Source organism: Elgaria multicarinata, chromosome 3, assembly GCF_023053635.1.
Source record: "Elgaria multicarinata webbii isolate HBS135686 ecotype San Diego chromosome 3, rElgMul1.1.pri, whole genome shotgun sequence".
NCBI classification, from domain to species: Eukaryota; Metazoa; Chordata; class Lepidosauria; order Squamata; family Anguidae; genus Elgaria; species Elgaria multicarinata.
Genome location: NC_086173.1, coordinates 30,790,398 through 30,934,576, shown reverse-complemented (window position 1 = coordinate 30,934,576; position 144,179 = coordinate 30,790,398). Strand labels below are relative to the sequence as shown.

The 144,179-nt window shown below is 45.5% G+C and overlaps 2 protein-coding genes across 2 annotated transcripts; both read left to right on the top strand.

The window, feature by feature from the left end:
* Positions 1-40,562: 40,562 nt before the first annotated feature.
* ANKRD33 (ankyrin repeat domain 33) lies at positions 40,563-53,433 on the top strand. Its single transcript, XM_063121455.1, has 4 exons — positions 40,563-40,880; positions 43,414-43,543; positions 49,154-49,294; positions 52,646-53,433. The coding sequence occupies exons 1-4, from the start codon at positions 40,563-40,565 to the stop codon at positions 53,431-53,433; spliced, it is 1,377 nt and encodes a 458-aa protein (XP_062977525.1).
* Positions 53,434-81,541: 28,108 nt separating this feature from the next.
* ACVRL1 (activin A receptor like type 1) lies at positions 81,542-135,212 on the top strand. Its single transcript, XM_063119859.1, has 10 exons — positions 81,542-81,959; positions 104,578-104,649; positions 105,432-105,659; positions 106,947-107,164; positions 108,015-108,114; positions 113,196-113,342; positions 114,652-114,927; positions 116,996-117,193; positions 126,493-126,623; positions 134,602-135,212. Exons 2-10 carry the CDS (start codon positions 104,583-104,585, stop codon positions 134,734-134,736), a joined length of 1,500 nt encoding a protein of 499 aa, XP_062975929.1. The 5' UTR covers positions 81,542-81,959; positions 104,578-104,582; the 3' UTR covers positions 134,737-135,212.
* The last annotated feature ends 8,967 nt before the right edge of the window (positions 135,213-144,179 follow it).

Genomic DNA, 144,179 nt, shown 5'->3' with positions numbered 1-144,179 from the left:
TCTCAGTGGCTGCTCCAGTGCTCTGGAACTCTCTTCCCGGGAAAGCTAGGATGGCTCCCTCCTTGATGTGCTTTCAGAAGCAGGCACAAACTTCTTTGTTCTGGCAGGCCTTTCGCGAATGTTAAGGATTTGTAAAATTGTCGTGTATTTTAAATATTTAATGTTTTAATATTGTAATATATTTAATTTTTTAAAACGTTTGTATATTTCTTTTCAGAGTTTTTAAACTGTATATGTTTTAAATTTTGTTAGGTCCCCTTGAGGCCCAATATTGGGCAAAAGGTGGGATACAAAATAATAATAATAATAATAATAATAATAATAATAATAATAATAATAATAATGATGGAGGGTTATCAGGGAAATCTTTGCTCTTATTGTGAAAAAATGCTCCTATCCCATAGGATCTCTTCTTATCCTGATGCACAGATCTACTCATATTTAGACCCATTTAACTTTTCTTCCATCAGGTATAACGTTAGACTTTCACCACAGGCAGAAGTGCTAAGGAAGGCAGGGGGATTAGAGACATTAGTTAGCAATACTACTGCCATCACACCACCCAGAATGCATATTAATAATGTTTAGCATTTATATATGCTAAACATATATATGTTCAAAGAATTTCCAATATATTATTTCAGCAGGCTTTGCTGTGGCATGGTATGGTTGGCCAATATTTTTTATCCCCAGTATATCAGATGAAGTGTTGAGGCTGAGAGAATAGTGCAACCTTTCCCAAGTTGGTACCCTCCAGATGAGTTGGATCGCAGCTCCCATTATTCCCAGCCAGCATAGCCAATGCTGACCAAGGCCATGCTGGCTGGGAATGATGGGAATTGAAGTCCAACTCATCTGGAGGGTACCAAGTTGGGCAAGGTTGGAATAGTGCACTTGGCAAAGGCTGCCTAGTGTTTTTGTATCAGAAGAGGAGCAATGTGAACCAGCCATTTCCCAGCTCACAGCACACACCCACAGCCAGCAGTGGTCCTCAAAGCTGAATGTTCCAATTAGAAATAACCGAGGGGTTCTAATAGGGAAGTTGATGACCCATTAGATAGGTTGTCCAGAATTAAAGGAGTTGGGAGATTCTCAATCACTTGCAGCCTTCACACCAAAGACCAGATGCCCTTCTAAAAGATACTCTAGCAATAAATGGAGGGAATTTAATGGCCCGTATCATGCAGGGCTGCAGACCAACCATTCTGAATGGACACTTCTGACTTCAATGTTTCTACATCATCTATACCAATAATATTGAATTGCTATTTACGCCCAGTGTATCTGTCATAGCAAATGCCCCAAATCTGGCGAATCGTTGACATTCACATGAGACCGTGAACGTTGACATTCACAATGTGAATTCTATTTTGTGAATGCCCCAAATTATCTATCGATCTGTCTAATTCTGCACTTTTCAGGTGTGCACAAGCCAATGCCGACAGAACCAGGTTTAGATGACTTCCTACATTCACTACCATTATCCCAGAATTATTGTTTGTTTTGTTGCATCTTTGTTTTCAGATGTTCATGAAAAAAATGTCTGCCCTCTGGGATTAGCAGCATTGACCAATTTTCTGTATAATTGCTAGAAAGTTGTATGGTCATATATATGCATTTCATATTTATTCATTGTTATGGATATATGGGGGGGAAACATTGACCAAATTTCAGATGTCACTATCACATCTGCATCCCCAATGAATGAGAAGAAGGTTTCAGGATGGATCTTTTTAAATATAGTTGTGATTGCAGCATGTAAAACCTGTTAAATAATGTGTGCGGAGTGTCGGGCATGGTGCCATGTTGGAAAATCTGCATGGCCTGATAAAATATTTAAACAAGAATTAAAAAGGCCCCAGGTGAACAAAAACATGAAGCAGTGGCATAGATGCAAAAAAGGTTTACCATGTAGCTCTGTACACCTGTATTACAGCAGCCAGCAAAACTATTTGCCTAGCTCCCATGTAAATACACCATTATTAGATTTGGCAAAATATTATGCCGCTGTTTGGGAGGTTAATTAACACAAGGCATTATGGCCTGGGAACCTGACATCACAAATTCATTAGCCACGGACCAGGCATGGTTCACCCTTGCCCAGCTGAATGAAAATCTTCAAGGGCGTGATACACTGGTGACCTGCCGACCTACAAAGGCCACCCTTTTCAAGGGTGAGTGGTAATTAATTTTTAGTCTCCCAATGGGCTCTGGCCAAGAATCTGAAAATCCCAAAGAGGCTGACCCAATATGTATTATTCTTTTAGGTGCAGAAACTGAATGTGGAGTGGAGAATGAGTAAGAGAAACTGATGGTGAAAACGGGGATTTCACAAGGGACCAACATATGATCGATCCGGGCCACCTAAATGCAGCAAGCCATCACATTAAGCCCAATGTAAAACTCTGAACTTCAAATTAGTGAAAGCGAGTCCCATCTTCATGAAATTGCACTGGAATGCATGAGAGGCAGAAAGCAGGAGGAACCAATACTTCAATTGCTGTACGTTAGGTAGCTAAAATGTTTGGTTTTAATGCTGGAATTAAGGTTACAATCCACAAGTGGAAGGGCTGCTTTACACATACTGCAGGATGAGATGGGGAGGAGTTGGAAAACTCATATGAGGTGGTAGAATTGGCTGTACAACTTCAAATTCCAGATGCGGAATCACATTTATGAGTGCTTCCTTACCTAAATAAAAAACAGTATTTTGCAACTAGAAAATTATTAGTACGACAAGGCTAGGCTAGACTCTCTCTCTCTCTCTCAGACCATACCTAGACAGGCTTTATCCCGGGGTGATCCCCTGGATCGTCCCTGTGCGTTCACATGACGCACAAGGGATCCCAGGATCAGGGAGGATGATCCCTCCTTTGCCCCGGGATCTCACCCTCCCCTTTGGCCCTGGTTTTTCTGCATTCCCGGGCTGAGCCCAAGACCGCAGAATGTGTGGCCGAGTGCCACGGGTTGACCCGACTCCATGTGATTCGTCGCGAGGAGCTGGGAGCCACGCACGGGGCAAAGCGCTCCTCAGGAGGGCTGCGCCCATCAGGGGTAGGTAGGGTGGGGGGAGTGGGGAAAGTAATTTAAATTTTAAAAAGTACTTACCTTTTGCGCATGAGTGTTCATGCGCTGCTGGCCCTTTAATCCCCCCAAAAATATGGTGGGCGGGATGCCTCTCCTTCTGAGGTCATTGCGTATCGTGTGTAAACAGAGGAGGGATATCGCGTTAAACACAACATGAGATCTTCCCTCCTCCGTTGTGGGATAACAGGTAGGCCTAGCTAAGCCCCCCCCCCTCTCTGTGTGTGTCTGTGTGATATTCTAGATTCTTAGAGTTGCAAGAAGGTTTTATAAGTATCCCCCAACTGCAGTCTGAAATTCTACCATTTGTTCTACCAGCTCAGGATTCCACCATTTCTTTCTACTTCATGTATAGACCGGGTCTTATGCTGATTGAATTGTCTTCGTAATGGAAGTACAGTACAATAGATACTTACCTACCTACCTATTTACCTACCTTCCTCCTCTTAACATGGAGAGAATCATCTCATGAAGGTATTTTGGAAATGGAAAACTTTGTACAAACATTTTACATTTCTAGAAATACCTTTGTAGAAGTATTGCTTTTCTTCTACCTTTTCTGACACATCTATTACTGGCTATTTTGGGCAGAGATATATGATATTTTTTCAAGCAAGCTGAAAGCTGGAATACCCATGGTATCCTTGTGGATTTCAGTTGTGCTTTTCAACAAGCCATAGTTTCAGACTTTTTTGCTTTGAAACTGTAGTTTAAGTTAACTGCAGTTTTCCTAGTTCAGATTTAACACAGAATTACGGTTTGTTTAAAAGTGAAAAAGAAGGCTTCTAATCTCCTCCTCACAGGCTTGCAATAGACGAGAAGAGTGCACACACAGCTGAAGCTCATACAGGCTCATTCACACATAGTGGGAAACCATGGTTTTCAGTTATGTTTAAAATGAAAAACTCTCTCCTATCTACAGAAATACCAAACTCAACTTGGTCTTATTTTTATAAGTACAACCAGAGTTACCTAGGGCGTTACTAGACGGGGCTGTAGCGCGCGTTACCTACCGTAGTTGTGTTGACAGATCCAGATGACGTTCACCAGGATCCGTCGTCATCCTGTGGTGAAGCCTCCTTATCCCGTCTTTATAAAAGTGAGTTTAAGCACGGCTTTTCCTGCCGGCCCACGCTAATTTGGAGTCGGGAGGTGGAGGTGTGGGAGGATGTGAGGTCACTGCGGTCCGCACTGGTCAGGAAAAGGCATGCTAAGGGGAGTGGCCAGCGGCTTTGGTCAAGCCACCTCCGCCATTTGCGCCCAGTCCGCAGCTGGGGCAGCGGAGCTGAGCGGCTTTTTTTATTTATTCCAACAGTTGCAGTTTGCGCAGGAACGGAGGACCGGAGGACCGGAAAAGTGGCTGGTGAGCTGCTGGGGATGGGTGGGGTATGTGCACCTGTTTTTTCTATTTCAACCTCTGCGTGGGTCACTTTTCGGAAAGGCGGGCATCCAACAGTAATGGGAAGTTGGTGACTCCTCACGGTGGGCAGGCACAGCGGCTGAATAATGGGAGAGCAGAGGATTCAAGAGCAGCTGAGGGCTAGCCACCACAACTTTAATGTGTTCGAAGAAGTGGCACGGGAGATGACCAAGAGAGGCCATGACCAAACCGCCAAAGAGTGTCGCACTAAAACCAAGGGCATGCTGTTTCTGGGCTGCTGCCATGCCTCCACCCAGATGTGGGTTAGCTCCGTGGGATGGGGGGGAGGGCACAGAGGCGGTCATCATCACCGACACTCAGAGGCATGATGGGAGATATAGGCACAGAGTACCCATGCAGACGACTGACCTCGGGTCACATTACACCTGCCACGACCCCCCATCAGGAAGTGACAGCATCAATGTTGACCCTCAACAGCGGCACTCGCTGGCCGCGCCCCCTGTGAGCCATCCACCAATGCCAACTGGCTCCCCTCTGCCCAGCCTGAGGGGGGTGGTATGCAGCAGCAGCAGCACTTCAGCTGCCACTGCCGCCACCGCTGCCGGTGGCGGCGGCAGCGCTGCCGGCTGCGCTAGCCATCTACGCCGATTGCGGTCTTTCGGACTTGCGCAAACCGTGCGGCGAGCGGAAAAAACCCCCACGGAAATCAGCCCGGTGTGGCTGTGCAATCGTGCTCGAGGCACCAGCAGCACAACCGGAGCAAACGTCCACAACCAGCCCTCTCCAATACCGTGCTAATCCAAAGAAGGTGTGGATCATGAGGCGTCACACCTGAACGGGAAAATCCGGTTTCACCGCTCCTCAAACACGGAACACCCGGTAGGTCTAGCAAAGCCCCTAGATTCAGTGGATTACTTATATAATTAATAGTTCTGTAATTGTAGTTCTGTTTATATAGCTACCTCGTTATAAAAATGATTGGGATGTGCTTCAGGTCATTCTGATAAATGAGAATGTGACTAACTATAGTAGGTCTGCATGTGTCACAATATGGAAGTGGCCCAAAAGATTTGTGCGAAGGTAGAAGGAGTGAATCTGACAGGACTAGACAAAAGGAATGTCAGGCCCTACTGACATCAGTGGCCCTGTGGGAAGGAAGAAGGAGCAAGGTAGACACAGGAGCAGGCAAAGGGAACATCATCAGGCCATGCTCCAGTTGAACTGCTGCCATCCCCCCCCCCCCCCCACACACACAGGCACACGCAGACCCAGCTGACTTCAGTGGCCTTTTGCAAAGGAATATCGGGTGCAAAGTTCTGTTTCAGTGGAGCTGTTTATGTTCTTCAGTTTGGGATTTTGCACATGTGGTTCTTGCTGTGTTGTATTTTACACTGTAAGTCACTTTGAAGACTCTAGTTGAAAAGTGGGTTATAAATCTACTTAATATATAAATAAATAAATCTACTTAATATATAAATAAATAAATATCAAACTGTCCCTCAGAAGGTTCTAGTCTAGTTTATATGAACCGTGAAGACAGCCTACTGGTCACAATCTTCCTCACTAGGGAGAGGTATATTGTATTTCTATTTAAATTACAGTCATTATTTCTACATTTCCATCTATACATTAAAATCTGCAACCTCTTTTTCTGGTAATGCATTTTTCTCTTTTGGTCATGCATAAGTGCCTAAACTACTCCTAAGGACATCAGCTTCTGAATTCTGAAGATAATTTGGTAATTTCTTTGGAGGGTGGAACAGTGCTGTGGGATGTGTTTGGACCCCTAAAGGCCCTGATAAGGGCCTGTGGCTTTATATTGGTTAATCCTTCTCTACAACAATCCTCACGGTTACCTAGTGTTGCAGATAGTCTTTATAAAGGGCTACATCCCTAATACAGACATTATCAGAATGTTTGTTTACCAGGAACAAGGTTGGAGCAGGGCTGCACTTCTAGGAAATTAATCTGGGCTTTCTGGTTCTGGTCCTTACTTATCCATAACACAGAGACTCATTTGGGGCATCTCACTCTGCCTGCTTTGCCCTCTCACTTTATCTATAAATACAACTGAATTAGTAATATTGGCCTGGTCTGTTCTATACCCAATCCACGAAAGTTTTACCAGTCTAACGAAAGCCATGAGCTTGATTACATGTCTTGAGTGCCACCACTGACTTTTTGTTTATTGCCTCTTAACAAGAATGCCTAAATAGATCATAACCATTCCCAGCCAGGTGTTTTCTATTAGCTATTGCCATTAGCAATCTCCATTGTTAATATCCACAGCCAGGGAAATAGGCCATAACAGAATCCCGTAAAGAATTATGTCCCTTAAATGGGATGGGATGACTCCATTTCGTCCTCAGCTTCATTCATCCAGAATCTCTAATGGCTTAAATATATAATCATCATCATCAATGTAAATAAGCTGAACAGTAGGCTGGTAAAACAAGAAAGGAACCCCAAAGGCCACACAACTTATTTAGGTTTTTTACTAGGCAATTCTCCTCCGATTCATACCCAGTTCCTATCACCGTACAAGAATCTTGATGAACGCAGGGCATTATGAAAGCAGGGGAATACAGCCCCCACCCCACCCTACCCTATCCCATTGCTGGCAAGCCACTGATCTGTGATTGCCTCTCTCTGCGAAAGGCGATCCATCTTCTTTATAGGGACTATCTGCAGCTGGCCCCATCTGTGACATCAAAAATACAATTATTGTAGCCAGAGTCCCCCTTCCCTTCTAAATTTCACCACGGCTTTTACACTGCTCTGCTAAATTACTCGCCCTTCCCCCCATCACGCACACACATGGGACCTGGTGGGCTATCCTGCCTCTCGTAGTATAATCACGGCTTTGGAATTAGCAAGTGTAATTCGGTACCACTACCCTTTTGCCCACCCCAAAACAGAGAGAAATTGAAATTGATCATTTGCCTTTGTTGGCCAGGCAGTTGGAATTTAATCAGAAAAGCATATGAAAATTCCATTCACTAAAGAAGAAGAATGCTGAGACTATTATTTTATTATAGACATTTTTATATCGCCCTTCAATCAAATTTCCTAAGCAGGGAAAACAGGCACAAATTTATAACTGCTAGGATGTTACAGGAAGGAAAATGAATGGAGTCCATTTACCACATTGTAATGTGAGCAAAGCACTCAGCTGCAAATATGTTAGCAGGTTTACAAGTCACAATTTGTGATTTCAGGAACCAGGCAAAACCCCTTAGGCTGCAATCCTATGCATGATGTTCAGACAGAAAAAATTCCTGTAGCTCCCAGCATTCCCCAGCCAGCCGTGCTGAAGGTTGCAGGACTTTTTTCTGTCTAAACATGCATAGGATTGTGCCCTAACTCAGACCTGCATGCTCCAACTGTCTCCTATGTATTGATACTGACCTTTTCCATACGAGGCTGTTCATCGGCTATATCTGCTTTCTTCTTCATCACGAGTTAAGAGTGGTGGACTAAGGGGATCATCAGACAAGCATTTCATAGCACGCTTGTTACTGGGCACTCATGCATTTTCGCGGGTCCTATTCACGATGCCGTCCACCTCCCATGTGTCTCTCGCTCTTTCTGGCCTTCTTCCCGTTACAACCCACCCACCGCTGGTAAATCTGATTTATTTTTAAAAACAGACCTTGCTTCAATCTTCTGCTGTGTGCAGGAGAAGTGGTGCAATAAAATCGCCCACTGGATGAACCATGTGGTTGTTGTTTACTTCCTCTTTCTTCTCAGTTGAGAAAGTATTGTGCAATAGAAGCGAGGGCAGGGAAGCGACAGTGATTTCCCCCCGTTTGATGAAGCTCTAGGAGTAGGTAGACTTGTGTTGAACACACCCACACCCTTGGCCCTCAAGCTTATTGGGTGACTTTAGGGTATTCATCATTTCTCAGCATAATCCACCACATAGGGTTGTTGTGATTAGGGGTGTGCACGGACCCCCCGCTCCGTCCCGCGGGCCGATCCGAAAATTTTGGATCGGCCCGCTCCGCGCCGCTCCGCCCATACTCCGCTCCTCTTCGCCGTGGAGCTCCGGCTCCGAATCGGAGCTCCGCAGTGGAGGGGAGTGGTGCTAGGTAAGGCCGGGAGAGGAGGGGGGGGTTACCGGGCCCTGCCGCCGTCGCCGCCCGTGACGCAAGTGCGGCCCAAACTTCCTGGTTGAACCGCAGGCTCAATTGAAGAAGCCGACGGACCGCGGACGGAGGCAGGTAAGGGAGAGGAGGGCGGATGGGGGTTACCGGGCCCTGCCGCTGTCGCTGCATGGGCGACAGCGGCAGGGCCCGGTAAACCCCACTTACCTTTCCGGCGGAGCTCTGGATCGAGGCAAAGGATCCGCCTTCACCTCAATCCTCTTCGCCACACTCCGCCGGCCCCCCAATCCTCTTCGCCTCCGCCTTAAGGGGAGGCGAAGCACCCCGCTCCGCTTCTAATTCGCTGGTCCGATTAGAAGCGGAACACATCCCTAGTTGTGATGACAAAATTGGGGTTGCGGGATGAATCCTAAACACACCTTGAGTTCCCTGAAGTGCAATCATCAGCTGTGGGCTGTGCAGTTGAAAGCTGGTCTGTTTTCACGAGAAACGGGTTGTCATTTCTATCTCTTTAGACATGAATGGCCAAGAGTGAATTAAATAACACAGAGACCTAAGACCTGAAAAACAGAAGCACACAGACCCATGACCATGCTTGCTGCTACAAGCTTTACTTATGAGACTCCAGACTTCCTAATGGGCTATATACAAATGCACATTGGGTTGGATCCAGGATCTGCCTTCCACGGACAGAAGGACTCCACACATAGAAGGTGCCTCCACTGATATTTGTGGGTCCTCCATTCAGCAGGGGCCCCTGCACATCTCTGTAGCATTTTCAGTGGGTTGTAGAGGCTGTTGTATGGAGGAGTGGGTAGGGAAGTCCATTTCAGGATACTGTGGATCTTCCCTCCCCCACCCCCACTACGCCATGGGCAGAAGAGATGGCCCACCCACGGAGGTCTTCCCTCTGAGAACAGAGCCCTCTCCTGTGTGATTGCTCAGCAGGGCTGGTGCCAGACTATTTTGTGCCCTAGGCAAGGCAAGCTTCTTGCACACACACACACACACACACACACGCACACACCCAAAATTGCCAACTTCGATTCAGCTGTTCAAGAAGAGTTTCTGGACTATTATATTTTCCTTTTACTATGTTTTTTTCTTAAAACAGCTCATTTGTATAAAACTGTGACCCTCAAAGGGCAGTAGTGCACCCCTCTGAGGTCTGCGCCCTAGGCGGCTGCCTAGTTGGCCTAATGGTAGCGCCGGCCCTGGGGGTCAGAAGCAGAATGGCCCAACTACTCAAGAAGTTTTATTAAGACAATATAATTCTAATATTTTAAAAGTGATCTGTTTAAGAGAGGAGTTACAGGTGCTTACAAATTCAATTAGCCGCCCGCCCCCCCCCCAAACAATGGAAATTATAAGTTAAGGTACTAGTTGGCCTAATGGTAGCGCCGGCCCTGGGGGTCAGAAGCAGAATGGCCCAACTACTCAAGAAGTTTTATTAAGACAATATAATTCTAATATTTTAAAAGTGATCTGTTTAAGAGAGGAGTTACAGGTGCTTACAAATTCAATTAGCCGCCCCCCCCCCCAAACAATGGAAATTATAAGTTAAGGTACTCACCTTAACTTCCACACCATGTCAACATCAACATGTTTTACAGCCTAGCATATTCAGCTTGCCTACAATTTAGGCCTAATCTACACCAAGCAGGATATTGCACTATGAAAGTAGTATGAAAAGGCATGAATCACACTACTGCTTTATAGCAGTATTGAAGTGCACTGACAACTGTTGGGGCCTATTGACACATACCATATACCGCTTTCATACTGCTATGTCCTACTTGGTGTGGCTCCTGCCTTTTATATACTGCTTTCATAGTGCAATATCCTGCCTGGTGTAGATTAGGCCTTAGCCTCCATGAACCCAGACTTTCCACTAGCCTTTCAGCATCCATTCTATTCTTTGGCACCTTGAAGGAACATTGAAGCTGGGATCCGTTGTATGTCAAACTTTAATAAGATATATACTTTTAAATTCTAAACTCTTAGTTCTAGCAACCAATCTCTTGCAGATCTTATCTCAGAGTTGGGCAGAAGGCGGATCTCTGGATGTTTTGGACTTCATCTCCCTGAAGCCCCTGCCAACGGTCAGGAATGCTGAGAGTTTATTTCCAAAACATCCAGAGATCTACTTTTTGCCCAACTCTGGCTTATCTGAAGCTTGTGCAGAGTGCAGTCTTGTGCAACCCACCATCATCTGAAGCACATTTGATGGGAACATGAGAGACAGAGCCTTCCCAGTGGCTAGCTCTAGGCTCTGGAACTCCCTGCCAAGGGAGGCCACAGTTGCTTCATCTTTGATGTCCTTCTGCCAGCAGGCAAAACATGTTTTTATTCAGGCAGCCTTTTGGCCTTTAAGCTGACTTTGGTTTTGTTGAAATAGGTGGGTACTGTTTAAGTAGTGGATGTTTTTAATTCCTTAATATTATTGCTGTGTTTTGTATTTAATCTTGATTATAGTTTTGTATATAATCTTGAATTGGATTGTTGTGAGCTGCCTTGAGCACCATTTGTACTGGAAAGGTGGGATATAAATTTTAACAACAACTGAAGACAGTGGAATGGGCTGTTAGAACAGGTTGACAGCTTTGTCTTGGCCAGGAAAGGACATTCTCTCCAGCAGTCTCAGCAGCTGGTAATATCCCTTGCACAGGTAAGACTGTGGGTGGGTCCAGTACTTCAAAAGAAGAGAGGCAAGATAGTAAGCTGGAGAGACTTCCTGCTCTTTCTATGTACTTCAAATCCTGGAGTGGTAGCACCTGCTCTTAGTTCAACTATATACCTGCCCAGACCCTAAGATTATCTTCAGGAGTCCTTCCCCAGGAGCCCCTGCCAAAGGAAGTAAAGTGGATGGCTACCAGGAAGAGAGCCTTTTCTGCTGTGGCATCCCAGCTGTGGAATGAGCTCCCTAGATAGGTTTGCCTGGCACCTATGTTGTGTTCTTTCTGGTGCCAGGTGAAGTCCTTTTTATTTTCCCATCATTTTAGCATTTTAGTGTCCTCGTCTTTTAGCATTGCTTTTTTAAATCTGTTACTTTCAACATCTCTGCATTTAGGAGGGAAACTGCACCCTTACCATTTTTTCTTCTTTTGACGTCTTTCCACATTGACTACGGCTCCTTTGGACAGCAACCAACGGCGACCACAGGATTTGTAACTGCAAACTTCCCCTCTTGACAATGCTCCATAAAGTTAAATGAAACATCACTATCTAGTAGCCCACGATATTGTGTGATAATTTTAAATAGTGCATTATCTCTTATCTTTTAAAAAGCAAGATTACTAAGGAAAGGTAAGGGAGATGTCCTGAAAGTTGATGGCATCACGTAAAGGATCTGCAAACTTCCTTAAGTGGCCAGTCATGAGCGTGCAATACATTGTTCATGTAGAGAAGCTCTGTATTTTAAATCTCTGCATTGCTGCTAGGTTTTTTTCTGGTATTTTTATACTGTCGTTTTAAGCTTTTATATTGTTTTTATGCTGTACTTTGTGCTTTGAATTTTTGTGAACCACCCAGAGAGCTTTCGCTATTGGGCAGTATAGAAATGTAATTAATAAATAAACTGCTCCGATTGTGATTTCCACACTGCCAGCCTAAGGCCAGGAACAGCTCTTGCGTAGTCCCGTGATTCTTTTTAGGGATAGGGATTTTAAAACAGTTCGTATAGAAGCTTGCCACTGAAGCTGCAATTTAAAGGTAGAAACTAGTGTGGGGAGAGAGGGGCTTTTTTATTTCCCCCTCTTCACACCATTTTCCTGCTAAAACCTGGAAATCACTACTGCTTGGGGAGGGGATATGGATATCTGTGTTTTATCCTCTTCAGAAACACTCATTCACACAAATACTGATGCAAGACCAAACACAGACAATCCCAATCCCACACTTACTCTTGTCTCCCCACGCAGCAAATAACCACAGGAAAGGCACAACAATATGAACGAAGATCACATTCTCCCTTGGGAGAGTGAGTGGGGAACCGTTTTCTATTAAAGGCATTTATAACCTTTAAGATACATGACTTGGCGAGACAGGAGGAGAGAGAGAGTCAGTGCATATAAATTGGAATTTCCAAAGAGGGTGGCATAACGTGCAACAGAGACAGTGGTTTTGATGTGTTGGCTTCCCCACCCCCCACCCCCACGAAACATTCATTGCTGTTTTTTGTAGGATTAACTTAGAAAGTCAAAAGTGAAGGCTAGGCAGGAGGAATGGATTGGTAACCTTGATGATGGGATATTGTGTATGAGAAATAGAAGAAGACAGATGAGGCCATATTAAATACGAACAGACAAGGATTCTTTTGTGCAGGCAATTACTACTTCAGACATTCATGAAGTGCTGGAGAGCTTCACAGGATTTGTTTGTTTTTTGTTTTAATACATGACGGCACTACAAGTCCCATAAAATAAATAGGACATAAGAACATAAGAAGAGCCCTGCTGGATCAGACCAAGGGTCCATCTAGTCCAGCACTCTGTTCACACAGTGGCCAACCAGCCTTCGGCCAGGGATGAACAAGCAGGACATGGTGCAACAGCACCCGCCCACCCATGTTCCCCAGCAAATGGTGCACACAGGCTTATTGCCTTGAATACCGGAGATAGCACACAGCCATCAGGGCTAGTAGCCATTGATAGCCTTTGCCTCCAGGAATTTATCCAACCCCCTTTTCAAGCCATCCAGATTTGTGGCCATCACTACATCTTGTGGTAGTGAGTTCCATAATTTAACTATGCGCTGTGGGAAGAAGTACTTCCTTTTATTTGTCCTGGATCTCACACCAATCAGTTTCATGGGATGACCCCGGGTTCTAGTATTTTGAGAGAGGGAGAAATAAAGATAGCATATGCAGGTTGAAGAGTCAGAAAGTCATTCCAGAACATCTATCTTCAATCCGTATCTTTTCCACTGTTATAAGTGAGAATACATCCTATTCACCAGCAAGGAACAAGTAAGTAAGAATTAGGGCTAGACACAGCCCCGCCTACCCACTTTGGAAGCTGATTCAGAGCTTCTGAATTGGACTCAATCTGCCCCGACCTGGGTCTGACCCGATCTGGAGCAAGATTCAGATGTCTGAATTATTTGTATATCGAGGGGCCACACAGACGAAGAGCACCTGCATTCCCAGGCAGTTGCCCCCGCTTCCCACCCCCCACTGACCAAGCCCTCTGCCCCTTATCTGGACCTGCCATGAGAGCCCGCAGCCGTACGGGCCTCTTCAAGGGCTATTACCAACAGTAGTCTCTTGATGACACCAGTCCTTGCCTGTGCAAGGGATAAAGGGAAAATAGATGCTCCTCTGGTTTTTACCTATAATATCTATCCTTTTTTCTTTAGAAGCAAGATGGTACATTTCTAGTTCTAAAGCAATGGAAGGTCAGAGGGGAGGCTGGTAGCTCCAATTTCAGTCAGACAGTGATTTCATTCTGGGTTTTATTTAGAACCAGCCAAAAGTCCAAAGGAGCTATCCAAGGTGCTGGACCCATTTTGGGATAGGATTCATCACCTTGGATAGCCCCTACAACCAGGGCTGGCTCAAGACATTTTGCCACCTGAGGAAAAGGGTAAGATGGCGCCCCCTCTCCATTCCACATACAGAAGCCAACCAGAGTGGCAGTGAATCTTACTTCAACTCTTTGGCTATTGAACAGTATAGAAATGTAAAAAAAATTAAACAAATAAAAATAAACTCTAGTGATGGAACTGCAAGCTAGCTTAGGGGGTGCAATGCAGGTCTCATACCACACATACAGCTCTGTCCTCCAACATCTTACCACTACCCACCACCACCTCCATCTAAGATTGCTGCCCCAGTCTACCTAATGATAGAGCCGTCAGTTACAAATGTATTGGAAGGAATACATCAATATTCCTGGCAGTGGTTGAACAAGCTGGCGGTTACTGAAGAAAGAGATCTTGGGATTGTGGTGGACAGCTCGATGAAAATGCCCACCCATTCTGCAGCCGCTGTAAAGAAGGCTAACTCCATGTTAGGCATTATAAGAAAAGGAATTGAGACTAAAACATCCAGTATCATACTGCCCTTATATAAATCTATGGTGTGATCATACTTAGAATACTGTGTACAGTTCTGGTCACCACACCCAAAAAAAGGATATTATAGAGCTGAAAAAGGGCAGAAAAGGGCAACTAAAATGATTAAGGGGCTGGAGCATCTCCCCTACAAGGGAAATTACATCAACTGGGATTGTTTAGCTTGGAAAAAGGAGGCTAAGGGGAGACATGATAGAGGTGTACAAAATTAGGAATGGTATGGAGAATGTAGATAAGGAGACCTTTTTCTCCCTCTCTCAAAATACAAGAACCCAGGGTAATCCCATGAAACTGATTGGTGTGAGATCCAGGACAAATAAAAGGAAGTACTTCTTCACACGACATATAGTTAAATTATGGAACTCACTACCACAAGATGTAGTGATGGCCACCAATCTGGATGGCTTCAAAGGGGGGTTGGATAAATTCCTGGAGGCGAAGGCTATCAATGGCTACCAGCCCTGATGGCTGTGTGCTATCTCCAGTATTTGAGCCAATAAGCCTATGTGCACCAGTTGCTGGGGAACATGGGTGGGAGGGTGCTGTTGCACCATGTCCTGCTTGTTCATCCCTGGCCGATGGCTGGTTGGCCACTGTGTGAACAGAGTCCTGGACTAGATGGACCCTTGGTCTGATCCAGCAGGGCTCTTCTTATGTTCTTAGGTTCTTAATAGAAGGGGGCTACTACGATCTATGCTTAGCGCTGTCTGTATGCAATGACTCTGCAATTGCACCACAAAAGAATGGAAGTTAATATTAGGTACAGTATTCACCACCTGAAGAATCTCAGATTTCATTTTTCAAAATATCAAGTTTCTAGTCCTTCAGGTTTGAAGATACCCTGGAAAGGCAATGCTTGATAAAATATCCAAAGCAAGGAGGGAGAGGAGGAGACGCAGTATGTCTTCCATCAGTGGTGATCTTGTTTTCTATGACTTACTGTTTCGCATGAATAGCAGAAGTAAAATAAATTATGCAAAACAAACAAATACATCCAGATTTACATATATTACCCAGGTTATCAAGCTCCCCTTCTCTTGGTGCAGAATTTTGAATAGTCCTTCCATGCTGTTTATATTTTTCCAACTGCCCTCTTCTTAATCCAAAGATTCTCAATTTGTCAAGCATCATCTATTAATTTATTTTACAAATTTTTTTAGTAGGTTTACCAATACTGAAACAAGCCCAGAATCAAGTTAGCTTTTTCTTCTTTGCAAACTAGTAGCAGTGCGGAAAACCTTATCAAATCATAATGGCTGTACATAGTGGATAATGAGAACAGAATAATTTAGTTATAAAAAATGGTGATTTACACACACACACACACACACCTTTTACAGCACAATCCTATGCATGCTTCTTCATAAGTTACATACTTAGATTGTTAGAAAGATCTCTAAGTTTGCACTACTCAGAAGTAAGCCCCATCGAGTCCAATGGGACTTACTCCCAGGTAAGTCTGTATAGCACTAGTGCAGAACCTCATGTCCAGGCCCAAATCTGGCCCTTTTGAGGTCCAAATCTGACCCTCCAAGATTTCCCAGATGCCCACACCACTTTCTCTTGGCCCAGCCTCCCTATCCCCTGCCAATAATTTCTTGGCTTTTGAGAAGCTTCCCTCCCATTTTGAAAGATGGAAATTCCTCTCCTACGGCTTTGAGACTGGCAACAAGAGCTTTAAGCTAAATATGCAGGGAGTTTTTGCCCTTCCCCCTTTTGGCTTTGGCCCCACCCACCACTGAACTGCGCCCCCTGCCAGATTCTCTGAAACTTCCTTCGGCCCTCAGGAGGAAGGAAGTTCGAACCCCTGATGTATAGAATTGAAGCCTGCTGCAATCCTAAACACATTTACTTGGGAGTAAGTCCCAGTGAATTTGATAGGGCTTACTCCTAAGTAGACGTGTATAGCATCACTCTCCATAACATATAAATGAAGATTCGAAGTTTTCATGTGTATCAGTTCTCATGGTTTTATCCCAGTTGGCAATTTGAAGAGATTTCTCACAAAAAGGCTTTGTTTTCTTGCCTTGAACAAGCCCGCTAGAAATCAGTTTCAGCATATTCTAAAAGTGTTCTTCCCATATTTAAAGCATTTTAAAATATGATGCATCTTGAACCATTTTCATGATTTGTAAAGCGCCTGATCATTATTTTTTAAAAAATTTACAGGCAATCGAATATCTTTCCATGGAGGAAGGAGTCCTGAAAGATTTGATTTTTACCACTTTATTGCAACTCTCATGATAAACCCACACACTACCTGAACAAAATGGAGACGATAGCGTGAGGGTAAATCACATACCTCCAGAAAACGGCTGCATTAACCAGCTGACATGCCAGTAGGAAATGGATCCCGGCATCTGGATGGCTCACATCTGTATTGAAGGTTATTGTGTGGTAAAACATATCTTGAGGGGTGAAATTGTCAGTCACAATTTAGAAACGAAGGACAGGGAGGGAAGGAGAGAGAGCGAGAGAGAGAGCGCTAAGTCAGCATGACGCTACCTTGCGGGACTGCACAAAAGGGATTATTGTCCCTGCCTGCCCAAATCCTCCAACAAGGCAGCCTCTCAGCGCTGCGGCCCCATTGTTGCTGGAAGGTGATCGTCCGAGTGTGACAGATGTTTGGACTCCATTGTGGTTTTCGCCCCCTCCTCACAGGCCGCTTCGCCCGCCTCACCATCTCGGGAAACTTTCCATCCTCAACCAGGCCCCGAGCTCCGTCGCCGGTAGGTCTTCGGGTACACACCCACAAGGACCATTCTTCATTCCCTTGGGCTCTTCGTAGGCTTAAGCCGTGGTTGGGGATCTTTCCACCTCGGTTTTCAAAGAGATTTTGTGAAAGGGGTGAAACGAAAAGAAAAGCTTTTTCATGCTCATCCTGCAAGGAGAGACAAAGGCATTATTTGAGGAGTGGTGGCGGCAAAAAAGCTACTGATTCTGGGCACAACTACAGTCTAGGCCATAGGCCCCTTTCAGACGATGGAAAAGGGCATTGTTCTTATAAAGATGGTGGTTAGGATGTCAGAAAAGGACTGGTGAGGGAGACCTGGGTTCAAATTCCCACCTTTCCTCAGTCATTAAGTTTACTTAGTGACTTTGGGCCATTCTCAGCCTAACCTACCTCACAGGGTTGCTGTGAAGATAAACGTGTGAAGGGGGACCATATATGCCACCTTGAGCTCCTTCGAAGGAAATTGGGATATAAACTATATATAGGGCCTTTTCAGACAACATACTAAGCTATGACCATGTTGCGTAAACAGAGAGAAGATAAACTTCTTTTTCAGCAAATGGTTAGTGAGCGTGTTTAAACTATAGTTATGTAGCCACCATGGTTAGGAATGCTTCATAAGACACTCTAAGTCATGGTCCACACAACACACTAAGCCATAAATGTTTAACTTAATATGCTTAACCACTGTGGCTTAGCATGTCATCTGCTGACAAGTGATCCCATAAAGCGGTTGAATGTGCATCAATGCACAGTTTGTTCAGAGATACACTGAACACACAGAGAACCTTACAAGCACATACACAGAGAGATATTTTTTTTTAAAAAAAGGTATAATTTATATTCCGCCATTCTCCCCACAAAAAGGAGGTACTCCAAAACTCTTACTTGCGTGGTAACAAAATCCCTGTAATAATAATGGGTGAAGTGTGTTGGTGAAGACCATGAGAGCAGGTTTTACTTTCCAGCATGAGAGTGGGTGGCAAGCATTCACTTATATGAGGGAAAATAAAAGTTGCACAAGGATATGACTGGGGTGAGAGCTAAACGTGCTCACTACCCTGGTAACCTCATTTATTGAGAATCAAACCTGCTCCAGCCTACACAGTCCGAGGTTCTGTTTCTTGGCCACACTAAAGTATTAGGAGAGTGGGATGGAATACTGGCAACTGGCTTGATAGATGTGTAAGAGCTAGATAAATGATAGAGAAAGAGAAATGCTAAACTGTATGTTTGCAAAATGTGAAATTTTCACTGGTTAGCATTAGAAAGAAACTGGATAAAATAGCTGTATATTACTCTTATGTCTGAATAGGGATGCATTGGATTGAACTGCAAGAAATAAACTTTTTTATTTCAACTTGACAGGATGTCAAATACTTATTTATTTATTAGATGTATATACCGCTTAACATAATTTAACATATCTCTAAGTGGTTCATGAAATACATTATAATATACATTAAAATATACTTAAAATGCATAAATATTTCTAAAACGTTAATAACAACATTGCAATCAGTTAAAACAACACCGTAATTACGAACAAACAGACTGGGCAACATATCCACTCAGGGAAGGCCTGGGTAAAGAAATGGGTCTTTAATTGACACCTAAAACATGATACAGTTGGTGTTTCCCAAATACCAGTGAGGAGATGATTCCATAAATTGAGTGCCGCCACAAAGAAGGCCTGCTTCCTGGTTGCTGCAAGATGGCAGTAAAAAATAAGCCAAGGGCAAGGGCGGAACCAAGGAATCTTCTACAAAAATATTATTAGTAAAAGGTTTATTAAAGTGCCAGGTGCCTATGTGTTTCGAACACGGTTGCGTTCTTCCTCAGGGCTTTATAACGTTAGTGCAGTTGTCTGCAGAAGCTGCTAGATGGTTGTGGTACCACCTGCAAGACCTCCTCCAATGATATTAATGATTTCTTAGATCTGTATTGGGGAAGGCAATCTGCCAGGTATCGTGTTCAGGGCTTTACATGACCATAAGCATTTTTTTGTATGACCATCCAACAATTTCCCCAGATGCTTTCTTGCAGGGCAGACTATTTCTCCATCAAGGCCAGTGTTGTCTACTCTGACGACTGCTCTCTGGGGTCCAATACCCATGGTCTTTCTCTTCACCGGCTAGCTGATCCTTCTAACTGGAGATAACACTGCAGAATGCAATTAGTGGTCCTGCGCACCGTGGGGATGTTGCCCCCAGCAGGCTTGCATGGAACCAATTCAGCCCTTGGGCCAAAAGAAGGTTCCCCACCATTGCTCTATGATCACTACATCTCAAAAAAGGGTATCATAGAGCTGGAAAGGGGCAGCCAAAATGATGAGAAGTCTGAAGCCCCTTCCCTACAAGGAATATTTAGTTTACGGAACCAACAATTACATGGAGAAACAATTAAGGGTTATAAGTTTATGAATGGCTAGGAGAAAGTGGATAGAAATATCATCTTGCCCTTGCATTAAGATCTTAAGATGCGGAGGCCTTTCTCTGATCACTATCAGCATGTATGTGATATCTGTACAAAGGAGAGGGCCATTTTTGTGGTGACTCTGACTTTGGAACACCGTCCCTAAGGAGGTTTGAGCGGAACCAACCCTTTTGGTGCTGGGTCAAGACATTCTTATTTGCCCAGGCATTTTAAATTGGTTTTATTGCCCCTATCTACTGTTTTATGGTATGTTGAATCTCAGTTTTATGTTATATGAAGGTTGTTACAGGATATGTTGTTTTTATTCTAAGGTGCTTTTATTAATGTACACCATCCTGGAATCTGTTAGGATGAAGGGTGGCCTAGACATTTTAAAAATATCACATACATAGACACATTTTCTCCCTCTCTTGTAATATTAGAGCTCAGGTTTACTCAGTGAAAGAGATTGGCAGCAGATTCAAGGCAGACAAAAGAAAGTACTTCTTCACAGAATGCATAGCTAATTTATGGAATTCACTGCCTCAAGATGTGGTGGTGGCAGCGGCCATTAGCTTATATCAGGGGTAGGGAACCTCTTCCAGCCCGAGGGCCAAATTCAATTTTGGAGAAGCTCCCAGGGGTGGGTGAGTGGGCAGAGCTGAAGGCAATGGGGCAGGGACAAAGGCAAAAGAGCCTTGGCTATCTGGGGAACCCCAGAGAGCCCAATTGAGAGAGACCCAAGGAGGGCTGCAGTTGGCCCCCAGGCCTGAGGTTCCCCACCCCTGGCTTAGATAGCTTTAAAAGGGGAATAAACCAGGTAATGGAGGATGCAAGCTTGACCAAGAGTTACTAGCTAGGCTGGTTCGATGGAGCCTCCATCTTCACAGGCAGCGTGCCTACTGAATAGCAGCTGCTGGGGAACGAAGAATGGAAGGGCCCCTTGCTGTCATGCCCTGCTTGTGGGCTTTCCAGAAACTTCCAGCTGGTTACTGCTGGAAAAGAAGACCCTGGACAAGAAGTATCCTGCTGCTCAGCCTGGTCCATCAAGTCCATTCCTTCGTTGTTGCCTCTATCTCTGTGTGTGCATGCATGTGTGCAAGGATATAAAACACTTCCAGATTTTATTAGCCCTGTGATCCATCGAGCCTTGGCTTTTGTCTCTTACAAGCACCGGCCCCGTAACCTTTAATCTCCCTCTGCCCTTGGACTGCCTCGCCCTGCCCTGTCCCTTGGGCCCTTGGCCTTTCCCCTTCTCCACCATGATCTCTGGGTAGGAAAACGCCCCTTGAACAGCATCCCCTTATCCTCTAGGGGCCTCTCCATCAGAGGCCACAAATCAGGCACAGCAACACCTGTAGGGGAGGATGCTTGGCGAAGTAGGCCAGGATGGGTGGGACAAGTTGACACGGTATCCCACAACTTCCCTGAAGGAAACGGGGGAATATTGATAGGGGCCAAGGTCCGGGCCTTGCTCCCGCCCCCCCAGCCGCTGTACAAGGGTGCTAAGATGGACAATGTGGGCTCAGAGATCAGCCTAGCAATCTTTCAGAACCACCACCACCGCCACCCCTCTCAAAAAAATTTATGTCCGCTACATTGTCCGCTACAAAAGGCTACTGTATGGGCTGGAGAGCTCATTAAAAAGGCAATGCGATGCGGCCACTGGGCTCCCCTCCCCCTCGTAAATCTGTTAGTCACGCTAAATGCTTGCAGCCTCTGTGTCGCTCTCCCCGCTTCACACCCTTCCCTCCTCCTGAAGCAACGAGGCCGTGGGGCTTTGATTCATAGCAGAGGGAGGCCAGAGTAAAGCACTTTTGTTATATTATTCATGAGCAGGGCAGATCCCTCCAGAGCATGTATGTGTCATATGCAGGTTTGGGGAGGCCTTTTCCAGTCAATATACATTGCTGCCTTTCTGCCTGGCAGGCTCCGTCCCTTCTGGCTTTTTAGGGAGATTTGTTAGTTGCTCGGTTCTGGAACAAACGTTTCTTTGGGTAAAGCAAAGTGACACATCACACTATAGCCGATTGGGCAAACTAAAATCCTCCCAAAAGATAAGAATTGTTTTAGTTTAGAAAAAACAAGATGAAAGAAACACAAGATGGTAGAGGTTTATACATAATTATGAATGGTATGGTTCGGATCTGGCATGGCTTAATTCCTTCTACTGAACTAACATTTTCCTGTAACATGCACCCACATGTGGACTAAGAGGAGGATCTGGTGATCAGGATATCGTGAGATCCTCCCCCCTCCCTCCCTCTACACCGGGCTGGTGTAAAAATGGCCTAAGAGACACCAGGGGGCTATCTTCATGGCACCAGGTTGGCACCACTTCTGTCTTTAACCCTGTGCTTTCCCTTTCCTGGGTCAGCGTCGGGTTTCTGGGAGGGAGTGTGGGGCTTCTGGGTGGCCATCCGGGTCTCAGAGCCACCCTTACTCTCTTCCTGGTGGAAGGCGACCAATTCCTGGTTGCCTTCCACCAGGCTCCGCGCCTAGGTTGGCCTTGGATTGGCCGTGGAGTGACATTACACGACGGAAGACCCGTGTTGACATTGCTTCCTTTGAAAAAATTGGGGTAAATCCCTGAGTGTTTCAAAATGCAGCATTGCGGGAAGCAGCGTGGTGGCTGTGAACCTGCGCTTGCATCATCTAACCGATGGGGTGCAGATCCACAGCCACTGCGGAGCTTTCCCCACATGTAGACATCCCCCTAAGGGTTTAGTTTACACCAAGAACAGTGTATTTATGGAAGTTTTGTAAAGATAAAAGATATAACACTTTGAATATTTCAATAAATACAGTTCGTTAAGTTAAACTTTTTGTTAGATCTGATTTTTCTCCATGAACTCTGTTCATGGGAACCAACTGCTTGTGTGATAAAATAATAATGATAGTAATAGTGATGATGATGATGATGATGATGATGATGATGATGATGATGAAAAGAAAAAGATTCTTTGCTAATTTCCCCCCCTCTTAAGATCTTGTTGTGCTGATGGCCACTGAACATGCTTGGAGGAGGAATGGTTGTTCATCCACAGAGAAGACATGGGAACTTCGGTATTCATACACCAGCTGCAGGAAGGTGAATGTCAAACCCCATCCAGCCTGCTGCACTTTGCCCATAACCCAGCTCTGACCTGGTGCTAAGAGGGATGAGGTTAGAGGAGACACCTCCAGGGATCTAAATCAATCCCCCAACTTCCCTTCCCTGCCTGAATTATAGTGCCCTTTTTGTGATGGTGATGACCAAGCACTGAAGGGCAGCTGACCTCTCAAAGAAGACCACCAGATTCGCTGTTTCCACCACACCCTGATCAGAAGGTGAAAGATCAGGTCTTTCATTTCTGCAGAACGTTGGTATTCAGTGCATGCATCCCATGCTGGGTCCAAAGAACAGGTTCATGTTGCATCTCCAGCAGGTGAGTGTATGTGTGTGTGTGGTGGTGGGGGGGGAGGGATTCAGGACCTAGAGAGGGCTTTTTTGTATATAAGCTCCCAAACTTAGCCATTGAGCCAACATAAGCCTCTGATAACTCCACTCTTTCTGCACTGGGGATCTGTCCCTTTCTTAGTGAGGCATGCAGCCTTGCAGTGGTTCAAAGAAACAATGGCTATGATGAAATGCAAGACTATACAACACAGTAGATCTGACTAACTTTTCACTAATCTACAAATGTGCAGGCTTTCAAATGTCACTGAACTGTTCATCAGGTAGGATACATTGAAAGCCTGTGTACCTCCACACCGAAAACGGGTGGTGGTGGGGAGAAAAGCTCACAGCCAAATCCAACATCTGAAGCAACTCTTTCTGGGACCTGCCAAATAGTAAAAAAAAACACACAACAACTTAGTTTGCCATCTCTCTCCTTCTCTCGTGTATTATGGAAAAGCAAAGAATTACTGTCAATCTGCTTCTTCGGGCGGTGAGGGAGAAGTCTTTCAGGAAACATTTAATCTCCCCTGCCCACTCCCACACTGCTAGACTTCTACATCAATGACCACATAATATCCAAGCATATTTGTTCTATATATCTATGCAGTCCATAATTGCTAGGTGCTATAAACTTTATCACAAATCCTTTGGTGAGTGGGTGAGTAGGATGGGTGAGTAGAATGGCCACATTGCCAAAATGGATGAAATGCATCACCAAATGTGAGGACACTGATTTACATAATATTTGCATGTGCTTATTTATAAGGAAAGATGGAAATTTAGATTATAATTGCTGTAATTTAAATAGAAATGCAACACATCTCACCGCAGCGAGGGAGATTATGACCAGGTGACCTTTGGATGGAAATGATGGGTGTTGTTGTTCAACACATTTGGAGGGCACCAGGTGGGGAAAGGGTGCACTAGAACCAATGTGTCGAAGACAGCGATGGGTAACCATCAATGAGCCGCTCGGTGTTCAGGAAGGGGGTCAAGATGCATCTGTTTGTCTATTGAAATTGCTGTGGTTCTTAAGGTGGGTTTTTTTAAAATGTTTTACTATATTTTTATTTGATTATGGTTTTTATGTTGTGGAATTTTTGTAAACCACCTCAGTATAGAAATACTATCGATCGATCCATCTGTCATAAACCATACCTGATCACCAAGCTCTTTCTATTGGAACAGAGTGTCCTGATATGAAAATGGTTGCCAGCCGGTGCCACCACCATTAGTATGAGTATCCGCCATGTGTGTTTGGCCAAGGTAGATGCTGCTCTTGATGTTATCTATTCAGGCAGATGTAACCCTTCTTATTATTTATTTATTTATTTATTTATCATATTTATACCCCGCTCCTCAGCCAAAAAAAGCTCTCGGAGCGGCTTACACTTAGCAAAAAAGACAGTCCCTGCCCTCAGGCTTCCAGTCTAATAAAGACATGACACACAAGGAAAAGGAGTTCAGGAGGGAAGAGGTAAAGAGAGAGAGAAATTAAGTGGACTGGGAAAAGGGCTGATGGAATTGTCCTGCTCCCGAAGGAGGGGAGTCCAACTGGAGCAGGCCCCGATGTTTCCTCGGCCTGCTCCTGTCCCCTCGGTCCTTCTTCTTCCCCACAGGGCTAAGATGGCAGTTTGCCCTGTGGGGGTGGGGGAAGAGTCGAAGAGGAGCAGGCCCCGATGTTTCCTCGGCCTGCTCCTGTCCCCTCGGTCTTTCTTCTTCCCCAGAGGGCCAAGATGGCAGTTTGCCCTGTGGGGGTGGGGGAAGAGTCGAAGAGGAGCAGGCCCCGATGTTTCCTCAGCCTGCTCCTGTCCCCTCGGTCTTTCTTCTTCCCCACAGGGCTAAGATGGCAGTTTGCCCTGTGGGGGTGGGGGAAGAGTCGAAGAGGAGCAGGCCCTGATGTTTCCTCGGCCTGCTCCTGTCCCCTCGGTCTTTCTTCTTCCCCACAGGGCCAAGATGGCAGTTTTCCCTGTGGGGGTGGGGGAAGAGTCGAAGAGGAGCAGGCCCCGATGTTTCCTCGGCCTGCTCCTGTCCCCTCGGTCTTTCTTCTTCCCCACAGGGCCAAGATGGCAGTTTGCCCTGTGGGGGTGGGGGAAGAGTCGAAGAGGAGCAGGCCCCGATGTTTCCTCGGCCTGCTCCTGTCCCCTCGGTCTTTCTTCTTTCTTCTTCTTGGTCTACCCACCCTTAAAACAGCCCCATAGCACAAGCTCCAGTTATAATCTCTGTGAGATCAGCTCATGAGGTTTCACTGACCTCATAGGGACCCAGAGGAGAGGCTGCAGGAAGAGGAGTGTGCTAGGAAGACAGAAGGAGCTAGGCAACATGACCAGACCAGCAGCCGTCCAGAGTGCTAAATGTAGGAGATTACAGCTGATCTTGATCAAAGGCTATAAATCCTACCTTTCTCACCATGTTGGCACTAATGGTAGCCACTCTTCTCTTGCTGGCAACACACCCTCCCTCCACTAATACAGCTGCTAACGATCCGGAGGCCACCACCTTAGGCAGCATCGCAGAGCTCCTGAACCCGGATGAATGCCACGAGCTCTACATTCGGCTCGCCCTCCCCCAGGAGGAAGCCAAGCAAGCCTTGGAGGAGGATGATCTCTTCCCTCAGAACCAGTGGCAGGACATCATCAGCATGGACCAGTGCAAAGGAAACCTAAGGCACTGGCTGGAGATGCAGGGAGGTGCCATAGACTGGGACCGCCTGGCCCGAGCTCTCCGCCAAATTGGGCGCCCCGACATCTCCAGGGAGCTGAAGAAGAGTCTCAACAAGAACAGAAGCTTGGAACCCAAATGGAAGACGGGGGTAAACCAGACCACACGGGCGACCCCAAAGTCAGCTGCACTCATTGGAAAGAAGGCGCCCAGCCGGAGAAGGAGACATGGCCCTCTCCAGAGGCACAGAAAGACTTCTCTGAAGGACACCAGCTGGGACTTGAGGGCATTCTTTTTGCAGTTGCTCCCAGTCTCTTTGCACAGCTTGACCCTGCAGCACTGCATTGGCCCAGCGATCCAGCTGCTCATCGCAAGCTTCCTCGCCGGGCTGGTCCTCTGGCTGGTGTCTGTGTATTACATCGTTTGCTGGAACTTGCAGCAGTGCCTCTTCGCCAGTGGGGTTCATTACAATACAGCCCCGGCTAGGCAGAACATGAACCTGACTGTGTTTTGGAATCACCCATCTGGCAGAGGCTTTCCACATGATGGGGAGGACCTGGGAACATCGGAGGATGAGGATGAGACCGAGGAACAAGCGGCTCCGAGTGACGTCTGCAGGAAAGTTGATCTCATTAAATAAATCCACTTGTGAACCTTTTGTTTTGGAGCCCATTCCAGTTATTCAGCCTGGGCGTATTCCAGTTTGGAATAACTACTCATGTTCATTTAAGACGGTAGATGAAAAACCATCTTACTGAGAGACAGAGTGGGAGCAGTAAGTGGAGCAGAGTAGCACCGTTGCCACATTTTCATTGGTCCTGAGCCTGCAGCCTAACACAGTAGAGCATATTCAGCCATTAAAATCTGCTGGTGGATGAGGTGGGGAGAAGAAAATCAGACATATGTGACGTTGGATAGCAGAAGACGGCTGATTTTTTTAAATACAGACTTCTAAGCAGGAGCAGTATCTGAGTAATGAGAGTTTTGAACTTCAGCTGAAGTACCCTGAAAGGTTCACAACTATTTTTTAATTCACCCCAGTGCCAGTTCCTGTAGGTATTCTGCTATAAACAGGCATGAGCAGTAGCTATGATAGCCAGGGGTAGGATCAACTGGATTCGAAGGTTAACTCAGGGCTCATCTACACCAAGCTGGATATTCCACTATGAAAGTGGTAGGAAAGTGGTATATAAAAGGCAGGAGCCACACTACTGCTTTATAGCAGTATTGAAGTCCACTGCAGGATCTACACTACTGCTTTATGGTGGTACTGAAGTGCACTGACAACTTTTGGGGCCCATGACACATCTACACCATGCAGAATATAACACTATGAAAGTGGTATGAAAGCAGTATATGGTATGTGTCAACGGGCCCTAACAGTTCAATACTGCTAAAAAGCAGTAGTGTGGCTCCTGCCTTTTATATACCACTTTCATACTGCTTTCATAGTGGAATATCCTGCTTGGTGTAGATGAGCCCTCAGTCCTTCATATTGGTACAAAAAGATAATGTTCAAATCAGAAGACTAAGAACCAAAGTACATGTTATGTGAAAGAGCCATGATTGGGAGCTCCATCACACCAGTGATTTATCGCACTCTTGCCATGCCTGGTATGTGTTTTTGTAGAGCAACACTCACATGATGTCGTCCCTGTCCTGCACTCATCTCGCCTCTTCTCCTCCCTTTTCTGATTTTGAAGTGGGGAAAGTCCGTTTCCCCCCCTCCGTGTGCAATAAAGCCTCTCCTCCGTCCTGTGTATTGCTGTCCTTGCACTATATTGGACCATCCCATTTTTAGTTGGGGCATATGTGTCGAAGGGCGGTCTAGCTGACAAAAGGAGGGCAGGGCAGTTCTCTGCTCAACTGTGAAGGGGGAGGGAGAGAGGGTGCCCAAACACCCTGCAGAGAAGGCGAGCAAGACTGCTGCTGCCCATGCCCAGGACACGGTCCCATTCAACTTTATGGTTCATACTCCTGAGTAGGCATGTCTAGGTTTCCTGCCCAGAACAATGGCGGCTTCCTGTCGCCATGCCAACATTGACCACAAACTTCTGCAAAAACTAATTGTAATACTTTCTCTTCACTGATATTGTTTAATATGATGTTAGGGGAAAGCATAGTGTGTTATTTTACCATACTTGCACAGTTTCAGGCTGCCGTACTATTGTATTTGCACAGATATATAAACCAGATATATATGCACAGATATATAAACCAGAAAGTGCCCATCACTAGACTTCCTAAGGAAATGGAGGGGGAAACCACAGACTCAGTGTGTGTGTGTGGGTTGGTGTGGTAGATCTCTGGAGCTCCAGATGTTTTTTTTTTTAATCTCATGCCATTTGGGGGGGGGGGGTAATTTGGTCAGGGCAGTGGCAATGGCGTTAGCTAGACCTAAGGATTATCCCAGGGAAATGGAGGGTTCGTCTTTGCCTGCTCCCTGGATCCCGTGTGTCATTTGGATGCACAGAATTGCATACTGGGACAATCCCAGGATATAGGCCTGGTCTAGCTATGGCCACTGACTCTTTCCCCACCTCATATATTGTTTTCCCTAAAGCTAATGTTAAGTCCAGTCTTTCCCAATCCAGTACCCCCGAGATGTATCTGACTACAACTCCCATTGCCCCCATCCAGCATGGCCATGGCTAGATTGATGGCACTTGTAATCCAACAAATTTTGAGGGCACCAGAATGAAGATGGCTGGTATAAGGCAATTGTATTCACACACACAAAACTGATAGCAGCTTCAGGGGCAATTTAGATTAAGAAAACAGCACCAGGAGAGAGGGAGGGTTCAACACCGCCATTCCCAGTGTCTCTGCTCCAATCAAATGCAAAACCCTTCCTGCCACACCACAAGCGGCAATGGCAGCGTTAAAGTAAAACAGAAAATATTGGGGTATTCAATCATGGGTCTCATACATAATATATTGTTTGTCCCTAAGGACTCATTAAAACGTTACAGCCCCCACACTGAGGTTGCTGAGAAGCATTTCTGCTTGACAATACTCCACATGCCATAATGGCTGGAATCCAGTGGTGCTGCTGATCACATGGATTCTCCCCAGCTGTGTAAACACCAAGGGCTGGCACTAGCCCGGAGTGCTTATCCAGAACATACCCTCCCTTGTATTTGATTTTTGCATTGTATTGGTAAACCAGAAATGGAGGAAGGAGGCACAAACCAACTTGCTTAGAGGGTTTGAGCAACAGTCGCTATTTCTTCCACACGGCAGCTGCTTGAACTTTCCAGGATATGGCAGGCAATGAGCAAAACTACCAACTTAATCACATCCAGGTTCTCATTTTTCCACTGCTAGGTTCATTCTATCCTGATTCCACATCGGATTGTGAACTTCTCGTTTCCCCCCCACATGAATATGTACATATTTTGTGTGCCTTTTTGAAAAAGCTCACATTTTGTGTGCACTCTTCAAATGTATGCATTTTGTACACATGTATCCATTGATTAAGATGTGTTTTGGAGCATTTTTCAAATGTACACATTTTCCTGTGCACATTTTTCAGATGTAACTGTGTTTTTAAATGTTTTCTTCTTCTTCTTTTTGCTAAATGCATCAAAAACTTGGATTTCTAATCACAAATTGCGTTCAGGGCCTCCCTTGGTTCCACGAGGTGTGAATTGGGTAATCTCTCAAATAGAAGTGGAGACTGAACAAATATCCATCACTTGATAGGGTTGCCTCTTGGAGATTTGTAGTCAACCAACTCCACCTTGTGGCTTGTTTTGACTCTTGTTACAGCTGATGCCAGTATAGTGGATTTTAGGCAGATAGAGCCATCCGGCTGGATTGAGAAGTGCTGCAAATATGTAGCTTCGATTACCTCTGCACAGACACATGTTTTAGCTTCTTATTTGCTGGGCACGAACAGTCTTTCATGTTCAGCGGTTGGTGGTTTTTCTTTGTTTGTTTCTTTTTGGAAGCTACACATATTGGGAGTTACATTGCCACTGTGTTTTTTATTTTTGAATAATAGTAGTTGGCATTTATATGACACATCCCAAGATTTCAAAGTGCTTCACATATTATATTTTATCAGGACTCCTTACAACAACCTTGTGGGGTAGGCAGTTGTAGTGACTGGGAGAATAGTGGCTTGTCTGTGCCCATTTAATGAGTTCGTCTCCAAGGTGAGATTTGAAGCAGAGGCTTCTCAGCTCAAGCTTTTGGCGATGACACATCTCATAGACACTCAAAAACATTTGCACTTCCATTGTGCTTTTCATTCTAAAGTATCTTGGCCATTCTGGATCAACAGCCTGTATGACAAACATTTAGGGTGACCATATGAAAAGGAGGACAGGGCTCCTGTATCTTTAACAGTTGTATAGAAAAGGAAATTTCAGCAGGTGTCGTTTGTATGCATGCAGCACCTGATGAAATTCCCTCTTCATCACAACAGTTAAAGCTGCGGGAGCCCTGTCCTCTTTTCTATCTGGTCACTCTAGCTATACTAGAGCTATACTAGAGTAACCAGATGCAAAAGAAGGCAGGACTCCTGCAACTTTAACTGTTGTGATGAAGAGGGAATTTCACCAGGAACTACATACATAAAAATGGCACCTGCTGAAATTCCCTTTTCAATACAACTACAGAAGCCCTGTCCTCCTTTTCATATGGTCACTCTACATATAAGGAAATGGCTGTAAGCTAAATGATGTACAGGTCACGAACTTTACTCTCCCCTTGTATTAATATAGCACAGCTCCTCCAACCTGGTGTCCTCCAGATGTGTTGGATTGCAATTCCCATCACTCCCAGCCAGCATGGCCATGGGAGTTGCAGTCCAACACATCTCGAGGGCACCAGGTTGGAGGAAGAATTATATAAGACCTTCTGGTGCTCAGAGCACTTCTCACATATTATATTATTGTAATCTGTACATCAACCCTGCAAGTTAGGACAGCATTATTATCCCCCCCCCCCTTGCAGGGCTGGGGAACAACTGAGGATGAGAAGAAGAGGGAGCTTGCCCAGGGCTACTTACAGTGCAACCATGTGCATGCTTAATTGGATGTTCATTAGGGCTTGTGCCCAAGTAAGTGGAGATAGGATTGCAGTATTAGTGCATACCTGACGGAGGGAAGTTTTATGCTGATTTGCAGCTCATGCAGCCCAATCCTATGCATGTTTACCCACACGTAGGGCTGCTCTAAATGAGTGATTTATTCCACACTCGTGATTGGCCACTTACGAAATTTTGTGGTTCTTTTAAATTTCCATCCATTTTCTAATGGATGGAAATTTCCATCCATTGGAAATTTCATCATGAAAAGAACCACTTTTAAAGTGGTGATGTCTGAAAAAATGTGTGAACTTCCACCACTAGATGGCGCTTTCTCAATGGAAATGAAGAGAGCAGGCTTCGAAGGGAAATATTTATTTATTTATTTATTTATTTATTACATGTTTTTATACTGCCCAATAGCCGAAGCTCAATTCAAAGCCTGTGGTCATCCCTCTCCATCCGTGTAATGTAGCCCATGTCAATTGTGCCCAAAAGAAGGAAGCACATACGCCCTGCTAAGCAACACAATTTCCCCTTAATGTAAAGACAGGGCTTATTTCCATAGAAAGAATAGCACCTTCAGTCATTACACTATGCCAAGAACAACAATCAGAAAGATAGGAGTGTTAGGTTACTACACATTCATGGGCATTCACATGTTTGCATACCCAGTAGGTGGTACAATCCCCTGTGAGTTGTATCTCCACCACTCAGGTTATTGTATCTCTAAAGTCTCCAGGACAGCTTTCCCCAATGTGGTGCCCTCCGCATGGGTTGAGCCAACTCCCATCATCCCCAGCCAGACTATGCAGGAAGGCTACTCTAGCACAATGAACACACAAACCAGTGCAGAGTTAGGTATGCTTTAAGTCCGTTGATTTTTGCTGCTGTTTTTTAAATCTGTTGATTTAAGTCTGCTGTTTTTATACTGTTTTCATGTCTCTGATGGTTTTTAAATTTTTTATATTTTTAATGTTTACTGTTTTTAGCTTTTGTGAACTGCCCAGAGAGCTTTAGCTGTGGGGCGGTATATAAATGTAAATAAATAAATAAATAAATAAATGCATTTCTGTGTTGGGTTGTAGCTAAGGTTGATGATCACTGCCTTTTATCCCCCTGCTTATCTTTGTGCCTGAAATGTAGAAGTTTCAGCTTGATCCTAAGTGGCAGTGTCACTGCAAATTAACATGCACAGCATTTTGTTTTATGTAACAGACACAGGTAAATGATTCTTCCAAGTTAAGTGACTATTTACTTTGGGCACCGGTGGCTTCAGAGAGAGAACAAACCTTTAAAAGAAAGGTAAACAAGTCCGTTTTGAAAGCACAGTAAGCAACGGCTTGCTTTCAAGCGCAAGGTTGCAAAAATAATATACGCAGTTCACGGTTTGCAAGATGTGCTCCAGGGTGCTCTGGTGTCAGGCGTGGAGCCCAAAATATTGAAGAATGAATTTCTAGGGGGTCATTAGGTGTGTTTCATCAAAAACAACAGAGAGTTTTGTGGCACCTTAAAAACAGACAAGTTGATTATGGCACAAGCATCTGTGCACTTCATCAAATGCCACCATTTAGATGCACCCACCATTCTGTGCCTCTCATACTAGTGACCCATCTCTTCTCCATTCCCTGCCCATATAGGGGCAGTGACATCACCCCAAGTGAGGCAGTAATGATGCACTGACATACCACAGCACAGGCCAGCTGACAGGCATGGGAACTCCCAGAAGCTTCACCATCACTCAGAAAGCCGGACTGATTAGACAAAGGGGAGGGTGGGAAAGCAGTAGGCAATATTTACTGACCTATTCTACAGTTGCAAGAACAATGCCTGCCTATTGTTCTGGAAGCCTATAGATCCGTCTCCCCCAACCTGGTGCCCTCCAGATGTCTTGGACAACAATTCCTATCATCCCCAGAGAGCATATGGGTACGAGTATACATACAGGCAGGCAGACACACCTTTTACAGTAAATTGGCTAGGATTTATAACTCCCAATTGTTTAACAATAGCAGATCAGTTCAAAGCACTGGTTTTGACATTTAAAGTCCTTCACGGTTTAGGACAGGATCACCAGTTTCTATATGTACCTTACCGATACATCAAGATCTTCAATGAAGGCCTTCTGTGGGTGAGGCCAGTGGCTGCCAGAGAGGGGCTTGTGGCAAACCTTTTGCTCCCCATGGAAATGTTAAGGTGCAGTTTGGGGGCGTAGGGTGTTGGACTGCCTCGTATCTGTATTGAAAGGACACCACTTTAATACGTACAAGTGTGAAACAGCATCCTGTATGCTAAGAATGAACTCATTCTCCAACTATGGATCCTTACATAGCCAAGACAGCACTATCCACACACGTGAAGGGGCGCTATCAATAGGCTGGTGGAACCCAAAGGCCAGTTTACAGAAGTACCATAAAAAACAACAACACCCTTTTAGAAAACCCTACGGGTGAGGAAGACCCGAAACAACTCAATGATTGCTGAGCAATCCTGGGGGCATTGCTGCCTAGGACCCTCAACAGTAGCACTCCATACTGCAACTGGTCAAATGATAAGCACAGATGTGCAGAGGTGTTGGAGCTATTTTAAGGAAATATACCTGCAAAGGCAAGGAGAGGAAAAGAGAAAATGCTACACCTCACCTCCAGTCTTCTAAGGTTTCCGAAGTGACATAACCCGCTCAGAACCTGCTGAGCCCATAGGGAGCAGATTATAATGCCCTGCTCCCTGAGATAACCCCCTTAAGCCCTAAAGCTTCTCCAGGCCCTTCGCTTGCGATAAGAGGACGAGAGAAGGTTAGCTAATTGGCCATTCTAGAAGCATGTGGGTGACATGGCACAAGGGCAGACGTCACTCTGCCTCCTGGATTCATCCGTAGCTCCTGGCAAGGGCTTGGCTTGAGGGAGGGGTGACAGTTGACATGTAACTTTCCTAAGGAGGTTACATAATATTGGCCAGGGAGATCTTGCTCTCTAGTCAGAGGCTGTGTAGCTCGGGGGAAACATACAGCCAAAACAAGAGACAAGCCCCCTTCGAACCCATAGCAGCAGCTCCACACTGCAATTTAAGTACAGTGGGGGAGAAATTCATCCAGTTGATATTTTAATGCAAACTTACTGAATTTCACATTTTTGAGCCAGCGCATGAAACGAAACTCAGCTATCCTTTAATATTTGCACATCTCCAGATTTTGCAATGGAGTTCTCCAACGTGTATAAAAATGCATATATTAGGGGAAAGTACAGCAAAAGTGTTTATGAAAATAACAAGAAAAAATGCATTATATTAGAAAAATGCTTCTAAAATGTATATATTAAGCAAAAATGCATATTTTGGGATAAATCTACAAAACAATGTGAATGTCTTTTTTTACAAACTTTTACAAAATAAAAATACTCAAAGTTTGTGACCACCCGAACTTAAGATTGGAAAGAAATCTCAAAATACAGGATGAACTTGAAAAAATTAGAAACTGAGAGAAAACAAATGGACAGATTAATCCATCCCTAGAAACTACAGCTAAACTAGTGCAAAATGTGTTGGCCAGGCTTTTTTCAGGAGTGTGCTTCATAGACCACATTACACCAGACTTGAAACAACTTCATTGGCTTCCAGTTTGTTTCTGGGCACAATTCAAGGTGCTGGTTTTGACCAAGTGCCAGATTAAGGAACAAGCCAAGTAAGCAATTGCTTTGGGGCTCTTATTATGAGGGGCCTCTAAATACATTGCAGATAACTAAGATGAAATCGCTTTGGCTTAAATACATTGGAAAGTCTGGTGTGACTTACAGCAGAGTTGCTTTATATAAAGAGAAAGTGTGGCAACACAGCATTTAGCATTGGGAAGCAATAAACTAGAGCCAGTTTAAAAGAAGTTCAGATCAACTTAGGGAGCAATCCTATAGCTACTAGACACTGTCTAGGGGATCATAGAACTTTTCAGTTTCCCAGAAACCGCCCCCCGCCCCGCCCCCTCATGTTCTTTCTGCACCAGCTACATCTCCGCACTCAGAATTCTCTGCATAGGATAGTCAGCAGCCCCCAATTTAGGAGGTTGGTGCCTATCCAGATAAGACTGCACCTTTACTTTATTAGTGTGTTTATACCCATCTTCGGAGAAGGCTATCTAACACTGGCCTAATCGACACCTACAGCCGTTTTGCAACTGAGGAGGGATAATTGTGAGGTTTCCCGCTTCTGCGGTCGTCGCTCATGGGGCACACGCGAGGGAAGTTTCCTGCAAGGAAAGGAGAGCCATTGCAGGAGGATGTTTGCCCCATGACCAGGGCCAGTGCCAGACTATTTTGCGCCCTAGGCAAGGCGAGCTACTTGCACTCCTGCTCCCAAAAATTGCGAACTTCAATTCAGCTGTTCAAGAAGAGTTTCTGAGCTATTATATTTTCCTTTTATTTTTTTCTTAAAACAGCTAATTTTTTAAATTTTTTCTTAAATTTAAAGAAATTTTTTCTTTAATTTTTTTTCTTAAAACAGCTAATTTGTGTAAAACTGACCCTTAAAGGGGAGTACTGCGCCCCTCTGAGGTCTGTGCCCTTGGTGGCTGCCTAGTTGGCCTAATGGTAGTGCCACCTCTGCCCATGACAGCGGTTCCAAATGTCTATCGGGAGAAGTGGGCGGGACTGGACAGATGAGTATGGGGTACGGAATATTTTTTAAATACCTCCTCCGAGATACACACCAGCGCAGACACACAGCAATGCAGGGGGGTAGGTACTGTGTCAAAATGTGCTCCTGCGCATCAATATGTTTGTGTATAAAAAAAGAAAAGAAACACTTGGCGATGAAACATGCCAATGCCCAATGCACACACCCCTGACAGCGGATTGGCTGTTCGCTATGTCAGGAGCTCGTGCTGAACAGCAACAGGTTCATGAAGTTGGGGGGGGGGGCACACCGACTGCGAAGTTCAGGATTGGAGCAAGAGAGCCCAAAAAGCTGCTTCAGATCCAGTCAGCGATATCCTGGGAAAAGTGAGCGGTCGTCCCGAGATCCCCGGCGGAGTAGGTGAACATCATGTGGCCCCGTAGGGACGACTGCAATATAATCCCTGAATAAATGGCTGGTGTAGAGAAGGCCCCTGTTTAACCAGGTTATTTGAAGGAACGCCTCCTCCCATATGTACCTGCCCAGACCTTAAGATCATCCACAGGGGTCCTTCTCCGTGAGCCCCTGCCAAAGGAAGTGAGGCAGGTGGCTACTAGGAGGAGGGCTTTCTCCGCTGTGGCACCCCGGCTGTGGAACGAGCTCCCCAGAGAGGTCCGCCTGGCACCTACACTGTATTCTTTTCGTCACCAGCTGAAGACCTTTTTATTTTCTCAGTATTTTAACACCTAAATTTAAACTTTGCTGTTTTAATTCTGTATTTTAATCCTATATCAATTTCTGCTGTGTGGTTTTATCCTGGTTGTGCTTTTTATATTGTATTTTGTATTTGGGTTTTTAGATTGTTGGATGTTTTATTATGTTCTTAATTAATAGTTTTAATTTTTGTGAACCGCCCAGAGAGCTTCGGCTATTGGGCGGTATAAAAATGTAATAAATAAATAAATAAACTTCATGCAGCTCCTAACGCTGGGTGCACTCTTTCATTACCCTTCCTGTTATAATGTAATACAATTTTTCTCTCTTAATGTTATGGTATGGGGCCTCTGAATATTGACCTGGCTTAGGTCCTGCTTTGACCTGGTTGGGGGCCAGGATATCTGAAGCACTGCCTCCTTCCATATGAACCTGTCCATAATTTATCATCATCACTGGAGGCCCTGCTATTTGTCCTGCCACAAAAGCTAGGTTAGTAGGTATTTGAGGCAGGGCCCTTTTATCCGCAACAGTCCAATTGTGCAACTCCTTCCCTTAACGCCTTCCTTATTTTGTTTTAGACATGCAGTAAAGACTGTTGTGTTCCGCTGGGCTTTTAATGTTGTTTAATGTTCCGTCGCCTCTTCATTTTAATGCCACCCTTAAATTTTATTATATATATTTTTGCTCTTGTGTTTTATGTAAAGTTTTAATGTGTTTATTATTGCACTTCATTCTGGGCACCTAGTAGGCAGATGGTGTGAGTTATAAATTTAATAAATAAATAGAACAAGCATTATGGATGCCTCCGTGCAGGATTTAGAGGAACTTGCTGCTATTATTTACCTCGGGGCCGGCTCTTGCTATTTATAAACCAACAGTTTATCCATCGTTGATACAGCCTTGGCAATTGGCCAGTTCTGCAGTTTTGTTTTCAATGAATGTTGTTCCCCACCTCAATCCAGAAGCGGGTAAGAAATAAAGAAATAGATTATTATTATTATTATTATTATTATTATTATTATTATTATTCACTGCTTGATGAGCATTGTTTGCCTAGCTGCAAGTGTACACATAAACTTGCAAAGAGACACCAAGTGTGATGGATCAGAGATCATAAAGCACTATCTTCCTCTGAGATCTAATGGCTTCTTTCCAGTAAGATGAAGGAGCTTCATTCTGTATGATAGGGCTAGGAATCCCATGAACAAATACACCAAAGTCTGGGTGGGAGAGGGCTAAAATTAACTCCTGACTTAAATACTCCAAATCCTGCTCAGTGCCGTTTTAAGTAACATCGTAAATTAAGACGTCTTCCCTAGCTAAGCCTAGGGCAACGTGCAAGCTGTCACAGCTCTGGAGTCCAAATCCCCATCTCAGGCCCAACGCAGAAGCTGCTTTCATCCTGGGGCAGGGTGGGGGGGAGACGGTGTCAGAAAAGTTCCACATGTCTTAGCATCTCGGAGCGACGCCCTACCCAGCGCAGTCTAGGAGATAGGGACAGGGTTAAGAACAGCAGCTCCAGAGATGACCTTCTAAGGCAAGCCAAGGTATTGCACCTCAAAGCAGAGTCTGGCTCAGAATACATCCCGCATGCATCTCCTTCCGTTCATGAACCAAGCTTGAGCGTTCTGGCAAACTCTGAGGCTAGATGTACGATCCTCAATTTAAAGACAACAAACAATGGAGAATCCACATCATCCCCAGGTATGGTTTTCCCCTTGCTATTATCACATTGAGGCTGTGTGCCTTTTTTGTATGGCCTTGGTAATGAGGTTTGATGCCACCTTGTTCTGAAAGTGTAAAGAGACTGGATTTAGCTGCATCTAAACTATACAAGGAAGCAGCTGATAATTGGGACATGTTTTAATTACTAAAATAAGGCTAGAATAAGGTGTTGAGTGTGTGTGTGTGTGTGTGTGTGTGTGTGTGTGTGTATGCCTTGCCTTTTGTTTTTAAAGTTGTGCTGATATTTGATTATTGGGATTTACCTTTTTAGACCACATTTTGCAAATACTGATAGTTTGTTCACTACCTGAATTAATCTTATTTTGCAGCCATTGTCAACTAAAAAATGTACATGTTGCTAGCCAGGCCTTTCTTACAGTTTTTAATAAGTCTTCAAAACAGTTTTTAATAAGTCTTCAAAAGAGGGACGGGAGAATGGGACAAGATGCATTATTAGGGGACCTATGACAATTTGCAAGAACTGAATAATTTGCAGCCTATAAATATTAAAGTGAACTGAAGATCTGCCCAAACTTCTGAATACAACTTAATGTTACAAAATTGGGATCTAATTATGGGAGAATTGATGTCTTGAACATAGCAAGCTGGAACACAGGACACAGACTGAGTCACCCTGGGTCTAAGGTGACCATATGAAAAAGAGGACAGGGCTCCTGTATCTTTAACAGTTGTATAGAAAGGGGGAATTTCAGCAGGTGTCATTTGTATGCATGTAGCACCTGGTGAAATTCTCTTTTCATCACAACAATTAAAGCTTCAGGAGCCCTGCCCCCTTTTGTATCTGGTCACTCTAGTGTAGCTCCTGTAGCTTTAACTGTTGTGATGAAGAGAGAATTTCACCAGGTGCAATTTCACCAGGGGAATGTATGTCCTGTGCTGTGTTGCATCTGTGTGTGTTTTGTTTGTTTTGGCATGCTCTATTTTGCCTTGTGTGTACGCACACATCTTTTGTGTTTGCTTGTGTGTATGTTTGTTTCTCTGAGTATCACTAGTTTGTCTTCTATGCAATGGGTATTTTGTTGCACATTTTAAGGGTAAATATGTGATCTGGCATTTAAGACTCAGATTTTCAGACCCCTCACCTCTGCCTTGTACTCAAGTTTCTTGGCCAAGTTATTTGCCTCTGAGCTTCAACGAATTGTCTTCTGTGAAATGAGTAATGAATCAGAAAAAAGGGGGGTTCAAAAGAGTCACATTGTGTTCTGATCACAGTTCCCAGCTCTTCTTTGTACATAGGTTTTTCAGCAAGTTACTTTTCTTTTACTCTCATCAGTTTGCCTTCTGGTGTGTGTGTGTGTGTGTGTGTGTGTGTGTGTGTGTGTGTGTGTGTTCACCAGCCACGCCCATCATGGCAACCATTTTGTGAATGGGCAAGTCTCCCATGGCAGCCATTTTGTGAGAGAGCCCATATTTCTTAACATTCTAAATGTGTCCACTAAGCCATAAGGATTGAGGACTTTAATACAACACATGTGATTGCTGCTGATTGTATAGAAGTGTCTGATTGTAAGCATTGGTTGGAGGAACAAAGATCTATCTTGCCAAGAATCTACCTGTAGAAGGGTTTGGTAAGCCAAGAAGCAAACAAAAAGGATCTCACCCCCTCCGGTCACCTGTTCCCTGTTCTATATAGTTCCCCAGGCCCGTTGGAAGGTTCATCCAAAAGCAAAATGTGTTTTGTGTCACGAGACATCATGGTGCTGGGATTGCTGAGGTGGGTTAGGGGCAAGATATTCTGGTCTAGACAGTTTTGAGGACGAGAGAGAGAGTAACTACCCCATGGCCAATATATTTCTATGTCAAAGCAATGTTTATTTTTATTTAAAAGAAATCTCATGATTTCCAGTCAGGATCATGATGGGATACAACCATGTGATTTTTGACACTTTGTGCTATGCTTATGATTAGGGCACAGCACACTGGTACAAAAGCTTGCGATGGTTTTGACATTAACTTTAGGTTAATGTCCTAATGTGCAGCTGACCTGTGGAATTCACAAAACCCAACAGTTCAGTTCCACACCAAAACACAATGACCTGTGGGATCCAAACAGCAGATTGGGTGCACACATAGTTCATGTTAACTGAGAGCTTGATGGACCTCAACACCAACACCACCCCATGTCCATTGAAACTGCACCTAGAACAAACCCTATAGCCCCTTTTACTAAACAGGAGGGGGAGATCAGTAGTGATGTTCATGTTGCCTTTCAAAGAAGCTAGTCTGCTCTTACCAGTCTTCTCAAAGACAACATCTGATAATCCTTCAAGAAACCCTTTGGTTCCTTAGAACACAAAGCCAACGCCATTGCTTTGGAGGACACTGAGCCGATGTTTAGAAGAAAGTCACATCTTGGGGAGGGAATTTGTTTTCTGGAGGGGAGAGGAGGGGAGAAAAACAGTGCCAGCTGTTCGTGGTGGGTGGCAATCAATACTTCTTCTTTGCTTTGCAGATCACCAGTGTGTAACTGAGGAAGGTGGTAGACCACAAAGGAATAGGCCATTGCCACTGAAACCACCATGGGCAGGCAGAAGAACAACAAACGCTGCTTGCTGTGAGCAGGCTGGATGACCGATGCTAGTAGTGAAGGAGAGCGAGGCACATCATCCACCCTAGATGAGTCAGATCCAGAACTATACTATGAGGAAAGCGAAGAGGATGATGAGAGTGAGAATGAGAGCCACTTCGAAACTTCAGAGACCAGCAGCATCCTGTCTGATGACTCTGTTTACCCTGTGTATGAACATGCTGCCTCCACCGATAATGATGGCGTGGAGCTCACGTTCTACCAGCGCTGTCTCAAGAACGATGCAAAGCTGTTACTGGAGAAAATTGACAGGGGGGTGACCCAGGAGGAAGTCATGGAACTTGACATCAATGGACGGGTAATTGGAGACTCACACACCCCGACCCCGATGAAGCGCATAAGAGATAGTGATGAAATGGCTTTGGGGTGGAAAGAAAGCATGGCTCAAATGGGCTCTAGTTGTCAGACAGAACAGAGCTACAGACCAATGGCACTTCTTCTTGGGTCCAAGAAGCCATCTCCTAGCATTGCTGACTCCGAGAGATGGGCAGGGCAAATCGTCTCAGCCATGCTGCGAGCACAGCATGCCTTGTAGCATCTGCACCATAAAGTGGCCATCTAATAGCTCCATTATTTGTGAAGCCAGAACATTTTTCATGGAGGAGGTGTGCTTGGATGGCACAAAGGCATCCAAAGGCATGAATTAACCAGGCAGTTATCTGAGGGAGGCCCTTGGTCACACTCACTGGTCCGAGAGTTGCACTGTCTCGAGCTGATGCACCGGGGCAGGGCAGGGGCTTCTTTGCAGCCTTTTCTCCTTGGAGTCCATAGCTAAGGATTGAAACTGTGCCTGTGCTGTTGTACTGAACTACAGCTCCACATAGGGACCCTTTAAACTAATGGGCTATAGGACCCAGGCTCCACACATTGGAGTTGGAGGAGGTGAGAGGGAATGTCATATGCCCTTCGGAGGCAAAGCCCCCATCATGGACTACTTTTCTATCTTCTCCTGTTCCTGCATAGTTAGAGGCTGTGCTGAGAAGCAGGAGCCCTGAGTTCTAGTCCTGCTTCTCCCCCCATTTTCCATCCCTAATTATTTTTGCTGGCAGAACACCCAAGAAGCAGGGTTTTTTGGTTTTATAGAGGCCACTTGTACATTTCCTAGGGACAGAACTTGAATTCCCATCTCCTGTTGCCCAGTGCATTGCTTTTTCACATTGAGCTATTGATGGCCAGGAACAAGGAGCTGGAGGAAAAGGCTCAATGGGAGTTGTTAACCCACCAAAGGTCCAGGGGAGGCTGAGAACCTTATATACTCACTGCCAGCCCCTCTTCTTCTTGGTCCTCAGCTGGGTCACTGCTTATAGCTGGATCCTCTCCCTCCTCCCAGCTAGACACTTCCTCCTGAGTAGACCCCCCTGGCAATAGAGCCTTCTGGCAGCCAAATGGGTGTTCTAACTGTGACTCTGGGCTTCCCACCAGGTCCGCTGCTGCCTTTGCTCTTGTGGCCCAGGGTGCAAAGGAGGAGAACTGGAGATCAAAGCCAGGCTTGGCATGAGGCCGGAGGAATTATGGAGAGGCCTAGGGGAGGCATCCCTCAGATGGGGCTCTCCAGGGCTAGATCTACACTACTCCTTTACAGCGGTATTGAAGTGCACTGAGAACTGTGGGGGCACAATCCACATTCCATATACAGCTTTCATAGTGTTATTTCCTGCTTTTTATTCCACATCCATAATGATTTGACCCAAGGTGTAGATCTGGCCCAGCTTGCCTTTGTTTCCTTCTGGTCTTCAGTCCAAGAGAGGTTCTCCATGGAGTTCCAAACATCTTCCTCTGAAGAAGGTTTTCCACTGTTAGGGTCAGACAGGACCCTGACACCAAGTCACACTGTTGCCTCCTGTGAAGGCGCTGCTGCGGCTTCCGTTCTGCCTCCACCCTCATGGTTCCCTCCTCCCTTCCTTACAAAATGCTCGTTCTCCTTACACAGACACACACACCCCATAAAGAGATGTTAGGTTTTATTTTATGAATATTACCTTTGACAAAGCATTGCCACCTTATCAGGATGCAAAGCATTCTCCTGGACATCCTGTGGGTTCTGCTTGCAAGTTTACTGGGTCATGGCAGGCTTTGATGGAGCAGATGCTGTCTTCCATTCATGGCAGAACCATTGTGCATTATGCGTGGGAGGAGGTATGGACTTGATTGCACAATGATCTCATGGCATTCTGGCAATCACCACTTTCCATGGATGGTTGCATACCCTCAGATATGCAATGTCAGGATGGATGGATAGTGGAGTTTCCAGGGATGCCGTGGGAGCAGCTGTTATTGCTACATTAAACCCTATTTTTCTAAGGGCATCCACATTTTGGGGGGGACTTGGTTGCCGAGAGAGCATAGGAGTATGACCACATACCACTGGTGTTCAGGGCCAGCCCTACCATTAAGCAAAGGGATATGACTGGCTCAGGCAGCAGATGCTTGACAGCAGCCCCTCACCAATTCCTCATGAACACTCTGGCTATTCCCCTCGGTTCGAGGACAGAGCTACATATGCCATACAATCTCTCCTGGGTCCCCTATGTAACCCGTTGCCTCAGATGTTGGTGGATGCTATCCCATTGTTGATGTTGAAATAGGATTCAGTTATCAGTCCACTCAGCTTCTGTATGTGGATTGGAGAGTGCAGGGGCCATCTTGTCCTTTGCCTCAGGTAGCAAAATGTCTTGGGCCAGCCCTATTGGTGAAGCAACTGGCAGCAGACTGGGACCATAGGATAAAGTTACCTGAGGAAATGGATGGGCAAGAAAGAGCCAATGTGTGGGAGAGGGTATCATTTTGCTTAGGTGGCTGAATCTTAACACCTGTTCCCTCTTCCTCCACAGAATGGTCTATTGGTGGCATGTTTCAAGGGCTTCGTAGACATTGTCATTGTTCTCAGCAAATGCCCCTACATAGATATCAATCATCAGGATAACGATGGAAACACGGCACTCATGGTAGCAGCTCAGGCAGGTAGGAAATGTTCTACTTTCATCCAGTGGCCAGTGGTGGTATCCAGGGACATGGAAGATTCCAACAGTGGGCATGTGGCCAGAATTTAAAAGCAGAAAAGGGAAGAGTGCAGTTCCATGTTGTGTGCGAGGGAGCTGTGAAATCCAGTGGTGGAAATAAACTGAGCAGTATCCAACTAGGAACAGAGATTAGGTAAAAGAGCAACAAGATAAATACGACAAGATGCAAGTGAGGAGATGAATGTAGATTAATCTGTGTGCACCAGTTGCTGGGGAAGTAAGCCTGTGTGCACCAGTTGCTGGGGAACATGGGTGGGAGGGTGCTGTTGCACCATGTCCTGCTTGTTCATCCCTGGCTGATGGCTGGTTGGCCACTGTGTGAACAGAGTGCTGGACTAGATGGACTGTTGGTCTGATCCAGCATCAGGGCTCTTCTTATGTTCTTATTATTTACTCCCAGGGTTCTTGATATATGTATTACCAATTTTGATCATTCTTCCAAATCAATACATTTCAGTCTTGCAAATTAATTGATTAAGAAGGAAGGATCATTGGTTAAGTTTATGTTGGTGTCCCAAAAGTCAAGGCTTGAATAACCTGTACCTGAAAATAATATTGGAAGCTAAAGATTTTATGATGTTCTCAACATGTGGTAGAAACAGGGCTGGGCAACTTGTGGCCCTCAGATGTTTTGGCTTACAACTCCCATGAACGATGCCTCACAGTTTGCCTCTGTGGGTTAGGGTTGATGGAAGTTGTAGGCCAAGACATCTGGAGGGCCTCAAGTTGCCCACCCATGTGACAGGTAGACAGTAATCTTATTTATCTGTTGTCTGCTGGCATACCATTTGCAAGTCCCATCTGCCCAATGGCCATTAGCCAAAGAAGGGGTTCTTGCAGAGGCAGGAGGCCCACTAACTCTGAAGATTTAATCAACTGAATTTAAAAGTGACCGCTTTCCTCTATCACCCTTAATTTAACTGGCAAAGTAACGTTAATGTTTCACTGTGAAAGTGTGCGGGGGGGGGGGGCAAAAATGCTTTAAATAAATAAATACACTTGAATGGAGACCATAGGTGCTTCCGTACAAGGCTTTTATAGTGCAATTGCCCTGCCTCATTCACAGAATTTGGGGTGGGTGGGCAGATGAGGGTGTCTTCAGTTCATAGCCCTCCTGTGTTTCCCTATTGCTTCTTCCATCTTTTTTCTAACACAGATAATCCATTAAAGAGGAAAAGAGGGAATATGGTACATGGTGTCATCTGATTGCTAGCACTAAGAGCTGTCTGTCTGGAAATGCTGTAAAAGTCTGTTTCAAATAAACAGTAAAATACACATGTATGGAGACTATGGCCATAGCTAGACAGGGCGATATCCCGGGGCAATCCCTGGGATCGTCTCTGTGCATTCACATGACGCACAGGGGATCCCTGGAGCAGGGAGGGATGCTCCTCCCTTTCCCCCGGATCTAGCCCTAGCCTTTGAGTCCACTTTTTCCACGAAACAACATTGGTTCCTGCCTGACATCAACAGGCAGGGAGTTTCATAGAGAGGGAACCAAATCACTAAAGGCTCTGTTCCGTGTGGATTCCAAACGGACTGCAGGTCCATGCGGAGTCACCAGGAGCCCCTCATCTGATGACGTCAGTGACTGGGCACTCTGAAAATGGGGAAGTCACTTTCTCAGTTATGATTCTCGGTTATGAATCTTCTGGCCACATGGATGTGTATAGGAAAAGAGCCACCTGGGGGTTGTCTTGACAAGGGGAAAGCCCCGGGATGGCTCCGCAGTGGCGCTGGGTCATTTATATGACGCAGCAGCCATTGCGGAGCCATCCCAGGGCTTTCCCCTGAAGCTCCAAATTTTAAAAGTCGGGGGCTTACCCCGACTTTTTCCTCTTGCAGCGAGGCGACGATGGCATCTGCCGTCTGTGGCCTTGCTCCGGTGTCTCGTCGGAGGCATGTCCCGGTCAACAGCAGCCCCTGATTGGTCGCCATCGCCAGACAGGGAGGAGGGGGCTGGCCAGCGAGCTGAATGGCCGCTGGAATGCCTCCGTGCATCCTCCATCGTCAGCAAGAAACGGTGGGTGAGAAGCTTCGGGGGGGGGGGAACGGGTGTGTGTGTGTGTGGAAGGACACCCAATGCAGCGACACAGCAGTGCAGCGCAGCAAAGAAGAATGGAATGGGGGGGTGGCGGCTCTTCCTCCTCTTCCCCGTTATGGTTTCCAACCCTGCGCTTGCTCCTTGCCGTGAGGACAACCCGGCAGGAGCGCAAGTGCAGGATAGTGGGGGCTCGAGGCACCAAGGTGACCTCGTATAAACACACACACACGTATATATATATGGAGAAAGGGCTGACTGGGATTGCTGGCAAGAACTTAGACGAAACGATCTGCAGGTTCCCACTCTGCTTCTATCAATTATGGTCAAGATCTCTAAAATCCAGAAGCAGGTTAATAATAAATAAATATTTATATAGAAGTAAAATGAGTTTATTGAAAGGTGTCAATTGACTCAGGTCAGACATGGCCACTCTTCTGTGAGAATTAGGCCACCAAACTGTATCATCGCAGTAAAGATCACATTTGATTAATGCCCTGAACTCACAAACTGCACATTTTAATTCAGGTCTCTTGGCATTCCGAACACGCAAAGCTGTTATCACGTCATGCTTCCTTCCCTTCCCAGTTTATTTATCCGTTCAGTGCTCTGTAATTTGTTTGTGCAGATTGTGATTGATAGAGAGCATAACTACAAAACAGAGCCAACGTTAAAAACTCAAGACAGTTGCTTTTTTGGCTAATTCCCACTCCCTACTGAAGCCCCCTATGCCCCACAAAAGTCTGCAATGATGGCTTTGGATTCAGAGTATGAGATGGTGCCAGGGTCTGCACGGAGAAGGAGGAAGAATCAGAGAAAATTGCCGCCTCAACCCGCAGTGTTGACACTGTGCTCAACATCTAAGGTCCTCCTCCGAGTGCCTACTCCAAGGGAAGCTCGGAGGATGGCAACAAGGGAGAGGGCCTTTTCAGTGGTGGCCCCCCGACTGTGGAATGATCTCCCCGATGAGGCTCACCTGGCGCCAACATTGTTATCTTTTCAGCGCCAGGTCAAGACTTTTCTCTTCTCCCAGGCATTTTAACAGTATTTTAACAGCATTTAACAACGTTAAGTTTGTTTTTAATGGACCCCACAATTGTTGTTTTTAAATGGATACTGTTGTTTTTATACTGTTTTTATGTGTGTGTGTGTGTGTTTTTAAATTGTATACTTTTAATGTTTACTATTTTTAAATGTTGTAAACCGCCCAGAGAGCTTCGGCTGTGGGGCGGTATATAAATGTAATTAAATAAATAAAAATAAATAAATTCCCCTTCGCCAATCAAGGGCCCTTCTACTCACAGTGGATCTGTTCTGGATCTGACCCATTAGATGTAGAGCAGTGGGACCTCTTTGGAGTCATTCTCACTTCATTCAGCCGAAATATATATTTCCCTCCCCAGGATTGAACTCTGGAAAATAATAAATAACATAATATTGAAGTTCTGTTTGTAGAAGCAATTAGTTGTGCACAGCACTGATTGGCTCATACCTATGTCATTACCAAGAAACTTCCCGCCAATGTTCCTCCAACCAGGAAAATTGCATTTCTTTAAAGTTTACTTTTTAAAATGAAAAGCACTTTTAAAAACAGAACTTTCTGAAGCATTGGAAGAGTTAAGAATGACTCTTGAACCATTGTTTGATTTGCTGGAGTGATCTCAGTGGAAGCCGGACTCCCACCACAGCTGAAGATTTTTTTAAGAAAAGAAAAGAAAAGATGACTGTCTTCATTCAAAATTTAGTAGAATGCTGAAAAGGGCGAATTCACATTAGAGGGCTATCAATGTAATCTCAATAGCCTGTATCGAAATAACCAAAACCGCTTCTAAAGAATTCAGTGAATCAAAGACTCAAAGAATTGGCAACACTTTTACAGGGGCCTGGAACTGGGGATGGGGGTGGTTTTGGGTTAATTGTATATACACTAAAATTTAAGAATGCTGAAGTTCAAATAGGGAGAATTCTAATATATTTAAGAATGCTAAAATAGTAAATATAACATATAGGCGAAAGATTTATACGATCCGAAGAGAAACCATATATTTCAACTTAAACAGGTTGGTTCATGCAACCAGCTTGGGGGCTGAATTTGGGCAAGGGCTCAGTGACAGAGAACTTGTTTAGCATGCAGAATGCTCCAGGTTTGATCCCCGCCATCCCCAAGTAGGGCTGGGGGAAACTCCTGTCTGAAACTCCAGAGAGCCTTTGCCGGGGGGTTCCAGACAAGTGAGTAGATGGACAAATGGTCTGACTCATTATAAGGCAGCTTCCTATGTTTCTTACTTTCAATTCCTTGTGAATGGCAAAATGATTTTTGATGTGTTTGTTCCATTTATATCCTAACCTCCTTCTAAAACGCAAGTCCTTTACATGACTGTCAACCTCCAGGGCCTCTCCTATCCTTTCTGGCCATTATAGTGACTTTATTCTCAATGTAGAAAATGCTATAAATTTGTTTTATTGGGCTCCAACTGTTGGCAAATTTCTGGAATCCCACTATATCACAGCTATCCCATGGTGCCATCTAGGGGCTGTATAATGAAACTTATAGAACTTGCCCAGAAAGAAAATTCCTTGGGGGGAAAACAGGTGTAAATAGCTGATCTTAATCTCACAAGGAATCCAGAAACAGAAGCCCTGTTAGAGGTGAAGGATTTTAGCCTCGTGTAATGAAGCCCATAGTTCCCCAACAACTGTTTTATCTTACCCACAATGCTGTTACTTAGGTCAGGCCAAGAGAGAGAGTGACTGGCTCAGGCTCACCCAAAGAGCTTCATGGCTGAGTGGGGATTTGAACTCAGGTCTGCCTGGTCCCAGTCGATCACTCCAACCACAGCACCACACTGGCTCTCAGTTGCAGTTAACTGATTCAATCTCTGGAATGTGCATGCCGGTGTCTTAGCTCACACCTAGCCACGCTGATGATTTGTGTTGATGTCAAGTTGATAGACAGGATCTGTCTGCTCCATTCTGGTTCCATCTATACAGACAAAGAAAAGTCTGTGTAGAGCAGCGGTTCTCAACCTGTGGGTTGCGACCCCTTTGGGGGTCGAACGACCCTTTCACAGAGGTCGCCTAAGACCATCGGGAAACACATATTTCCGATGGTCTTAGGAACCGAGCTACATAATTTTGCTACATAATAGTAGCAAAATTACAGTTATGAAGTAGCAACGAAAATAATTTTATGGTTGGGGGTCACCACAACATGAGGAACTGTATTAAAGGGTCGCGGCATTAGGAAGGTTGAGAACCACTGGTGTAGAGTAAAAGTTCAGCCCCTGAAACTGGACTTAGAAGTCAATTATGATTTGTGCATTAACAACTGTAGTGTTTAGTGCGGTCCTTTGTGTCATCTTTCCCAACTTGGCACTTTCAGATATGTTGGACTTCAACTCCCTGGAGGGCACCAGGTCAGGGAAGACTGTAGCAATGCATGCTAAATATCTCTTGCAGGAGAAGGGTTGCATTCCTAATGCTGTTTCCTCTCTCCCTCTTGCCATGAAGGACACATCACTATTCTTAACTATCTCCTGAACTACTACCCAGAACTAGAGCTTGAGAAGCGAGACCTCCGGGGCCTGACGGCGCTCATGAAGGCAGCGGTGCAAGGGAGGAACGATTGTGTTGCAGCTTTGCTCATGGCAGGTATATTATTCCTCATTAGCCGGTTCAGGTTTTAATTATTTTTAAAAACATTGGTTGCTAACCCTCAAATGCTAAAGCGGATGTGTTGAAATTAATAGAGATAGGCCCAGCATCAGAAGTCTGGCCGAGTGGGGGACTAGAACCCGGATCTCCCAACTCCCAGTCCAACACCTTCGCCATTACACCACTCTGGCTCTCTTACCTTGGGTTTACCGGACAATGGCAATCAACCACAATCTGAGCAGTGCTCAACAGTGGCTACATCTAGCTGCAATTTAATGTCCCACAATTCCCTGGAGTGATATCATATCAAGGGCATTGTGGGAAATTAGTATGGCAGGTAGACCCAGCACAGCTCAGAGATTCAGGCAGGCATCGACAGTGGGCTTTGCCAGGATGCTGTGGTCTTGGCCGCTACCCAAGGATGCCAAGTGCTGCCGCTGGCCTTCTCATGAGCATGTGGCTGACACCCCATGGAAAGCCCTAACTACGGAAACAAATTGGCTCCTGTTCTCTTACTAGTCGGCCTCAGAAACAAATGCAGTTGCCCTGGTTGAACAAAACCAAACAAACCAAACAGTGGGGGCTGGATTTGTTTGAAAACAAAGGAAGAGATTATTTTATTTTAATTTATTTATTTATTTATTGCATTTTACCACCCAGTAGCCGAAGCTCTCTGAGCGGTTCACGACAATTAAAGCCACCAAATACAAGACAATAACATACAGACAATAAAATGCAATATAAAAGCTTAAACAACAATATAAAAATAATAACCAAACAGTAACTAGCAATAGTGCAAAAAATATATTAAAATACAATACCAGTTCTAAAATAAACTGGAAAAACTAAAATGCTTGGGAGGATAAAAAGGTCTTTCTCTGGCACTGAAACCAGCACAGATTATTCCAGGTCTGAGTTTAAAAATGATCCTTAAATAATCAGTGGGCTTTTCACTCACCTCTTTTCAACACTGGTTAACTCACATTGCTCATAACCTCTGATAAGGCCTGTGTGGATTGAGGCCGTTTCTACACCAGCCCTATATCTCGGGATCATCCCTGGGCATCCAAATGACACACAGGGGATCCCGGGAGCAGGCAGCGATGATCCCTCCATTTTCCTGGGACAGTCCTTAGGTGTAGAAAGGGCCTGAGAGCTGGCGCTGTACTCCTACATCCTGCTCCAAGGCTAAGGATGGAAACCAGAAGCTCTGGCTCCCCCATTCTAAATGCCTTTTTGATTAGGGTCTACAGCCATCTGCTGGCCATTAGGGTGCACAACAGACTTTAATCCTTGCTTCCATTATCATGTTCTGTGACAGTCACAGTGTGTCAGATATCCCGGTCCCTCAAGGCAAGCAAACATTCTGGCAAACTGACACAGGACACCCAAATCAGTGAGACTTCTTTATTGCAGGAAATCCCACAGCAAAGCTTAATTGTTACACACTTCAGAAATCATATAGCTGATGGCCAGTAGCTCTAGGTTTCAAGAAGTTCCAGAACAGTCAGAAGCTGAACACAAGGGAAGGTCAATCCATACACAGGTTCCAAACCCGGCCAAGGGAGGGGGATGATTCTTGACATGATCCCTCAGGCAATCAAAGGAGCAAATGCTTGAAAGGCCTAACAAACCACCCAAAGAGAGCTAGTCCAACCTCGCATCATATGTTGATAACTCAAAGGCAACATGGCCAAGGCTTAAACAAGATCACAAGGAAAGGTAAACCCCCAAGCAGAGGAGAGAAAGTCCAACAATCAATGATCAAACCTAATTTGCCAGTGCACTGAGCTGATGACAAAGATACACAATCTACAGCAAACGAGAGTTCAAGTCTATGAAAAGCCTCACAGTACTTTTTCATGTCATGTTCTTAGTAATCCAAAGTTCTACTTAGGAGGGAGCATGTGCAGAGTGCCCCCAGAGTCTCAGACAATGATGGATCCAAAGAGGGAGGTTTTCCAAGAATGCAGAGGAGATGTTCCTAGCAAAGTCTCCTCACCTTTGCACCAACTTAAAAAGGGAGGCATAGGCCTCTTCCAGACCACTTGACAGACAGGGGCTTTGGCCTTTCAGCAATGTCCCTGTCCAAACAAGGCGGCACTGCTCAGCCCATCAAGATGACGCTTCAACCTGGGCAACCCATCTGTAAATCCCCACCTATCGATATCTCACAGACAGCTTCTCTTCCAAGGCCGAGGCAGGTAGGTGGCTTGCGGGGAATGCTGATATAGATCAGCTCATACAGATTGTAAAATTCCAGAGGCCAAATAGGCCCAAAGCCTTCCAGACTACTTCTAATTTTAAATAGACACCACTATGAAAGAGCTGGTGTCGTTCCTGTATAGCTAAATGTTCCTGTAATGTTACAGCACCAAAAAAGGCGTGGAAGGAAAGGGGGAGGCACATTTATTGTGCCCATTGTAATCTCAGAACGACTGTGAAAGAAGAAAGCCCACTAAGGGAGAAGAGTTTTTTGTTTAATATAGAGATGCTGATTGGCAGACCCAGCAACTTTTAAAGTGTGTGTGTGTGTGTGTGTGTGTGTGTGTGTGTGTGTGTGTGACAGAGAGGGAGGGAGGGAGGGAGGGGGGAATTCAACCATCATTAGTCTCTTTCCCTCTACCCTCAAAATAGCATGAATTGTTTCAAGCCACTCACCAGTGAACTCCTTTAGCCACGTTTTGAGGTCCTCCCCCACCTCGCAAATGCCCCCTTGCATCAGGCAAATCCCAAAATTGGGCAAAGGGAATTCAGGGCCCCTTAAAAGCTTCATCCCACGTACCTGCTTCCCTCGGATTATCCCCGTAGCGCTAAGCTTTCGCGGTTGTTGTTTTTGCTACCGGGCGACAGCGATCCTTTGCATACCAGGAAGTAAGTTTAAGGGGGGGATGTAAAAAATCATTAAAAATCAATGGATGACCCAATTCAATTCAAATTTGGTATGCTTAAAGCTCTTCCTAATATCTATTACTGTGCCAATTTTGGTGTCTTTATCTTTAAAGCTTACACAGCTGTAAGCATTTCTTTAAAATCCTGCTCCTGCGCCCCGGCGGCGGCTCGGAAGATACACTCAAAAAGTAGGGGCTAAATACCGCGAATCTTTTTGCTTTTTTGCACAATTAAGGCAGGATGCATGGGAGTACTTCACAATCAAAGCAGATTATAAGGTGGAAAACCTCTGAGGCTTTGCATGCAGTTCGCAGTGATTGCACAGTATAGCGCTGGTGTGATAAAGCTCTAAGAGAGCCCACTCTGTTGCTTCTCTGACTGCCATTTGGAAATGCAGGACACTATCAAAGGGAAGGGGCAAAAGCTGGATTTCTAACCACTTGCGCTTCCTCTTAGGAGCTGACCTGGCGGCAGTGGACCCAATAAAAGGAAACACAGCACGGGAATGGGCAGCCTTGACTGGGCGCTTTGAAACTATCATACGGATCCGAACCCTTCTGGAGCGCCCTTGTGCCGAGCAATTCTCTAGCAAGTACTTGCCCCAGTGGCCTGCGCTGCCGCAGTTGGTGGCACAAGCCCTAGCCACCAAATCCAGAGCCCAGCGGCTGTCGGATAAAATCTGTGGCACCTTCAAGATCAATTTTCCACACGACCCCGAGCCAGATGGTGTGATGGATCACATGGTGCGCATGACCACTTGCTTGGCCAGCCCGTTTGTGGGCACTGCTTGCCAAACTGTCTGCCCCGACAGCCCACCAGAAGTGGGCAAGCAGAGACTCTCAGTGCCGGAGATCCTCCAGGAATACACACCAGATCCTGATGCCAAATCCTCCGCCGGCGAGTCATCCTGCAACGGCCAGCTCATGACGCCGACCCGGGTCCTGGTGCCCTACAAACAACCCAGTACCATTGTGAAGATCCTGTCCTTTCCCCTGCGCATCCACCGCAACAGCGTCTTCCCCGGGGGGGTCCCCAAAATCCAACTCACCAAGTCGCCTGCCCAGTCGGTTCCCAAAGATAACAAGCCTCAGCACTCCAAGGACAAGAACAAGCTGGAGTTGCCAAAGTGGCGGTACAAGGAGCTCAAGGAGCAGAAGAAGAAAGCAGAAGAAGAATCAGGGAAGCCCAAGAAAGAGAAGGGCAAGGGCAGGGGGAAAGGCAAAGGCAAAGGCAAAAGGTCATAACGCTTGGCGGTGTGGGCCAGGGAGGGAACTCCCACTCTGAAGTCGAAATCTACTCAGGGGTTTAGATAATGCTGTTATTACCCACACATAATATTTGATCATCTCTTGATCAAGCTAAAGAGATGTGGGATGTGACATGCTGGAGGTGGAGGGAATGGGGCTTATTATCATGATAGCAGTCGGCTACTCTGCCAGTGTGGTACATCAGCAGGAGCTAACTTCTGCTCCTGCTTCCATGCCACCAAAGCTTGCAGCTTGTAAACTAAAAAATGAAGGGGGGCAGGTGAGAGAGAGAGAGAGAGAGAGAGCTGCCATCTCTCATTCATTCTCCCTGCAGAAATTAGAAAGTCCTGAAGGGGCGTAGTTTAACAGAGCCCTGATACTCCAGGGGGCTGGCTTGATGATGTCTTTGTCCCTGGGTGACTCTGAATCTACGTTGCATCTGTTATATTATGCAGCTGCAGATTCGAAGCCACCCTGGGGCAAAGAGGTGAAGATGCGTGGCTGAAAAGTTGGGGACTTGCGCTGACTTTTCCAGCCAGAACAAGGTCAGCCCAGCTCTTCCATCGTTCCTGGGTGGAACGTGGCCTCCTATTGATCGCCGAAAGCCACGGGAGGGGGAAGAGTGGGCCTGGTGAGCCTACTGACCATCGGAAAGCCCACTGTGCCTCTCCTTCCTAAGGACAACTTGCCACCACCATGCACCAGTGATAGCTCAGGGTTTGGCAACGGAGTGGCACCAACTCGGCACCGTGAAGACAGCCCCCAGGAGGAAGAGGTATAGAGCAGAGAAGGGGAGGTATGTTTAACACATACTGTGCCTGTAGTTTCTCCAAATCCGCCCACCCCAATCAGCTCCCACAAGTTTCAAATGTGTGTTTGCCCTTGTAAACGAATTCTAAGCCTTGTTGGCAGGGATGCCTCTTGGTGGGGATTTGAAGCTGGAAAATTGCACAAGTGGGAAGGGGCGAACAGCTCCCCCCCTCCTCCTTTCACTTCTCCAGTATAAATTCCCTCCTCCCAGCGTGGCTTTGTTTTACAAGGCATTAGGGCACTGCCTCATGGATTAGCATGTAACATGTAGTTTACCCCTAAGGCTCATCCTAAGCCCTTGTGGCTTACACAGCCTTGTGGCTTCCACAGACCTTTTTTCTGACAAGGAGCAAACAGATATCACATTAGTAGAGCAATGGGTCTGTTTCAAACTGCCCTTACCACATTCATTGCAAATTATTATGTATTTCCCAATTTAAACTCTCTCTCTCTCTCTCTCTCTCTCTCACACACACACACACACACACACACACACAGAGAGAGAGAGAGAGAGAGAGAGAGAGAGAGAGAGAGAGAGAGATGGTGGGCAGCAAAAGTCAGCTACTGGCCAGCACCTGACCTATCACAAAAAGACCTTCTTCCTCCTCCACCTCCAGAGCAATTTGTAGTTGTGTTTTGTTTTGATTTGTCTTTAACATCTGTCATAAAAATTATGAAACTGAACTCACACTATAGATAAAGAACCCTCTGAGACTTCTCTTTAAATATTACTTCTGTCTTGACACTCTTAGCTAGGCCCTACTTACTCTTCCTGTCTCCTCAAAATATGTACAGTTCTTGTACAGTTCCAAAGACATGCAACTTTTGCAGTGTCAGTACCTCTGTCTCACACAGTCACACCTGTTTTATTCTATTTTTGTTTATTGGAGTGGTGAGTTACTGACTAGGGTAGCCATATGGAAAGGAGGACAGGGCTCCTGTATCTTTAAGAGTTGTACATGAACGGAATTTCAGCAGGTGTCATTTGTATGTGTGCAGCACTGTTGAAATTCCCTCTTCAACACAACAGTTTAAGCTGCAGGAGCCCTGCCCTCTTTATCTGGTCACTCTAGCTATACTATGAGAACTTCCCCTTCTTGTGGTATGGTGCTTTTAGAACCAAGTAGGAAGTACCTAAAATTCATTTCAAAAAAGACAGTATAGGAAAACCCCATGACGTGTCATATCCCAGGGTAATTTGGATGGACAGCCCATCCCAGCCTTATATTAACCCCAACTATGCACTCAGATTGTTAAAACTGAGCCATTGGCAACTATCAGATGGGAACCAGAAGGTCAGAACTGGAGAATGAGCCCAAAAGCCATTAAAGACTATTATTGCCCAGAAAAAGATCCAGTCTGGAAAGGAAACCTGATAGCTGTTCCTATGAAAAACAGCCAATAGCCAACCTGGTTGAGGTGTCCTCTTTTAGAGACAACAGTCCTCTGTTTGAAGGGCTGTCCTGTCCAATTCGGGTTTGGAGAACCACCAGGGGCCCTTCCACATGCCGTACTGAAGGCGCATGCATGCGCCCCAAGTACGACCCCAAAACGATAGTGTGGACTACAGCCAGAAGAGACGGAGGAGGAGGCGGCTGGGGAATCCGGGCGCGTCCTTGCCGCCGCCTCCCCGCCGGCCTCCTGCCTGGGTAAGAGCGACCCGGGTCGGAGAGCTCGGCTTCCACCTCCGCCGAGCTCTCCGACCCGGGTCGCTCTTACCCAGGCAGCAGGAGGCCGGCGGGGAGGCGGCGGCGGCAAGGACGTGCCCGAATTCCCCAGCCGCCGCCTCCTCCGTCTCTTCTGGCTGTAGTCCACACTATCGTTTTGGGGTCGTACTTGGGGCGCATGCATGCGCCTTCAGTACGGCGTGTGGAAGGGAACTGTAGCCCTTCAACAGTTAAGGCCCTGGACAGCAGACTGAACAGGCAGGCACACAGGTCACAGTCTTCCACAATGAGGTGAGATGTACTCTATTTCTATTTAAATCATAGTAATTATTTCTAAATTTGCATGTATCCAATGCAAATATTATGCAAATCACTGCCGCCTTTTGTCCTTTTGTCCAATTCATAAGTGGCCACCTTGTGGCAGCACCTTGTTGTCCATGTCACCCTGAGGATGCAACCGGGACCCTGATTCCAGGGACTTCCCTTGGGCATTGTGGATGGGACTTCTGTTCCTTCTCAGAGTGGATGGCTGTTGAAATTCCTCTGTTGAATTTCATTTTCTTAGTTTCAGCCCTGTTTTCCATTCTATTGAGGTCTTTTGGGGGAAACAGGATGCGGGAATAGAGAGGCTTTTGGTCTGATCCAGCAGGGCTCTTCTTATGTTCTTACAGGTCTTCTTAACTCAGACCATCTCTGACTTGTACGGGATCAGCTGTCCTGTATGAACACCTCTTGAGTACTTAAACAGAAGAAGAAAGACTGTGCAAATGTGCATTAAAAGCTAAACCACCAAAATAAGCATGGATCACTAGCCCCTTCACAACTTGCACTATGATCTTTGTTTCTTGATCACCTGTACTGTCCCTAGCATTGCAAAATGAATGAGATGTGTTGGGACCAGAGAAGCCTGGGCCTTAAATTGCCTATTCAGCCTTACCATCACGCTCACTGGGTGGTGGTAAGCAAAGCCGCCATCTCTCATGCTAAGATACCTCCTGGAGGTATCATGAGGATAAAATGGGAGGAACCCACCCACCGACTCCCATGGATAATGCCTCTACTGCCCTGAGGCCCTTATGGGAAGAATGGGATATACATATGATAACCCATGATGAATACACATTCCTCTCTTCTGGGTTGTTTCCAGGCTTAGCGTGTTAAGACTGGGCTTAAATTCCCACTCAACCATGAAGTTACATTCTGTATGACATGATGGCTGGAAGCCTCTGCTTTGGAGGGAGGGAGCCAAAATGAGAGACAGGCTGTTGTGTTTCATCCGCAGTGTCCGGAGCTTGTATACTGAGTAAACAGAGGCCAGGGAGAAGGCACCCATTGATTCTTTTCCCCCTTACACTCTTCTGTGTTGTGATTTTAGAAAACGCTGTTTTAAAAAGACGGACAGCAATTGCTATATACACATTTATCAATAAACAAGTCCTCGAGGACGAGGGTTGTTAGTAGAGGTTTTTCCCTTCACTCACAGATTTATTCATTTTATTATTTATTCATTAAAACAATTCCATTATTATGGTTGGGTCAGAGAATAGAAAGCAGTGGCACAAGTAGGTTGACCAGATGCATGGGAGAATGGAGCTCTTAGGCCTTCGGTCACCATGAAGCTGAAGGCTGCTTCCCTCCTGAGAGAAATTGCCAGTGATCAGGGAATTTCAATTAGGGCTGTTGCGTGGGTGAAAAAAAAATTGAAAAATAAACTCCCTGTATGCTGTGGCCCTGACTCTGATCAAGTGCACCATTTAAAAGGGGAAAAAAGCACACATGCAATGGAAAATGACATGTTAAATACAACACATAGTTTGGCCTTGTATCAGTTCATACATCTAACCACTCCTCCTGTGGCCAGACATTAACCACATATTTTCAATCTAACCACCTCTGCTTGTATTCCACAGCACGTGACACACATCAACAGACAGCTCTAATCCCCTACCTGGGCAGGTGAGCTAGTACGTATTTTGAAGGCTACTAACATTTGAGGGCTGCCATCTTTGCTCTCCCCCCCAACCGGGTGGGGGGATTCTGGGAGTTGTAGTCCAACACATCTGGAGGGCACCAGGTTAGGAAAGGCTGCTCTAGAGCTGTAGGAAATGATCTTAAAATTTCGGATGAACACGTTTTCCCTTATTTTCTTCATCAGCAATGTCTCCTCGTAGCGATAACTAAATACCTTTTATGAGAAAATATGGTTTATTAAAAACATTTTTTTCAGTAGAACTTTAGAATTGTGTGTTTGGTATTTTCATGGGTTTTCACATTGGGTTCTGATCAGCTCCCAGCTCCTGTTTTTCACTCCTCCCTGTCCCTAAAACACAGCTCTGCGGGAATGTTCTGTGGTGGTGTTACACAATGTGCTGAAATGGCAACTAAACGCAAATTCCAAAACTTGTTATATGTGCCAAAATATAACCTTTTTTTTTAACCCAGCCTTTGCAAAGCTTCCCTAAGCAACCATTAACACTGCTGTGAAAACAGCCATAAGAGCTGTTGTGGGAGCAAATGAAGCAATTACCACAGTCGCCAGAGATATCTTTGCATCCATACAAAAGTCTATAGTGCTAGTGTTGTATATCCACAAACAGATAAAACTACAAGAAACATCCACCAGTTTTTCAAATCAATATCGTACAAATATAGATGGAGAATTCTTTATTTGTTTTTAGAGGCTATTCGGCCAATAAAATAGCTGTGTCTACCACAGTGGTCTTCGACTGTTCCAGACCTGAGACCCACCTCAGATAACCAACCTCCAACATGGAACCCACTTTCACAATTTTACAAATGCCCAAGGTGGCAGCAACAGCTTTGCCGTGACCCATCTGGACTGAACTCGCGACCCACTTTTGGGTCAAAACCCAACAGTTGAAGATCACTAGTCTAACCTACCTAGAGATACATTTGTACAACATACAGGTTATATATAATTTCAGGTGCTTCCAAATGTGGCGTTTGTCCCACCATTACCCTGCCTCATTCATGGAAGTATACAGGTTGTCCAAACGATGTCACCTTCAACTCGTAACCCACCCATGTCTTTTTTTACTTCTTACTGTGAAAAATGCGTAATGGAAAAAAGACAGAATAGCTGCACAATGCCTTCTAACTGGTAGCACTAGGAGCCCTCTGTCTGGAAGCATCCTACACAATTATGTTTGTTTCATAGCAGATGAATGATTGTGGCTTACCCCCAAAGAATCTGGAAGATTATAATTTGCAGACGTGTTGACAACTCATAGGAATTAATCCCATGGTTTAAAAACATGGCACAAGGAGTAGCCAATAACAGATTTTTGACTGTTGGGTACATCTCTGTATATCAGGTAATAAGGAAAGCCCTAGAGGGAATCTACACGTCGTTGTGAGGGCGCTTACATGCGCCCCCAGTGCGCCCCCACAACGACTGTGTAGACCGAGAAAGAAGAGACGGAGGAAGAGGTGGAGGAGGAGGAGGCTGGGGAACCGGCCGCATCCTTGCCGCCGCTGCCTCCCCGCCGGCCTCCTGCTGCCAGGGTAAGAGCCATCCAGGTCGGAGAGCTCGGCGGAAGCCGAGCTCTCCGACCCGGGTGGCTCTTACCCTGGCAGCAGGAGGCCGGCGGGGAGGCAGCGGCGGCGGCAAGGACGCAGCCAGTTCCCCAGCCGCCGCCTCCTCTGCCTCTTCCTCCGTCTCTTCTTTCTTGGTCTACACAGTCGTTGTGGGGGCGCACTGGGGGTGCATGTAAGCGCCCTCACAACGATGTGTAGATTCTAGGGATGTGCTCCGCTCCGATTAGGAGCGTAGAAGCAGTAGCGGATTGGCCTGCTCCGCCTTACCCAGAGGCGGAGTAGGAGCGGACCGCGGACCCCCTAGAAGCAAGGCGAAGAGAAGCGACCATTTTTCGGAGCTCCGAGTTCAGGCGGAGCGCTCCGGTCGCCATCTTGAAAACATTTCGCCATAGGATTGCATTGCGGCAAATAATCGCGCATAACTACGTTGTTTTTGAAGCTATCGTTCTGGAAATTCTTGTGCACAGAGAGTCGTGGATGGGGGTCATTTTGAGACCACTCTCACCTCTCTGCGTGCTGTGGTTCACGTGCAATATTTTTTTAAAAATCGGGTCAACCGCGGGGCTCAAACTGCGTTTCGGCTTTTCGCCCATAGGATTGCATTGAGGGAAAGAATCGGGGATAACTGGGGGGGGGGTTTAAGCTATCGTTCTGAAAATTCTTGTGCACAGAGAGTCGTGGATGGGGGTCATTTTGAGACCACTCTCAACTTTCTGCGTGCTGTGGTTCACGTGCAATATTTTTTTAAAAATCGGGTCAACCGCGGGGCTCCGTTTCGGCTTTTCGCCCATAGGATTGCATTGAGGGAAAGAATCGGGGATAACTGGGGGGGGGTTTAAGCTATCGTTCTGAAAATTCTTGTGCACAGAGAGTCGTGGATGGGGGTCATTTTGAGACCACTCTCAACTTTCTGCGTGCTGTGGTTCACGTGCAATATTTTTTTAAAAATCGGGGTTTGGGTTTTTTTTATTTTTTTTTTTTTATTTTTTTGGAAGCGATGACAGGCACATTCAACTCCCAATCCTGATGAGAATTGATCTCCTCAGAAAGCATCCTCCTCCAATCCCAGCGTTGGAGGGGGGACTAAGGCAGACCCACCCTGAGAACTTTCTGTTTTGTGTCTCTTTGTGGGTTGGCGTTCGTGGAGGGAACACTTACTTAGCTAGTGCTCCTGCTTTGGAGATAGATTAATTTAATATAGGTTTAGTTTGGCGCGTGTGTGTGTTTGTTTGCTTCTTTCTGACTTGTAGCTTAGTTTGCCCTGTGTTTTCCCCTTACTTTGATTTAATATAAACTTTATTTTTGAATTTTGGAGTGTGTGGTTGGGTTGGTTGCCCCCCCCTTCCCTGTATTAAAGCCTGACTGTTCTGCTTTTGTGAAAGCTTTCTTTTGAAAGCATACACACACTTTTTGTCCCATTTCCCTACATTTATATTCTTAAACATATTTTATTATATTCTTTCACATAGTCCATTAGTATATATTCTCATACATATTATATTAGTATTCATATTTTGTTCTTCTTATAGTAGTGGTTGGTTCTTTTTCCCCCTCCCCTCTCTTAAATCCTGATTGTGTTTCCTTCTATCTTCTATATACCAAATATACCAAAAAAATTGGATTCTCTTTTTCTTCTCTGTGTAACTTCGACGGAGTGGGCTGCTTTTGTCAAGTTCAACAGGCAGCCACAGATTGAGCATTTTGGGGAAAGCATACGCACACCATTTCCCTATTCTTAAACATATTATTATTATATTCTTTGACATAGTCTTAGTAGTCTATTAGTATACATTCTCATACATATTATAGTAGTGGTTGGTTCTTTTCCCCCCTCCCCTCTCTTAAATCCTGATTGTGTTTCCTTCTATCTTCTATATACCAAATATACCAAAAAAATTGGATTCTCTTTTTCTTCTCTGTGTAACTTCGACGGAGTGGGCTGCTTTTGTCAAGTTCAACAGGCAGCCACAGATTGAGCATTTTGGGGAAAGCATACGCACACCATTTCCCTATTCTTAAACATATTATATTATATTCTTTGACATAGTCTTAGTAGTCTATTAGTATACATTCTCATACATATTAGTAGTAGTAGTATTCATATTTTGTTCTTGTTATAGTAGTGGTTGTCCCATTTCTTGTCCCATTTCCCTACATTTATTAGTAATATTCTTAAACATATTATTATATTCTTGTAGATATTCTTAGTAGTAGATATATATATATATATTAGTATATTCTCATACATATTAGTAGTAGTATATTTTATTGTTCTTGTCCCATTTCCCTACATTTAAACATATTATATCTTCTTATACATATTCTTAGTAGTACCTTATACATAGTATTAGTAGTATTAATATTTTGTTAGTCATCATGAAAAGAGGAAGCAGGCGTGCTGAAAGCAGCAAGGCTCAGTCTGCCAGCAGTAAGCAGGCTTCCTCTCCTCCTGTGAAACTCAAACGGGCAACTCCTTGGCTGACTGCTCCAAAACAGAAGCAGGACAAGCAGCAGGCAGAGCCACTCTCTTCTGCAACTTGTGCCCGGCGTTCTCTTTTTGAGGGTGGGAATGGGAAAAGTGCCCGTTTGCAAGAGGCACGTGGCAGCAGTGCCATTAGAGGAGGAGGAGTATCCCCAACTCCTTCATTCTCCTTTCAGCCCACGAGCCCGATGATGGACCTAGACGAGGTCCTCAGCACAGTGGAGGGGGGGGAGGAGGAGGAGGAGGCGGTGGGCCTCCAGGATGTGGGGGCTGAGGAGGAGCAGCAGCAGGCCGAGGCTCTCTCCCCAGTCTCATCCCACACCCCTGTTTCTGTGGCAACACCAGAGAGCTCAGGCGGGCAATTGGTGGTGTCACCACGGAAACGAAAGACAAGCATCGTGTGGGACCACTTTGAGTTGGGAGCGGATCCCCGCTTTGCTGTCTGTCGCCACTGCAAACTCAGCCTAAGCAGGGGTTCATCGACAGGGCATTATGGAACCAGCAGCATGAAGATGCATCTTAAGAGGCAGCACCAGTCGGTCTTGCTGGGGAAAGAGGCGGGCAAGGCGACTGGTTCCAGGGGAAAGCCGAAGGCGGCGGCTGCTGCTGCTGCTGCTGCTGCTGCTGCTGCTGGCACTTCCAGTCTCAGCTCTCCATCTCCCATCCCCACAAGGGTTAGGCAGGCAACCCTGCCGGAAATGGGGTGGGGGAAGTATGGAACCACAAGATGGCGTTTTCCAACGCCCTCCCAGATCACCACGTCAATCGGTGAGATGGTGGCGTTGGACGACCAGCCATTCAGCCTCGTCAACAACGCAGGCTTCAAGAGGCTGATGGCGCTTGTGGTGCCATACTACAAGCTGCCGTGTCGCACCACCCTGAGCAGGCGGGTGGTGCCTTCCCTGTACCGTTCCTGCAGGGAGTTAGTGCTGGGTCGTCTGTGCCAGGCAGAGGCACGGATGGTGCACTTCACCTCGGACATTTGGTCCAGCGAGGGCGGAGTGCACGCTTACCTGTCCCTGACGGCACACTGGTGGGCAGCCGTGGGGCAGGAAGGATCCAGCACTACAGGGACTGGCAAGGAGGGCTACTGCTGGGCCCTCCTCCACACGCAAGTGATGGACCAGTCCCACACGGCAGGGGAGATTACGGAGGCCATGAACCGCATGGTGGATGGGTGGCTAGCTGGGCAGAAGGTCACCCGCGGTTACATGGTCACGGACGGGGGAGCCAACATGGTGAAGGCGGTGCGCGACGGCGGATTCGAGGGCGTCCGCTGCATCGCGCACGTCTTGAACCTGGTGGTGAGGGATGGCCTTGGGATGGGCAGCAGCAAGCCCAACCTCGGTCCCCTGTCCGGGATCCGTAACCTCCTGGAGAGCTGCAGAAAGGTGGCAGGCCATTTCCACCACAGCGTCAAGGGCAGTCGCTTGCTGCGGGAGAAGCAGGAGGAGTTGAATCTCCCGCAGCACAGGCTAGTGCAGGATGTGGTGACACGCTGGAACTCCACCTACCTGATGCTGGAGCGGATGGTGGAGCAACAGCGTGCCATCCACGACTTGTTCAGGGTCAGGGACATGGGCGTCCACCACCTGGGCAAGCAGCAGTGGGACGCCATGTCCCAGCTGGTGGCGGTCCTCAAGCCGTTCCTGAACGCCACCGAGACCCTGAGCAAAAGCTCTGCCCTCCTCAGCCAGGTGATCCCTGTATGCAGGCATCTCCAGAAACAGATGGGCGACTTTCTGGAGTACAGGGATCCCGTCACCGGCAGGCGCTTCGAGCCCGAGGTCCGCGAAGCGGTGACTAGGCTGAGGGACGGCGTGACGCGGAGGCTGGAGCCCATCCAAACCGACAGGGTCCACATGTTGGCAGCCATGTGCGACCCTCGTGTGAAGGATGGGCTTTGTGGGCCAAATAGCAGGCAGCACTGGGTGGAAACGCTGGTGGGCGAAGTGCGGGCGGCATGGGCCAAGAGGGTGGGGCAGAGTGAGGCAGAGGAGCAGGCCACCCCTCCCCGCAGCAGCACCAGCAGCACCAGCAGCAGCCTCACCTGCATCCCTCCCAGCAGCAGCACAGGCGAGGGGTATTGGGAAGAGGCTCTGCACACCGTGTTTGGGCAGAGACCCTCCCCAGCCACCAGCCAGGATGACGCTGCAACCACCGTGCAGCGTTACCTGTCAGAGCCCATCGAGGACTCCTCCATGGACCCCCTGGCCTACTGGTCATCCCGTTTTCAGATTTGGCCGGACCTGGCGCGGGTGGCCATGGATCGACTCAGCTGCCCACCCACCAGTGTTCCAAGCGAGAGGGTGTTCTCTATGGCGGGCGACATAGTGACCCCTCACCGCTCTCGCTTGGAGCCGGACTTGGTGGAGCAGCTGGTCTTTCTGAAGGGCAATCTCCCCCTGCTGGGATACCCCACCCTCAAGCCCTCGTGGGAGTGACAGGCAGGCTCCCTTTAATTCCACCCCTCCTTGGGTTGGCAGGCACACTACAGTTCAGGCAGGCTGGTTTTTTCTCTGTAGGCACTAGGCAGAGTTTGTCACCGTGCGTGTGTGTGACTGACTGTGAGGGCAAAGCACCGCACTTGAGTTCATTTCATTTCTGTGGCGTCCGGTACAGCTTAGTCAACTCATCCGGATAGTTTTCCACCCAGTTCCAAAAGACTCCATTTATTTATTTATTTATTTATTTATTTAATTAATTACATTTATATACCGCCCCACAGCCAAAGCTCTCTGGGCGGTTTACAACCGTTTGTCCATGATTGACTGCACGTTTAGGTGAGGTGCAAGCAGGGGGCAAGGCAATGCCTGGCACCACCACCACCACTAGCCAGGCTGCCTCTCTCCAGCAGTCCACGGGTCGCCCTTTGGAGTGCCCTGGGAGTGGAAGACGTACTCCCTGATCCAGAAGTATGGTTTTTTGAGAAGCAAACAGGCGAGTCCTCGCCTTTGAGAAGCAACCTTTCACTTGAACTCATGGAAGTCATTGACTTCAGCACAGCCACTACATAGAGGCTGTGGACCTCTGGGTGACTCCATCAGTGTGCTGATTTTGAGAAGCAACCTTTCACTGAAACTCATTCACTTCCCCAATTGAGGGTGAGGGAGGTTACACTCCAGCAGTCCACGGGTCGCCCTTTAGATAGCTCGGGGATCAAATGGAGTCCTTGATCTGTGTGCTGATTTTGAGAAGCAACCTTTCACTGAAACTCATTCACTTCCCCAATTGCGGCTGGTACTCCAACAGTCCACCGAACGCCCATAGCACAGCCACTTAGTGCATAGGGACAGTTTAAGTTTCCTCCTGAGAAGTGAGCACTCACTTCAACTCATGACAGCCATTGACTTCACCACAGCCACTACTGCGGATGCTGTGGTCCTCCAGGATGTGGGGATAAGTAGCAGTCGCTGGTCGAGCTTCTCTCCCCAGTCTCATATGGAGCAATTTTGAGCTCTCACTTCGACTTCAAGTTCAGACACTTGAGCACAGCCCCTACGGTGGAGGCACAGCTGGCCGTGCCTCTCTCCCCAACCACTGACTGCACAGGGACAGTTTAAGTTTCCTCCTGAGAAGTGAGCACTCACTTCAACTCATGACAGCCATTGACTTCACCACAGCCACTACTGCGGATGCTGTGGTCCTCCAGGATGTGGGGATAAGTAGCAGTCGCTGGTCGAGCTTCTCTCCCCAGTCTCATATGGAGCAATTTTGAGCTCTCACTTCGACTTCAAGTTCAGACACTTGAGCACAGCCCCTACGGTGGAGGCACAGCTGGCCGTGCCTCTCTCCCCAACCACTGACTGCACAGGGACAGTTTAAGTTTCCTCCTGAGAAGTGAGCACTCACTTCAACTCATGACAGCCATTGACTTCACCACAGCCACTACTGTGGATGCTGTGGTCCTCCAGGATGTGGGGATAAGTAACAGTCGCTGGTCGAGCTTCTCTCCCCGGTCTCGTCCCACCCCTCTTCCGCTGTAACCCTGTCTTTGAGAAGCAAGCTGTCACTTCAACTCATGGACTTCCCCTATGTGCGGGTGGTACTCCAGTAGTCGACCGATCGCCCATAGCACAGCCACTTAGTGCGTAGGGACAGTTTAAGTTTCCTCCTGAGAAGCAAGCTGTCACTTCAACTCATGGACTTCCCCTATGTGCGGGTGGTACTCCAGGTGTCCACCGATCGCCCATACCACAGCCACTTTGTGTGTACGGACAGTTTAATTTTCCTGAGAAGTGAGCACTCACTTCAACTCATGGACTTCCCCAATTGCGGCTGGTACTCCAACAGTCCACCGAACGCCCATATCACAGCCACTTAGTGCATAGGGACAGTTTAAGTTTCCTCCTGAGAAGTGAGCTTTCACTTCGACTCATGACAGCCATTGACTTCACCACAGCCACTTCTCGGTGGATGCTTTGTTCCACCAGGATGTGGGTGAGGAGGATTAGTTGCAGCAGCTGGCCGAGCGTCTCTCCCCAGTCTCGCAATTCAAGTTATCTGAGAAGTGAGCTTTCACTTCGACTCATGGACTTCCCCTATGTGTGGGAGGTACTCCAGCAGTCGACCGATCGCCCATAGAACAGCCACTTAGTGTGTACGGACAGTTTAATTTTCCTGAGAAGTGAGCACTCACTTCAACTCATGAAACTCATGAAAGCCATAGACTTCCGAAGCAACCTCTCTCTCCTCAGTCTCATCCTCTTCCTCTTCCCCTTCTGCTGTAACCCGTCTTTGAGAAGCAAGCTTTCACTTAAACTCATCATTCACTTCCCCAACTGAGGGAGGTAAAGTCCAGCAGTCCACGGGTCGCCCTTTGGAGTGCCCTGGGAGTGGAAGACGTACTCCCTGATCCCGAAGTATGGTTTTGAGAAGTAAGCTGTCACTTGAACTCATGAGCCTCTGTGCAAAAGCTGTCCTTGTGTGTGTGGTTGTGAGTGTTACTGCAGCTGCCTGTCTCGCTGCGAAAATGAAACAGGCAAGTCCTCGCCTTTGAGAAGCAACCTTTCACTTAAACTCATGGAAGTCATTGACTTCAGCACAGCCACTACGTAGAGGCTGTGGACCTCTGGGTGACCCGATCAGTGTGCTGATTTTGAGAAGCAACCTTTCACTGAAACTCATTCACTTCCCCAATTGCGGCTGGTACTCCAGTAGTCCACCGAACTCCCATAGCACAGCCACTTAGTGCATAGGGACAGTTTAAGTTTCCTCCTGAGAAGTGAGCACTCACTTCAACTCATGACAGCCATTGACTTCACCACAGCCACTACTGCGGATGCTGTGGTCCTCCAGGATGTGGGTGAGGATTAGTCGCAGCAGCTGGTCGAGCTCCTCTCCCTGGTCTCGTCCCACCCCTCTTCCGCTGTAACGCCCTCTTTGAGAAGCAAGCTGTCACTGAAACTCATGAAAGCCATAGACTTCCGAAGCAACCTTTCACTTCAACTCATTGACTTCCCCTTTGAGAAAAAGCTAAGCTCCAGTAATGCACCGTTTTTCCGTGGGACAGCTCTCTTTCGAGAAGCTGCACTGCATATGCAGCAGTGCCATGGCTTTGAGAAGCCGAGACCCATCCCAGCCACCGGGAACCGGAGGAAAACTCCAGCAGTCCACGGGTCACCCTTTAGATAGCTCGGGGATCAAATGGAGTCCTTGATCTGTGTGCTGATTTTGAGAAGCAACCTTTCACTGAAACTCATTCACTTCCCCAATTGCGGCTGGTACTCCAACAGTCCACCGAACTCCCATAGCACAGCCACTTAGTGCATACTAGGGACAGTTTAAGTTTCCTCCTGAGAAGTCAGCACTCACTTCGACTCATGACAGCCATTGACTTCACCACAGCCACTTTGTGTGGGATGCTGTGGTCCTCCAGGATGTGGGGATTAGTAGTAGTCACTGGTCGAGCTTGTCTCCCCGGTCTCGTCCCACCCCTCTTCCGCTGTAACCCTGTCTTTGAGAAGCAAGCTGTCACTTCAACTCATGGACTTCCCCTCAGAGAAAAAGCTAAGCTCCAGCAGTCCACCGATCTCCCGTAGCACAGCCACTACGTTTCCTGAGAAGTGAGCTCTCACTTCAACTCGTCTTGTAGTGCGCCCGCCGAGTTGAGCACAGCCACTACAGTGGAGGCGCCTGCCCGCCTGCCTGGGAGCCATCCTTGTGAGGTAGCTGGATCTGCTGGGACTGACTCCCCCACAGATCTATGGCTTACTTGTGCAAGGTACCAGCTTTTCTGGGCCCGCCAACCCATGCCTGCCTGCCTGTCTGCCCGCCTCCCCCGGGGTGCTGCTGTGGTGGGGCATCTGCCAGGACTGACTCCTCGCCTACTCTGCCTGCCTCTCTGCCCGCCTGGTGCCTGGTTTGCTCCCAATCGTCCTCCTCTGTGCCCCTCAAGGCGTAACTGCTGGCTTAGAAAGAAAGAACCAGCCATCTTTGCCTCACTTTGCGCCCACTTATGGGTTGGTTTGCTATGCGTTAGTGCTCAAGCCATCCTTGCGGCACTACAATGCATGCTGCCTGCCTGCTTTCCCTCCCTTCTCCCCTTCCCGCCTTGCAGCGATGGTGTATGTGTCTTGCTTTGACTAAGGGGAGAAGTCCTTCCTGCGCTCACTTAGACTTTATCAAATTCAATAATCCCTTTTTCAAATGTGCCAGAAGATTTAGGGTTATCTCGTGGCATGTTGGGATTGCCTTGGAACTGGCCCCATTGAGCTGTCTGCAATTGCAACTTTAAATCCCTGACATACTGGAGTGTTCAAATTTCAAAAGTTCCCCTAACATCAGGGGATGATGGGATTGCCTTGAAACTTGGTGTCCATGGGGACACATGGGTAAGCTGTCATGGGACCAAAGGATAGGTTTCTAACGTGCAAATTGACGTAGTTGTAGAATGGGACTTGATTTGGGGTGAGTTAAAAAGTTTAAGCCGCGCCAAAAATCAGGGGATGATGGGATTTGCTTGCAACTTGGCGTGCATGTGGACACATGGATAAGCTCTCATGGTGCCGAGTTTGAGGTTTCTAACATGCAAATTGACGGAGCTATCCCAAGGGGTGTGAATGGGGTGCCCGATTTTCATAAATTCCCCAAAAATCAGGGGATGATGGGATTGCCTTGAAACTTGGCGTGCATGTGGACACGTGGATAAGCTATCATGGTGCTGAGTTTGAGGTTTCTAACGTGCAAATTGACGTAGTTGTAGAATGGGACAATTTGGGGTGAGTTAAGCCATGCCAAAAATCAGGGGATGATGGGATTTGCTTGCAACTTGGCGTGCATGTGGACACATGGATAAGCTGCCCTGGTGCCGAGTTTGAGGTTTCTAACATGCAAATTGACGGAGCTATCCCAAGGGGTGTGAATGGGGTGCCCGATTTTCATAAATTCCCCAAAAATCAGGGGATGATGGGATTGCCTTGAAACTTGGCGTGCATGTGGACACGTGGATAAGCTATCATGGTGCTGAGTTTGAGGTTTCTAACGTGCAAATTGACGGAGCTATCTAAAGGGGTGTGAATTAGGGTTATGGGAGGTGCGTTAGAGGGTAGAGCCGCGCCAAAAATCAGGGGATGATGGGATTTGCTTGCAACTTGGCGTGCATGTGGACACATGGATAAGCTGCCCTGGTGCCGAGTTTGAGGTTTCTAACATGCAAATTGACGGAGCTATCCCAAGGGGTGTGAATGGGGTGCCCGATTTTCAAAAATTCGCCAAAAATCAGGGGATGATGGGATTGCCTTGAAACTTGGCGTGTGTGTGTATACGCCCATGAGGTGTCATGGTGCCAAACGTGAGGTTTCTAACTTCAACGGAAAAAAAGTTGTTTACTTTTTTAGCTTTCAATGCAACCCTATGGGGGGGCAAAAACGGAGCTCCGGATCCGGATCCGGAGCTCCGAGCGGAGCGGAGCGGAAGTGGGCGGAGCGGGGGCGGGGCGGAGCGACCCGCTCCGAAAAATGGCGGATCTGCAAGTGAAGCGGAGCGGGGGGTCCGTGCACACCCCTAGTAGATTCCCTCCTAGTATTGGATTAGACATTTTCCAATACTGACATACCTCATTCATTCAGTCATTACAAACAAAACATGTGACATCACTCCTAAACCTTTGCAATTCAGTATTATGTGATCACACTGTTATTTTTTCTGACTTGCAATAGATGTACAGCACTGCCCTGTCTAGTGTGGTTTGGCAAAGTGCTATTAATGCTTCTGGCAGGTGGGCCGTCCATGTGGCAGGTGGTGACCTGTTGCTGATGTCCTGCCATTTCCTGGCTGCACTACCATGACATTTCCTACACTGCCATTCATTCCGCCATTACTTTTAAACAGCCTGAGTTTAGCATAAGTGCTGTAGTAAGGCCTGATCTACTCAGAACCCAGTCTAAAAAGATTCTTTGGATTTCCAAAATGAAACTACATCACTTGTGAAAGGAATGGCAATTTATGGATAGGAAATGGATGCAGAATAAAAATACAAAGACAGCTCACACATCTCTTCAGCCCACAGAGCTGGCAACTCCCAAAGAGCTGTTATTTTGCTGGGGTCCCAAATCAACCACAAATAGAGGTCATTCCTTGAACCCCACATTCTCCAGGTTGGTTGTGCACGTTCCCCCTAGAACAAAGTCAAATTGGTTAGTCCTTAGCTGAATCTTATATACCCTTTTCTGATAGTACATGCATCACAGGAAGGTAATGAGTTACCTACTAACAGATCCCAACACTCCCACACAGGGGGAAGAAACCCATTACAGGAAACAGAGGAAATTAGGCAGATACATTGTTGACATAAGGATTACACCCTTATTAGTGTCAGACAGCTAGAGCATGTTGATTGGTGCCTGACCAATCTCCCTGTGTAAGAAGTCTACAGAATTACCCAATATATCTGGGGCCTACTCTAAGAAACAAGAAAAATGCCTTTTAAACAGGCTTTTATACATTTAATAAACAGTATATAAGTCAACTGTGTGAGTTCAACACCAGACCTGACTCTCACCATTTCCTCTGGTGTCAAACTCACTACACCCATCAATTGTGATCATTGGCTATGCTGGCTAGGACTGACGGGGGCTGTAGGCCAAAATGTCTGGAGGGCCTCAAGTTGCTCATCCCGGCCGTATAATGTTCATATTCTTTTAGCAAGTAACAGTTGTTCTATTGAACTAACCAATAGATCTTCAAAAGGCAGTTTACTATTCAAGAAAGAACAGAATCCAGTTCTTGAGACTAAAGAAGTCCTCTCTTTTCCTTGTCCTCCCGCCATACAGGTTACATCATGAGTTGGTTAATCTGTAGAGTAGCTGTAGGGCCATCGAGCACAAAAGGAGACTCTCATAAGGATGCCTTCATCTGGCTTATTATTTCATCTTCATGTTCTGCACTGTTTTCTTCCTTATCTAACTTATCCAGCACAGCTTGCATATGGGATGGGGGCGTGCGGCACTCGGATGCGGGAAATATCCACTCAGCCTGTACACACTGTCCTAGTCTGTCTTCAGCGTCTGGTGGGGAGGGGGAAGCTGAGGACAGAGATGACTGGGGAGAGACTAGAAATTCTCTCATTAATTCAGTATCATGGGTCCAGACTAGATGCGACAGTGACAGACCCATGCTTTTGAATTTGTTCACATATAAAGAGGGGGTGAGGGTCTTACTTTAACAGCAAAAGAGAGAGGAATGCTGGACTTTCTCTTGTGCCTTATATCACCTCATATCGCCTCAGGTGCTTGCTCTAAGTACTTTTCTCCCTTCCCAGGTCTGTAGCTAATGCTGGGCATTTAAAGCTGTAATGAACACTCTTAGTAAGGAGAAGCGGGATTGTGGTGCTATGTCCCAATTCAAACTTATACATGTTCATTTTAAGGTCTGAACAGAGTCGTTCACACATATGCATTATAAGGTGGTACATCATCATCATTATTATTACAGCATTTATATCCCACCTTTTTTTTCCTCCAATGAACCCAAGGTGGTGTACATCCTCCTCCTCTCCATTTTATTCTCACAACAACAACCCTGTGAGGTAGGTTGGGCTGAGAATTTGTGAGTGGCCCAAAGTCACCCAGTGGCTTTCCATGGCCGAGTGGGGGCTAGAACCTGGATCTCCTGACTCCCAGTCCAACACCTTAGCCACTACACCACTCTGGCTCACACATGTCATAGTTTCAGTTGTCATGCCTCCAGTGGTGTCCTCTTCAGAGGAGGAGACAGAATCATCAAAGCCAGCTGGCCCCTCAGGAGACCCTGACACTAGCCAAGATGGTCTGGGACCCTCAGGAGTGATGCCTTTGAATTTGTCTCCTAGAGAGGCTGAAAGTTCAGCTTCTGAGGCAGAGGGGGATGCTGGGCCACTACCTAGCCCCTGAGAACGCTGGCAGCAGATCCACAACAGGATGGTGGTCAGGCAAAGGAGTGCTTGCTTACTGAAGAGGACTACTCATAAGTTGGACTCTCCTCATAAGGAGGACATCTGACAAGCCTCTGATGGGATGCAGCTGAGCACTGGGTGAGGGCTCTAATAGCTTTAGCTATATCAGCTCTCACTGGTAACTTAAGATATGCTGGAAATAATGTCTTTGCTAGTTCTTGTGCTACCTATCTTGCCTTGTAATTGGTAGTCTGTGCTATTGAGCCTTGGCCTGTTTCTTGACTGTGTAATGTATCTGACTGTTTAACTGTGTTTTGATCTCTTGCCTGCTATCTCAACCTCTCTAGCCTTAGTCTGACCCCATGTATCTAACTGCTTGCCTGTGCTCTGACCTTTCATCTATCTTGACCACTCCTGCCTTAGCCCAACCCCCCCCCCACTGAAACCTGTGTGCTTGCCTGTTTGCTTGCTAAATTGACTACTCTATTGCATACCTCCCTATATTTGCTTTGCAAAGAGCCAGTGCTCAGCCTAGAGCAGGACATGACAGTCCTGCAAGGATGTTATCTGGATGTTTGGATTAGCTTTCCAGTTCTGTTCCCATAGAATTGGTGAGTTTCATGCCTTTTCTTTACAATCAGGTTTCTCACAGTCTAAGGCTGGTCTAGACATAAAGCAGAATGATATAGAAATGAAGTGGAAGAGTCTGGAGGTGGCAGAACAGACTGTACCACTTCTGCTGGGGGCTGTCACTTTTGAATGCTTGCCTATGTAACCAATTCCTGTCAGATAGAAATCTAGCAGCACATCAGGGAGAAAGATTCTAACCCTTTGTCTCTTGCACTACTTGCAGGGATTTTTTTAAACATCCAGGGCATTAAAAAATACGATTCTCTTAAGTGTAGTTTGAAGGGTGCTGTCCATTCTATCTCCCCAATATTCCACCATTTCATTCTGCTGTAACAGTACACCAGGCCTGAGTCATGGGCAGGGTGACTATGTGTCCTATTTCACAGAGGACAGTCCTCTCATTGATGGGCTGTCAAATGACAGTCCTCTGTTTGAAGGCTGTCCTGTCAAAAAGCCTATTTTAAGTTAAGGGACCATAAGAAGGGAGACCCAGCTAGGACCTTGAACTTTCCCATCAACAGTTAGCACCTGGACAGCAGGTGACTGAGCAGGCACACTGCTCACCTATTCACAGTCTTCCCCAGTATGGCCAGATGTATTGTATTTCTATTTAAATCATAACAATTACTTCTAAAGTTACATCTATACATATATATTACCATATGCAAATATTATGCAAATCTGTGTCTGCTTTATTAGGAACAAAGGAAACTGCCTTATACTGGGTCAGACCACCGGTCCATCTAGCCCAATATTGCCAACACTATTAGCGGCTCTCCAGGGGTTCAGGCAAGTGTTTTTCCAGCCCTACCTGGAGAAGCCAGGGATTAAACCTGGCTAGGGTGACTATGTGAAAAGGAGGACAGGGCTCCTGTATCTTTATCCGTTGCATAAAAGGGGGGATTTCAGCAGGTATTGTTTGTATGCATGCAGCACTTGGTGGAATTCCCTTTTCATCACAGCAGTTAAAGCTGCAGGAGCCCTGCCTTCTTTTGTAATTAGTATAGCTCCTGCAGCTTTAACTGTTTTGATGAAGAGGGAATTGCACCAGGTGCTTCATTCATACAAATGACACCTGCTGAAATTCCCCTTTCTATGCAACGGATAAAGATACAGGAGCCCTGTCCTCCTTTTCATATGGTCACCCTAAACCTGGGGCCTTCTGCATGCGAAGCAGTGCTCTCCCACACTGAGCTATGGCTTTATTGGTGGTGCCTAAATGGTCACCCTCACCAGGGGTCTCCCTAGGGAGCCACTGGCAGTTGCTAAGGGAGGCTCAAATCCTTCCTTGACAACTGGCATTATCATTCTTTGGTTCAATATGAAGCCAGTCCCTATTTGTGAGGTGTTTTGCTTCCCTTCATCCCTCCATTAAAACATACCTCATTCTCTTCCAGTTCCTGAGACAATCTCCTGTTCCTGAGACGAGAGCGAAATCTGCCTTCTGAATTATCTTTGTTTTACCTAAGAGGCTGAAACGGTCTGTTTCTTTATGTTGGCATTCTTGCTGTGCCAAAATTTCACCACCCCATCCCAAACAACATAAGGGGGGCAGCCTTTGATCATGGCAGGCTACAAGTTGAACACTTGGTTTAAACATCTTTCTGAAATCTAAATATTATTCCTTTTGAAAATGTCAGAAAACTTCCCCCTCCCCATCCCAATCCGTTCTTCTTTTAAATCCTTTTGTAATATCTGTCTGGCATTATGTTTCTCCTCAAGAGTTTATGTGTAGGAGTAGGTTCGGCTGCTGCATTTTGGCTGCTGAATGATAAATTCTTGACTCTGGTTGTAAGAACTCAGAAGATGGTTTTCTTACTGGCCCTGTTCAGAAAACACCTTAAACCACGGTGGTTAAAGCCTTAACCGCCGTGGGTTAAGGTGTCTTCTGAACAGGGCCACTGTCTTAACTAGAATAGCCAGGGCCAGAAAGTGCTCCTGTTCCTCTAACTGTTGCACCAAAGAGAGAATTTCCCTAGCTGTGGCTTCTCTCAATATTAGAGCCTTCTGATAAGAGTCACACTTGGGTTGCTTCACTAGGAGAGCGTTTATATGGGGCTCTTTTGCATTCTGATTCTCTCTAAACCCTGTAGTATCACTGCTGCAAAGCGGCATTGATAGGATTACATGGCAGGAATGAGTACAGGCTATCCAGCCAGGAAAATTCACAGTGCTGGTGTCACCTGGTGGTAATGGGCAGCAGATATCGAGTGACCAAAACCTGCCAAAATCTCCGGTTTGTTTTCTGGCAACTCTGCACAACATTGTAGCTTTGAAAGCCTGTATTTGCACCTGCTACAGTTCATTGAATTTATGCATTATATATAATAACTGTCCTTACTTCCGTTACAGACTTTAATATCACCATGGTGGACATTACTCAGCACTCACATGGGAATTGATGAGCCCGCCTCCTGCCCCGTATTCCCATGCCTTCCCTGCCCTGGGATCGAATTCCTAACTACGCCCGGTCTAATAATCCGAAGTGAAGCCACCATTGACACACGCACAAATAACCATGGTGACATCGGAGCAATGTAAAAACTTGCGGTAAAACACCACATTGAAAGTGCACAGTTTCTCAGGGAATAGCATGATGTGGCTGCAAATTGGCCACTGTGTCATATCAATAATAGGGCACCACTGCGCAGCCACAACAGAGTATATAGAGCACATAGACAAGCTCCAGTACAAGAGTCCAACATCTACTGCTGGGTTATTGCTTTTCCATAATTAGCTGGAAGTAGAATTGAAATAGTGGCTCCACATGGCCATTAAATGTAGTACAAATGTAGTACAGCACCATGTAGTACAAATGTAGTACAGCACCATGTACATTGATGGTGCTATATAAAATAATAATAATAATAATAATAATAATAATAATAATAATAATAATAAGTTTACTCAGGAGTCAGTCCCATTTAGCAAAGGTCCTCTGCAACTTGAGTTAGAAGCTTCCTCCTTGTGGCTTCTGCCTCTGTGTTTTTCAGCATGAGCTTGTGACATCTGCATTTTTTTTCTTTAAGCACTGGTTGAGAGGGTTGTATTATTGTGCCAGATTTCTTGTGTTAGGATTATCTCTAGCCAATCCTTAGATAGCTTTAGGTCTGTTTCCAGACACAATTTTAGGTACTGGTGGTGGGCCCAGGGTACTCAAAGAATTGTCTACCTCCCCATTCTGCCAGTGCTGTGAAGTCATCAATGGATCCTTTTTCTGGGTGTCTCACTGAGTTGAGGTATAACAGGTTGTGACTAGGTAGAGGACCTTCTTGGTGATGTAGCCACATCTGTGGAATGCTCCCCTTGCACCTGCACTATTGTTTTTTAGTGCCAGGCGAAGACATTTTCACTTTCCCAATTTTTGTAAATAACTTTTAACCTACGATTGACTGGCTTTGTGCTACTTATATTTTGCTGTGTATATTCCTGATTTTATTTGTATTGCATTGCATTTTTCGAACGTTGATTTTTTTTTAATTCTCATGTATGCTACCATGGAATTTTTTATTTAAAGAGCTTGTTAAAAGTTTCCCAAATAAATAAATGGGTTTTCTATTCATATTATAATCTAAATGCAGTTTAGGGGCTTTGCCTCTTGGAGTCTTTGTAGGTTTAGTGATTAGCAAAATATGTGCTCTCCCCGGCCCCCCCCCCCCCGCCCTTGTTCTTGCCAGTTCCTTCACATAGATTTCAGTTCTACTGCCAGCAGATAGCACTGTTTTATAGCGCGTATTCCATTTATTACAGCATTTTCAGGGTTTATAAAATGGCAGATTCCCACTTGGAAACAGTGCAAGAGGCATCAGAGGTTGACAATGTCATGAAAAGGACCTGCAAACTTCCATCAGTGACCAATTGTGAGCCTGCAATAAATTGCATGTGTGGAGAAGCTCTCAGGATCTAGACCTGACAATCCCATTGCTACTAAACAAAATGCTTTAGAAACAAGTACTTAGAAATAAGCCCTTCTGAGTTCAATGCAATTTACTCTCCAATAAGTGCATATAGGATTGGAGCCTTAATGTAAAAGAAAGCATGGCTCAATGAACTGTTTCCACATGCTTTGCTTTGAGAATGAGACTAACCGTTATTAATATTTTGTGAACCGCACAGAGAGCTTCAGCTGTTGGGCGGTATAGAAATGCAATAAATAAATAAATAAATATTTTGTTGCATGTGATGTATCGATTAATAAGGTTATTTATTTTTCCTAATTTCTCCCCCACCTTACTACCCAACCAGAGCCTTCATGACATCTAAATGTTCTCCTGCTTTAGAGCCTCTGCCTGTTTTCTGGCAGTAAAGTTATTAAATGGGCAGAAATTCAACAGATAAAGCCTTCTTGTCGCTGAAATTTCCTTGGGCTGGGTGAGATTTTTATAATAAGTTTCTGCTGTTATGTTGCCAACCAAGGACACAGGACAAGCCTATTGTGGGGGCAGTGGGAGAGAAAGCATTGAGAGTTACACTTGAGTTGATAATGAAAGAAATCTTGCACAACACCATGATCCTCTAAAGAAAAACTACGGATGTCACGAGCTCATGCTGAAAAACACATTTCCACTGTCAAAAGAAGCAGTGATGAAAGATTGATTCAGAAATAGACCGGGGCCAGCTGACTCCATGATGGGCGGGTGGGCAGCTGAGATTTCCAAGAAGGAAGAAAGATGGCTAACACGATTACAGAAAGGTATTCCAAGGAACATTTCCTGCAAGGAGGAGACTTCCTTTTCCTGCCTGCATGGCAATAGATCTGCAGTTATCAGATCAAAACTGTTTATTTCCAATGTGAGGGATGCAGACTCAACAAAGTTCTTTTCTTTCCCATCCAAGAGTCTGAAATCACCCACTGGCTAAGATAACGAACAGCCCTTAAAGCTCAGTAGTGCTCTCTCTGATAAACTCAGATGATATGTTTCCCAAATGTGACCCACACATTTGGGAAAGGAAAATGGCTTGACAGCATATTCTGAAGGAACTTGGCAATGTCTGAAAAGGGTCTGGCAGCAGAACCTTTCAGAGGAGAAATTTCATTTCAACTATTTTCTTCCCCATTCCCATAATGTCGTTAAGAACTTATGCAAAATGCCTACATGCCTTTTTCCTACACGGAATCCAAATTTAAGGTGGTATTTAGAATGTTTAAACTTGTGAATGCAACTTTGAAGGATTTTATCTCTCCCCACACACACTCACAACATCAGTTCCAGAAAATACAAATATGTTTATATTTAGTAGATAGGGATTCGATACAAGTGACACTCATAAGTCACATCAATCACTGCACCAATATAAGAGCTAATCTAAATGGCAGACTGGCAGAGGGGTAGAAGAGCAAACTCTTACCCATGGTGTTGGGGACTGTAGTATCCCATCAGCCATTGCTGCCCATTGGTCATCACACTGCTAAAACGTCACCACGTGAAAGAGTTCTTAGGATTGCAGTTCAAATAATATACTGTAAGGTCTGGTTCAGACATAATGATCTCAATTCAAAAAGCTATAGAGAATAAGCCTTGTGTGACCACGTGCTCCCTTGTTGCCTGCCCCCTTCACTCCTCTCCTGGCGTGCCTGGCTTCAAAGAGAATGCTATAGTGTGTTAAACTACTTCCTGTGACACTGAAACCCAGCTTTGATATCTTAGTTTGTAAGTATGCTTAAACCATCGTTCCCTAGTTCTGACAGCGTGGTCAATTGTGGTTTAACAAAAACCAGCACTCAAGGGAAGGAGGAGGAGAAAGGAAAGGAAAGGAAAGGACATAAGGCCTGTTGTCCATGGTTTATCAAACTGAGATCATTGTGTTTGAACCAGGCCTTATAGTTGGTTTTGGACTCCAATGATCCTAAATTCGCTCAGGGAATTAATCCCAGTGAACTTCATTGGGATAGTTCTGGGCCAAGACTATTGCACATGAATCAGGCCTAACATAGGCTGCCATCCTGAGTGCATTTACTTGGAAGTAAGTGGGACTTAATTCCAAGTAAGCATGCATATGATTGCAGTGAAAGAGGAAAAGTATTTAGAGTAATGAAGTAAATGATATAAGCTAAAAACTTTTCTTTTTCCTAAAGCTTTTAAAACTTGATTTTGTTCTGACTTTATACTGTTAGTTTTACACTACCCAGTGCCTGTTTACCCTACCCTGTGCCTGTTTGCTTTCTCTTCCCCTCCTTATTGTTTTATTATGGTTTTATTAGAATGTAAGCCTATGCGGCAGGGTCTTGCTATTTACTGTTTTACTCTGTACAGCACCATGTACATTGATGGTGCTATATAAATAAATAAATAAATAAATAAATAATAATAATTCAGGTGTTCCCAAAGTGGCCATTTTGGGAAAAGACCCATAGACATCATCTCATGGTATTGGATGATGGAACTGAAAATAAATTGCCCCTGTACTAAGTACAAATACAATAGCCTTTTTAAAGGCCCAGACCACAATAGAATTCGTGGATTTTAGAAATTTAGAATTTTAGCATTTCGTACAGTTCCCAGTTAAGAGCTGCTGTGGTATTGGCATCAACCCTGTGGTGAAGGACATCTGTCACCTTGATACTTTCTCTCCAGTTTAGAAAATTATCAAAGCAAGTCCCAAAGAATAGAGCAAAAAGGCCACAAGGTATGGTTGATTGGCATCTACTATGTTTTTAATAAATAAAGACAATAGGACAAGGATCTCGATAATCCAGTGTGGAATTTAGGGGTGGGGGATCCATGTGGTGTGTTTTAAACATTCAAAAATAAAAGGACTGCAACAAAATATTGCAGCATATCCTTACCTCGTAATACAAGTGGTCCTGCTCACGGTGCCAGCCAGCCATGCTATTCCATAATACTCTATTCCCTCTTCCCCCTCCTCTGGTTTTCAGTTTTTCTTTTCCAACTGACACACGGGCTGAGTTCAGACGGCACGCTAATCAACGGTTGTGTCCCATTCTGTTCCTATTACACCTCCCCGCACCCCCAGTTGGTTAATGTGTCATCTGAACTCAGCCTCAGTCTTCCATAGCTACTGAGCATGCTCTGTTCTCAAGGGCATGAGTTGTTTGCCTCATTAAAAAAAAATTAAAAGACCTTTGCACTTCTGCAAACCCCAAGTATGATATCTTCCTCTTGGTGTTCAGTGTTCCTGTTTTGGCTCCAATTCCGTTAGCACACTCACTACCTATATTTGCTATTAAAGAGTGTGATGATAATATTCTAAAGCTTTAGAATAAAGCTAATAACAATTTCCAGCCGTCTCTTCGTTCTCAGGGCTTCCACCATAGTGTCCCTCTATTCATATTAGGAATATAACAGCCCAATTCTATGCCGGTTTACTTGGAAGTAAGTCCCACTGCATTTCATAGAGCTTATTCCCAGGTATGTGTGCATAGGATTGCAGCCAAAGTGTTCCACAAGGACTGCGGCCTAAAGTTTCCCCTTGCATCCTGCCTCTCTCTAGCCACATATGTCTGTTCAGGGTGGAACCATTAAAACACTCACAGTCCTGCTCATTAGTGTTGAACCTCAGGCTATGGCATGTTTTAAAGGCTGTTGTAACTGAGAGCATGTCTATGATACAGGCGTTCGATAAGCGCTATTGCCAGCTTTTGATTTCAAAAGTACAAAGCCCTCTGAGCTGGGCTAGAACTAGGCCTCCGTCTATATGACAACGGGATGGCTCCACATTAAATAAAACTCCGAATTTTCGCTGATTAGAATCTAGGTAAAGAGCGTCACACTGCAGCAGCAACAGCGATTTATTTCCTGAATATTTTTTTATATTGCAGTTATAAACGTGCACATGCGCATATACGAATATACGATGGTATGATGCTACAGAGCAGAGACGATGGAAGCTATAAATTTTATATGCGGAGCTCTGCAGATTCATATAACAGACAAACCAGGAGTGGGGGCGGGGAGAACGAGGCAGCAGAATCAGAGAAGTCAAACTAAAAATGGCGCGAAGAAACGAGGCTGCGGATAGGTGGGAAATCGGCCAATCACGTTGTTTTACCCTCAAAGCTCCACCCACATGTCAAAATGTGATTTAACTACCCCAAAGACACATAACCATAACGCGGTGCAAACTCAGATGTGATCGAAAAGTCATGGTAAATCACAAATGTGAATATGTGCATTGTTGCGTAAAAAAACAGCACTACAGCGAATGGACGGCTGCGTCGTGTGTCCTGAAACGCGAATATGCACATTTAAATTGGGGTAAACAAGCCATATAGACAAGCTCAGGATGTAATTTTGCAGACTTTTCTGACAGACGTCCCCGAATTAGTCAATGTAAATTCTGTCAATGAAGGCAGCAATAGAGAGGGGAGGAAGGAAATCCAGAAAGGTGAGACAATTGGGATTGTTCAGTTGTTTCTGTTCAGAATAACCAGGAGATCATAGAGAACAATTGTGCAGGGCCCTGCTATGTTTGGAAGGAAGAGAGTGCGGGGGGTGTGTGTGTGTAGATCTGTGCTCCGCAATAGGAAATGCTTTATTAGCTGGGAGTGGTGGAGAAAAGCCAGGCAGGAAGAGGCAGTAATAAGAAACATTTTTAACTTCTCCCACATCCAGAGCTTGCCAAACCGCTGCTTTCAAGAGAGGGGGAAAGAGCCGAGGGGTCTGGAAAGAGGATCTTGTCTCCCACATACCCCTGCTGCTTTTGACACACCGGCCTCTCCGAGATAGGCTTTGCCAGTGTTGAGCTTTAGACGAAAACTGGGGACGCTGTTCCTTTTAAATTGGAAAACCGCAGCAGAGCTAAACTGTCGTCTGAAAAGTGCCCCATGGTTCCATCTCAGGCTAGGCGTCTGGGTACCGTGAGGAGCCGCCCAGGGTGACCTAAGTAAACATACCTTTCTGGAAGACAAAAGACGTCAGGCTTTGGTACCAAAGAAAAATCTTACATCTGAGGAAGCATTAGTCAAGGCCTATTGGAAGCAGGAAGACAGCAGGATACAGGCCGTGGCTAAGCTGTGCTCCATTCCACCTATAAAGAACCCTGGGTAAGTTACTTTTCTCTGACCTTTCCATTTTTGCTTGGGGGAAATTAAAAAACAAAACAGAAGTTCCCAGGCAAAAGAAGGTAAACTATTTCAAATTCCCAAGTTCACATATTTAGGCACCAGGCCTTTCATAGCACAGAGGGGGGGGAAATAAATAGTAGGTACCAGCATCAAATTCCTAGCGGTCTGGGCAACGTAGCATCTTGGATTTTTTCTGTCAGGTTCTCAAACAACCCATCACAGGCTCCATAGCCTCTCTTTTTATCTCTTCGCACTACGGGCCACTGCGTTTGACTCTTATTGAGCTCAGCTCACCTGGGAATTTCCCTAAAATATTTGGGCAAATCTTTACAAGGATGACAATTGGTGGCAGCACCAACTCTCTGAGAAAAATATGGAGCTTCGCCTAGTCTGAGGCTCCACCAGCAATGAAAGCTGTGCAGCTCAAGAAGGCCTTATGGAAATGTTGTCCTTGTGTGTAGCTGAGATTGATAGGCACGTCCATTTATTTATTTATCATAAAGATTTGTGGGTGACCATTCTTAGGCTGGAAGACACCCAAAGGGCAGTGCCACAAAGCAAGTGCAAGCAGAAACCTAGCATGTGCAGGATACACACATTTATTAATCCAAGCAGTATAATTGCAATTCCTTACATGACTACCTCCAAAAGAAGCTACTGACTCCTATAATGGTAAGTTAGCTATTACTGCAGCACATGTGAGCTCTTTCTTTGACAGACCCCTGATGAGGAGCTAAATGTTGGGAGTTATACTATTTGGATCAACACATTTTTCTCCTCTCCCTGTTCGATTTCTGTTCGTTTCTTCCTCAGCCAGAACATCACATTCAGTGGAGACCCAGGCGTGGAATTCCTGCCTTGTACCAAACCTGGGCAAAGTGGCAAAGGGGGAGGATATGATTTGCAGCAGAGAAGCAGCAAGCCTTGATTTGAAAATTAAACAAAACACCTCTGCCACTTTTCCGCTGCGTTCCTATTCCTCCCAACCTGAGTTCTGGATACATATTTGCTGTGTTGTAGGGAAAAGCAGCTGAGGAGAGGAGGCATCAGGGAGAATATAGAGGGAGGGAGAAGGGCCTTTAGCCCTCTCCACCTGCCTGCTACTGCCAGTCGTGGGCCTCTAGGGTGACCATATGAAAAGGAGGACAGGGCTCCTGTATCTTTAACAGTTGCATAGAAAAGGGAATGTCAGCAGGTGTCATTTGTATATATGGGGAACCTGGTGAAATTTCCTCTTCATCACAACAGTTAAAGCTGCAGGTGCCCTGCCCTCTTTTAAATCTGGTCACTCTAGTATAGCTCCTGCAGCTTTAACTGTTGTGATGAAGAAGGAATTTCACCAGGTTCTTCATATATACAAATGACACCTACTGAAATTCCCTTTTCTATGCAACTGTTAAAGATACAGGAGCCCTGTCCACCTTTTAATATGGTCACCCTATGGCCTCCCCCTGTTGCTTTGCACCTGTTTAGCGAACAACAAGATTCCCAGGCCCAGGCCGCCACCAGATGTCTCGTTCCAGCTTTAATGACCATGTTCAGACAACATGCTAAGCCACGATGGTTAAGCATTTTGAGCTAAACATTATGGCTTAGCTTGTGCAAACTATGACTTAGCATGCTGTGTGAACCATTCTTAACCATGGTGGCTATATAACCACGGTCTAAACATGCTCACTAATCATTTGCTGCAAAAGGTTTAGTGGCCTAACCATGGCTTAGTGTGTTGTCTGAACAGGCCCAGTAAAAGCTTTGGAAATCTCAATTTGACTCCACCTCAGTACCGAGCATGGCTCTTCAAGGTCATGAGCTTTTCACATTGAGTTGCCCGCAGGCCCAGAGCCAGAAACGTTGTGGTGAGTAGGGCTTAAAGGTAGTGGAGGGAACATGTGTCCTAATTTACAGAGGACAGTCCTCTATTTGAAAGGCTGTCAACTCCAAATGTGGTTTAAAGAAGGAGAGCAGAAGGCCTTGAGGTTGCCTGTTAATGCTGAGCACTTGGACAGCAGACTGAGCAGGCAGCTGCACAGGTGACCTGGTCATAGTCTTCCCTACTATGGTGTGATATATTTCTATTTAAATTATTGTAATTATTTCTAAGTTTGCATCGACACATATACATGAGTTATGCCACTTCTATGCAAATCTCTCTCCTCCTTTGTCCTCATCTTTTTGTGGTACGTTTCCTCTTTTTTTGGTGACGTGTAAGTGGCCACCCTACCAAAGTGCACACAGGTGTGAGGGGGGGATGCAGAATAGCCAGAGCCTAAGGCTGCAAGCCTGTGCACACGTGACAAGGAGCACGTCCCACTGAACACAAGTTTGATACTTCCGTAACTCCGTGGTTCAGTTCTCACAACCATGAAATTTGGCCAAAATGAAGCAATGAAGCAATCGCCACTAGTGCCTAAGCATGAGTTCCCTGGGCACAGTACAAATGTGGCCCCTCTCTACACCTGTCCTGAGAAACTGCAGGACCATTTGCTACCCTTTAGTTTCTTTGTGTTCCCTTTGTGTTAGCTCCTTACATTTTGGGCAGTCTGACTTGTATTTATACCCCAGACATAGCAGCATGATATGTATGTTCTTTCTTTCTTTCATTTCATTTCATTTCATTTCATTTCATTTCTAGACCACTCAATAGCCGAAGCTCTCTGGGCAGTTCACAAAAAACGATACGTACAGCATAAAATATAGTGTAAAAGCTTTAAACCACAATACAAAAGAACAACCGGAATAAAACCGAGCAGCAATGCAGAGACTTTAAAGACAGTTTTAAAATAGCAGAGTGAAAAGACTAGGATAGTAAATTGCTAAAATACTGGGAACATAAAAACAATCTTCACCAATTATACAATCTTCACCAATTATCTCTGACTGGTGTGTGTCCTTCCCTCTACCGATCAACTGCTGCCATACCCTGTTGGATTTTCTTGCCGGTACATATGACATTTCAGCAGGAACTAAAGAACTCTGTAACGATGGCACATTTCTGTTTGTACCATCTTATTTCAAAGAGAAAAGTACAAGTCCCAGAATTTCATGTACAAGCGCTCTATCTCCCCCTACCCTCTCTTGTACGGGGTGGGGTGGGGGTGGGGGGCAACAAAGCCTTCACACACACCAACCCAGCAGACTTACTGCTGCCAGCAGCAGGCACCAGCAGTTCCAACTACAAGCTTCCCACCATTTTGACTACCCAGAATGCCATGATGTAGTGTCACCCCACATGAGGATGTCAGAATGGCGGCTATGTTCTCATTGCTGCCACTCAGTAAATTCAAGTCAACACGAGCATACAGGAGGTCCCAGTTCAAGTGCATTGAGCACTGGGCCCTTAGCTGCTGCCCAACTGTACCGGGTGCTGCTTTCAGCTCTGGTTCTAGGCTGGCAGCGCATGGTTCAGAATATTGCTTGTTTGTGATCCACCCAGAGCACATTGGTTATTGGATGGATTAGAAATGGAATAAGGAAAATAAGTCAATACATTTGTTCTGTTTCAACACTGCTTTGGATTAGCTACAGAAATCTTTCAAGATCTGGACAGGGAAATAAATTTGCATAAATATCTTTAAGCATGATCTACGATGGGGATGTGGGTCCCTGTGACTCTTTTGTGTGTGGATGGGTGGGGTGGGAAGGGGCTGCTGCTAAATTGGGTGGTGGGGCCGCGGCCAAAAAAGTTTTTTTTAAAAAAACTGGCAGTTTTCTGCTGGAATTGGGTGGTGTAACAGCAGCAAAAAGGTAAATGTTACTTTAAAGCAAAGCGTGTGGCTAATATGCGCCAAGTTTTAAAGTAAAATTGACCCCTTTTTTGGCCGCTGCTGCAACAAAATTAGTGGTGCTAAGCAGCATTCCAGGGATAAATGCAGCCCCCAGGTGGATTTGTGTTTGTGGTGTGTGTGTGTGTGTGCGTGCGTGCGTGTGTGTGTGTGAAATAGGCTGGCAAAGCCATAGAAGTTGCCTGCCGCTGGTCTTCAATTAAGCCACAATGTTTGTCATACAATGGCTTTTAGACCAGACAGGGGCTCCCTGGAGCTCCAGGCCAGGGAAACGTGTTCCTCTCCCAACCCTATGCTTGGGCCCTGACCATGAGACTTTTGGGGGCTTCTCATTGGAGTCATTATTTTTTGCAGTGCTGGCAGGCAGTGACAAGTGGGGTGCTTCAAGGTTCTGTCTCAGGCCCAGTGTTGTTCCACATCTTTACAAATGTCTTGGACAAAGATGTAGTGGGGGTGACCATCAAATTTGCAGATAGCAACAGCCCGGAAGAGGTAGCTAACATCTTAAAAGAAGGGAAAGCAAATGTGCCTCCAGACACCTTCCTTGGTGCCCACCAAGGCACCCTAAAAAGTATCTTTTACATTTTCTTACTGGCAGCTGGGATTGCTTCAAAGCAGAGTGGGAGCCTCTAGCTGCTGCCATCTTACTTTCCCATGAATGCCTCTGGGCAGTTAACTTGTCCTTTGCCCAAGCAAAGCTAGTCAAATTACAAGAAAGGGGATATCAACTAAACAATATCAACACCACAACTCTGTGAGGAATTGTAGGATTGTACGTATTTTCAAAATACATATAATCCTTTTAGTCCATAAAAAGACTTTACATGCAATTTGACAGTGGAACAGACTGTCTCAGGAGGTTTTTAAGCAGAGGCAGGATGGACACCTGTCAAGGATGCTGTAGCAGCAGGTGTCCTGCGTCAGGGTGGGACTAGAAGGACTGGACTAGATTACCTTTGAGGTACCTTCCAACTTCACAATTCCACTGTGCCAACTGTGAGTAACTCCTTATAATGATGCAGTCACGCTCCTGTTTGCATTCAGAGATTATGTCTTTAGGTATGTATTGAAGCTGTGGTACTTAACCCACCTTCTCTTAAGATATGTGGAGCTGCCTTATACAGTCAGACCATGTCCATGTTGCTCAGAACTGACTGACGAGATATTTCCTAGCCGTGCTACCTGATACCCTTTACCTGGAGAAGCTAGGATTTGAATGTGGAATCTTGCACATGCAAAGCATTATGCTCTGTCATAGTGCTATGACCCACCCTCAAGTATATGTAAATTGGCCCTGGCAGGATAGGGGAAGAAATAATAACAACAATAACAATAACAATAACAATAATAAGTCCTACGCAGGAAATGCCTTCAGTTCCAAGAAACAATAGACCATGTAACAGGAGGATGTGAAATTCTGGAAGGAATGAACTATACGGACAGGCACAGTACAGCTGCAAAAATAATTCACCAACAACTGGCCATCAAATTCAACCTTATCAAACAACCTACACCATACTATACATACTCACCCAAACAATCTGGAAAATGCAGATCATAAAATATACTGGAACAGAACAATTCATCCCAACAAAACAATACTTTGCAACCTACTAGACGTAACTGTCATAGACAAAAAAGGAAAAAACGCATACCTCATCGACATAGCAATACTGAATGACAAAAATGTTGTAGAAAAGGAAGAGGAAAAGAGAGGAAAATATACACCACTGGCCATGGAAGTCAAAGAACTATGGCAACAGGAAAAGGTCACAATTATTCCATTAGTCACATCAGTCACTGGCATCACATCAAAAAACTATACAGAAAATCTTTAGAAATTGGGCCTACCAAAATAAAACCACACCAACATCCAGAAAGCAGTCACAATTAAAACATACTCAATTATCAGGAAATTCCTGAATCTGTAAAAGACAGCATGACTTGGCAAAGCCCGTCATGTCCGTCTAGAAAAACCGCCATGAGCAAGAAAGAGATGATGATAATAAATCATGGTGATGATGCAAATAAATAAACCAGGGCTTGTAATTTCAGAGACACAAGAACTTTATCACGATGTGATCAAGGCTTGTGCCACAGGCTACATATAAAGGATGTATAAGGTATTTAGTGTATAAGGACAAGCATTATCCGTCATTGGGGCCAGCTTTATTAATAGGCCGACATATGCATAGTAGGAGTGTGCAAGGAAACCCTTCTGCAAAATTTTAAGACAGCACTTTGCAGGAGAGAGTGGTAGATTTGGTGGCTTGCAAAGATATTATCTATGCTCTTTGCTTTGAATTGTTTCATTGTATTTGTACATGGAAGTGTGTGCAAGGTGTGGGAATTTTAATTTTAATTTCCCAACTGGGGGTGCTGACTTGTCTAAACGTGCTGATCAACTTTTCTCTTGTGTAACTGAGATTGGTCTGCGGCCTGATTACCATCCATGAGTAAAACAGAAGATCTATCTAGGGGTGCCCACTGTCATAATCTGACCTGCCTCTATTGCAACTCATGGTGAAGGATGTCACTATTTCTTTCTCACTGTGTCCTAAAGGCCAGTTGCACAGCACATGTTATTTTCACCACAACTCTGTGAGGAATTGTAGGATTGTACGTATTTTCAAAATACATATAATCCTTTTAGTCCATAAAAAGAGGCCCTGCAGCTGCTTAACACCATGGTTACAATTAAAACATTAACCTTTAAGCAAGACAAGATTTTTGAAAAAATGCACTAGTTACATTCAGACTATACTGCTATACTGCTGTAATGCACTTTACATGGGACTGCCTTTGAAGATGGTTGAGAAACGTCAACTGGTGTAAAATGCTGCCACCCAGATGTTGGTGGGGGCTAGGAGGTTGGAACATGTGATGCTTGCTTTGCGCCATTGGTTGCGAGTTCATTTCTGGGCCCATTTCAAAGTACTTTACAGGTTATCTAAAGGACTGCCCTTATGAGTCTGAACCTGCCCATACAATAAGATCAATTTCAGAGGCCTTTGTTTCTAGGCCCACCAACAAGATCAAGCAGATTGGCAGGCAGGAGGGCAGGACTTTTTCAGTTGTGGCCCCCTGGTTATGGGACTCCCAGCTGATTTGCATATGGCTTCTTCTGTAACCGTCTTTAAACGGACCTTAAAACCCAATCTGTTTCAGGTGGCTTTCCTGGAAATGTTTTAGTGCTGTTGGGTTTGAAACTGCTGATTTCTTTAGAGAAAAAAATGTTAGCCTGTCAGAATATCTGCCTATATTTTTAAGCTGCTGTTTTGTAACTGCTTTGAAATTGTTTGGTGATTTCAGTACATTTTATATTTTATTGTGTAACTGCCTTGTAAGAGTTATGCCCCAAAGGGAGTTCTAAAAATATCTGTCCTTCTGATATGGTGCTCTCCAATCTCAATGTTTTGGACAGCAACACCCAGGATTCCTGACCATTGGCTGTGCTGGTTGAGGCTGATGGGAGCTGAAGTCCAAAATACTTAGAGGGCACCAGCTGGAGAAGACTAATCTATCTAGATAAAGAAAGAAATAATTTGTCCACTGGCAAGATTAAAATATACTAAAAGCTTTGTTATAATAAAGAGCCTCATGTGGCGCAGAGCAGTAAAGCAGCAGTTTCTGCAGCTGAAAACTCTCCCCATGGCCTGAGTTCGATCCCAGCGGAAGCTGGTTTCAGGCAGCCGGCTCAGGTCGACTCAGCCTTCCATCCTCCCGAGGTCGGTAAAATGAGTACCCAGTTAGCTGGGGGAAAGGTAATAACTTATTATTATTATTATTATTATTATTATTATTTATTTATATAGCACCATCGATGTACATGGTGCTGTACAGATAACACAGTAAATAGCAAGACCCTGCCGCATAGGCTTACAATCTAATAAAGTTGTAGTAAACAATAAGAAGGGAAAGAGAATGCAAACAGGCACAGGGAAGTGTAAACAGGCACCGGGAAGGGTGAAGCTAACAGTATAGAGTCAGAACAAACTCAAAGTTTAAAAGCTATAGGGAAAAGAAAAGTTTTTAGCTGTGTTTTAAAAGCTGTGATTGAGTTGGTAATTCTCAGGTGTTCTGGAAGAGCATTCCAGGCATGAGGGGCAGCAGAGGAAAATGGACGAAGCCGAGCAAGGGAAGTAGAGACCCTTGGGCAGGCAAGAAGCATAGCATCAGAGGAGCGAAGAGCACGAGCGGGGCAATAGTGTGAGATGAGAGAGGAGAGATAGGCAGGAGCTAGACCGTGAAGAGCTTTGAAGGTCAACAGGAGAAGTTTATATTGGATTCTGGAATGAATTGGGAGCCAATGAAGAGATTTCAGAAGCGGAGTGACATGGTCAGAGCGGCGGGCCAGGAAGATGATCTTAGCGGCAGAGTGGTGGACAGAGACCAGCGGACTGATGTGAGACGAGGGGAGGCCAGAGAGGAGGAGGTTGCAGTAGTCCAACCGAGAGATAACCAGTGCGTGAACGAGAGTCTTGGCAGAAGAGACAGACAAAAATGGTCGAATCCTGGCAATATTATACAGGAAGAAACGACAAGATTTAGCTACTGCCTCGATATGAGGAATAAAGGAGAGCGAGGAATCAAATATAAAGCCAAGGCTGCGAGTTTCCTTGACCGGAGTAAGCGTGACATCGTTGACAGTAAGAGAGAATGAGAGGTGAGGAGAAGATTTAGGAGGGAAAACAAGCAGTTCAGTTTTTGCCATGTTAAGCTTCAAGCGACGATGAAGCAGCCAAGCTGAGATATCTGAAAGACATGCCGAGATACGATCGTGAACATCAGGAGAAAGTTCCGGAGATGAGAGGTATAGTTGTGTGTCATCGGCATACAGGTGATATTGGAGGCCATGAGATTGAATAAGTTTACCCAAGGGCAGCATGTATAGAGAAAACAGCAGCGGGCCAAGCACCGAGCCTTGCGGAACCCCTACTGAAAGGGGAAAGGAGGAGGACGAGGCAACAGCAAACCACCCCGCTATGAGGCCTGCCAAGAAAACGTCAGCGAAAGCAAACGTCCCTCCAAGAGTCAGTAATGACTCAGTGCTTGCACGAGAGGTTCCTTTCCTTTCCTTTCCTTTGTTAGAATAAAAAATGTCTTCGCCACCACCAGCTTAAAAGACATCAATGAAGGGGCCAATCTTAGCCTCCATAGAAGGGATATAAGACTGAAGAAGATCAATGGCGGATCTCACCAAGTGTCTATCTAGTGCAGCATTAACAGATGCCTCTGAAAACATACAAGCAGGATATTAAGGCTGTGCATGTCCAGCTTTTGGGAACCAACATGGCTAAAAGCTGCTGCGCTGATAGATGAATTTGTCTAATAATCCCCTTTCAAAGCCATCTAAGCTAGTGGTCATAACACCACTTTGTGGCAGTGAATTTCAGCAGTTCATTATTATGGGATGCAGGTCTCTGAGCTGCGTGGCAACATAACCCTTCTCTGCAACTGGAACAGGTCAGAAAACACCGTGAGATTTTCATCCTTTTTGTCAAACCTGCTGAAATGGCAAGAGCTGTTGAGTAAGATCTAGGGATGGATGAATCTGTCGGTTTCACTTTCTCCTGCATTCAAATTTCTGAAATCTCAAGTTCTTTTGTCCTGAATCTGAAGACATTTGTGAATTTTGGTACACTCCTTTTCAATTCTGAAATGAAATTCTGACCTCCCTATATTGGCCAAATTGAATAATTACAACTATTCCCTGCGTGGAGAGGACTGTGTTGTACCTGCCTGCCGTGCAGCTGTTAAAGATGAGGAGCTTGACTGGGAGAAAAGAGGTTTCAACCCAATTCTGGTTGTCTGCAGAAGGATTCAAACCCAAACCTTTAAGAGCTAAACTCTCAAAGTCCTGAGACCAGACGGACAAATCTGTCCATTTTTATTTCTCCCACATTAGTTATTTTAATCTCAAGTTCTTTCTATCCTGTCTGCAAATTTTGATAAGTTCTGACCCATCCCTAGTAAGATCTAGATCCTCTGGCTGTGGCTGTGTTCGGACAACACGATAAACAACAGTGGTTTAAGTAGTCAACCATTAGTTGCTTAGTCAACGGTTGGTTATTGTGTTGTCTGCCAGGCAAAAACCACCCCACGGTTGACTATTTCCCAAAAATAACCAAAGGAGAAACACAACGCTCTGCAGAGTTGACTACTTGCAGAACTTTTGGTTAGTGAGTTGTCTGTCAGGCTCACTGGACTATTTTGTAGGGTTGAGTTGACTATCTCGGCTGCCTACAGACTTCCCAGGCAAGAGTGGCCAAAACCACGCTGGCTGCTCTGCTACAACCGGCACAACTCGCAGAGGCTGCTGGGATAGCACCAGGAGGACTGAGGGAGGAGGGAGGCCAGGGGCTGTGTCTGTCAAATGCCGGGTTGAATATTACTCAACTCAAGTCCCAACCACTCCACAGTTGTGTAGGAATATGTTGTGTGAGGAGTACCCCCTCTATAATCAACCCTGGAGTTGACTGTCAACCCACCATTGACTATTGTGTTGTCCGAACGCACCCTGTGAATCTAACCCCCACTTCCCTCTTTTGCAATCATTGGGCTAAACACAATATTGGATCACATGGTGGAAGATTGCAGCTGTGGGAAACTCTCTGACCCCTTACTTTGAAACAAGGCCAAAAATCATTCTTGAAGCATCACACCCTGGAAATTTCTTTTTTTAAAAAATAAAAGGGAACCAAGTCATGAGGGTAATTTTTGCATTAAAAAGTGGAACAAGCCAACATGTTTGAGGTTTTGAGAGTTTCAGCCACAGAATTATACTTACCAATAGAGGACATTTCAAAGGGCTCAAAGGGCTTTTCATAATCTATTTAGTAATCCTTACAGTGACCCTATAAGGTAGGCCTACCTTATTATTATTATTATTATTATTATTATTATTATTATTATTATTATTATTATTTCTTACCAGCCTTTCCCTCTGGATCAAGGTGGGGAACAACATAAAATACAAAAACGTTATAAAAAACATAAAACTGAATGTAACATATAAAACGAATACATTATTAAAATAATAGCCAGACTTCTTAAAATTCGACTGGGTAGGCTTGCTCAAAAATGGAAGATTTGACACTGGTCTGTAGATATTAAGGTCCAGGGAGGACTTTTTTAGAAGCAGCTGTGGGGAAGGGGCAGGCTGAGTTGCTTGCTTCCCCACTGAGATTTGAGCCAGGGACCCAGCTGATACTGCTCCAAAACTGTTAAGAATGAAGCTGTGGCTGAATGGTAGAGCACCTGCTTTGCATTCAGAAGGTCCCAGGTTCAGTCCCCAGCTTCTCCAGGAAGGCCTGGAAAAATGCCTGCTGAAACCCTGGAGGGCCACAGCTACCAGTCAGTGTAGACCAAGGGCCGATCTACACCAAGCAGGATATAACACTTTTAAAACGGTATGAAAATGGTATATGTAATGTGTCCTGGGCCTGAACAGTTGTCATAACCCTTATAAACCATTATAAGCAGTAGTGTAGATCCTGCCCAGGGGTGTGGGGTTGAAGTCCGAAACATCTGGAGATCTACCTTCTGCCCACCCCAAGTGTAGATAACACTGGGCTAGATGGACCAATGGTTTGACTTAGGCCTAATCTACACCAAGTAGGATATTGCACAATGAAAGCGGTATGAAAGTCAATGAAAGGCAGGAGCCACACAAGTGCTTTAAAATGGTATTGAAATGCACTGACAACTGTTGGGGCCCATTGACACATACCATATACCACTTTCATACCACTATATTCTGCTTGGTGTGGCTCCTGCAATTTAAATACCACTTTTATACCGTTTTCATAGTGCAATATCCTGCTTGGTGTACATCAGGCCTCAGTATAAGGCAGCTTCCTAAGTTATTATGTAACACTAGCTCTAAAAGGAAGGAAAGACAAGAGCTGCAGTGGGGGAAATATGGGGAGGGGGAAGCAGAAGTCAGCGAAATGCTTAAACCCCACCGAAACCGAAACAACCAAAACACAAAATCATATAGTAGGAGAGAGCTCAGTGGCAGAGTATATGTGAAAGCCCCAGGTTCAATCCCTGACATCTTCAGGTAAACAGGTCAGGTAACTGGTGGTGAAAACGAGCCTTCCCCACCTGAGACCATGCAAAGCCATTGCCAGGCAGACAGAGTAGACTAGACTGGGCTAAATGAATGGTCTGATCTGGTTTAAGCCAGCTTCCTGTGTTCCCAATGTCCAAAGAGAAGATCATGTGAATATATAAGTTAGGACCAATTCACATGAGTAAATTGGCATGTAGACAATGTGGTTTCGGTGGTCCTGTGCAGAATTCTGCCTGTGGTGAAGCAGTTGTGTGATCGCTTCACCATGTGTCCAGTTTGGAACCCCCAAACCACACTGACTGCTCCATCTTTCCGGTCGTGTCACACATGTAGGACGTGACTTTGGCCACGCTGAAGAGGAACATGTCAGCCAAATGCCACAAGCACACCCATTGCACCCAGCAATGAAATCCTGCACTGGAAAGCAAATTCTAGCTTGGAGCATGGGTTCTTTTTCCTGCTCAGCTTCGTGTCCTTTCAGGACGTCGAAAATAGTGGTGTTAGAAGAGCCCTGCTGAATCAGACCTGCTTCCAGTGGTGGCCAACCAGATGTCTATTGGAAACCCACAAGTGGGATGTGAAGCTTCCGTGTGCTGCTGTTGCTCTCAGCAGCAACTAGTATTCAGTGATCACTTGTTCAGCAAAATGGTGAACAAGAAGATGCAGATTTGCATAAAAATTGCCTATGTTGATTTTTATGCAGATATACAACAGGGCTGACTGAAGACATTTTGTTGCCTGAGACAAGATAGCCATTCCCCCGCCCCCGCTATTCTATATACAGAAGCCAACTGAATTTAGCTTCAACGTTGTTGTTGTTGTTGCATTTATATCCCACCTTTTTTCCTCCAAGGAACCCAAGACGGCGTACATAATCCTTCTCCTCTCCATTTTATCCTCACAACAACAACCCTGTGAGGTGGGTTGGGCTGAGAGTGACTGGCCCAAAGTCACCCAGTGAGTTTCCATGGACAAGTGGGGACTAGAACTCGGATCTCCCGACTCCCAGTCCAACCCTTTAGCCACTACACCACACTGGCGACAAGGCAGAGTCCTCTACATATCAATGTGGTGTAGTGGCTAAAAGGTTGGACTGGGAGTCGGGAGATCCGGGTTCTAGTCCCCACTTGGCCATGGAAACCCACTGGGTGCCTTTGGGCCAGTCACACACTCTCAGCCCAACCCACCTCACAGGGTTGTTGTGAGGATAAAATGGAGAGGATCCTTGGAGGAAAAAAGGCGGGATATATATGAATGAATGAATGAATGAATGAATGAATGAATAATACCCAAGGGCAGCAGGGGGTGCAGGACAGGCTGCATGGCACTCACAGTTCTGTCCCCCAGCAGAATGGCTGGGAGGCTGCCACAACTGCACCCACACACACACATCCCAGTATTCGCTGCCTGAGGCAGCCGCCTCACTCTGCCTAATGGTAGGGCCAGCCCTACAATTGCTGTAATTTAAAATAAAACACCGTAGGAAGAAGGCTGTGCACCTGCTGAGTCTCCTGTCCAAGCGCTAACTCCTGATGAGTAACTTCATGGCCCAGCTCTCCCATCTTATTTTATTTATCTGTTTCATTTGTATCCGACCTTTCTACAAAAAACCCACACAAATGGCACTGAAGCATCTGACCACTAACTGTTTTAACAGTAATAGCCACACTCCTGTCCTAAATTACACTGCTGAAATGAAGAAAGCTTGGGGTTACTTGGAGTGACTTTTTTATATAAGGACTGTGAGCTCTGTTCAGTTCTGGTACACAAATCGAATTCCTTGGCTCAGAATTCTTTAATTCTATGGATATGTCTTTGCACCAGGCTCCAAGTGGTGGATCTCTTGGTGCTATTAAAAAGCCGAAGATCCCACAGGCCTGATGTCTGCTCATCCCTGCAGTAGGCTATCAAGTATTTATTGATTGATTTAAAAGATTTTAACCCGCCTTTTACAGTGCACTTTCCTCACAAGGCAGCTTACAATATTATGAAAACATTACAAATTACAATCACACACAGACACACCAGCATCTAATGATTCTTAAGCACTAAATACAGAGTGAAATAAATGTGTCTTCAGATTATATTTTTAAAAGCCATCAGTGATGAGGCCATATGTATGTCCCTGGGTAGGGAATTCCAAAGGTGTGGGGCCACCACTGAGAAAGCCCTATTCCTAAAATATAGTGGCTCACTTCATACATGGTATTGCGGCATACTCTTGTTTGTGACTGAAGCAGGTGTTTTATACCGAAACGTTTCACATTTTAAAAACTGTCTATATCTAAAAAAATGAAATCTATAAAATTTAAAAACAAAAATGTATAAACTGGGTGATTACTAGTGGTCATTTATTTTGTTTTGTTTAAAATATAGTGTGTTTTAACCACATTTGGGGCAGTCTGTTTCATCATCCGAATGAGTCCTGTAGATCACGTGTTCTTTGTCCAAGCTCCATCCCAGAGGGTACAATAGTGCTCTGTCTACCCAACCCCCTCCATACCGAGGGTCCATCTAGCCCAGCACTCTGTTCACACAGTGGACAACCAGCCATTGGCCAGGGACCAACAAAACAGGACATGGTGCAACATCACTCTCCCACCCATGTTCCTCAGCAACTGGTGCACACAGGCTTACTGCCTCAGATACTGGAGGTAGAACATAACCATCAGGGCTAGTAGCCATTGATAGCCTCTGCCTCCAGGAATTTTTCCAACCCCCTTTTAAAGCCATCTTAATTGGTGGCCATCACTACATCTTGTGGTCATGAGTTCCATAATTTAACTATGCACTGTGTGAAGAAGTCCTTCTTTTTATTTGTCCTGAATCTCCCACCAGTTAGCTTCATGGGATGATCCCTTTGGGTTCTAGTATTTATTTATTTTTTATTTATTTATTTATTTATTTATTTATTTATTACATTTTTATACCGCCCAATAGCCGAAGCTCTCTGGGCGGTTCACAAAAATTAAAACCACAGTAAAACACCCAACAGGTTAAAACACAATTTTGTAATTGCCCAATGGTTTCCCAATTTCTGGAGCAAAGTTATAGAAGAAGGGCCTGATTTTACCATTCTTGGGTCTCATGTAAAGAGGATCTGGACAGTCGTCAATGGAAGAAGGCGCCTCTTTGGCGCGTCCTCCAGAGACTCCAATTCAGACAGTGTCTATGAGAACTAGAGCACAGGCCAGTTGTGAAATGAGGAGGAGGTTACTGGGTGTCACATCGAGGGCAGAGAACAGTCTGGGAAGCAGCTGGAGCAAAGGGAGTGAGCTGAAAGGTTGTAGCTGTTGGGCTGCCCATGAGGAGGAAAGGGAGTAGAAAGAGGGAGCCAAGTGGGAGAAAATCCAACGGGCAAGAAGTTACTCCAAAGCCTTTTGCTTTGATTCTCATTCTAAAGCTAAATGCTAAGTATAATTGGAATACGTGAACAATTGTGCCCCTAATCTACACCAACCAGGTTATTGCACTATGAAAGCGGTATATAAAAGGCAGGAGCCACACCAACGAGGATATGGCGGTATGAAAGCAGCATATGGTAACTGTCAGTAGGCCCCAACAGTGGTCAGTGGACTTCAGTACTGCTATAAAGCAGTAGTGTGGCTCCTGCTTTTTATATACCGCTTTCATAGTGCAATATCCTACTTGGTGTATTTTAGGCCATAGTCTGATGCTCCTTAAAGCTGTTTATACAAATTTCTGTCCCATCTTTCACCATATATAATAGCTTCAAGGAGGGTTACATAGGGTGACCATATGAAAAGGAGGACAGGGCTCCTGTATCTTTAATGGCTGTATAGAAAAGGGATTTTTTCCTGGCTGCAAGACCCAGGAAAGATCAAGGTGCAGGTGTGCAGGGACTACATTGTAAGCGAGCACAAGATCACTGGGGTCTCAGAAACATGGTCCTGAAGTGAAGGCTGAATGCTTTGAGTTACAATATTTGTTTTTAATGCCCACTGTTTTTAACCTTTGTAAACCGCCCAGAGAGCTTCAGCTATGGGGCAGTATATAAATGTAATTAAATAAATAAAAATAAATAAAATAATTTCACCAGGTGTCATTTGTATCTGGCTATACTAGAGTGACCAGATACAAAAGAGGGCAGGGTTCCTGCAGCTTTAACTGTTGTGATGAAGAGGGAATTTCACCAGGTGCTGCATGCATACAAATGACACTTGCTGAAATGCCCTTTTCTATATAGGAGCTCTGTCCTCCTTTCCATATGGTCACCCTATAACAGAAGTAGGTAGGCTTCAGGCTTGCGGGATCTTTTTTTTTTTTTTACTAGAACACCCTGATTTACCAACCAGAGCCAGACACAAAACGGTGGCTTTCCGGGTGGAGTGAATTATATATTGCAGCTCATGAACCAGACATTGGCATATATGAGTTACCAGAGCACAGAGACTCTTCTAACACAGACATCCACAATCTCATGCCCTCCAGATGTGTTTATTTATTTATTAAATTTATATACCGCCCCATAGCCGAAGCTCTCTGGGCGGTTTACAAAAGTTAAAGAACAGTGAACATTAAAAAGTATACAAAATTTAAAACCATCAAAAATATTAAAAGAACAGTATAAAACAACAGTATCCATTTAAACAACAACAGTTCTGGGGTCCATTAAAAAAAAAACTTAGAATATGTTGTTAAATGCTGTTAAATGCCTGGGAGAAGAGAAAAGTCTTGACCTGGCACTGAAAAGATAACAATGTTGGTGCCAGGCGAGCCTCATCGGGGAGATCATTCCATAATTGGGGGGCCACAACTGAAAAGGCCCTCTCCCTTGTTGCCATCCTCCGAGCTTCCTTCGCAGTAAGCACTCGGAGGAGGACCTTAGGTGACCTCATCCTTACTTTCGGACTTAGGCCATAGCTAGACCTAAGGTTTATCCCTGGATTGTCCAGGGGTCAAACCTGTTCATCTAGGTGACACACGGGATCCAGTGCTCAGGCAGGGGCGAACCCTGGATGATCCCTGGATAAACCTTAGGTCTAGCTGCAGCCCAAGTCATATCTGGTATTGACACCATAGTAATACCCAGATGGAAGTATCTCTGCTAAACAGATTTCTGCTTCCAGCACCCAACCTACCTACTGGTGCCACACCTTCTCCATAGAAACTCTCCTGTCAGTAAATATCAACAGGAGAAGTAGAGTGGCCATTCACGAACCACCAAAAAAGAGGCACCAAAACAGAGGACAAAAGAAGGAGCATGATTTGCATAACACCTGCATATGTTAATTTATATTAACATATACACAGTACATCTCACCCGAGGGTAGAAGACTGTGAACAAGTGACTTTGTGCAGTTTCTTGAGCTTCTGAAGTTGTGTGTGCTCCAATCTATCAGTATTGTAACTTTTATGGTCTTCGTTTGCCTGGTTTCTGATCCAGCCATTTCATTGCCCCACTTAGGTGTATGTACACTGTTACTGCATCACCTTTAACCTGCGAATGGGAAGGGATTTCAAGCATCCATTTCCTTTTGCTTCAAGGGCTTTGAGGGGTAGTAACAACCTCCATTTTTTGGGGGGGGGGCGCTTGCTTTAAATACACACCGATGAAGCAGCGCAACTATGATAAAATGTACAGTGAACTGCACTCCTGCACATCAGTGTACCATTGCCGTGATACCTTATTTTGCCTAGGCTTCCTCCATTGCTCATATGCAGCTGTGCAGGAAAATGTTGGTAGCCAAGAATGGTAGCAAAAGCTGGCGGTGGAGGGAGAAGTGTTCATAGAGGCACCAGGAGATCCTTGATCTTCTGGATATTTGTGAGGAGCAGAAGGGGAGCAGAAGAGCAACTACACACTGGTCACAGGAAAATTAGCTAATGCCTGCACAGCAATGTGAAGGCACACACAAAAATGGATAGCCAAGCCGCTGTACCCCATGCACAACATTAGCAGCGGCCCAACACATACTGCATACACCGAAGACAGATTATCCTACTTACAGCACACACTACAGATCATGATGACTGCAGCAATTGCGGTGGTTAGCTGTACTGTGTGACATACCGCATCATCACACAGGGGAAAATCGTGTTTGCTTAATGTCACTTCTCTGCCCGTGCTTTTGTCCTTTGTTACTTCCTCTTTTGAAAGAGGAAGTAAACAACATGCACGTGGCTCATTCAGTGGGCCGTTCCGATCCCGCTGCTTCTCCTACACATCACAGGAGATAGCAGCAAGTTCTGTCTCTAAAAATAAGTCAGATTTACTGGGGTGGGGGGTTGTCATGTGAAGAAGGCTAAAGGGGCAGGAGGCCGGCGGAAGGCAGACAATGTTGTGAGAGGGTCCCGCAAAAATCCGTGCGTGCCCAGTAACGAGAGTGCAATAAAACATTCGCCTGATTGAGCTCCTCGTTTGGCAAACAAGGTGGGATATAAATGTTGTAAACGTCATCATTATCCTTAGTGCATGCCCCAGGAGGAGCAAATGGGCCTTGTGGAAACTGGAGGACAGATATGCCTTAGCCACAGAAAGGGACTCCAGCAGAGATTCCCCCCAGGTTTCCAATCCTGGTTAAGAAGGCAACCCTGGTTCACATTAACCATGGCTTGAGTCAGTACAGATGTCATGCTAAACCATGGTTAAGGCGGAGAAGGGAAGGAACGGTGGATTTACTCCGGCAAAAAGAGGGGGGAGCAGCTGCTCCTGATGCTGACATTTGATATCACTGTTTACTTTCTGATCTCACTACTTGCAGGCCAACGCTCAAGTCTCGCCTGTGTTTTCCTTCCATGCTTTGTGGGGTTGTGGCCCTGCTAGGCGACCTCATGGCTGGAGCCGTGCTGCTTACGTCTCGCTCTGAAAGATCTTTGCAGACTTATGGATCTCTCTGTTTACATGTCTCCATCCCCACCCCCATCAAGGGCAGAATCTAAACAATCTTGATTCCTGTCCAGGCTGCAACGCCCTGGCTACGCGCTGGAATTCTTGAATAGCAGGAAGCTGAGACACAGCTGTTTGTGCTAGGAATCTGTGGGCAACGCAGAACAAAATGGTCCTGGACTCCCAGGTCCCACATTTTCTGCATTTTACAAAGGGGAAGGTTGCATGAGTTGGAAGGGGAAGGGGTGAGGTCAAGAGTCCACTGGTTTAGCTTGGCAAGAGTTTCTGTTTCACAAGGAAACGGACAAACAAGCAATCCCGCACCCCCTCCAAAACCTCCCACTCTCCCGTCTCCTCCGTGGAGCAGCTGGAACATTTTTGGATTCCTGCAAAGAGTATTTTTATATCATTGATAAGCCTGCTACAAAAAAAAAAAACAACAACCCCGAGTCTCTGAAATCAACAGCTGGCTTCAGCTCATGGAGATAGAGGGGACAGGTTGGAAGAAAGCCAGGCTGTGCTGTGCAGAAGTGGATCCATCACCACCACAGCTCACGGCAAACTCAGCATGTTCCGAGGCCAGATTCTGCCAATAATCCAACCTGGAAAACCATCTCTCTTGTTGGGTGGGAGTGGTAAAACCCCAAAGACCACAATTGCAGCTGGATTTGCAAGCAGACTCGGCATACTTCCCATTTCATGGCCAGGCTTACTAAGATCATTGAGAAGCCCTTGTGCACCATCTCCAGAGGGGATTGCACCCTTCCCAGCATGGCCAATGCTCAGGAAAGCTGGGGGCTGTTGTCCAAAACTTCTGGAGGGCTGCATGTTCCCCATCCCCAGTAGAGCCTCCAGATCACATGCACAGAAAGAAGGTGTGCGAAGAGTCACCCCCAGGCATCCTCTTTCCTTTAAGAATTCTGCTCCTGCCAGCCCAACACCATAGGGGACTAGAATTGCTTGGATGGGGATGAGATTAAAGTAGGGTGACCAACTGTCAGGATTTCCCCAGATTGGTCCTGGTTTTTGTTCTTTCCATGGTGTCAGGGGGGATTTTCTATAATTTTCAATAATGTCCTGGAATGACACACCTTCCCCTTTAAGGCTGCCATTAGCATGGCAGGAGGGAATGACATGCTTTCTTGAGGCACATCATTCCCCCACCCGGAGCTCCAATTGAGGTCTTAAAGGGGAAAGTGGGTCATTCGTGGACATTATAGAAAAGGCCCCAATTGGAGTGGATGGTGGTGGTGCAGAATGAAATCCTTTCCCCTCTTCCACTCCAATCGGGTTCTTCAAGGTGGCGGGGGAATAATTTACTTTCTGCAGGACTCAGAAAGCTGCTTCCCACACACACACACACACTAGGTGTCCTCTTTTTTGGTTTCCCAAATATGGTCACCCTAATTAAAGCTTCCTCCCCAACACAGTGATCTTCAGTAGCATTCTTGCGATTGGGAGTAGAGATGTCAGAGGAATCCGGTTTGTAGGTGGAACTTGGAGAATTTTTGCCAGCTCTCTCTCTCTCTCTCACGCACACACACACGGATACCAACTTGCAGATCTCTGAGCTGGCTCGACTTGGCACACAGCAAATCGGGGAAGCGCACATTTTCCAACTTGGGTGTGTGTGTGTGTGTGTGCAGATCTGATTTGAGTAAACAGCACAATTTGCACAACATTGCAAGTGTAAATGGTTGTTTATGCCTGAATTTTGACGCAAATTGTGTGTGTGTTGTGTGAATGGTATGTGTGTGTACATAATGTGTGTGTGAAATTTATTTTATTGATTGCATTTCTATTCTGCCCAATAGCTGAAGCTGTGTGTGTGTGTGTGTGTGTGTGTGTGTGCCCCTGGCCACCCACCCAATATCCAATGTGGCCCTTGACCGAAGGGAAGTTTCCAACCCTTCTATATAAGCTCTCAGCCTGAGTGGCTCCATTGTTGAAGCAACGGCTTCCTTGGAATGCCCAGCTCCAGTGTGTCACCTTTCCTGAACAGGGGAAATAGTCCACTAGCGTTGGCTAATGTGCAACATGACAGGGAGTGGGCAGCATTTCCTGCACTGCCTCAGGCGTCAAAATGTTTTGGGCCAACATTTGTGGGGTGTGGGTGCACATTTATTTATTTATTGCATTTTTATACTGCCCAATAGCTGAAGCGCTCTGGGTGGTCCACAAAAATTAAAACCATGAAAACCATTAAAAATATAAAACAAGCAGTATAAAAGCATAGTATAAAATGAAATATAAAAACCAGGATAAAATCGAGCAGCAATGTAGAAATTAATACAGATTTTAAATACAAATTTAAAACAGAAAAGTTTAAATTAATTTGGTAAACTGTTAAAATGCGGAGAGAATAAAAAGTTCTTCACCTGGTGTCTCAAAGGGTATAGTGTAGATGCCAGGTGAACCTCTTTAGAGAACTCATTCCACAGCTGGGGTGCCACAGCAGAGAAGGCCCTCCTCCTGAATACTGAAACCTTATTCCAAGCTGCTGTGCAACAACATTGTGATTTAGTCCTGGTGATATCTCAGGGGTTGCAGCATGCTTCATATTAACTTGGCATTGTTACTGCATTCAAAGACTCCAGAGTCTGTAATCAGGAGGTGCCACCAAAACGTGCAGTCTTATACACTGCACATAAAAGGGCAACAGAGGGAAAGGAATAGTAGCAGGGCTGTTGTGAAATTAAGGCCATAACTAGACGGGGTGATATCCCGGGGATCGTCCCAGGATCATCTCTGTGCGTCCACATGACACACAGAGGATCCCGGAGCAAGGGGGGATGATCCCTCCCTTTCTCTGGGATATCACCCTACCCTTTTTTTGTGTTTTTCCCGAGACCGCGGAAAGTGTGGCCTGCTGTCACAGTTTGTCCCGGCTCCTCGCAAGTTACTGCGAGGAACCAGGAGCTGGGCGTAGAGCTCCTCAGGAGCTCTGTGCCCATCGGGGTTGGGGTGGAGGGAGCAGGGAATTTTATTTATTTATTTTTTTTAAAAAAAAAGCTTACCGTTTTGCAGACGAGCACTCGTGCGCTCCCTCTCCGATAAAATCAAAAACAAAATGGTGGCCGCGATGTCGCGCACCATGTGTAAATGAAGGCGATGATCTCGTGATCGTAAAATCGCAAGATCATCGCCCTTTTACCCCCTCGTCTAGCCATGGCCTAAGCTTGCTATCGGGGAGGCACCATACCAGAGGCCCATGGTGATTGCCAGAGAGCTAATGTCACGAGAGATCCCCAGATGATCCACACAACTGAGGCCATCTCTACATTAAGGGGGGGAAACCACATCCTTAACAGCATTTTTTTTTTACTGAGATGTTTTCACATTCACTACAAGCTTTTTTAGATAGCAACCAACAGAGACGACATGATTTATAATTGAAAACTTCCCCTCTGGCCAAAGCTCCATAAGTTAAATGAAACAGCGTCATCTAGTTGCAGAATTAATCCCACGATTATTTTGAATACTGCATTATCTTGGTGGAGGAGGGAGGTTAAATCGAAATTACCGGGGGAAAGCGCAGGAGACACCCTGGAGGTTGACAGTGTCATGTGAGGGACCCGCTCACTTCCATGACTGGTCAATCATGTGCACGCAATAAATTGCTCATGTAGAGACGCGTAGTTTTATTTCTTTGGAAGGGATCCCTCTCCGATCCCTGCTCTGAATCTTCTCCATTCTTTTCTTTCTTTTTCCTCGTGGAAAACCCTACTCTGCAGGCTCTTTTTTCATTTAAAAAAGTATGCAGAAGTATGCAGAAGAATATGCACACCACACAGGTTTAGAAAGACAAATAAAATTATACGTGATTTTGATAAATGCTTATTATGATCCTTCTTATTCATTCATTGATCCTGCCTTTTCATTCTGCAGAGAAAATGTGGCAAGGAGCGATCATGGGCCTCTTTCTGGCGATCCTGAGTCTCCGCAGAGACATTATCGCTGGTAAGAAACATTTGGGGCAGATTGTGGGCAGGAGTGGACCGTGAGTTTCTGTAGCAGGGGTGGCGCGGGGAACGTCCAGGCCGCATGCCGTCCACAGGGATGTCCCATCTGGCCCACCAGCTTCTTCCCCAAGGCTTAGGGCTCATCTAAACCAAGCAGGATATTCCAGTATGAAAGCGGTATGAAAGCAGTATATAAAAGGCATTTATAGCGGTATTGAAGTGCACTGACAATGGTTGGGGCTCATTGACACAGACCATATACCGCTTTCATACCACTTTCATAGTGTTATATCCTGCTTGGTGTAGATGTGTCAATGGGTCCCAACAGTGGTCAGTGCACTTCAGTACCACTGTAAAGCAGTAGTGTAGATCCTGTAGTGCACTTCAATAACGCTATAAAGCAGTCGTGTGGCTCCTGCCTTTTATATACTGCTTTCATAGTGGAATATCCTGCTTGGTGTAGATGAGCCCACAGGAGATCCCAGGATCAGGCAAGGATGATCCCTTCATTTGGCTGGGATAATCCTTAGGTGTAGAAAGGGCCTAAGAAACAACGCGGCGACCTCGGAGTAACTAAAAAAATCGTGGTAAAAGGACACCGCAAAAAAGCGTAATTTCGGGGGTAGAAGCCCGATGTGGCTGCAAGTTGGTGACTGCATCATATAAGCGACGCGGCACCACTGGGCAGCCACGACAGGGTAAATAGGCCATATAGATTCCCCACTAGGAATAGGGGTAAAACCTCAGTGAAACATGCTGTCTTCCTTTCTATCCCCACAGGTGAGCTGATCTGCGATTGTGATAACACACGGTGTCCCAACAGTAGCACTTGTTCAGGGAAGTTGTGTTTTGTAAGCCAGCATCAGGAGGATGGGGAAATTATCCATGGGAAAGGATGCCTGAAGGTCGACAAGTATGAGTTGTGCAAGGGATCCTTTACCAACATCTATGGCATGATATGCTGCAAGTCCAACATGTGCAATTTGAATCTCCATATCCAGTTGCCAAGTACGTGTTAAGAAGTATGCTTTAATTCATGTGGATGTGCATATTACATACATGTAAACCAAACACATACATGAGGGATCTTTTGGGGTTAAACTCTGGGCGCTTAGGAAAATCTGATACCCCTAAAACCTGGGAGAGTTTAAGGTCACAGCTCTTTATTTTATTAAAGAAGAATTTAGAATGAATTAAAATCACACATCAGGGGAATTGGAACCATACATATATTAGGGGAATTAGGACCCTATATTAATACTAAGAGGTTAAAGATGACAAGCATTTAAAGTCATTTGGGAAGCTAAGTGCACTGGGATGCATTTAAAATTGTGTGTGCGTGTTGAAAAGCGAGGATTTTAATTTCCGGCAAGGTGTATGGGTGTGCTCAAAAAAGGGTGATGGAAAGAGGCACTTGAAAGAGAACAGCTGTAACTCCTAGTGAGGTGAGTGAATGGGGGAGAAAAAACTGTTTCTCCTACTTAGAATAGACCCATTGGAATAAATAGGACTTAAGTCCCATTCACTTTAATGCATCTACTCTAATAATAATAATAATAATAAATGTATTTCTTGCCCGCCTTTCCATTTTGATCGAGGCGGGGAACAACAATAAACGATAAAATACATAATAGTATTTTAGTGGGACTTATGTTAGATTTTATCCTATACATTTACCAAACGTGTAGATCTTTTTAAAAACCAAGTATTTTATTTTAAATTGCAAGATGATCTGAAATCGAAATCATCAGCCATATACCTTACACGCAGTCTGATCTTGATCATGATGATGATGATGAGGTCCTTTGGGCCAGGATGTAGCCTCGTTTTGTACATTGCCAATTATTTGAATAGAATTAACTCATAAGGCGGGATCCAACTTCCTTGTTGCACCCACGGAACAGATACTGCTGGCGGAACCAGACATCCGCTTGCTCCCCTTCCCGCTGTGGCCTCCTGCATGCCCTCAAAATCTCCGGAGCATTAGAGGGTGTATGGGAGGCTGTAGGGAGTAGGAGAGGCCACAGAAGTCCTGTTTCACCAGCAGTATCTGTTCTACAGTCGCAACAAGGAAGTTGGTTCTAACCTATGGTTAGCCTATAGCAGGGGTGGGCAGGAGGTAGATCTCCAGATGTTTGGGCACTCAATTCCCAGAAGCCCCTGCCAGCATGGCCAATGGTCAGGAATGCTGGGATTTGACATTCAAAACATCTGGCGATCTACTTTCCATGGGACTCATCACCATCAACATGGCAACAGTAATCAAACAGGTTCAATCCATTTTCTTCCAACCAGCTGAAAGTCCGCCTGAAGAGGAGGGCCTGTCTCTTCGGAACCTTCTCCTGATGATCCTGGTTCCATTGTTTGCCCTTCTGCTTCTCGCTGTATTGGTGGCGCTCTTAATTCGGAAGGTGGTCCAGAGCCGGCGGAGACAAATGCAATTTGGGTCCTGTGAACTGGGGGACATGGATTTCATGTTGAAGGCCTCCATAGTTGGTGACAGCACCTTAGACGTAAGTTGTCCAGAAATAGCACCTCAGCACCACACCCTGCCTCAAATCCAGGAAGCTCTTGAGCCTCACACCTTTCTTTGGCTCCAGTTTCCCAGCAGCCCCCATAAAAGGAAACAGGAAGTGGCTGCTGAACAGCTGGTCAACAGCTTTGGTCTGCACTCCCTGGTTGTGCCTCAGATATGTCTGCTCTTGCGTTAGCTGCATTTGCCTTGCTCTGACTTATTTGAATGCTGCCTGGACTATTTGCTTCCTCTTCACCTTTGCTGCCTTCTTCCTCACCTGCCTTTCCCTCTGGCCCAGACAACAATGGCGGTGGTGAGGAGGAGGAGCCGGAGATGCCACGGGGGCTTCATGCTCCTTGGCTCTCTGCCTGTCAAGCTAGCTAGTGGGAGCAATGACGAAAGAGGAACAATTGCAGCTGGGGACAATGGTGGTGAAAAAGCAGGCTCACTGAGGGAGGGGGCCCATGGAGTGTGTCTTGCCCAAGGGCCCTCAAAAGCCTGGAGCAGCACTGATTCCACCCACATGCTTCCTCTGACAGTCAGGCAAAATCATTTGCTTCTAGCAGGTCTCACCTCTGATACCTTCCAGGCTTTTGTCTGACTCCTCTAGGAGGAACCCCTGAGATCCAACTAAATTTCCTTTCGAAGCTGTCTTTGGTTTCAGCATTTAGGGGTGGCATGGGATGGCATGGCAGGCATGGCGGATGACTAGGCTCCATCAAGAGGACTCCCACCATGACAGGGAGCATTAATATGGCTTGGTGGACGGATGCTAGGTTTGGGGATTCTTCAAAGTGCACCTCATTCCTCAGAGAGCTTCGTCCCATGTTTCAAATTGCCCATTTCAGGACTTCCTGGATGATGAGTGCACCACCGGGAGTGGCTCTGGGCTGCCCTTCCTCGTCCAAAGAACTGTGGCTCGGCAGATCACCCTGCTTGAATGCGTTGGTAAGCCAAAAAAGCGAACAAACTAGTCTGTAAAATGTCGCCAGTGGAGAAATGTCTAACGTGTGGGAAACAGGAATACTAAAACCACCTCTCTGATCCAACTTCAGGCTCTTAAGCCATCCCTTAGCTCGGGATTGTCTGGAATTACAGGAGCCTACAGAGAGTTGGGCTGCATGATTAGCAGACCCATGTGGACTCTCTTTGCCTGGACCATTCAGACTACTCTGATGTGCAGGGAATATTTGTATATATGGGAGGATTCAAGCATTTGATTCCCCTCCTGTGGGCTGAGATGGTCCAGTCCGTCAGCAGATACATAAGCCTGCTTGACATATGACTCAAGCTTGCTTATCTTATCACTCAACTCGAATTTTGAGACATCTTACTCAAGATACCTTTTGTATCTAGGGTGGGGGATCTCTTTCAGCCCAAGAGCCGAATTGCATTTTTGGCAAAGCTCTTGAGGACTGCCTTCCAATGGTGGGCGGGGCCAAAGGCAAAGGGGTGGAACCAAACCACAGAAAGTATCAAACATACCTGCATATTTTGCCTTAAAGCTCTTACTGCTGGCAAGTAAGTCCTAGGAGAGGCAACCCAGCCTTTTAGAATTGGGGTGTGTGGGAAACGGCACAGCACAAAAGCCGGGAATTCACCAAACAATCAGTGGTTGGGGGAAAGCGGGTGTGGCCAGAGAAGGAGGCTTGGCTGTGTGAGGCAACAAAGAGGGCCAGATTGGGACCCACAGTCCTGGGTTCCCCCACCTTGTTCTATATTATGGGCTCAAGCCATGGCAAAATGGAGATCAAATCTTCACCCTGTGTCATCTGCTCTGACTCTGATACAAGACACTTCTCTAGCTCTCTCCTTTGAGAAAATGTTTCTTATCTGGAGATTTTAAGAGAGAGATGGATGAATTTCTGCCATTGAATAATCCACAATCAGCAGTTACAATTATTTTCCCCTTCTCATTCAAGCACACCAAAGGAAAGTGACCTACAGACCATAGAATTGTTCTACAAGAGGCATTTATTGTGCCCTTGTCATTTCCTGCTCATGGTTGTTTAGTGGTTCATTAGATGATGTTGTGACCCTCCTCCAGTTTCGTTTCTGTATCTAACCAACATTTTCAGCGAGTTTTTTAAGAGCAGGGAAAATGGGGTATTAACTATGATGATGAAAGAAAACACTGTTTCCACTTGTGTATTTGTGCCATACTGCTATGCCACAGTGCCACCTAGAGGTTATGTATTGGGAAATCAGGAAAGGAAACTCCTTGTGTAGTGCTCCAATCTCAGTTCTTCGACGAAACTGAGAGTAGATGCAGCAGATTAATAGCCTTGTGTAGAAAAGCCCGTAGAGCAGATCTGTGTCCCAACTCTAGAGACAAATAGAAACTTAGGCAGATAGAAACTTAGACAGATTAACTGGCAGATACATGTTTGGGAAATACATGTTTACTAAATTAATGGGTATTTCTGCCCTTTGTCATTCTGTGAAAGTTTTTGCTTTCACACAATGGAAAGAAGCAGTGTTGGTATTCCAAATACGATGCAAACTCATATCCCCCGTAGTAATGATGAAGGAAGGAAAGGAACCTCTCATGCAAGCACTGAGTCATTACTGACTTTTGGAGGGACGCCAGCTTTTGCTGACGTTTTCTTGGCAGGCCTTATAGCGGGGTGGTTTGCCGTTGCCTTCCCCGGCCGTTATTACCTTTCCCCCAGCTAACTGAGTACTCATTTTACCGACCTCGGGAGGATGGAAGGCTGAGTCGACCCGAGCCGGCTGCCTGAAACCAGCTTCCGCTGGGATCGAACTCAGGCCGTGGGGAGAGTTTCAGCTGCAGAAACTGCTGCTTTACCGCTCTGCGCCACACGATGAACACCCTGCTTAAAAGGGGGGGGCTGATGATGAACACATGTGAAGACCGGGAGAAGTAGCAGATATAAGAGGATGCGCTTAATAAACAGAAGAGGGTGTAGGCAAGATGTTCCCAGCCCTCGTCTATATGAGTTTGTTAATGCTGTGCCAGCAGTTAATGCTGCATTGACGCTCCTTCCCAGCATTTTCATGGGAAGGAGCGCAGTTGAGGGTTTCCTGCATCCCACCACCACCACGCCACCCACCTGAGCACTCATGAGGTGCCTGGGATCATCCACGCCCCCTCTGCTCTGGTAAGTGGGTTTTTTAATGGGAAAATGGGGCTGATGTATTGTTTTTGTTGTGTTTAGCTGTAAATACGAAGGATCACATTTACAGCTAACGGGGGTGGGGGAACAAGGGTGCTCCCTCCCTGGAGTGATTTCCAAACCCCCCCCCCTTTAAATTTTATTTATTTTTCCTTAACAAGGCTCCTCAAAGGCGTGGAGCCTTCCTTCAATCTGAAGAAGTCAGGGTAAGTCCCCGACTTCTTTAGTGCGGAGCTTCGGGGCTTTGCCCCTGGTTTGATCCGGAGTGGCGGCTGCGTCATGTAGATCACCTGCCGCCACTCCAAAGCAATCCAGGGGCAAAGCACCCATGTGGACGAGCCCCCGGTGGGATGCAGGTGCCCCCCTGCTGCTCTCCCCTAAACAGGGGGAGAACTTAATGGGGGAAAATGACATTCGCAACGAACAAGCTAATTTTCATCCTTTTGGCACTCTATAGTGCTACAGATGCAATTTTAGTTTTTTTTGTAAAAAAAAATACTTCGTTTTTTCAGAGCCCATGGGGGAGGGTGCGTCACATGGGGGAAGGGATATGGGGGGTAAAATCGGCTCCCAGACCTCTTGCAATTGCTCAGCCCTGCTCTAGATAATACTGTGGAAGGCTGAAAGATGACAAACGGCATCAGTTAAGATTATATAGGAGCTGAGAGTATGGGCTTTTCTACATGAGATATTTGTCATGTGCTTGTCACTTCCTACTCACGGTTGTTTATGGGTTTTTTTAAACCACTTCTCGATCCTCCAGTTTTGCTTCTGTTTTTTAAGAACACTTTCCTGGGTTATTTTAGAGTTGGAAAATGGAGTATTACTTCTGAAACTAAAAGAAGAGGCATTTCCTACTTGTGCAATGGTGATATTCCGTAATAGCACCGTGCCACGTAGAGGTTATGCAGCAGGAAGGAAAATGCTCTTTGCGTAGAGCTTGGATCTCAATTTGCTACATTTGTTACACGAAAGTGAGCAAGAGTTTAGTCAGATCCGAAGAACTTGCATTATTATAGTCCAGAGAAATCTTTAAAGGCGAAACAGATTTAACATTTAAAGTATACTTGCAGCAGTTTTTTCATATTGATTGTGTGCTGAGCTTTGCACTGGTTCACTGTTCACTGTCAATATTGTCCCTCACCTTATGCTTCCTTTTTATTATTATTTCTTAAAGTAAAGTTTAGAGTCATCCAACAGTTGCTAAAGTATTTCAGGAATTGTGGGGCAGAGGTGTCTTGATGACATCACAGTCACTAGCCAGTCAGCACCCTCCACGGTTAGGTTTTTTCCCAGTTCAAAGTGACCAAACTGGAAAACCAAAGAGCCAGTTTTTAGGGCTCATCCTGGGAGAGGAAAACATACATGTGTCCGGGATGCAATAAACGACCTGTCTGTCTTCAGCTTTAATTATGCAGCAATAACAGGCTCCTCAGCTATCGGATCAGGCTATAACACCTCTTGCTTCAAGCCTAAAGCTAGTTAAGGTAATCATTGTGGCCACACCTTGCAGTAGCCTGTTAATTGCCCTCATCCTGTGGGAAATCCAGATTCATGAGAAGCAGAATTGTCTGAATTGTTTGCCCCAGGCAAAGGTTGCCAGGTTTTGCATATCACCATAAATCATGTGAGTCCTGGAGGCATTCATGAAATCCCAGTACCCCGCATTTGCCTCCCACTGGGGAGTCCTCGGTTTTGGCTGTTTCTGATCAGATTCGTCATGGAGTTGATCCAGGATCAGTGCCAGCTCTAAGTTTTGGACGGCCCTTGGCCAAAACACCCTCAATCCCGCCCCGCCCCCTCAATGAAACTACTACCTACTCACTGCCATTGTCATCAGCTCCTAATGCTCCTCATCTTCTCTCTCATCATTGCTACCATTTGCTTGCTTGATAGGCAGAGAGCCAGGGATAGGGCGAGCCTATGAAAAGGAGGACATCGGGCTCCAGTATCTTTAACAGTTGTATTGAAAAGGGACTTTCAGCAGGTGTTATTTGTATATATGCAGCACCTGGTGAAATTCCCTCTTCATCGCAACAGTTAAAGCTGCAGGAGCCCTGTCTAGCGTGACCAGATATGAAAGAGGCCAGGGCTCCTGCAGCTTTAACTGTTGTGATAAAGAGGGATTTTCACCAGGTGCTGCATGCATCCAAATGACACCTGCTAAAATTCCATAATAATAATAATAATAATAATAATAATAATAATAATTATTATTTCCCCTGGATCAAGGCGGAGTGCAACACAAATGCAAACACCATAAAATACATATAATTGATTAAAACATATAAAACTAATACATTATTAAAAGCAGCACATTATTAAAAGGCATCTTAAAATTCAATACAACTGTTAAAGATACAGGAGCCCCGTCCTCCTTTCCATAGGGTCACCCTAGCCAGGGAGTATGTAGGCCATGGCATCTGCTGCTCCTCCTTCCCCCCAACACCACTGCCTGGGCCAGGAAGTGAGGCAGATGGACAAGCAGGTTGTGATGGTGAAGAGGAGGGGGAGCAAAGTCAGGAGTTCTTGTCAAGGGGGCGGGATGTTGAGTGTGTGGGCCCTTGGTAGATGCCCCACCATGCCTACCCTTGACACCAGGCCCTGTCCAGGATGACAATTCCTGCATACACTCTGGCAGAAGTGAACTCTTAGAATCATAGAACCATAGAATAGTAGAGCAGGAAGGGGCCTATAAGGCCATCGAGTCCAACCCCCTGCTCAATGCAGGGGGTTGGCTCCTAAGCTTCCTCTTAAGAGCCAACACCAGCGGCACAGCAAGGAAGTGCGCCGATACACCCAAGGGCAGATTGGTGAACCGCACACCAGCTCAGGGAAGAGAACATTCCTGGACACCAGCAGAACCCCCCGTGACCATTGTCATCCCAACAGGCAAAGGACGCTACGGGGAGGTGTGGCGCGGTTCGTGGCATGGGGAGAACGTGGCTGTCAAGATCTTCTCTTCCCGGGATGAGCAGTCGTGGTTCCGCGAGACGGAGATCTACAACACAGTGCTGCTGCGGCACGACAACATCTTAGGTAAGCAGTATGGCGCCGTCCTTCCAGAAATGACAAGCCAGATAGATTAGGGCCCTGCTGGTCCCAAGTGGCCCAAGACAGGCAAACTGTTGGTAACCCTGGTGATAGTTTGTGTATTTATTTGCAGTATTTTTACCCCACTCTTCAGCCCAGAAAAGCTCCCAGGGCTGATTACAAGGATTAATAATGAGACAGCAAGAAGGGCCAATAAGAACTGTACTAGGAGGAGACGCTCTTCCCAGCAGATCCTGTTCACCTTCTTGTTATGATCATTTAAAACGAGAAAGGGAGAGAGGCAAGGAGGGAGGCTAACCACGCAAGGGAGAGGTTATACCTTTAATGGAATATGTGCTTTGTATGTGTAAGGAAGACCCTCGGAAAGTCCTCTACCTCGAACCCTCCAGAGCCAGTGCCAGGCAGGGTATACAGTATTAGGCTGTCTCTAAATGGGTGATTTATAGCATACTCGTGACTGGCCACTCATGGAAGTTTGTGGGTCGATTTCACGACGTTGTCATCAGGCCAGACGTCTCCTGCCCTCCCTTATCCCGTTGCCAGAAAACACAAGGATAATCAACTTTAGAAAATAAATCCACCGAATGGCCCTGTGTATTGGAGGTGTTGTGCTATAATTCCACCACTAGACGGCGCTGTTTTAATGATTTGAATCAAACTTCAAACTCAAGACAGAGATAGGAAGTATTCCACTCGCCCATGTAATGAGCCAGTTGCAATCTCGGGATGAAAATGGAAGCAGAAAGCAGCAGGGTGTTGTTGTTGTTGTTGTTTTAATGTAGATAAGTTCTTAGTCTGGAGAGCAGAACCTCAAGCCCAGGAGCTGAATCCAGCCCTCTGGGATTTCCCTTTTCCTCAACCATTAATAGTTTGGTGGTTTCTCTGCTTTTGTACTGTTCCCCCCCCCCCCATTCTAAAAGGTTGAAATGCCTCCCCTAAGGCTTAATTACTGGCAGTAAAAGCTTTAAGCTTCAATAGGCTGTTTTGGCCCTGCTGCTTTTGCCTTTGGCCCTGCCCACGCCTGGTGTGTGGCCCCCAAGAACTTCTCCAAAATGGAATCTAGCCCTCGGGCTGGAAGAGGTTCTGCACCCCTGATGTAGACCACAGTTCTGTCTCTTTGTAGCAAACAAAAAAAGCAGCAAGGGCCTACATTTATCTATACAAGCCGATTTTGAGCTGTTCCCAGCATCGAGACACATGGACAGCCATTTCTCGCCTCTTTCTGGCACACTCCTTGTATTATACTGCTGAGTGTGGCCTGGTGCTGAGCTCTTCTCTCCTTTGCCCTCTACAGGATTCATTGCCTCTGACATGACGTCAAGGAACTCGAGCACACAGCTGTGGCTGATCACGCACTACCACGAGCACGGCTCTCTTTACGACTACCTGCAGTGCACCGTGCTGGATGTGGAGACCTGCCTGCGCTTGGCCACCTCCATCATCTGCGGCCTCCTTCACCTGCACGTGGAGATCTTCGGCACCCAGGGCAAGCCGGCCATTGCTCACCGTGACCTCAAAAGCAGGAACATCCTGGTCAAGAACAACAGGCAGTGCTGCATTGCTGATCTGGGTGAGCGGCTGTCAGATGCGGAGTAAAACGTTCTGGCAAGCTGGGGGTGCTGGCACCCACCTCTGCTGCAGGAACAAGGGAGCTTCCTAGCGAAGGACGGATGGGGAAAGTCCCTGCCCATGACCCTCAGAACTCCCCGGGCATTAGCCAAACGGATCTGCACACACACACACACACCCCGTTCTGCTATACCATAAAGGGCACGCGCACGCTATAGAGTTTGGGCTAAACTAGATGTGACACCATTCAGACAATGCTACGATGACTTCTTTAAAAGTGTAAATAGCAGCCACATCCCATCTACCCTATCTAGATCAGGACCCTGGCAGGGGAGATGGAGGGCTTTAACTCTTTGCCACTCTCTACAATCCTGATCTAGGTTGGGCTCACATACACCTGCTGTTTACTTCTTCTTTTTAGAAAAGACATTTCTGACTGTGTGAAGGGTGTCATGTCTAGTTTAACCCCTGCATCAAGGAGAGAGCAAATGCCCTGCCAGAGGGGTTTACAATACAATAGCTTCCGATGCCTCCCACAAGCAGGCCAGACCTCCTACATGCTGGCCCTTCAGACAACATGCTAAACCATCCTAACCATGGTGGCTAGATAACCATGGTTTAAACATGCTCACTAACCACTTGCTGCAAAAGGGTTAGCGGCCTAACCATGGCTTAGTGTGTCGTCTGAACAGGCCCACTATGAGCCAAGGCAAAATAACATCAGGATCACTAGCCAGTCTCACAAGGATGGGGCAGGCATCCTGCACTCAAATATGGAAATATGTCAGATCCTGAGACTGCGAGCTAAACCCATCTACTTAGAAATACTAGGATGTTGTATAGCTCACCCATATCTTTCTTTGAACTCTAGTGTGTCAAACAGGAAATTTAAGGAGCGGATAATCACTCAGTCAAACCAGTACCCCCCTACCACATCAAAAGCATGAATCTTCAGGTGTTTCCACACATGGCTTTATGGCAACACCCCTCCCACACACGACCTGTTAAGGAGAAAAAGATGGAAGAACTACACAGTGCCTTCTGGGTGCTAACGCTAAGAGCTGTCTGGAAGCACCCTGACTGGTTTTACAATCAGAAAGCCGAGCGTGGGGTGAGGCTGTGGTACATATGGAACATGTGCATTGGATTCACACCCATTCCACCACTCAGAGCCACAAACAGTCTTCTCCACCCAGCTCATACGCGAAGCCATACCCGCAGCCTCAAGCTCCCCTGTCATAACTTGGACGCCATAAAAGCCATGCCGTCCTCCTAAACTTTCCATGTTCACTACAAGCATCTCTCCTCCAGCAATCCCAGCCCTTCCCACATTGAGCTCTCTGATGCACGATGCTGCTGGTGTTCCCATGTCACAGAGAAATTGAGATGTGAAATGGGCTCTGTCCCATGTAACGAAACACTTAGAAACTGAGAGCATCTCTACATTAAGGGGCAATTGCACTGCTTGCCTGGTGCTTTGTGCTTCCTGCTTCTTTTGTGTAATTATTATAGGCTGTATTACATGGGCAGACAGGGGTGACTACATAACTTGAATTGAATACTTCCCCTCTAAGCATGCTCTGTTCACTTCCATTAAGAAAGCACCATCTATTTGATGGAAGATCCTGCTTTTTTCTGAACATTGATTATACAATATACTAAATACTAAAAAAAAGGTGAATACTTATATTAAACAAAAAATATTTTTTTTTATAACATAGTATTTAGTATATTGTATATTACTATAGTAGTTGTTTGCCTTTGGCACTCATTGGTTGCTATCATTCTTAACTACTGCCTTCTCTAATTTTATGCATTTTTCTGAATATTATCACATTAAAAGTAGTTCTTTTCATGGTGGGATTTCCAGGGGATACCACGGGAGATCGTTGATCATTGACAGCATCATGTAATTGACCCGCAAACGTCTGTGAGAGGCCAATCACAAGCATGCAATAAATAGCTCACTTAAAGGAGCCCTGACTCTCATCAAGGAAGCACTGTACTTCTGGACACCATCCCAGACCAGCGTCCTTCTTCTAACCTTGGGCATGGTGGTTCCCTTTCAGGTCTGGCAGTCATGCATTCCCAGAGCAGCGATTACTTGGACATTGGGAACAACCCACGGGTGGGCACCAAGCGCTACATGGCCCCGGAGGTTTTGGATGAACAGATTCGTATGGACTGCTTTGAATCCTTCAAGCGGACCGATATCTGGGCATACGGCCTCGTCCTCTGGGAGATCGCCCGGAGAACAGTCGTAAATGGTAAGGGGGAGTGAATGGAAAACACACAAGATGCCAATTGAAATGGAATAATCTAGTTTGGAAAGGGGAGGACTACAAAAGCACAGCAATGAGATCTCAACTTTTCATAGACCATGGTCTCTCCTCTGCCTCTGTGTGCCCCCCCGCCATGCCAGTGCACCCCAACCCAGCATTTTAATCACATGTTTGTGCACTGACTTATGACCTTCTAGGCCCGAGTTTGTTCTGTTTTTTGCCCGTTTCTCTAAAATTGTTTCTTTATTTACATTGAGCATTTTTACCCTGCACTTCAGCCAAAAATGCTCCCAGCATCAGATCAATAACAAACAAGACAGTCCCTGTCTTATTGGATGAGGCCAAATGTTCATGTAGTCCAACATTCTGTTTCCAGCAGCCACCAGGCACAAGGACAACAGGCCTCTGGCATTGTTTATCCCCCAGCATCTGGTGCTCAAAAGTGCACTGCCTCTGAACTTGGAAGTTCCACTTAGCTATCGAGGATGTCAACTGCTCATCACATTCATGTCACTGTTTTGCCACAAGGGCTGGAGGTGTGTAGGGGTGGGGGGCTATTCACACAACCCTCTGGGTGTCAGTGGCTGCAGGAACACCTGTCCGTGCTGATTCCTACGCCATAGCAAGATAGCCGTGTGCATTTGCCGTTCCGTGCAGGATCCAGCTTTTGGCGCAATGTGGCCAATGTTCGGGAAGCAACGTTTGCAGTGGTTTGAAAAAAGCTAGGACCTGCACATGGTGGGGCTAAGAACCAGCTCACCACAGACTGGGAGGCCACAGAGCCAGGCTTCTGAAGTGCTTCTCCTTCAACCACTGAGTCCTCAAGGGTCATGTGAACAGACCCTAAATGTCTTCTCCGAAAGCAGTCTTAAGAGACGTCTTGTTCTCTCTGCAGAGGACCCCTGGCTGCTTTAAAAACAGGGGTGGGCAACCTGTGGCCCTCCAGACGTTGTTGGACTTCAGATCCCATCAGCCCCAGATCCCATATGGCCGATGGTCAGGGATGATGGGAGTTGTAGCCCGACAACATCTGGAGGGCCACTGGTTGCTCACCCCTGTTTTAAAGGGCCCTTTTTAACATCGGGCGCAGCAGCTGGGTAAATCTCATGTATAGGATTTGCAATCGCAGCTGCAGCCAGAGAATGGAACGGGATCCCGGCCAACACGCCACCACCTCCCTTCCATTTGGCTCCCTGTGAAGAAATAATCACTAATCCGGCCTGTTAATGTGAAAGTTTTCGACTGGTCTAGCTGGATGTTGTTTTCCTTTTTCCTTTTTCTCCCCTTTTCCACGCGAACGATTAGCTACAAATTATAAACACTGTAATCTAGTGTCAGCGCCCAGCTCGCTGATTAAAGGGGCCATTAGACTCAATCAGCACATTGTTTGCTCAGCTCTGATTAGGAAACAAGCAGCATCACAGCTCAGTCTGGCCAGGAGCCCCATCCAGGGCGCTTCTGGTATCCTCTGGCCAAAGCAGCCCGGGAAGAGCAGCAAAGTCCCTCCCCCCCTCCCCGCTCCGGTTCTCCGCAAAAGGCAGAGGCCTCGGATAGCCGCTTCTGGCTTAATTCATTTTTTCCTACTTGCCCCCTTAGTGTGCATTTTGGGAAGAGGCCAGGAAATGGCTGCAGCTATACAGCTTTGTAACATGCAAATCGTACTATACATATTTGCAGCGCAGGTAGGTTCCGGGTCAGCTGCATGCTGGCAAAGTGGATCTGATGCCCTTCAGGACTGCAAGCGCGTGCCTGTGCAGATGTAACCATACAGAAGAAGAGTACAGCGGTGTCTGCAGAGGTGTACAGAATTATGCATGTTGTGGAGCATGTGGCTAGCGAGACATTTTTCTCCCTCTCCCATAATACTAGAACCCAATGGGGTCATCCCATGAAGCTGACGGGTGGGAGATTCAGGGCAGATAAAAATAATTACTTCTTCACACAGCGCATAGTTAAAGTATGGAATTCACTTCCACAAGATGTAGTGATGGCCACCAGTTTGGATGGCTTTAAAAGGGGGTGGTGGTGGATAAATTCCTGGAGGAGAAGACTAACAATGGCTAAAAGCCCTTATGGTTATGTGTTACCCTCAGTATCAGAGGCTGTAAGCCTGTGTACACCAGTTGACTGGGAACACAGGCAGGAGAATGCTGTTTCACTCAGGTCCTGCACGTAGGTCCCTGGTCGACAGCTGGTTGACCACTGTGTGAACAGAGTGCTGGACTAGATGGACACTTGGCCTGATCCAGCAGGGCTCCTCTTATGTTCTTATGCCTTTTTCAGGGCTCAAAAGCGGTTGCTTGGTCCATTTTATCCCTGTAGGCCACATGGCACATACACTAAAGGAAAGCAAGTGTGGTATAGTGCTTAGAGCAGGAGTAGGCAACCTGGAACCCTCTAGATGGTTTTTTATTTATTTATTTATTTATTACATTTTTATACTGCCCAATAGCCGAAGCTCTCTGGGCAGTTCACAAAAACTCCGATAAAAACTCTGGACTACAACTCCGATAAGCCGCAGCCAGCATGGCCAATGATCAGGGATTATGGGATGGGCCACACGTTGCTCACCCCCAGAGTTAGTGTGCATCTGGAGGGCCACAAGTTTCTCACCCCTGGGTTAGAGTGTTGGCCTAGTACTACGCGGGTGTAGGTTCAAATCCCAGCCATGTAGTTCACGGGGGGACCATGGGCCAGTCACTCTCTCTCAGCCTACCCTACCTACTTTGCAGGGTTGTTGTGGGGATAAAATAAGTGGGAGAGAATCAAATACTGCTCAGAGGAAGGATGGAGTAAACTTTACTGAGTACTAAACCCACCGTGATCTCCACCCATACAGGAGGAATTGCAGGCTCAACATGGACAGGGGTGTTCTGACTGTGTGTCACACAGTTGCAAAGAATTGATAAAGAGTGCAGAATTCAACATCCTGTGACTCTTGATTCTGATAAAGGACAGGGACTGTCACTGGTCTCATCTGTGAGGTGCTTGCCTTGGTTCTGCCGCTCTGGTTTGAAGCCTTTCAAGTTCTTTCTTTAGTTCAAGCTTGGCACGTTCTGCCTGATATTAAGATCTCAGGGGCAGGACCAGTTTAGAGCTTGACTCTTGCTGTCCTTCTTGGGCTCCTACTGCTTGGATTCTTCTCAAATCATAACAGCCAGATGGACAACTTGTGGTCCTCCAGATGTGGTTGGACTACAAGTCCCATCATGCCTCACCATGGGGTATGCTGGGAGTTGCACTCCATGGGAGTTGCACTCCGGCAGCATCGGAAGGACCACAAGTTGCCCACCCCTGCATTACAGCGAAGTCAGCCTTGTTTAATTTGGGTCTTTCCCAAAGGTGTTTATAGGTAGTATCCCATGTGAGTCTAATTTAAGTCCCATTCATTTCCATGAGTCTACTCTAAACAGGATTAACATGGGATAAAACCCTATATTACAGGCAAAGGAGTCCTGTGGTTCTTTCATTCCCATCCCTGCCTGGCCCCTGACCGCAGAAATGAGAGACTTCAAAGGAAATAGCCATTAATTAAAAAGCAAAAGAATCTCCTAATCAAGGCACAGATTGGCCGAGCTAATCCTATTTCTCCTTCAGAATAAACACTGCCAATTAATAAGCCTATTATATTCACAGTTCATGACCTTTAATTGGATGCCTGTTAACTGTTAAGTGACTTAAAGCGTGCACGTATGTGCGCACACACACACACACACACACACACACGCTTCACTCCCAATCTCTGCCCAATGTGGGATCCTATACAACATGTATAGAAAAGGGGCTGTCTGCCTTTCTTTGGAATGGCCTGGTTTTGATTATGGCTCTCCTTTAGTTCAAGCAAGGCACAGTGGGATACTTCCTGGGGCATCAGGATAATCAGCTTTCAAAAGCATGCTGTCAGGCCCAAATGGGTTACATCTTCAGTGCTGAAGACATATGGAGCCACACGGTATGGAACGGATTAACCCAGAGACCACAGCTGCCTGAGGCTCTAGCTGAGCAGACCTTTTGGCCACCAGGTGGCACCAGAAGCACAAGGTCCTAGGAAGGACAACACAGGGCGGGGAACCTGGTTTCTTCTTGCCATTTGGATTTGCAACAGCTTCAGAATAACTTTCTGGGGCTGGAGGCTAGAAATTAGGGTGGCCCTATGGGAAGGAGGACAGGGCTCCTGTATCTTCAATTTAAATTTGTTGGTTGTTTTTATGCTCTTCATGGTTTTAATTTTTGTGAACTGCCCAGAGAGCTTCGGCTATTGGGCGGTATAAAAATGTAATAAATAAATAAATAGTATAAAAAAAGGAATTTCAGCAGGTGTCCTTTGTATGGATGCAGCACCTGGTGAAATTCCCTCTTCACCACAACAGTTAAAGCTGCAGGAGCCCTGCCCTCTCTTATATCTGGTTGGGGCTCCTGCAGCTTTAACTGTTTACCCTAGGCTAGATTGGGCATTAAGTGTGGTGGGGAGTAGGGAATGCACACTGTAGCCTTGGGGGACCATTGGCCCAGGAGAAACTTCCTGCTGGGTTCCACAACCAAAACCTACCTAACAGAAGCAAATGGAGGTTTATTTTTAAAACAGAGTGATATGACACTTCATACCCATCCTCTGCATAAAGCTCCAATAGTAACACTGATCAAATTATATTACTTTTAGTATTGTGCATTCTTTATAGACACGATCAACCTGTACTGAGTTTGTGCAGTCTTTTTCACAGCTTTTTTTGCAAAGTACTTCCATCACATAACATCAGTGTGTGCCCTTGATGGGCCCGGGTTCATCAGTATTAATTTTCAAGGTGTAGTAGATCATGTTTGGTATTGTTTATTGTGCTTGAGTCCTATTTGTTGGTACTGGCTGGAGTTCTCCTTCCACGCTTTTCCATCCCCCGGACTGAAGGATCCAGGAGAGTTGCCATGAAAAATCCCCCAAAATGACACACCATAAATGTACCCGCAGTAGGTGATCGTGAGCAGCATTTTCTGATGGAAAATTTGACATTTACTTATTTATTTATTGCATTTTTATACCGCCCAATAACCGAAGCTCCCTGGGCGGTTCACAAAAATTAAAACCATTCAAAGTATAAAACAAACAGTATAAAAACATGACATAAAATACAATATAAAGATCGCTGTAAAGATCGTATCACAACATATACTCAAGATGTACTTTCAGATTCCCCCCCCCCCCCCCCATATAAAGGACACAAATGTTGGAACCAATGCTTCTCAACAATATCAGTGCTGACATTTTCCTGTGATCCAAACACAGATGCCCCACTGTTTCAGATCTGCAGAGATGTTGCCAATAAACTGTTACCAGATAAACCACAAGTAGGGTCCGGTTCCTTTAAAGTGTGTGCATCCTGGCTCACCTCCTGATCCTTGCACGGTTTATAATCTCAAATGATCATTGTCAGTGGGAAATTGCATCAAAATGCTTTTCACATAATATAGAAGCAGGATTAAGGGTACAATCCTATCCATGTTTAGACGGGGGAAAGTCCTGCAGGACTTTTTTCTTTCTAAACATGGGTAAGATATTGGTGCCACTAGCAACCACTGTGACATGTCTAGGTACAGCCCAAGTTTAAAGCAGTTATCACAGTGAGAAACCAAACTGATGGTAAGCACGAACCCTGTATGACAGTTGCCCTGCAAGGAGTTCCCAAGTTATGTTTTATTTTGGGTGTGTGTGTGTGTGAAGGGAGGCACTTTGCTGATAAAAACCAGAGAATTCTTATGAAACTTCACTGCCATTGTTTACTAGGGTGACCATATGAAAAGGAGGACAGGGCTCCTGTATCTTTAACAGTTGTATTGAAAGGGGAATTTCAGCAGGTGTCATTTGTATGCATTCAGCACCTGGTGAAATCCCCTCTTCATCACAACAGTTAAAGCTGCAGGTGCCTTGCCCTCTTTTAAATCTGATCATTCTAGTATAGCTCCTGCAGCTTTAACTGTTGTGATGAAGAGGGAATTTCACCAGGTTCCCCATATATACAAATGACACCTGCTGAAATTCCTTTTTCTATGCAACTATTAAAGATACAGGAGCCCTGTCCTCCTTTTCATATGGTCACCCTATGTTTACCGTTTATTCTATGAGCTTTTCTACACGAGGCAGTTATCGTGCACTTGTCAATCCCTATTCAGGGTTGTTTATCGATTCTTTAGATGATGTCAGGACATTTAACTTTTGTGTCTAAAGAGAACTCAGATCTGAGCACTACATAAAGAACATTTCTTTTCCTGATTTTCCCATTACATAACCTCTGTAGAGAGGGCTTCCCCAATACTAATAATAATAATGATAATGATAATAATAATAATAATAATAATAATAATAATAATAATAATAATAATAGACTCTCTAGTATAGTGGTTTCATACTATTACACAAATGGATTTTTTTTTTTTTGCTTTCAGAAATAATACTGCAGTTTCCCTGCTCAAAAAAAAAAACTCGCCGAAAGTGTTCTTTAAAAACAGAAGCAAAACTGGAGGACCACAATATTGTCTAAAGAACCTATAAACAACTGAGTGTAGGGAATGATGAGAGCACAATAAATGTCTGGTGTAGAAAAGCTCTAGATACCTGGATCTCTAGACATTTATGGCTTTAACGCTAAGCAGCAGCATTTGAATTGTGCCTAGAAATGTACCAGCAGCCAGGGGAATTGTTTAACGACTGGCAAGATATGACCCCTGGAGCCAGTCCCACTTAATAGCCCGACAGTTGTGTTTTGAATGAACTGAAGTTTTCAAAAAGCCTTCAAAGCCCAATGTGAAACGCACCATCTGTAGTCTAATCTGGAGGTAACCGGAGCATGGATGACCACAGCTAGGGCCTTTCTGTTCACAAAGAGTCTCAGTTGACACACCTTCTTGAGCTGCAGGTAGGTGCTTCGCTGCGTTTAATGAGAGGCATACGAGCGGCTTGCAAGGCAAGAGCATTCAAAATGGCAGGTTGTGCGATCGGTAATAAATGCTTTTTCTTCAGCAGCCTCCTCATTTGCTGCTTGTCTTGATTTCAGCACAGAGGCGTTTTTGAACCATTTGCCTCCTGGTCTTCCTGTATTTTCCTGCCAACCTCCTCAGCTGCAGCTGCGTTCACCTTGTCCTGGCTCTGTTCTCCCCTCCCGAATAGATTAAATAAACCAGGGAGAAAAATGACTGGGATTGATTATGAGGTGCCAAAATCCTGCAGTATCTTGCTCATATCTATGAAACTTCTTGACAATCCCAGCACTATTGCAAGCCTTAGTGCAGGGGTAGGGAACCTCAGGCCCGGGGGCCAAATCTGGCTTTCCCGGGATTCCCCCTCCGACCCTCTGGGATTCCCCAGATGGCCACACCCACTTCCCCTGGCCTCCCTACTGTTCACCCGACACCAGTTGTTTGCTGGTTTGCTGGCTTTGTGCAGTAAGAGCTTTAAGGTGAAGCATGTTTGGGGCATTTCAGCCCTGCTCCGCTTGGCTCCACCCCTTTTGCCTTTGGCCCCACCCACCCCTGGAGTGCAGCCCCCGGGAGCTTCTTCAGTATGGAATCCGGCCCTCGAGCTGAAAGAGGTTTGGCACTCCAGCTTAATCTATTGCCCAGTACTGATGCACACCACACTTGAGGATGCAGAACTGATTCGAAGCAGATCTTACAATAAGTGGGATGATTTAAAATCCATGAAGCGCGTTGGCTTGACTTTATTTGTGGATGACTGTATGACCTGCTGTAAGACATTGCGCTGCCTTCAGATCTTATTGCTTTCTAAAATGAGAACGGGACCTTCTTTCCTAAAACGAACACTCCATACTTGGTGAAATCGTGCACCTGCTGCCGCAAGTAATAACAGGAAATAACCTCACTCGAACCTTTGCTGCCCTCAGATCATGTCTTGTGTCTCAAAACCTTAAGCATCATCTCTCAAAGTCATTCAATACAAACAAGCAACCGCTCATTTTCACCAGCTTCTCCCTGTCTCAGTGCAGCTTCTCAAGGACTGCAAAATGCTCTCTCAAATTCAGTGCTGGCGAATCAGATCATAAAATCTGGCTGGTTAAAGACACTCAGGAACTTATTACTGGGCCCGTTCAGAAGACACCTTAAACCATGGGTTAAGCCAGAAAGCCGGACTGTGTTCAGAAGACAGCTTAAACCACAGCTTTAACCACAGTGAATAAGGCTTTTTTCTTTATTCACCATGGTTAAAACCGTGGTTTACGGTGTCTTCTGAACACAGCCCAGCTTTCTGGCTTAACCACTGTGGTTAAAGCCATGGTTTAAGGTGTCTTCTGAATGAGATTCTAGAATAGAATTTGTGTCACACGAACAGCACTCTATGCAGATACTTGCAGGATAGGGAGGCATTGGGGAAAATTAATTGGTGCCCTTTGTCCACTTGTGGTCTGCTTGCACTGATGATGCCATGTACTGTGTGCCTTTCACTGTCCACGTGACAATGTTCAGATCATCACTGAGGCTTCCCAAACACAGGAAGTACTTCAAAGTACCTCATTTGAAAGTACCTGCTTCTAGAAACATTTCAACAACACCTCCTAAAAGGAACAACATCCAGATGAAAATATACACGTAAACACAACAAACATTAACAAAACGCTTTAAAAAAAATATGTGCCATGGTATATACAATTTTTTTTTAACCTTAACAGAATAAAGCAGCCTCCCTCAACCTGGGGAGCTCCAGATGTGTTGGACTGCATCTCCCAGAATGCCCCAGCCAGAGCTGGCTGGGGCATTCTGGGAGTTGTAGTCCAACACATCTGGAGCGCCCCAGGTTGAGGAAGGCTGGAATAAAGGGTCATCATTGCTATAAAGTAAAAACAACAACACACACAGCAGGAATGCTTTCCTTGTTGATAAATGGACCTCTTAGGATGGCTGAAGGGTATGTGCGTCTTCAGGAAGGCCATGTACATTTCAAGCATGGTTGGGCACTGACAAAGGCCTCCTGGATTGGCTCTGCCATTGCAACTTGCTTGTTCACCTGCCTCCTGCTCTGGCCCAGACAATAATGGTGGTGGTGGTGGTGGTGATGGTGGTGAGAACAAGGAGCAGCGGGTGTATCTGCCCATCATCCCTGAACATTGCCCATGCTGGTTGGGGCTGATGGGTGTCATAGCCCAAAACATCTGGAAGGCACCAGGTTTGGGAAGGCGGAGCTAGATAGTCGTGGGCCTAGTGATATGGTCCCAATTATATATTTTTGCACGCTGTCATCTCAAGCCTCTGCTTCACCATCTCGCCAACTTTTCTTCCTGCAGGGATCGTAGAAGATTACAAGCCGCCTTTCTTTGATATGGTGCCAATCGACCCCAGCTTCGAAGAGATGAGGAAAGTGGTTTGCGTTGACCAACACACCCCCACCATCCCAAACCGGCTGTACTCTGACCCGGTGAGTGACACAGCAACGTTAGAAAGGGCAGCTTTCTTCTAAGCAGGGCGGCAGAGAGTGTTGCTAGTGGACTCCTGGGGAGCTAGCCAGGTCTGCTTTGTGGCCCTCTCTCCGCCATCCTTGGAGAAGAAGCAAAGAGGGCACAGCGAGGTATGAACTGAGCATCCAAATCAAATCCCTGGGGGGAAATAGAATGGCACTTCCTTTGCCCAGAGAGAAAGAGCATTCATAACAACTAGGAGCATGTCTAGATGAGGGGTTATCCTGGGGATCGCCCCGGGATCATCCCTGTGCAACCACATGATGCACAGGGGATCCCGTGGGCAGGGAGGGATGATCCCTCCCTTTCCCCGGGATAACTGGGACAGCTTTAATCCCAACTTTTCCGACCATGGGACATGTGGGCAGCCGTCCCAGTTTCGTCTCGGCTCTTTGTGAGTAAACACGAGGAGCCAGGAACAGGGCATGGGGCACGGAGCTCTTCAGGAGCTCCATGCCCATTGGAGGGGAGGGGGGCAGCAGGATCTTTTTTTAAAAAAGAACACTTACCTTTTCGATCGAGCGCTTGTGCGTCCATCTTCAATAAAAACAAAAAAACAAAATGGCGGGTGCAGCAGCAGCATCCTCCCAGGACATTGCACGCTACATGTGGACTGAGGGGGAGGATCTCACGATCACCATATTGCGAGATCCTCCCCCTCCCCTCCCTAGGTCTAGACATGCCCTAGGACTCTGTGCTGCAACCTGGAGACTGAAACTACTGATTAGCCAGAAGCCACAGGCAGCTTCTCTCATGAGGGCCACCTCAAAGGTAGGCATGATTGGGCACCTGCCAAGCACCCACACTGCAGAAGGGGCCCACTGACAATATTCCCCCTGGGATTGCTCCTCCTCTTCACCATTGCAACCTGCTTGTTCACCCGCTGTTTGCTCTGGCCCAGACAACAATGGAACTGAGCAAGAGGAGCAGTAGCTGCCATGGCCTACTTGCTCCCTGGCTCTCTGCCTGTCAAGCAAAGCTGTAGTAGCAGTGTTGAGAAAGAGGAGGAGGAGCTGGTGACAATGGCGGTGAGAAGGTAGGCTCACTGAGGGAGGGAAGCCATGGAAGATGTCTATCCCAAGAGCCCTCAATAACCTGAAGCCAGTACCGTCCCACCAACCTTTGTGACTATGTTCCCCCCTCCCCTGCTGCTGCAAGCCGTACTCCAGGTGTGCTGCACAGCATGCCAGAGACAGGGAGGGATGGACGGACAGAGAAAGGAATGGGCAGGGGACTCAAAAGCTTCTCCCACTTAACCAGCCATTTTTTAATAGACAGAACTGATCAATGGCTGGGAACCCAGCAAACCAGCTGAATTTGATATTAGATGCAGACTTCAGCTCCCTGGGAAGAATCTCAGCATGGTTTCAAATAAAGAGAAAAAGGAAATGCCTCAAAGAGAGAGAGAGAGAGAGAGAGAGAGAGAGAGAATATGTGTGGGCAGTGCCTGCTGGAATCTCAGAAAGCAGAGGGAGGATGACTAGGACTTTTGGGTGGTCGGGAGATAGGGCTCCAGCACAGAGCTGCTCACTGCCCCACAGAAGCAGGTTAAATGGTGCGTGCAAAATAAGCAAAGAGAAGGATTTGTTTTTCTCAAGTTATTCAGGCCACCGCACCTGGCTTTTCCTCATGCAGGCAAGACAGGATATGCCCCTGGTTTGCAACGTCTTTTTCAACTGGGCCGTATTTTACACTGAACAAAGGCTGAAGGAAAGGCCAGCAACCAGCAATGGCTTTGTCTATTGTTTTGCCCCTCTAAGAATCCCACACAGACAAAGGGCTCTTCAACCATTGCCTCCCCAGTGTAAAGACAAGCACAGGGGCTTCCGCAGGGGCCACTTCAGCTCCTTATTCTCATTTGCCCAGGCCTTGTCTCCCACAAAGGCAAGGAGCATCAGAAGAAAGCGTCCCTTGGTCATTGACCGTATTTGAAGGACGCTGTTCCACCAAGAAGCTCCAGGTGGCGATAACATGGGGTCATCCCATCTTGTTCTCACAACAACCCTGTGAACTGAGTTAGGACAGGAGATTGTGATTGGCCCAAGATCATCTAGTCTGCTTCATGGTTGCATAGGAACTTGAATCCTGGGCTCCCTGCTCCAAGGGCTTCTGTTGCTGTTCACCATGGGAGGAAGAGATTCAAGAGTGCTTTGCCTGTATCTAGGGTGACCCTATGGAAAGGAGGACAGGACTCCTGTATCTAGTTGTATAGAAAAAGGAAATTCAGCAGGTGTCATTTGTATGCATGCAGCACCTGGTGAAATGCCCTCTTCATTGAAATAGTTAGCTACAGGAGCTATACTAGACTGACCAGATCCAAAAAAGGGCAGGGCTCCTTCAGCTTTAACTGTTGTAATGAAGAGGGAATTTCACCAGGTGCTGCATGCATACAAATGAAATTCCGTTTTCTCTATAACTGCTAAAGATACAGGAGCCCTGTCCTCATTTCCTTCTTCACCTGAGAAGGAAAAAACCAATGGGGTGTATAATGAAGTGGGGGTGGGGTCCTTGTGTTTGGAAGACTCACCCAGACCATCACTTGCCCATTCCTAGGTGCCCTGAACTATCATGTCCTCAGCATACTAGCCATATTTATTTATTTATTTATTTATTTATTTATTTATTTATTTATTTTAATACTTTTATCACGCCCTTTAGCCAAAAAGGCTCTCAAAGCAACTTACAAAAATATTTAAGACAGTCCCTGCCCACAGGCTTACAATCTAAAAAACATGGCACAAAAGAAAAGGGGATTGGGAGGGACGAGGGTGGCGAAGCAAATTCAGGCACTTGATTCATAGTTGCAAAGAGTTTCCACTTACCCTAGCCAACATCCCATTCTCCTACCTAGGTAACTCCTTTCCTGTAGCATGGGGGAAATTTTAAATGTTGATGATCTTAAGAGCTGATTCACATATAAACACATAAGGTATATTCAAGAAGTAGTGAAATGTGGCTTGTTCCCCCCACCCACCCAGTACATTGAGAAGAAGTCACATGACTGCTTCACTATGCAGACAGATCCTGATTTTTATTTTTATTGGCAAGATCCCATTTGACACCCCACTCCACCCCACTTTCTAAAGCTTGGCTTAGAATGCTTGGAATCTGTGAAGCAATTGCATAACCTCTTCCACACACCCAGGGGGGAAATGCAAATGCATTTGCACCAGTTCTTTCTGTTGTTATACTAATGCCACACCAAATAGCAGTGAATTCTCCTGCATTTGCCAAGGTAGACCTTTAGCAATCAGATCCTGTGATGTGCATAACTGCATAGTGGGTCAGGTTCAAAACAGGGATTAAGTGTCCCCAGCCCAAACTGAGGACACTTAATGACCATGAAAGACAACTAAAGTGAATTGTCAGGAATGAGTGGCAGCAAGTGAGGATGCTGGCTTCCACTACCCAATAACTCCCTGCTGGGGCTAAACAATCCAGGGACAAACTGTTGCCAGATCATTTAGCACTGTGTGTGAACCGGGAACTTTGGGTTGTTGGGGACAGTCAACCAGTGTTAAAACCCATGGTGAAAACAGTGGGAACAGTTGGGTGGTGGGAGCCAGCACCTTCGCTTGCTCCCACTTGTTCACGACAACCCAGGGTTGTTGTTCTTTTAAACTCTGGGTTATCGTTGTGAGCGAAGTGGGTCATTTTCTAGGCAAGAAGTGTAAAAACTCAGGCTGTAGTCCTAATCAAACTTTGTTGGGAGTAAGAACCATTGAACTCACCTGGGCTTACCTCTGGATATTAATCATGCTGTCACTTTTCCCGAACGCTTTTACATAATTTAATTAACACCAATTAACATAAAACAGATTGAAGAAAAAGGGGTAGTTCCAGGTTTGAGAGGGCCCTCTGGGCATACCTGTTGGTAGCAGGCCAACCATGGCAGGAGCAGCAGCATGGGGATCAGCACCCATTGGCCACCATTTCAATTTCCCACAATGCTTCATAGTAATGCTATGTGTTTAAGTGTTGGTGGGCATTGCTTGGAAATAAAATTATTATTATTATTATTATTATTATTATTATTATTATTATTATTATTATTTTATAGGAACCTTTCCTTGGCGGAGGGAGGCATTAACCTCTCCACTTACCCACTCGGCCACTCCCCCTGTGGCTGCTTTTATGAGCCAGAAAGGGCAGGATCCAGCATATATGTGGTGACTCTTACCTCTCCAAGGATCCTGTCCACATCCTCAAGCTGTACAAATTGAAAAGTATCCAATAACAGCAACTCAGATCCAGCCATTAGGTGTAGGGGGCCCAGGGCAGATGTCAGTGTAACAGTGCTCAACCCTGAAATAACCCACTGCCTGTTTTCGGGTTATTTGAGGGCAATCTAATAACTCTCCTAGTTTGCACCGCACCAGAAGCCACAGCAAGCTGAATGCTTGTGAGCACCGTGCAAAAATGGCAGCAGCAGGGGCCCAGCATGTTGCAACAGCCCCCATGGGTAAAGTAAGCCACAGTGTGGGCTCTCGTGTTGTGCAAACCAGCTTATTGAGTGTAGCGTGTCTGCCTGTCTCAATGTTAAGTTTATCCATTATAGGATAGAACGACTGTGTGTGGAATTTGACACTGGCACTTAAACTCGACTCAGTATTATTAATGCCAACTTCATTAAAAAACAAACAAACCAGACTCTCAGTCATTTGCATTGTGTAATCCCCTTGTTAGATGCATGGCGTAAATTCTTTTGGTGCTGCAATCTTATTGTTGCTGGTTAGGCAAGGCTTTCTGAACTTGGCCTGCCAAATTTTGTGAAGGGTGTGTATACAGTCTTCCAAACATTTTGAAAAATAATCGGAAAATAAAAGGAAAACTACCTGGCCATTTCCACCACCACCACTATAAGGAATAGGACCTCTCCGTGCCATTATGACAACATTTCTGATCAGCTCTACTATGTAATAACAATTGGTGGCAACAGCACAGGTCATGAGAAGGACAGAAAAGTCCTGGTATGTCGAAATGAAAAAATATATACATGCAGAAGAATGTTTGTTTTGGGTTTCCCTGTGGACATTTTGGAGGCTAGAATCTTCCCATGTCTGTGTCCCGGAAGCCCATAATAGCACACACACTGTCCCTGCATATAGATCTAAGATTATGGGATCTATACAACGTAAATATTTATCTATGGATCTTTCTTGAGGGCCTACGATTATGAGAGTGCTTAGGGTCTATAAAGACTTTAATCCAGCCCTGCACATGCTGGTTCCAGGCCCATAAAGAAGTTATTTTCATACAATTCTGATAATATTAATATATATCAGCAGATAGGCTTACTCCTGAGTCTTCATAGCAAGCCCATAAACCTGGACTAAAAAGTAATCCGAATAATGTATCCAGGGAATATGAAAGGGAAACATTCCGAAACCAGTTGCGAAAGGTAGGTTTCCGCAGTCACGACCATCTAAGGCTGCATAATCCACAGAGGAAGAGAGAAACAATACACATTCTATTCCAAATCTTGGCCTGAGCTGGTAGCAGTATTTACAAGTGACTGTTATGACAGGATTTGAGCAACTCTAAATCACAACCAAACAGCTAACAATTCCCAGTTGATCTTCAGCTTCATTTAGTTCATGTTATTTATTTTAAAGATGCATCCATCGCATTTTGATCAAATGATCTCTCAAGTAACTTTAAAGGCATTACAAGAAAAGGCGGCCCCAGAAAGGGCTGCTAAGAGAGAGACGTGGGGGACATGATGTTAAACCCTCTCTTGCTGCTGTCCTTATGGGGGGCCTGGCTAGCATTCCCCCACATGCACTACACATACACTCCAGAAGTGTGTCACGGCTGGGCAGCACCTCCTGCTGACCCATTGCTCTTTTCAGACTATCTTTGAATGTATGTAATTTGGGAGCGGGGAGCCACCACCTACAAGCTACATGCATTCAGGCACAGGTCAGAACAGAGCCAACGCATGACCTGCCTGTGTCAGGCTCTTTCCGTACAATTGTGAAGCCTGAAAGAGCACCATTATCAATAATAAGTGCGGACGTGTCTTCAGATGTACATATATAGGCTGTGTTCTGACTTTCAGTCAAACATGCAGAAACTGGTCGCTGGGACTGCCGGCGTGTTCCCTCTTCCTCTTCTGTGGCACACTCCCTCACCCTGGGGTTAAATAATTTTAAAGCATCCACATAGATTCCCCTGACAATTCTTGGATATATGTAGAGAGCCCCAACGCACCAGAGATGGCACCAATTCCCCTGTCTCACTCAAAAAACAAAGAAAAGGGTCCCCCCCCCCACTAGCCTAAAACTGAAGGTATCCCTTAGTCTGCAGAGATAAAATTCCCTCATGCAGACCGAGCCCTCAGGGGGAAATAATAAATATTCAACTGTCACTTCAGCTGTCGCCCAACATGAACATTCCGCCCTGTCGGCCCCTCCTCTTGGCTAAAACCTTTGCAAATCAGCCTCCAGGCTGTCTACATGGCCTCATGCATAATCCTCCTGGGCTTCCCTTTTCTTGTGTAAATGAGAGATGAAAGCTCTTCTTTGGAAAAGAAGCTGCTGTATATCCAGCCGGTCCATTGGTCCATCTAGCTCCATACTGTGTACACCAGGAAAGGGGAAACTATATTTTCCAGGGGCTTAATTGTTCACACACACCCCCCAAGACCAAGCGAAATCTGCCCCCTGCTCTGGGCCACATGGCATCAAGGGGGTGAAGGCAGCGTGGGGCTTCAGACCTCAAGATCTGTACCTCTGTCTGCATGGCTGTTTGGAGGAGCCGGGCTTTGGGAAGCGAGTAGTGTACAAAGGAGGAGGAGGAGCAGTGCACATTGGGAGAGGGAGCAGGTACAGGGAAATCACCTTATTATCTCTGATCACAGATCTCAGGTAACAAGGGAATTGCTCCCCCATCTCCTATCCAAGCGCCCTCTGTCATCTCCAGGCCAGAGGGCAGGGCTTGGAGAGAGGGAGGGATTTGGGGATAGGCTCATGAAGGGTGCCCAAGCCACATGCTTGCAGGTTTGTGGGGTACTCTCACTGCTAAAGTTGCCACTGAATTTCACCTACATTAGAAACTTTGAGGTGAATCTGAAGGAATTTTGAGGGAAACAAAAAGTTTCGATATGACAAACAAAATGCCTTGGAGCTAGGTTGGTCTGCTGTACGCATCTTGGACGATCTGCAACATGGAATCCACTGAAAATATGAATGCAAGTTATTTCAGCTTTTCTATGTGTGTTATCGGCCTCTCGCTAACATGGGATGCCCTGTCAGTCGGGCGCCCAGAACTGGTGAAGAAACTTTCCCTATAGAGTCCGAAAAGATTGGAGTGGCCACTGAATTTTACCTGAAGTGAAATGTTGAGGTAAATGTGAAGGTTCCCACTGGGGAGAAACATCTGAAAAATGCTGAGGAAAGAAAAGGTGTTTTAGTGTGACTAGTGAACATCCCTATCAATACAATATGTCCACAGGATTCTAGTTACATAGAATGATACTACCTGAAAGTCTAGACTAGCGGTGCAGAATCTCAGGCCGGGGTGGGGGGGATCCAGCCCACCTAGGGTTCCAATCTGGCCCTTCAGGGTTCCCCACATAGCCATACCCACTTCCCTCCCCTTCCCTCTGACTATCAATCATTCAGTGAGATTTTCTGCAATTCCCCCCCCCCCCCCATTCTAAAAGGTTGAAATGCCTCTCCTAAATCTTAGTTACTGGCAGTAAGAGCTCTAAAATAAATTATGGTGGTATTTTTGGCTCCGCCCCTCTTGCCTTGAGTACCGCCCCACCCCAGAATGCAGGCGGGGCGGGGGAGAGAGTTTCTCTGAAATGGAATTTGACCCTTGGGCTGAAAGGGATTCAACATCCCTGGTCTACACTTTGTTTCTACATGACAATATTCTCATCTCTCTCTCTCTCTCTCTCTCTCCCCCTCCCCCCTCAACCCCACCTCCCAGACTTTGTCTGCTCTGGCTAAGATCATGAAGGAATGCTGGTTCCAGAGCCCCTTGGCCAGACTCACAGCTTTGAGGATTAAAAAGACACTGAAAAAACTCAGCAACTCCTTCGACAAACCCAAACAGGACTCCTAACTGCAGGGACCAGCAGTGGGACCAGAGATCAAATTTCTGACTCATTGGCTCAGCAAGAAAGTTCAAGGTCACCCCCTTCAACTTCCAGTGCTGGTCCTTCTGGCCTCCGTCAGTGGCTACAGCAAACCTTGTTTGAAATCTGGCCAAGAGGATTTGGGTTAGAGCCCCCATGACTAGGCTTGATCCTTTGCAGGAAAAAATTCATGGAACAGATGACGGCTTCAGGCGTCCTTAATTTGTTTTCTCTTGTAAAAAAAAAAAAAACGGGGGGAGGGGACACCCACTTCTCCTAGAACATACATTAATATAAATACCCCCTGGATCTGTAACCTGACGCCAGCCTGTCTCGCCACCAACGCTTGAAAAATGGGAGTGATCATACTTGGAAAGAGCACAGCTGCTTTGCCCAAAGGGGTGCTGCCTTGGAAACACCAATTAAGGGTCATTCATAAGCCAGGGTTTAGAATGAGCCTGTAGGGTGTGTATACATCTGTGTGTGTGCGCGCCGCGTGTGTGTTGCATGTGCAAAGGAGAAAGAAAGCAGCTGCAAAGGCCCACACTAGCAAGAACCAAGTTAGATTCACATGTACTACAGCCCTTTGCACATATATGAACATGGAAGGTTGTCTGGGTGGATAGAGCTTGTGCAAGGGTGTCATTTCCTCTGTGTGTTTGTGTGTTTTTAGCCCTACAAAATCATCCCAGAGGTGTGATGGATGCAAGGAAGATAATGTGATGGTGCTGCACACAGTATGCATGGACAGATGAACGCCAGTGATTAGGATAGGTCAGAGAAATGTCTCCCTTCCGCTGGAGTGAGCATTAACAGCACCCCGAGAGACTTGCCTTATAAGAGCGACTGCAGAGGGAAAGAAGGAGGGATTGATAAGTGTGGTTTCTCCCTCTTCTTGCCTGGCATACCTCAATGCCAATTTCAGTGTTCTTGGGGGCCTCTCTGTTCTCTAGAAATGGAAGGAAAGGGCCCCAGGAAAATACCTGCTTGAACCATACCTATGCCACACACAAGCCCTGTGGAGATAGAATATTTAACTATGGTTTGGATTGGCCAGAAACCATGGCACGAAGTGGGTATGCAAACCATGGTGTCTTCCATGACTGAATTCAAGGCAGCATGCAGATGGTCTACTATCCGGTCACTGATGAGATCCAGTGCTGCTTAATTTCAGCAATTGCTGCAGCATTTGCCTTTAGACCATGCCTTGGAGTGATGGGCTAATCACTGACCATGCCCAGGGCATGGTCTAAAGGCACAAGATGGAGCAACCTTGCTGCAGCTAAGCAGGGCTGGAGCTGGTCTGCGACTGCCAGGAAACACTGCCTTAAGTTCAGTGATGGAAGAAAAGGGGAATAAAATGCCATAAATAAAATAAAACCTGCACCAGCAAACCATGGTTAAGGCAGTTTTTCTGCCTCTCTGCTTGAACGGTGACAAGAAGGTTTCACTAATGTCTCCCTGTAGCTGACTGCTAGGGAAACTAAACCATGGTGGCACAGGATGGTTGGGATCAACCAAGGTTAAAGTAACAAAACATGGTTGTGTTGTCTGCTGCACCACCCCTCAGCCACACTGTTCTGATGTTATTACTGCAGGAGCAGCTTCTTATGCAGATACAGGCACCCAGCATCTAACAGCTTCTTTTGAAGAGTTACTTACAAACTAGACTTTTTAAAAAGCTAAATGCCAAGTCCACACAAGCCAAAAGTTTCTAAATACTGGGTGTAGCAGTTGGAAGCGGACCCTTTTGAAAAATGTGACCGTGTGTGTGTGGGGGGGGGGAAATCGCAATCTAAAATAAGATCAGGCAACCTTGTGCCCTGCATATGTTTTGGACTACAAGCCCCCAAATCCCTGACTTTTGGCTAAGCTGGCTGGGTTTTATAGGAGTTGTAGTACAACACATTTGGAGGGCACTAGGCTGCCTACCCTGGATCTAAAATAAGGGCTGATTCAAACTTTACACACACACGCGCGCGCACACACACACACACACTATATATATATCACATGGGATGCAACAATTGGCCCTGTTCAGACAACACGCTAAACCATGATGGTTGATTATTTTAAGCTAAACATTATGGCTTAGCAAGTCATGTGAACCATTCTAACCATGGAGGTTACATAACCACAGTTTAAACACACTCACTAATCACTGGCTACATAAGGATTAGCGGCCTAACCATGGTTTAGGGTGTTGTCTGAAGAGGCCCATTGTCAAGCTACACTCACCCTGTGAATTGGTCCAATCACATGAAAGATCTCTGTACTAAGTACCAAAAGGGATGGGCCGTGCTGGTTCTTCCTCCACATGATTGGGCAAATATGCCTATGAGCAGCCTGCAAACATGCCCTATACATGGAACACTACCATTTGGAAATGCTTTTGTGGGTTGGAGGGTTTGCAATATTTTAATCAGCTTCAGGGCTGAACTTGAGAGTATTAAAAGATAAAAGAGAAGCCACAAACATCCACAGGCAAGATGTGGGGAGATCCTGTGCCTATTCATTCTGCACACACCTCCAAGTTGTCTTATCACCTGTACGGAATTAACCTTCCTTGCCTTACATTCTACAAAAGTATTTATACCTGCACACAATATATCCATGACAGGGCAGCTGAGTAAACCTGAGTGAAAGACATATAATCTCATTTCACAAAGAAGACTCAATGTTGCTTTAAAAATCTCATAATTTTGCACGGAAATTATTTTATATTTATTAAATTTGCACCAGTAAAAAAGGCACCCACTGTTTTTTGCAGATGTGTATTATTTTGCCCAAGCAATGTTATGCTTACAGAAATCTTCCATTGAAAATACAGGATTTTGTTTGAAAAGAAAACAATTAACTGAAACAAATCAAATGTTTTATGATGGGAAAGGAGAGGAATACAAGAGAAGAAAAAATGGCAAAAAGGATAGAAAAAGAATCTCTTAAAAATATAAAGCGGAGGGGGGGAGATTGTAGCCCTACATAGAGGGTACTTAAATCCCATTAAGACCAATGTTAGTTAAGCATCTAACTGCTTTCTTGTAAATAGCCACTTCCCTGCTCACCTATGTTATTAAGTAATAATTCCTCAGGGAAACTTTACAACAGTTGATTCGCTTTTTTAAGTTACAACTGATGAAGGGATATTTAAGTAGGTGGACTAATTTAAAAAAAGCAGAGAGGGGGCTTGTACACTTCGCAGATTTATTTACTGTGGGATAGATGCCCAAAGAAAGCCTGTAGCTGAGCTGGAATTTGAACTTGAGATTCCCTCTGTCGAGGATATGTTTTTGGAAATGCTTTGATATTTAGTACTGGCCAGCAAATATTATAACACCTTGATGATTCTAAACACATCTATTATACATGGGGAAGTAGGTCTCATTGACTTCAAGGAAATTATGTCCCACTTCATACATTACATTTGTTGATTGTTGTACATATAAGTTGTTTTATATATTCACCTAAACATGTAACATGTAAATACAATGTAAAGTGTAAATACAATGAATATGCTTTTGGAGACGTGTGTTCATATGTGCTCATCAAGGAGGCAGGATTAGCTGTAGGGTCTGTTTAGGGGTCTACTCCAGGACAAAACCAGATTTGCTGTGTTATGTGTAAAATGATCTTGACCTGTAAACTTTTATGCTCAGCATCTGCAGCCCATTGCTCCAATCCAGTGTGGTCTCCTGAAGCAGATCCAGATGCACAAGGAAATCCTGATCTACTTTCTCCTTAGAAAGGAATAGGGGCATCCTGTGTGCAGGCTCAAGACTGGGAAGCTGGTCTATCAAATACTACGTGAAAAATGCCGCCTCTGAACTTAATCAAAAGTTTCGAGCGGGGAGCAAACTGGTTTTTGAACAGAAGTTCAGGCTTAGTTCTCTTGCTAATTCTGCCTGGAGGAAGGAAATCCCAAGCAAAAGGTTTGAAAGAAAGCTGTTAGTGCAAGAGCACAAGGAGGACAAGAAGGGGGAATGGAAAGGCAATACCTCAGTGGTAGAGCACAAACTTTGCATGCTTCGGGTTCAAACTCTGACATCCCCAAGTAAGAATGGGGGAAACTTTCTCAAACCCTGGAGAGTCGCTTCCAGTTAATTCTGAGCTAGATCATGGGCCAATCCGACAGATTCTTCTGTTCCTAAGAGCTCAACAGCTGCATTGTTTTAGAGCAAACAGTTTGCAATCAGCAAGCAGTTGGCTATCTAGGATGTATGTGTGTCCAAAATATTGCGACTGGCTCCATGTTTTATTTTTATTAGCCTAGGAAGCTCTGAGTTCCATGTGGCTCTGGGCTGGATGTTTTATCAAGCTGTGGGAGAACAAATATTTGCCCATTAAAGACCCAATCTCTTTTCCAGCTCCCAAAGTGGATGTTGGACTGAGCCACAAGATAAGCGCGCTGAGATATCCCAGTGAAATTTGGATGGCATGTCAAGGTGCATCTGACCCTCCAAACCTCCATCCCATACCTTCTGCTACCAAAATTGTGCCCCCACAAACACCCTAATTGGCACAGAAGCTCTGCTGTATATTTCTTTTAATCAGAAGCTTTCAGATGCAAATCAATAACATATGTGCCTAATAACTTTGTGTATTCAAAACAGCTCTGATTGGGAGAAAGTAAACATAAATCATTCCATGTGCTGGAATGGAGCCATTCTGTGCAGGCTGTAAATTCAGGGACAAGTCTCAGACTAAGCTAAATATGGAATTGATAGGAACCCTCTGGTCTCCATAGCCACTGGTGCAGATACAAGCAGAAGTGTACTTAACCACAGGGAGAGAAATTGAGGACAGTTCTGATTTAGCCTGTATTCTTGCCATGTCTGTCATGCGTATTCGAATGCAATCTTGCAGCTATCTTTGAAGAATATGCACATTTTCCTGCACATGGGTTTATGAACACCTATATTGTATTTGCATGTCCATCTTAGTGTTTACTCATTTAATCCTCCAAACACATAGGAACACACAATGGACACAGAATGGTAACAGATCTGTGGCATGTATCTTCTATCCATTTCCTTTTTATATTGTCTGCTTCACATGTTATGACATACAACAAGACAAACAAGTGTACATTCAAAGCTAAGGGCTTTTCTATATGGGGCATTTATCATGCAATCATTATTCCCTACATATATTTTTAATGGGTTCTTTAGACGATGTTGTGACCCTCCTGTTTTGCTTCTTTGTCTTATGAGCACTTTCAGTACATTTTTTACAGGAGGGAAAATGCCGTATTTATTTGTGAAAGCACAAGAAAATGCTTTTTTCACTTGTATAATTGCACTATTCTGATATATCACAGTGCCACCTAGAGGTTATTTAGTGGGAAAGCAGGAAAGAAAACTCTCTTCAAGTAACACTTGTATCTCAATTCTGTGACAAAACCGAAAGTAGATACAGCAGATTAACAGAAAAGCTCTAAGACTTACAATATAAAATGTGAATGGTACATACATCTTAGTCCAGTATCTGTATTTCCCACCCATCCCTGGAAAGTGGCCCCTGAGAGTTTCTCCCAAATGGAATTAGGCGCTTGGGCTGGAAGACACTCCACATCCCACCATAGAAGAATCTTAGAGTTGGAGTTGGGTTTGTAGGCCATCTAGTCCATCCCCTGCTTGATGCAAGAAACCCCAGCATCCCCAACAGATGGCTTGAAGACCTCCTGCAAGGGAGAAAACCCATCAACACTCTAGGTAATTGGTTCCATTGCCTAATTGCAAGAAAAGTGGCCATTGGTCCTCCATGCCCAGTCCTAAGATTGTTTTCAAGTTACATTGGAGAAATATGTTCCAGTAATTGCTTACATTTAATGCATCCATTTAATTTTAATGTTGGGTGCCAGACGGTTACTTTGATGGACTCTTTTGGTCTTATAATTTATTGCTCATTTTCTTCAAGTAGGGCTATAATCACACTTACTTGGTAGTAAGCCCCATTGAATTCCATAGGACATACCCTGAGTATTCATGAACAGGAGCAGACTGTAAATATACCAGGTGGTCTACATTATTACTGTAGATCTCATTAAATAGTAATAATAATAATAATAATAATAATAATTTTGCTTCCCACCTCAAAAAGCCATTTTAAGCAATTTACAAATACAGATATCCATCATTAGTATAACAAAAAGACTGAAATCAGTACAAACCATAATCAGCACAATAATACAAAGAATAAACATCATAAAAGCATAAAAAACATAGTAGACATCAGCCTGCTAGTCTTATCTCCAGTAACGGAGGCAGAATGCCTCTGCACACCAGCTGTGGGGAACATATGTGGTGACGGCTATTGCATTCATATCCTACTTGTGACTTTCCCACGGGCAGGTGATTGGCCACTGAGTGAACAGAAAGCTGGATTAGAGGGACCCTTGGTCTGATCCAGCAGGGCTCTTATATTCATAATCTAAAAACAATTCAGGATTTTTCCTATTCAGCACTGTAAAACCTAGGCACGCATACCTGGGAGTAAGTCCCATTGAACTCAGTGGGGCTTACTTCTGAGTAGACATACACATATACTGCACAATACTATGTGGTGACAGTTTGTTGCATCAGATAAAATACTTAGGAGAATCAAATCCCCTTTATCATTTTTTGGCTAAAGTGGAACAACTCTGAAATCCTGAGAGCCCTGATGGGCGGATGACCAATTTGAAGGCTAAAGTTTTCCAAGCCTGCACATGGATTTAATTGTTTTAATTGTTCTTATTGCTTTTGAACTTTTCTACTGGGTTTAGTTAATGATTTAATTCATTTTTAGCTGTGTATATTTATTGATTTTACATTGTTCTGATTTTATCTGTACGTTGCCCTGAGATCCTAGTGACATAGGGTGAGATACAAATGTTTTTAAATAAATAAAAAGAAATAAATAAATGACCAAGAAGTTCGAATTTGACACTCTTAAAGGCAAGGCACCAACAAAAAAGAAAATCTATCACTTATTGAAAACTTGTTATTTATTGGCAATACTGGAAACAGTTTAAAGGTGGCCTGCAGCGCTGATGACCTTGTGGCTTTTCTGAACCATCTTTCCCTGCCCTCCAATTCTGGCTCTAGAGCAGCACACTGTATTCTAAAAATGCTGATCATATACATAGAGGGAGAGCATGGCTTCTCCACTCATATTCCTTTCTCCATATGGGTAGGATTAGAGCTGTGTGTATTCTGCACATATTTGTACTGTGCGCGAGGAACATGTTAGCTTGTCCTGAATTCACCATCCGGAGAATCTCTGCAGTCAATCTCTGCAGCAGCACCAAAAGCAATAACTTTTTACTTCTTATAACTGCACAATTACATGAAGAAAATGTAAATATCACCTTGTGAAATCTCAGCAACACCTTCTGAACACTGAGGGGCAGGGGTTCAGTATCCGGGCTAGCTCTCATCCCTCCATAGGGCTGAGCAGAATAAATGATCCAAAGTCAGCAAATGTCCTTCATTGGTACAATGCAGAATATGACTTTTCTACTGCAGAATTTGGATGTGTATATTTTAAAGTGCAAAGATACAGAGCCTTGTGTGCAGCTTTTGGTGGGGCGAGTCACATTTGCAGCAATGACTGAGAATGACCATAAAGGCCATTGTTTAAACAGAACACACCATGGACTCATATGCCCTCCTTCACCCAACCCCTTATCCGCCAATCTACTTCAGCTAGAATGTAAGAGTTTCCTGCTGATAGCAGCAGCAAGTAGGATCCCAAAAAACAAAGGCCCTAGAACCAGACAGAGATGAAAGAAGAACTTAGGCCAAAAATTTTGTTGAAATGACTCTTTAGTTTAATTCTCTGATAAAAATCCAGATGGTGCAATGACATTTCCTGGAATATGTAATGTTTCCCCCTCCCCCGTCAGCGATTCCAGTAATGTTGCAAAACATAAAATGGAAGTGACCTATTCATCTCTCAACTCCTATGTACCAAACAAGAGGTGTGTTTTGTTTTTTTGAGTCTGGTTGGAAATTTCAGAAACTTCCTAGTGATAAATTAAGAATTAGGGGAATCATTGTGGGGAATGAACTACAACTGTAGCTATCTATATTCATTTGTTGAATTTATATCCCACCTCTCAGGTTTTTATAAGCTTTCTAGGTTGTGAAATCCAAAGAGTGAGCAGAAGCATGTACAGATTTTTAGTATGTTGAAGTTTTTAAACAACTATGGTGGGTATAGTTTCCTACAAAGTGGTTTGTTCTAGAACCAGCCTTTCCCAACCCAGTACCCTTGAAATGTGTTGGGACTACAACTCAGCTATGCTGGCTGGGGATGACGGGAGTTGTAATTCAACACGTCTCGAGGGCATCAGGTTAAGAAAGCCCGTTCTAGAACGTTTGCCTATTGTTTTAAAAGAAGGCAGTTGTTTCCTATGGAAAGTGAGGACTAGAAGAAGAAGGGAGTTGCAGAACAATGTAGTTTGTCTGTTAGCTTAGTTAGGTGGTGGGGATACAGAAATCATCATCAGGAGGAGAAGGAGTAGCAGTTACATCTATTGCAGCAAAAGCAATAATCTTGTGGCACCTTAACAACTAACCAATATATTCTGGCATAAACTGTGAACAGTGTCTACAAAAGCCTGTGCCAGAGTAAATTTGTTAGCCTCTAAGGTGCCACAAGACCCTTTGTTGTTTCAGAAGAAAGTTTCATATGGGATTACAAGTCAAGCATAAGATGCATTGGAAAGGATTATGGAGAAACTCTGGCCTCCACTGCTTTTGTATGGAGGCCCACGTCATACCTTGTGAACCACTGATCTTAGCCTATCTTCTTATTAACACTGATCCTTGACCATATGTGGATGCAGCAGAGTCTTGTGAATATGGACAGCCGCTTTCGTAATAACAATAGAGGGAAAGAGAACAAATTCATTTGGATGAAATATCAAAAACTTCATCCCACAACATCTCCCCCTTTCCCCCAGAGAGTATTATTTTATCCTAGCCATCCCTTATTTGCAGTCTGTGTACATCCCTTGGCAAGGGCCCTGCTGCTGGACATGTTCTCTGCCTTAAGCTTTGGAGGCCTGGTGTAACTCTGTCGAAGTGCGCAGACACACGCAGCCCAGAAATTCCACAAGTGAATCATGAGCTGAGCAAGAATTTAAGATGGGGATTTTCTTGGAAGTCTGGAATGCAACAGCTCCACAGTACACATGCTCCCCAAGGGACCAGTAGTACCAAACATGCATACCACGGCTGAAAGGAGAAATGGAGCTCTGACTCTCTGTTGCTACCAGATGCGTTTTAACTGGAACTCCATACTGATCTCTAGTGCAATGTTGTTGTTCCCCTGCCTCAATCAAAATGGAGAGGCGGGTAAGAAATTATTATTATTATTATTATTATTATTATTATTATTATTATTATTATTATTATTATTATTATTATTATTGTGCATCTCCGAG

Coding starts and splice junctions, on each gene's coding strand:
- ANKRD33 (XM_063121455.1), top strand. CDS start 40,563: ATGACCGATGCTAGTAGTGAAGGAGAGCGAGGCACATCATCCACCCTA. Junction 43,544..49,153: donor CATGGTAGCAGCTCAGGCAG/GTAGGAAATGTT, acceptor CTTGCCATGAAG/GACACATCACTATTCTTAAC. Junction 49,295..52,645: donor TGCAGCTTTGCTCATGGCAG/GTATATTATTCC, acceptor GCTTCCTCTTAG/GAGCTGACCTGGCGGCAGTG.
- ACVRL1 (XM_063119859.1), top strand. CDS start 104,583: ATGTGGCAAGGAGCGATCATGGGCCTCTTTCTGGCGATCCTGAGTCTC. Junction 105,660..106,946: donor TCTCCATATCCAGTTGCCAA/GTACGTGTTAAG, acceptor TCTTCCAACCAG/CTGAAAGTCCGCCTGAAGAG. Junction 113,343..114,651: donor GCGGCACGACAACATCTTAG/GTAAGCAGTATG, acceptor TGCCCTCTACAG/GATTCATTGCCTCTGACATG.